Below are 139,694 nucleotides of genomic sequence, written 5' to 3'. Positions count from 1 at the left end.
TCTGGGTCTTATTTTCTATCCCTTTCTTAATAATTCCCAGCATCCTATTTGCCTTTTTGACCGCCGCTGCACACTGCATGGAAGTTTTCAGAGAACTGCCCACGATAACTCCAAGATCCCTTTCCTGATTTGTCGTAGCCAAATTAGCCCCCATCATACTGTACGTATAGTTGGGGTTATTTTTCCCGATGTGCATTACTTTACACTTATCCACATTAAATTTCATTTGCCATTTTGTTGCCCAATCACTCAGTTTGGTGAGATCTTCTTGGGGTCCCTCACAGTCTGTTTCTGTCGTGACTATCCTAAACAGTTTTGTATCATCTGCAACCTTTACCACCTCACTGCTTACCCCTTTCTCCAGATCATTTATGAATAAGTTGAAAAGGATTGGTCCCAGGACTGACCCTTGGGGTACACCACTAGTTACCCCTCTCCAATCTGAAAATTTACCATTTATTCCTACCCTTGTTTCCTGTCTTTTAACCAGTTCTCAATCCAAGAAAGGATCTTCTCTCTTATCCCATGGCCATGTAATTTACACAAGAGTTTTTGGTGAGGGACCTTGTCAAAGGCTTTCTGAAAATCCAAGTATACTATGTCTACTGGATCCCCCTTGTCTGCATGTTTGTTAACCCCTTCAAAGAACTCTAACAGATTGGTAAGGAAGAAAAGAGAGAAGTAAAATACACATCTTGGACTTCAGAAAAGCAGATTTTGACTCCCTCAGAGATCTGATGGGCAGAATCCCATGGGATACTAACATGAAGGGGAAAGGAGTCCAGGACAGCTGGCAGTATTTTAAAGAAGCCTTATTGAAGGCACAGAAAGAAACTATCCTGACGCGTAGCAAGAGAGGCAAACTTGGTAGGAGACCGGATTGGCTTACAGGGGAAATCCTTGGTGAACTTAAGCACAAAAAGGAAGCTTACAAGAAGTGGAAACTTGGACAGATGACCAGGGAGGAGTTTAAATGTATGGCTCAAGAATGCCAGGGGGTTATCAGGAAGGTGAAAGCTCAAATGGAATTGCGACAGGCTAAGGATGTGAAGGGTAACAAGAAAGGTTTCTACAGGCATGTTAACAAGAAGAAAGTGATCAGAGAGGGTGTGCAGCCCCTAATGGATGAAGGACGTAACCTAGTGACAGATGATGTGGGGAAAGCTGAAGTACTCAATGCTTTGTTTGCCTCTGTATTCACGGACAAGGTCGGCTCCTGGACTTCTGCGCTAAGTGATGCAAGATGGGATGAAGATGGACAGACGTTGGTGGGTAAAGAACAGATCAGGAACTGCTTAGAAAAGCTAAACGTACACAAATCCATGGGTCCGGACTTAATGCATCCGAAGGTACTGAGGGTACGTCTACACTACAATGTTAATTCGAACTAACTTAGTGCCCATCTTCAAAAAAGGGAAGAAGGACGATCCAGGGAACTATAGGCCGGTCAGTCTTACCTCGGTTCCTGGAAAAATCATGGAAGGGATCCTTAAGGTATCCATTTTGAGACACTTGGATGAAAGGAAAGTGATTAGGAATAGTCAGCATGGATTCACAAAGGGCAAGTCATGCCTGGCCAATCTGATTAGCTTCTATGATGAGGTAACTGGCTTGGTGGACATGGGGAAGTCAGTGGATGTGATATACCTTGACTTTAGCAAGGCTTTTGATAAGGTCTCCCACAATATTCTTCCCAGCAAGTTAAGGGAATGTGGATTGGATAAATGGACGGTAAGATGGATAGAAAGATGGCTAGAAGGCCGGGCCCAGTGGGTAGTGATCAATGGCTCGATGTCAGGATGGTGGTCGGGTTCTAGCGGAGTGCCCCAAGGTTCGGTTCTAGGACCGTTTTTGTTCAATATCTTTATTAATGACCTGGATGAGGGGATGGATTGCACCCTCAGCAAGTTTGCAGATGACACTAAGCTAGGGAGAGAGGTAGATATGCTAGAGGGTAGAGATAGGGTTCAGAGTGACTTAGACAAATTGGAGGATTGGGCCACAAGAAATCTGATGAGGTTCAACAAGGACAAGTGTAGAGTCCTGCACTTGGGACGGAAGAATCCCAAGCATAGTTACAAGCTGGGGACCAACCAGCTAATTAGCAGTTCTGCAGAAAAGGCCCTGGGGGTTACAGTGGATGAGAAGCTGGATATGAGTCAACAATGTGCCCTTGTAGCCAAGAAGACTAATGGCATATTAGGCTGCATTAAGAGGAGCATTGCCAGCAGATCCAGAGATGTCATTATTCCCCTTTATTCAGCTTTGGTGAGGCCACATCTGGAGTATTGTGTCCAGTTCTGGGCCCCCCACTACAAAAAGGATGCGGAACTTATTGGAGAGGGTCCAGCGGAGGGCAACCAAAATGATTAGGGAGCTGCAGCATATGACCTACGAGGAGAGGCTGAGGGATTTGGGTCTGTTTAGTCTGCAGAAGCGAAGAGTGAGGGGGGATTTGATAGCAGCCTTCAACTTCCTGAAGGCAGGTTCTAAAGAGGATGGAGAGAGGCTGTTCTCAGTGGTGACAGGTGGCAGAACAAGGAGCAATGGTCTCAAGTTGTGGTGGGAGAGGTCCAGGTTGGATATTAGGAAAAACTATTTCACTAGGAGGGTGGTGAGGCACTGGAATGGGTTACCTAAGGAAGTAGTGGAGTCTCCATCCCTAGAGGTGTTTAAGTCTCGGCTTGACAAGGCCCTGGCCGGGTTGATTTAGTTGGGATTGGTCCTGCCTAGAGCGGAGGGCTGGACTTGACCTTCTGAGGTCTCTTCCAGTTCTATGATTCTATGATAAGGGGATGGTTTGATGAAATAATATGATCTTGGTAACTAATTGACCATTCATTATCAGTGGGAAATAGGTCAATGGAGGGATGATAGGAGTTACTATAGAGAACTTTCTGGGTGTCTGGCTAATGAGTCTTGCCCACATGCTCAGGGTTTAGCTGATCGCCATATTTGGGGTCTGGAAGGAATTTTCCTCCAGGGTAGATTGGCAGAGGCCCTGGAGGTTTTTCGCCTTCCTCTGTAGCATGGGGCACAGATCACAGCTGGAGGATTCTCTGCATCTTGGGGCCTTCAAAGTATTTGAAGGCTTCAATATCTGAGACATAGGTGAGAGGATTATTCTAAGAGGGGTGGGTGAGATTCTGTGGCCTGCACTGTGCAGGGGGTCAGACTAGATGATCATAATGGTCCCTTCTGACCTTAAAGTCTATGAGTCATATGAGTCTATAAGGCTGGTAACACCTGAAACGGGTCTGTATGACCCCATGTGCTGGGGTGGCTGAAAGGGCAGGGTGAGAGGAAACAGCAGTTTTGTTTGGGGTGAAACACAGGTAGGTACGTTCCTGGTTGAGTCTCTCTGTCTTGTCTGTTGCTGCAGTGTCAGAACTGGGGTAGGGTGGTTACCAGCACTGCGCTGGCCTCTCTTGTCCTTCCTGTTTATGTAACTGTGATATGTGCCTGGAAATAGCTGTGAGAAGTTGTGGTCACCAGCCCCTGCTGCGAGGTTTCTGCTCCCCCACCTGAACCAGCCACAGCTGTCGATCTCGCTCTGTTTGCCACACTCAGAGCAGTTTCTCTTTCCAGTCTTGTCCTTGTCTGCACTGTTTGCAAAAGCCATAGGAGGGGGGGTGTTGAAACAAAAGACAGGACCATGCAAGAAATGTGCAGGCTGTGTGTGCATGCGTTACCCACACTGAGGCACAGTGCGTCTTTCCCTCGCTGTCTCTATAGGGGGACCATGCAGCCGGGCCTTGAACATGGGGTTTGGTTTCTCCTCAGCTCAGCAGCTGCCTCCTTTGGGCTCCGTGCGGGTTCTGCGGGAATTGTAGTTTGGAGTCGCCCCTGACAGGAGCTTCACCCTGACCCCTCCCAATGCTCCCGGCACCTGTCGGGCCCAGCCTGCCCCCTGCTGCTGAGCCCTTCCCACCCTCGCTGTGATGCAGCCTCACCTCGGCCAGGTCCCTTCATCTCCCTCACAACAGCCCCCCCCCGTCCTTCCTCCCCGGCCCCCTGGAACGCGAGCGAGCGAGGGAAACGCTCTCCCAGGGGCGGCAGCCAGGTGGCACAGAGGGAGTCAGCTGGGCAGGGGGTGTCCCATGGAGCTAGTCAGGGGCAGCCTCCTGCTTCTTGCTGCCAAAGTCCTTCTGGGCCTGGGATCCCTCACAGCCAGACCCAGTGTGTTTCTCCCAGCCACGGCCAGGGGCAGCTTTGTGCGGAGGGTCCCTTCGGGGTCGGCTCCCACAGCCCTGCCTCCAGCGTCTGCACCCGACGGCTGGGCTGCTCATCCCCCGCGCCCCCCCCCCCCCCCCGGTGTCCTGCTCAGTCAAACGGGAGTTCACACCCTGCGGCCACCTCCCACATTGGACTGTACATCCCGGAGCCTCAGCAACACTTCCTCGGAACAGCCCTGTTGGACAGTTCTGGGCTGCCAGACTTTCCCCTGGCTGCCGTACACCCATCCCTGGCCTGGGCTCTTATTAAAAAGCACTGCCTGATACCTGCTTCCCTATGACAAAAGCACCCCTGGGCCGGGCCCATCCTCGGCCCTCTCCCTGCGTCTGTAACAGGCCACAGCCCATCTCAGTCCCCTGGCAGCCAGGCAGATTCCAGAGAGTGTCTGCGCTGACCCTCCCTCCCCCCGAATTCCTGGCCATGAGTCCCAGGGTCTAGGGTTACACACTCAGGCTGGCAGGACTCATGTGCTGGCACCAGAACCAGCCACGTAGGCCTTTGGGGTCAGGCTCTAAAGTCCAGGCAGGTTGCGGATTTCGGAGCCTGCGCTCGTCGGAGCTCAAATAACTGTGTGTGTGTGTGTGTGTGTGTGTGTGTGTGTGAGAGAGAGAGAGAGAGAGAGAGAGAGAGAAAGAGACGTTAGAAGATTTTGTCCCAGGCGGGCCTTGAGTGGCTGACGGGAAGGAGGCTTTGAGCTGAGCTGAATACTTGGAGGGTACGTCTACACTACAAAGTTAGTTCGAACTAACGGATGTTAGTTCGAACTAACTTTCCTAGGCACTACACTAGCACTCCGCTAGTTCGAATTTAATTCGAACTAGCGGAGCGCTTAGTTCGAACTAAGTAAACCTCATTTTACGAGGATTAAGCCTAGTTCGAATTAAGGGCTGTGTAGACCCTTAATTCGAACTAATGGGAGGCTAAAGCTTCCCAGGTTTCCCCGGTGGCCACTCTGGCCAACACCAGGGAAACTCTATTGCCCCCCTCCCGGCCCCGGACCCGTTAAAGGGCCACGGGCTGGCTACACAGTTTGTGCCAGTTTCAAGGCTGCCAGCACCCAGCCAGCAGACCCTGCACCTGCCACACCATGAGCCAGCCACCCGAGGACACCCAGCCCTCCACTGCTCCCCAGGACCAGCCTGGCGGCTCCCAGGAGCCTGCCCGGGGGCGCAAAAGGCGGGCACCCGCTTGGTCAAGTGCGGAGATCGTGGACCTCATCGAGGTTTGGGGGGAAGCCTCCAATGTCCACGATCTCCGCACTAGCCACAGGAATGCGGCCGTCTACGGCCGCATGGCTACCAGCCTGGCCGCCAGGGGCCACCAGCGCAGCCGGGAGCAGGTCCGCTGCAAAATTAAGGACTTGCGGCAGTCCTACTCCCGGGCCTGCCAGCCAGGGGCCGACCCGGAGGCCTGCCCCCACTTCCACGCCCTGCACCGCCTCCTGGGGGCTCATGCCGTCCCTGCCCCCCGGGACGTGATTGACCCCGGGGCAGAGGGACCGCTCCTGGAGACGTAGGAGTAGGAGGAGGGCTCTGAGAGCCAGGAGCCTGCCGCCAGCCTGCCCAGGACCCGGGACCCCCAAGGCACCCCACAGAGCCGCTCGCCTGCGTCGTCTGAGGCCGGGGAGGCGTCCACCTGTGAGTACCCTCGTGTTCCCCTTATGTGTACGGGGGGCTGGGGCGAGAGGGAGCCCCGGGACCGTGCGCCTGGGCCTTTCCCACCACGGAGCAGCAGCTGGGGATCCTGCAGGGGCCCTGGCCTTGCAGAGGGGAGCTGGATTTCACACACCTGGGCCCCTAGGGTAATTGACCGCTGGTCTTGTTGCACCACAGCTGCAGCACCTTGGCCTGCAGGGCGCACCACCCCGCCTGCAGCAGCTGCCCGTGCCCGGGCAAGCAGGAGATCCAGGAATGACGAGGACTACCAGAGGCGGCACCTCCGGTTCCTGGAGCAACAGCTCCGCACCCAGGACCACTGGGTCCAGGAGGACCTGAGGCTGCGCCGGAGGAGTCTGGAGGCCCTGGAGGAGCAGGGCCATGCCCTGTGAGGCCACCTCCAGAGCCTGCTCGACCGCTTCCCATTTCCTCCTCCCCCTGCTCCCCCTGCTCCCCCTTCTCCTCCTGCTCCCCCTGCTCCCCCTGCTCCTCCTGCTCCCCCTGCTCCCCTCCTGCTGCCGCTCCTGCTTCCACTCCTGCTTCCTCCACACCTCCTGTCCCTCCTGCCCCCCCCCTCCACAACCATTTCCCACCGACGCCCCCGGACCCGCAGTGTGGCGAGACGGGAGAGGCAGCCGGACTCCCACCCCTGAGCTTTCCTTTCCCTTCCTCCCTTCCCTCCCCTTCCAGCTCCCTCGTCCCAGGTTTCACCCTCCCCTCTCCCACCCTCATTCCTCCTTCCCCCCACCCCACTTATGTTAAATAAACATAAGTTTTTGTTTCAAAAACAGGTGTCTTTATTTTACAGTAGGTACGGAGGGGAAAGGAGAAGGGGGGTAGGGTGGAAGAAGGCCCCAGTGGGGCATGCAGGGAGAGGTCAGTCCTCCTCCTCCACCAGGAAGCTCTCCCGCAGGGCTTCCCGGATCCGGACGGCCCCCCGCTGGGCTTCCCGGATGGCGGCGGTGCGGGGCTGACCGTAGTGTCCAGCCATGCGGTCAGCCTCAGCCATCCAGGCTGGCAGGAAAGCCTCCCCCTTTCGCTCACACAAATTGTGGAGCACACAACATGCTGCCACCACGGGAGGGATGTTGTACTCGGCCAGGTCCAGACGGGTGAGGAGGCATCGAAAGCAGGCTTTCAGTCGCCCAAAGGCCCCCTCCACCACGATGCGGGCCCTGGTCAGCCTGGCATTGAAGGCCTGGCGGGAGGGATTGAGGTGCCCCGTGTAGGGCTTCATCAGCCACGGCTGCAGTGGGTAAGCGGCATCCCTCACCAGGCACACGGGCATGTCCACGTCCCCGACCCTGATGTGGTGGTCGGGGAAGAAGGTCCCGGCCAGCAGCCGCTGGCACACGGAGGAGTTGCGGTACACCCGGGCGTCGTGAGCTTTGCCGGACCAGCCCACATTAATGTCCGTGAACTGTCCCCGGTGGTCACACACAGCCTGTAGGATCACGGAGAAGTGCCCCTTGCGGTTCACGTAACGGGACGCCTGGTGTTCCGGGGCACGGATGGGGATGTGTGTCCCGTCGATGGCCCCCCCGCAGTTGGGGAAGCCGTGGGCACCGAACCCCCGGATGACGGCGTCCGGGTCGGCGAGGCGGACCACCCTGTGGAGCAGCACCCGGTTGATGGCCTTGACCACCTGCGGAGAGAGACACAGCAAAGCGCCAATCAGTGGGGTGCCCGGGTGGCTGGGAGCGTTCGTGCCCTGGCAGTGCCCTGCGCCCCACTCCCGGAAGCAACCCCCCTGGTGGCGTGTAGTACAGCCGGGACAGCCCGACCCTTCCGGTGCGGGGCGCTTTCGCCTCCTCCCGCCCCCCCTTTGTCCCTGGGGCGGCCCATCCCCTCCTCGCAGCCCCCCTCCCCCACAGCTCGGTGGCCGACGAGTGCCGTACCTGTATGAGCACCGCTCCGACGGTGGATCTCCCCACGCTGAACTGGTTCCCGATGGAGCAGTAGCTGTCCGGCGTGGAGAGCTTCCAGAGGGCGATGGCCACCCGCTTCTGGAGAGGGATGGCGGGTCTCATGCGAGTGTCCCTTCTGCGCAGGGCAGGGGTGAGCCACTCGCAGAGCTCCAGGAAGGTGTCCCTCCTCATCCTGAAGTTCTGGGTCCATTGTCGGTCCTCCCAGCGCTCCAGGACGATGCGGTCCCACCAGTCGCTGCTGGTGTCCAGAAGCCAGACGCGGCGGGGCATGCCAGCGTCCGGGCTCTGCCGCGGCTCCTCCATGGCCCCCAGGGCAGCCAGGCGGAGACGCAGGGGGCTGACGTGCACCAGGTGGTGCCAGGCAGCCTCCAGCCATTGCTGGCAGGCTTGCAGCAGCAAGTCCACAAAGTGCACCAGAAGGTGCAGGGCGAGCTCTGGCTCCATGTTGCCTCCTGCGGCAGCGTCCCCGACGGGAAGCACCGACACAGACGGGCACAGAGACCGACGCTTTGCTGTCCCTCGGCGAGGTTGGCAAGAAAGCAGAAAAGCTGAGAACCGGCTGTCCAGGGGGGTCCCTTTAAGCACGAGCCTCAGATAGCCTCAGACAGTAGCCACACAAAGCAACTACTGACCTGATGCCCTGCCAGAACCGGTTTCAGCTGCCCTTAAATGCCCCCCTGCGTCCAATCAGTGTGGACGCGCTAGTTCAAATTAGCAAAACGCTAATTTGAACTAGTTTTTAGGTCTGGATGCGTTAGTTCGAATTAGCTTAGTTCGAATTAACTAATTCGAACTAAGTTTGTTCGAATTAGCGCTGTAGTGTAGACATACCCTAAAAGGTTGTCTTAAGGAGGAGGGAGAAAACTTGTTCATCTTGGCCTCTGAGGACAGGACAAGAAGCAATGGGCTTAAACTGCAGCAAGGGAGGTTTAGGTTGGACATTAGGAAAAAGTTCCTAACTGTCAGGGTGGTCAAACACTGGAATAAATTGCCAAGGAGGTTGTAGTATCCCCATCTCTGGAGATATTTAAGAGGGGGTTAGGTAAATGTCTATCAGGGCTGGTCTAGATAATACTTAGTCCTGCCATCAGGGCAGGGGGCTGGACTCGATGACCTCTCGAGGTCCCTTCGGGTACGTCTAGACTATAGGCTTTTGTCGACAGAAGTTTTGTCGACAGATACTGTCGACAAAGCTTCTGTCGACAAAGAGCATCTAGACTACAGCCAGTTCTGCCGACAAAGCAAGCTTCTTTGTCAACATGGTAGTGTAGACGCAAAGGACAATTTACATGCAATAACACCTTCTGTCGACAGGTCTCTGTCGACAGAAGGCATTATGCCTCGTAAAATGAGGTTTACCAGCGTCTACAAAACTGCTGAGTTCTGTCGACGTTATGTCGACAGAACTCAGCGGTAGTGTAGACGCAGGTATAGTTTTGTCGACAAAAGTCCACTTTTGTCGACAAAACTCTGTAGTCTAGACACACCCTTCCAGTCCTAGTGTTCTATGATTCTATGAACAGTGAAATACCCATATTACAAGGCTTGTTAACTTACAGTGCATCCTTGGGTACATTTCTTAACAGGTTTAATGGTTTTTCCAAAAAAGCATGCACATTGGACCTTTTTACAATTCTTAGTAACATACGTTGGTTGCAAAAGTGAACATCAGCAATAGGAACAAATCCATAGCAGGTGTACACGGACAGTACTCTGTCATACCATATCTTTGACTCAATACTGATGGGATCCTGGCCTTTTAAGGTTAAACCGCAGCCTTCCTTGGCAAACACAATTTTTGCTCTTCCCCCTTGCTCTGTGGATTGAAACCCTGAACTTTCTAGCTTAACAGAGACAAAGGGCTGGCTGGATATATCTTCTCTGTGCACAATGGCCAAGGAATTTCCCTTCTCCCCCCAGTCAGTCAGGTAACAAAGCTGATCCTCTGCTTTTAGCCTAATTTGCCATGTTGGCCTCTGCCACACAGAGACAGGATCTAAGTTCACTGGTAGGACAGACTTGCAAATATCTTGTCCTTCTACCACCAACCTCTGCTTTCTCATGTTAAACTCACTGATGGATTCCAAGTGTCCAGTCTCTAGAGATGGGAATTTACCTGCCAGTTCCTGCGTTCCACAGAGATTCACTGCACAGCTGTTGTGCTCTGCATACTCAGCTACACACCCCTCCCTCTGAACCTGAGACTCGCACTGTCCGTTCCCTGAATCAAACTGGAAACATTCCTGTCCCAGCAACACACACTCTCCAGCAAGCTGGTCAGACCCAGTCACTTGGACATCAGGGGCTGGTTCATCTCTCTGGCTTCTTCCATTTCACCTGAAACAACCTCCAATCCCTCTGCAACTTCTTCACAGCCGTCTACACTGGATCTTTGTAAATCCAAGTCAGTGGAGTCGTGGTTAACAGAATGGATGGGCACATAAAAATCTACTGACCCCTGTGCTTCCTACATGCCTCCAGCTTCCATCCTGGACACACCACGTGATCGATTGTCCACAGCCACCAAGGTACAACTGCATTTGCTCCAGCCCCTTAAACAAAGGCAATTACCTACAATATCTTCACCAAGCATTCTTAAAACTACAATACCCGCTGGAGGAAGTGAGGAAAGCCTGACCTGTCACAAATCCATGCACCTGACTGGTTTGCCTCTTTCCTGCCCTAACGTCTCACTTGGTGCACGGCCGCACTCGACACTCGGTCGGCAGCAGGACTCGTCTGCGTTCACCCTGCAGAGACAGGCCCTGCCACAGGCCCCTCCCAGCACATCTGTGCACAGGGACACCAGCAGGTGGGGGGGGCTGCTTATCACAGGGGGGGGATTTGCTCCCTTCCATCCAGCAGGAAGCATCAGCAGAGGGGGGAGGGGTGGGGAGAGCTCTCCAGCTGCCAGCGCTGCGCCATGGGCAAGTGACCTCACCTCTGCCCCACAGGCCACACTGGGCCTGGGACTGGCAAAGTAGTTTCTCGCTCCCTTTCCCCTCTGGAGTCTCGGCCCCTCCTTTGGCCAAGGGCATGGGACCTTCTCTCTGCCAGGCCTCTCCACTGGGTCTCAGCATACAGCTCCCCCCAGAGCAGCACAGCTCAGAGCCCCACGTCCCGCACCTGGAACACCCCCCCCCGCGGACATGACTGGGAGATGCGGGGGAGGGGTTCCTCCTTCCCAGGGGGATTCCTTGAGCACGTCCTGTCTGGCTCAGGGACCAAACACCCCTTCCCATAGCGCAGCCCAACTCACAAAGGCATCAAGATGATCAACATGCACAAATACACCTGATTGTAATGAACAGCATTGAAATGTACCAACTCTCCACAGCACTGAAATATACTGACTCTCCCCAGCATTGAAATATACTGCCCCTGGAGAAAGCCAGACTCTCCCCAGAACACAAAAAGTTTCTGGAGTAATGTGTCCCATTCAGTTAAACAGCAGACAAAAGTGTCACCAGGAAAAGAACAATCTAACAAACAAAACATTCCAAAGTCTGTAGAGGCCAATAGCCTCCATTCTTACAAAGCAACTTGCTTAAATCCTTATCTGGACCAGCCCCTTGACTCTAACCATACAACTTTGGCAGGGGAGTTCAGGAAACTTCACTGCTTTCTCCAGCAGCTTTGCACAAAATCTTCAGCAAACATGAAACTGAAACTATCATCACATCCATCCCCACCCCGCCCTGTTGCTGCATTTCTGGGAAAGCTTTGGCCAGAGAACACCACCGTCCCATATGGGCCAAGACCAGGGTCCCATATGCTCCAAACCAGGTCACTTTTGCAGGGACAAAATTCTAGTGAGATAAAAGTAAAGGATCTATAGCGGGAGGTCTAGAATGGGATGCAATACTCCTCCAGAGGTGGCCTCACCAGAGCCGAATAAAGGGGAATAATCACTTCTCTAGATCTGCTGGCAATGCTCCTCCTAATGCAGCCTAATATGCCATTAGCCTTCTTATCTACAAGGGTGCCCTGTTGACTCATATCCAGCTTCTCATCCACTGGAATCCCCAGGTCCTTTTCTACAGAACTGCTGCTTAGCCAGTCGGTCCCCAGCCTGTATCAATGCTTGGGATTCTTCCATCCCAAGTGCAGGACTCTGCACTTCTTGTACCTCATCATATTTCTTTTGGCCGAACCCTCTACTCTGTCTAGGTCATTCTGGACCCTATCCCTGACCTCCAGCATATCTATCTTTCCCCCTAGCTTAGTGTCATCCGCAAACATGCTGAGGGTGCAATACATCTCCTTATCTAGGTCATTAATAAAGATGCTGAATAAAACCAGCCCTAAATAGAATCCTTGGGGCACTCAGCTAGAAACCAATCACCGACCAGACATAAAGCTGTTGATCACTACCCGCTGGGCCCGACAGTCTAGCCAGCTTTCTATCCATCTTACAGTCCATTTCTCCAATCCATATTCCCTTAACTCACTGGCAAGAATATTGTGGGAGACCGTATCAAAAGCCTTGCTAAAGTCAAGGTATATCACATCCACTGACTTTCCCACGTCCACCAAGCCAGTTACCTCATCATAGAAGCTAATCAGATTGGTCAGGCACAACTTGCCCTTCGTGAATGCATGTTGACTATTCCTGATCACTTTCCTCTCTTCCAAATGCCTCAACATGAATTTCTTGAGGATCCCCGCCATGATTTTTCCGGGGACTGATGTACGGCTGACCGGTCTGTAGTTCCCTGGATTGTACTTTTTCTGTTTTTTAAAGAAGGGCACTACATTATCCTTTTTCCAATCATCTGGGATCTTTCCCGATCTCCACATCTTTTTAAAGATAATGGGAAAAGGCTCTGCAATGATATTTACCAACTACCTCAGTATCCTTGGATGCATTAAATCTGGACCCATGGAGTTGTGTATGTTTAGCTTTTCTAAATAGTTCCTAGCCTGTTCTTTACCCGCCAAGGGCTGTCCACCTCCTTCCCATACTGTGTTGCTTACTGCAGTAGTCTGGGAGGTAACCTTATCTGTAAAGTCAGAGGCAGAGAAATCATTGAGTAATTCAGCTTTTCCCACATCATCTATCACTAGGTTAGGGTTTCCCTCGTAAGCCAATTTGGTCGCCTGCCATATTTTCTTCTCTTGCTGCACATCAGGATGGTTTCTTTCTATGCCTTTAATAAGGCCCCTTTAAAATCTGCCAGCTCTCCTGGATTCCTTTCTTTCATGTTCTCATCTCAGGGAATACTGCCCATCAGGTCTCTGAGGGTATGTCTACACTACAACAGTAATTCAAACTAACTTAATTCGCATTAGTGAATTCAAACTAAGCTAATTCGAACCAGTGCATCTAGACCTAAAAACTAGTTTGAATTAACGTTTTGCTAATTCGAACTAGCATGTCCACACAGAGTGGACCCTGAACTGGGGTTAAGGATGTCCGGAAGCAGTGCCGGCAGGGCATCAGAGGAGGACTTAGAGCGTGGAGATGCTGTCTCAGGCTAGCCGAGGGCTGTGCTTAAAGGGACCCGACCCCCACCCTGGACAGACAGTTCTCAGGGGTTCCCCCCTTGCAAAGCAGTCCTGACTTGGAGTGCCCTGAGTGCCCACACTCGGCACATCACAGCACTCGGACATCAGCCCGGCTGCACTTGCCGCAGGCTGCCATCCGGGCGGGTCAATCGGGGGGCTGCAGGAGAGCTTCCACCCCGAGGAGCCAGCAGAGCCAGCCCAGTCCTCTCCATCGGGGACTCGTACCCCATTCCTCCCTCACCTCCTTCCACTTACCCTTCCCTAGCCCCCATTCCTGATGTACAAAATAAAGGACACGTGTGTTCAAAAATAGAAACTCTCTTTATTGAACAAAACTCGGGGAGACTGGGAAAAGGAGGTGGGAGAGGGGAAGAGAGAGGGTGGGAGAGGGGAGGGCAACTAAAATGATCAGGGATTTGGAACAGGTCCCATATGAAGAGAGGCTAAAGAGACTGGGACTTTTCAGCTTAGAAAAGAGGAGACTGAGGGGGGATATGATAGAGGTCTATAAAAGCATGAGTGGTGTGGAGAGGGTGCATACAGAAAAGTTCTTCATTAGTTCCCATAATAGAAGGACTAGAGGACACCAAATGAAATGAATGGGTAGCAGGCTTCAAACTAATAACAGAGGGTATGTCTATACTACCCCGCTAGTTCGAACTAGCGGGGTAATGTAGGCATACTGCACTTGCAAATGAAGCCCGGGATTTGAATTTCCCGGGCTTCATTTGCATAAGTGGGGCGTCGCCATTTTTAAAACCCCGCTCGTTCGAACCCCGTGCCGCGCGGCTACACGGAGCACGAACTAGGTAGTTCGAACTAGGCTTCCTAGTTCGAACTACCGTTACTCCTCGTGGAATGAGGAGTAATGGTAGTTCGTGCCCCGTGTAGCCGCGCTGCATGGGGTTTGAACGAGCGGGGTTTTAAAAATGGCGGCGCCCCGCTTATGCAAATGAAGCCCGGGAAATTCAAATCCCGGGCTTCATTTGCAGGTGCGGTATGCCTACATTACCCTTCTAGTTCGAACTAGGAGGGTAGTGTAGACATACCCAGAAAGTTCTTCTTCACAAAGCAAATAGTCAACCTGTGGAACTCCTTGCTGCAGGAGGCTGTGAAGGCTAGAACTAGAACAGAGTTTAAAGAGAAGTTAGATAAATTCATGGAGGCTGGGTCCATGGAGTGGTATTAGCTAGGGGATAGAAATGGTGTCCCTGGCCTCTGTTTTGGAAGGCTGGAGATGGATGGCATGAGACAAATGGCTTGGTCATTGTCTTCGGTCCATCCCTCCGGGGTAGCTGGTGTTGGCCGCTGTTGGCAGACAGGCTACTGGGTGAGATGGACCTTTGGTCTGACCCAGTACGGCCATTCTAAGCTCAGGGCTCAGGGTCGGGGGTCTCACTGGACCACCTTGAGTTTCATGCAAACCTGCTCCTGGGTGGACAGGCTGGCAGCTATCCTGCCCTAGACGGCCACTCTCCTGTGCCTAGTGCGGAGGTCGTGGATGAGGTCCACGATGTCCGCACTAGACCAGGCGGGCGCCCACCTCTTGCAGCCCCAGGCAGGCTCCTGGCAGCCGCCAGCCTGGTCCTGGGAAGAGGCGGAGGGCTGGGTGGCAGCGAGTGGCTGGTTCGTGCCATGCCAGGTGCAGGGTCTGCTGGCTGGGTGCTGGCAGGCTTGCACCTGGCACGGGCACCGTAGCCAGCCCGTGCCCCTTTAAGGGCTCTGGGGCCGGGAGGGGGGCAGACGAGTTTCTCTGGTGGTGTCCAGAGTGGCCACCAGGGCAAGCTGGGGAGGGCTAGCCTCCCACTAGACAGCCCACTACACAGCCCTTAATTCGAACTAGTTAATTCGAACTAGGTGTTAATCCTCGTAGAATGAGGTTTACCTAGTTCGAATTAAGCGCTCCGCTAGTTCAAAAAATTAAGTTCAAACTAGCAGTTTGCCTGTGTAGCGCCTATAAAAGTTAATTCGAACTAACGTCTGTTAGCTCGAATTAACTTTGTAGTGTAGACATACCCTGAAAGAGTCACAGTCTGCTTTTCTGAAGGCCTGGGTGTGTATTTTACTTCTCTCTTTTCTTCCTTTGGACAGGATCCTGAAATCTATCATCTCATGATCACTGCTGCACAAGTCGCCACCCACCTCTATTTCCCCTATTAGTTCCTCCCTGTTAGTGAGCAGCAGGTCAAGCTGCGCACGACCCCTGGTCGGTTCCTTCATCACTTGTACCAGGAAGTTATCCCCAACATTCTCCAGACACTTCCTGGATTGTCTGTGTGCTGCCGTATTGGTCTCCCAACAGATGTCAGGGTGGTAATTTTTTCAGCTGGTGCTTAGTCCTGCCAGGAGGGCAGGGGACTGGACTTGATGGCCCCTTGCGATCCCTCCCATCTCTAGGGTTCTATGAGTCTGTGGAAAGAAACAGTCCTAAGTGAATTGTTTCAGTCTTTTTTATTTCACCATTGCCATTTCTGGCCCACCTGAAACTAACTTTGGTTAATTTTTCAGGTGCCAATAAAAGAAAATCTTTTCTTCCCATGCCTCTACCAGAAGCCTCAGCATTACCAGGCCTTTTGATTTTTTTGAGAGTTTTGCACTATATGGTGTTTCCCTTCATGCACATGTGTGCGGGGAGTGGGGCCGGGGACGGCATGAGAATTTCAACTTTTTTTCTTTTGAAGTTTCCATCTCTTATACAGATGTGGGGGGTCCCTTAAAGGTGCAAAATCCAGAGGCAAATGAAAAAAGCCCCCAAACTTTGTTTTTCAAATCCAGGATTTAAGCTACTCACGACTTTAGGGGCCCGACTCCTGAGTTCCGACAGGCTTTCCAAACAAGCCCCTAAAATTGCACTTATGAGATCTACTTGCATACCCAGCAAGGGCCTAATAGTGCAGGTTGTGTGTTACTCTACTCACGATGTACCTCGGGGGGTGTCAGGGAAGGGGGCGTGTGCAGTCAGGGTGCAGCTTTTCAGAGAATGTGTTTCCCTTGGTCCCCAAGTGGCCCTGTGGAGATGGCAGCTGAGATGGGTCGGGGGCCTGTCAGGTGCTCAGGTGGAAGCGCCTGTTAGATGTCACAGTGACTCAAAACTAAAATTCTTGCAGCACCCATTTGGAGCAACCAGAGAACAGCTGCTGGAATGTAAAGAACCTTGTACCCCCACACACACATTTTCCAGACCTGTTCACATACTCCCAGTTCAGACCCAGCAGGAGAAAACTCCCTCTCCATGTGAGTGGTATATGCAGATGCAGATCATAGAATCATAGGACTGGAAGGGACCTCGAGAGGTCATTGAGTCCAGCCCCCGCCCTCAAGGCAGGACCAAGCTCCGTCTACACCATCCCTGACAGATGTCTATCTAACCTGTTCTTAAATATCTCCAGAGAGGGAGATTCCACCACCTCCCTTGGCAATTTATTCCAATATTTGACCACCCTGACAGTTAGGAATTTTTTCCTAATGTCCAATCTAAACCTCCCCTGCTGCACTTTAAGCCCATTACTCCTTGTCCTGTCCTCAGAAACCAAGAGGAACAAATTTTCTCCTTCCTCCTTGTGACACCCTTTTAGATATTTGAAAACCGCTATCATGTCCCCCCTTAATCTTCTTTTTTCCAAACTAAACAAGCCCAGTTCATGAAGCCTGGCTTCATAGGTCATGTTCTCTAGACCTTTAATCATTCTTGTCGCTCTTCTCTGGACCCTTTCCAATTTCTCCACATCTTTCTTGAAATGTGGCGCCCAGAACTGGACACAGTACTCCAGCTGAGGCCTAACTAGTGCAGAGTAGAGCGGCAGAATGACTTCACGAGTTTTGCTTACAACACACCTGTTGATACAACCTAGAATCATATTTGCTTTTTTTGCAACAGCATCCCACTGTTGACTCATATTCAACTTGTGGTCCACTATGACCCCTAGATCCCTTTCCGCCATGCTCCTTCCTAGACAGTCGCTTCCCATCTTGTATGTATGGAATTGATTGTTCCTTCCTAAGTGGAGCACTTTGCATTTCTCTCTATTAAACCTCATCCTGTTTACCTCTGACCATTTCTCTAACTTGCTAAGGTCATTTTGAATTATGTCCCTATCCTCCAAAGAAGTTGCAACCCCACCCAGTATGTATGTACACATACATAGCCAACAGTTTCCGGAAATGCTGTAATTAGAGAGGCAGGGTGAGAAACAGGAACTAGTCTGAGTGTGAGAGACAAACTCTTGCACGTACTGATGATTTGGCAAGAGAACAGAAACCTCAGCTGAATATCTATGGTCACCAGCATCTTCTGAGATGTCTCCATGCACATGTTACAGGGTCACAAACAGGATGGGAAAGAGAAATTAGCGCAGTGTGGGTAACCATCATTGCTGTGTTCTCACATTGTAGATAGAGCTTCAGGGGGTAGCTGAGTTAGTCTGTTGGGGTAAGTCTACACTGCTACACTAGTTCGAACTAGGGTGACTAATGTAGTCATTCGAACTTGCAAATGAAGCCCGGGATTAAAATATCCCGGGCTTTATTTGCATGTTCCCGGGTGCCGCCATTTTTAAATTCCCGGTAGTTCGAACTCCCTGCCCGCGGCTACACACGGCATGGACTAGGTAGTTCGAATTAAAGCTCCTAATTCGAACTACCATTACTCCTCCTGCAAAAAGGAGGAGTGATTAACTTCCTATTCTTCTTCAAGTAGTGTCCCCATGGGTTCTCCACTGTTGGGGTATGTCTACACTACCCCGCTAGTTCGAACTAGCGGGGTAATGTAGGCATACCGCACTTGCAAGTGAAGCCCGGGATTTGAATTTCCCGGGCTTCATTTGCATAAGCGGGGAGCCGCCATTTTTAAATCCCAGCTGGTTCGAACCCCGTGCAGTGCGGCTACACGGGGCTCGAACTAGGTAGTTCGGACTAGGGTGCCTATTCCGAACTACCGGTACACCTCGTTTCACGAGGAGTAACGGTAGTTCGGAATAGGAACCTAGTCCGAACTACCTAGTTTGAGCCCCGTGTAGCTGCACAGCGCGGGGTTCGAACCAGCTGGGATTTAAAAATGGCGGCTCCCCGCTTATGCAAATGAAGCCCGGGAAATTCAAATCCCAGGCTTCATTTGCAAGTGCGGTATGCCTACATTACCCCGCTAGTTCGAACTAGTGGGGTAGTGTAGACATACCCTTGGTGACTTAGCAGCAGTGACCAGATAACAAGGAAAGTGAGATTCAGAGTTAACATTTCATCACTGTGGACAATACTGAGGAGGCCACTGCTGACTAACTAATAAAATTATTGGGGATAGCAGAGTGCTTAATGAATCTGTGGTTGGAAGTCCACATATCAACTCAGCAAATGTCTCTGAGGGTATGTCTACACTACCCCCCTAGTTCGAACTAAGGGGGGTAATGTAGTCATACGGAGCTGCAAATGAAGCCCGGGATTTGAATTTCCCGGGCTTCATTTTCATAAAGCTGGCCGGCGCCATTTTTAAATGCCGGCTAGTTCGGACCCCGTGCCACGCGGCTACACGCGGCACGAACTAGCTAGTTCGGATTAGGCTTCTACATTACCCCCCCAGGTAACTACATTACCCCCCCCCTAGTTTGAACTAGGGGGGTAGTGTAGACATACCCTTAGGGGGACTCCCTTGAGGAAGACCAAAGAAGCTGCTAGTGCCCTGGTGGAGGGGGCTCTTGATGTTTCTGGAAGAGGCTTTTTCTGGATGGAGTAGCATTGGGTTATGTATGAAACAATCAGTTTCGAGAAGTGTTGTGCAGAGATAGGCTCTCCTCTAGAATGATCATCCACCAAAAGCAACAGTTGTAGAGATTTGTGGAAAGGTCGAGTTCTGTCAATGTAGAAGGCCAGTGCGCTGCATATATCAAGTGTGTGAAGCATAGCATCCCATCGAGAAGAGCGTGGTTTTAGGTACAAGGTTGGAAGCATGATTGGTGCACTGATGTGAAAATCCAAGTTGACTTTTGGTAGGAAGGGTGGTTGAGGGTAGAGGATCACACCATTGTTTCTAAACACTGTATAAGGAGGTGTAGCAGAAAGTGCAGCAAGCTCTCCTACTCTGCATGCAGATGTTATGGCTAGTAGGAGAGGGTATGTCTACACTAGCCCCCTAGTTCGAACTAGGGAGGCTGATGTAGGCATTCGAAGTTGCAAATGAAGCCCGGGATTTAAATATCCCAGGCTTTATTTGCATCTTCCAATCCGGGCGCCATTTTTAAATCCCCTTAGTCCGAACTAACTGCCCACAGCTACATGCAGCAGTCAAACATTAACTGGAACTAAGTCCTTAGTTCGAGTTAACTGGTACACCTCATTCCATAGAGAATGAGAAACTGGTTGAGAAACTCTGTACTGTGCTACCTTGGTCCTTAGTCAGCAGGTCGCAACATCTGTGGAGAGGCTAGGGTAGATGAGGAGACATCCAAAAGACATAAGGAAGCCAGGTCTGACTATGAGGATTACTGTTGCAGCATCCCTGGTGATCTTTTCCAGAATTCTCGGAATTAAGAGAATTGGAGAAAAGATGTAAAGTAACCACCTGCCACAGTTGAGGAGAAAGGCATCTCCCAGGGATCCTGGTCCCAGTCCTGTTCTTGAACATTAATGTGGACATTTTGGGTGTGTCTAAACTACATGGCTCCATCGATGGAGCCATGTAGATTAGGCTGATCGGCAAAGGGAAATGAAGCCGCGATTTAAATAATCGCGACTTCATTTAAATGTAAATGGCTGCCGTGCTGAGCCGACAAACAGCTGATCAGCTGTTTGTTGGCTCAGCACGCTAGTCTGGATGCTCTGCGCCGACCTGAAAGCCCTTTATTGACCTCCCCATTATGCCTTGTAGGATGAGGTTTACCAGGGAGGTTGAAAAAGGGCTTTGATGTCGACCGCGGCGTGTCCAGACTGCCCCAATCTGCCAACAACCAGCTGATGGCAGAGCGGGGCAGCCATTTAAATTTAAATGAAGCCGTGATTATTTAAATCGCGGCTTCATTTCCCTTTGCCGAACAAACAAATCTACATGGCTCCGTCAACGGAGCCATGTAGTTTAGACGTACCCTTTGTGTTACGATGTGTCCTCAGCTGTCTCTCTCCTCAGAACAAACTTAAACATAAAAACTGCTCTGGTAGCACTTTATAGACTAACAGAACATGTGGATGGTATCATGAGCTTTCGTGGGCATGGCCCACTTCTTCAGATGACTGGAGTTTTGAGTTTAGAGGTGCAGACCCAAAATAAATAGGGGAGAAGGAAGAAAGGGGGAAAGAAGGAGGGGGGAACAAAGAGCAGAGGTTATGGAAAAATGAAAGGGAAAAACAGGAAGGCAGAAGGGTCATCAGTAAACACTTGAAGATTGGCCAGTTAAAACAAGCAGATAAGGATCCAAGTCAATAGACTGCAGAGTGAGGAGGGATTACTGACACAGGAATCTACACAAAGAGCTGTGTGCACCATCATTGAATGTTAGGTTGGTAACTCATCCCAATTGAGTCTATTAGCATGAGAATTGAACTTGCAGATGAACTGTAATTCCCACACTTCTGCACAGCCATTAGTTCGAATTAACTTTCATAGCGTCTATACATGCAAACCGCTAGTTCAAACTTTATTCGAACTAGCAGAGCACTTAATTCGAACTAGGTAAAACTCATTCTACGAGGACTAAGGCCTAGTTCGAATTAAGAAGTTCGAATTAAGGGCTGTGTAGCCATTTAATTCGAACTAGTGTGAGGCTAGCCCTTCCCAGCTTGCACTGGTGGCCACTCTGGGCCAAACCAGGGAAACTCTCCTCTCCCCCAGCCCCAGGGCCCTTAAAGGGGTAGACTCTGGCCAGACGGCACTTGCCAGAGATAGCCCTGCCAGCAGTCTCTGCCCCTGACCCAATGGCCCCAGGATGAGCCAGGCAGCCAGTGACAGCCAGCCGTCCCCCGCCCAATCCCCCAGCACCCAGGGGCCACCCAGGGGCCATAGACGACGCGCGCCCTCCTGGACTAGTGCGAAGGTCATGGACCTCACTGAGGTTTGGGGGCAGGCCCCCAATGTCCATGATATCTGCACTAGGAGAAGGAACACGACTGTCTACGGCCACATAGCAACCACCATGGCCCAAAAGAGACAAAGGTGCACACGGGAGCAGGTGCGCCTGAAAGTAAAACAGCTGCAGCAGGTCGTCCAGGGAGGCCATACCAGGTAAGTGCCAGCCCTGTCCCCTGCCCGGGGGGAGGCAGGGAGGGAGACCAGGGACCGCGCATGTGGGCCATGCCTCCCATGGATCATGCAGCCACCTGTACACGTGCGAGCACATGCCATGCCACCCTTGGGCAGGTGGCTCCAGCTGCGTGACACTCAGGGGCCGTGGCCCAATAGGCACATGCGTGTGTGAAGAGAAATGACATGCTCCCGTCCCTGGGGCAGGACTCAGCAGGATGCTCTCCCTTCATATGCCCCTCTACACAGAGGCAGGGGACATCTCCCCATCCCCCGCCCCGCCCCAGCCACACTATACACGGCACAGGGACATGGGTGCGGTCTTGGGGCAGCTCCCAGTCCCGGGGAGAGCCAGACATCCTGACCATGGCCTCTGTACAAGCACAGCGGCTCTGACGGTGCAGGGCACGGTCGCCCTCACGTCGCAGGGCGGGGGGGGAGGGAGGGCTGGGCATCATCCACTGTGTCCCCAGGGAGAACTGACCACTTCTCTTCTTTCTCTACAGCTGCACCAGCTGCTCGTGCAGGGCGCACCACCCCGCCCGGGACATGCTCCCGCACCCGCGGCCTGCTCCGGACCGCCAGCATGGGGCAGGAGTACTGGGACCAGCACCTGGGGTCCCTGCGAGCCCCGAGCCGCACCGTGGAGGCCTGGATGCGGGCAGACCTGCAGCTCCACCGGGAGCAGTTGTCTGAGGAGAGAGCCAGAAATGCTACCCTGCAGGCCCTGCTGCAGAGCATGGTGCCCCGTGCCCATCCTGCGCCTACTGCCCCCCCAACAACTGTCCCTCTTCCCACTCCTGCCCCCCTCCCACCTCTTCCTCCTCAACCCCCACACCCTCCTCCTCAATGTCCACACCCCCCCTCAACCTCTGCACCCACCACCCCATCTCCCAGGGGACACTAAGGCCCCCTCCCTCACCGTGCTGGGAGGCGATTGGCCCAGCAAGACCCCCACCCCTGATCCCTGAGTTTCCCCTTCCCCTCCTTCCCCTGGCTTCCCCCTTCCAGCTCCCTCCTCCCAGTTTTCCCCCTCCCCTCTCCCACCCTCTCTCTTACCCTCTCTCACCTCCTTTCCCCCGTCTCCCCAGAGTTTCATTCCCCCTCCCCAGTTGTGTTGCATAAAGAGAGTTGTTATTTTTGAAAATACGTGTCTTTTATTTGACATCAGGAAGAGGGGTCTAGAGAAGTGGAAGGAGAAGAGGGAAGAAAGGGGCACAAGCACCCGGTGGGGCAGACCGGGGAGACTGTTAGTGCTCCTCAGAGTGGAAGTTCTCCTGCAGGGCCCCATGGATCCTGACAGCCCCTCGATGGTCCTCCCGGATGGCAGCCTGCAGACAGTGCAGCCAGGCTGCCGGCAACGTGTCCACGAGACACAGCAGAGCCCCCGGGGGCAGGTCTGGTTCCATGTTGCAGAGTGCCGTGGTACCCTGGGTGAGGGCAAGCAGAGCACTCCGACACACAAATGCTTTGCTGTCCCTCAGTGAGGTAGACCAGCAAGCAGAGACACCTGAGAACTGTCTGTCCAGGGTGGGAGTCGGGTTCCTTTAAGCACAGCCCTCGGCTAGCCTGAGACAGCAGCTCCACACTCTAAGTCCTGGTTCCGGCCAGCCTTAACTTCGGTTCAGGGTCCACTCAATGTGGACATGTTATTTAGAATTAGCAAAAAGTTAATTCAAATTAGTGTTTAAGTCTAGATGCACTAGTTCGAATTAGCTTAGTTCGAATTAACTAATTTGAATTAAGTTAGTTCGAATTAGCGCTGTAGTGTAGACAGACCCTTAGAGCTCAGGGCTGTCAGGAACATGTGTGAGCATTTTTCCCAGCCCATTGTCAATCGCTCAGTCTGCATACACACAGATAATACCACCAGTATGTTTTATATAAACAGGGTGGGGGGTGCACGCTCCTGATCCCTCTGCACAGAGGCCACTCACATGTGGACTGGTGTATCCAACAAGGTGTTATCCTGAGAGCATCCTACTTGCCTGGCATCAATAACATAATGGCAGATACCCTCAGCCGCAGTTCTCCCATAGACCACGAGTGGGAGTTGCATCCATCAATGATAGCTTCTGTCTTCCACAGGTGGGGTTATCCACTAATCGACCTCTGCACAGCCAGCCACAACACCAAGTGCCCACAATTCTGCTTGGAATTGTCTCAGTCACAATTCCAGGGGGGACGCCTTTCTGATCCCATAGAACAAGCCACTACATTGTGCATTCCCTCTGGTGCCACTCATCTCCAGAGTCCTGTTCAAGACATGACTAGACAGCTCTCTGGTCATCCTGATAGCACCATCATGGTCCAGGCAGACCTGGTTCCCGTCCCTCCAATACATGTTGGTCAAACCACCATATCCGCTTCCTTCCAGATTAGATCTCCTGTACCAACCCCCCGGCACACTACTGCATCCCCAGCCTCACACGCTCCATCTCCCCGACCCGTGACATCCGCAGGCACTGGCGGGTCAACACAGATCTGCTGAGGGAGTACGTAGTGGCCTGGCAGGACCTCAACAGCACCCTGCAGCAGAGGACGGAGGCACCCCTTGGTGCAGCTCCCCCGCCTATCCTGCCTCGTCTTCCTAACGCAGGGGTTGGTCCATGATGTGGTGGGGTGACATGGACTCCCCCACATGCAGTGGAGTCTGGGCTTCCCCACCGCCCAGGATCTGCTCCAACTCCTGGGAGTAAGGGCAACTCTGTGGAGCTGCCCTGGAGCTGGAGCTCTGGTCTCGGGCCCTGGCATATCCCTGCCGCAGCTCTTTGACCTTGACCCTGACTTGGTCCATGATCCCCTTTGTTGACCAGTCCCTGGGCCAGATGCTCAAAGATGTCCACGTTCCTGCAGCATGTCTGCAGGGCCTGCAGGGCTTCTTCCTGGGACCAGAGCTCCAGCAGGTTTTTAATTTCTGGCCCTGACCAGGCTGGTGCCCACCTTTTGGTGCCCCTGGGTGGGTTTTCCTCACTGTCCTGAGACGGGCCCAGGGGGCCTTGAGGCTGGGACATAGCTAGCACAGCTGGCACAGGTGCTCTGGCTGGCTTCCTGGCAGCAAGACCTGTCTGGGTGCTTGTGCCTTTAAAAGGCCGTGGCCAGGAACCACAGAGGTGCTCTACATGTAAAGTCTGGACTGTCCAGCAGGGCTTCTTCCTGGAAGCTTTTTTTTCCGACAGAACTGGCTTCCTGCGTCCACACACACCTTTTTTCAACGGATCTCTGTCGAAAAAGGCATTCTTCCTCATAAAACAAGGTTTACAGCTGTCGACAAAACCGCCACATTCTGTCAATTTATTGTTGACAGAACGTGGTGGTAGCCTAGATGCACGTATAGTTTTTTCGAAAAAAAGGCTAATTTTCAAAAAACCTCTGCAGTCTAGACACAGCCCATATGTATATCCAACAGGGTACATATGCTCCTATACTAGGGTTGCCAGGTGTCCGGTTGTGAACCAGACAGTCCAGTATTTTAGCTTTTTGTTCAGGAAACAAACGAGAAAATAGAAATGTCCGGTATTTTCTAAATAAGATGTAATGTAGGCTGTGACTTAATGTCAAATGTGTCCGGTATTTTTGTTGAAACTGTCTGGTAACCCTATCCTATAATGGGTCCAATTGACACAGAAGCAGCAGTTTCACTAATCAGAACTGAACCCAACGCCGGTACTAAAAATAAGCAAGTTGCAATACAAATCTTCCAAGAGAATCCCAGCATAAGATGGGAATGGGAAGAAGTCCCTTCTCATACAAAGTTTTAAAACCTACAGAGACATAATTCAACACCCCAATATGATAGATTAGATAGCTTTAAAGAGAAGCTAGATAATTTCATGGAGGTTAGGTCCATAAAAGGCTATTAGCCAGGGGATAAAATGGTGTCCCTGGGCCTCTGTTTGTCAGAGGCTGGAGAGGGATGGCAGGAGACAAATCGCTTGATCATTGTCTTCAGTCCACCCTTTCTGGGGCACCTGGTGCTGGCCACTGTCGGCAGACAGGATACTGGGCTAGATGGACCTTTGGTCTGACCCAGTCTGGCTGTTCTTATGTTCTTATGTTCTTAAATCATTTTAGGAACAGACTGTTTTAAAAATAGCATAATGATTGATTTACAATATGGTCCTTTATGAAAATTGAATATACCTCCTCCCCATAAAGAAAAAAATGGGACAACAGATCCATGTAACAAAACGAGGGCCAATAGCTGCAAATACGATGGTCCCATAAATTGCACAATAGCGCTTATAATTCCCTACTGTCTGAACCCAAAAGAAAACTGACTCCTAACTTTCCTAAAAACATGGTGGCTAAGCAACAGAAAGGCAGACTCTACTTCTAACTCTGTCCACTAACAAACATTTAACATATGAAAAAACTTTAAAAATAACAAATAGTCGTGGTATCATGGGCTTTTGTAGACACAACCTACTTCAGGCGAAGCAGACAGGAGTTGTAGACAGGGGAGTCTGAGAGGGAGTTAGACAGAGGAAGGCCTACGATGGTCAGGAAGACCTGCAACACCTGTGTCAGCACCGCTTCTGTCTCCTCCACCGGTGCCTGTAGCCAGGAAACTTGGAAAGGGCAGAGATTCTCAACGACTTCTTTGTTTCGGTCTTCACCGAGAAGTCTGAAGGAATGCCTAACATAGTGAATGCTAGTGGGAAGGGGGTAGTTTTAGAAGGTAAAATAAAAAAAGAACAAGTTAAAAATCACCTAGAGAAGTTAGATGCCTGCAAGTCACCAGGGCCTGATGAAATGCATCCTAGAATACTCAAGGAGTTGATAGAGGAGGTATCTGAGCCTCTAGCTATCATCTTTGGAAAATCATGGGAGACAGGAGAGATTCCAGAGGACTGGAAAAGGGAAAATATAATGATCATCTATAAAAAGGGAAATAAAAACAACCCAGGAAATTACAGACCAGTTAGTTTAACTTCTGTGCCAGGGAAGATAATGGAGCAAGTAATTAAGGAAATCATCTGTAAACACTTGGAAAGTGGCAAGGTGATAGGGAATAGCCAGTCAAAAACAAATCATGTCAAACCAATCTGATAGCTTTCTTTGATAGGATAACGAGTCCTGTGGATAAGGTAGAAGCGGTGGATGTGGTAGACCTAGACTTTAGTAAGGTATTTGATCTGGTCTTGCATGATATTCTTATCAATAAACTAGGTAAATACAACTTAGATGGGGCTACTATAAGGTGGGTGCATAACTGGCTGGATAACCGTCCTCAGAGAGTAGTTATTAATGGTTCACAATCCTGCTGGAAAGGTATAACAAGTGGGGTTCCGCAGGGGTCTGTTTTGGGACCGGCTGTGTTCAATATCTTCATCAACGATTTAGCTATTGGTATAGAAAGTACGCTTCTTAAATTTGCAGATGATACCAAGCAGAAAGGGGTTGTGACAAATCTGAAGGATAGGGTCATAATTCAAAATGACCTGGACAAATTGGAGAAATGGTCTGAGATAAATAGGATGAAGTTTAATAAAGACAAATGCAAAGTGCTCCACTTAGGAAGGAGCAATCAGTTTCATCCATGCAGAATGGGAAGCGACTGTCTGGGAAGGAGTACAGCAGAAAGGGATCTAGGGATTATAGGGGATTACAAGTTGTATATGAATCAGCAAGGTGATACTGTTACAAAGAAAGCAAACATAATTCTGGCAGGCTGTGACGGGGCGTCCTTGTCCCGTCCCTCCTCCACTCCCGGCGAAGCGCTGGGCAGCCGCGGCGGTGGGGAGGCTCACCCCTGCGCCACCTACTCTCGCGCCGCACGGATGTCAGAAGGCCCCTCTCCCCACCCCAGGAAGAGGGTGGGGTACAGGACATCCCGAGACAGACTGTAGGTGGTCCAGTGGTGGACTAGGTGAAGACAGTCGATTGGGGCACTGAGGCACAGTGGAGGGTGGCGGTCACAAGCGCGCCACCTGACACAGGAATTAACAGGTGTGTTGTGAGCAAGACACGAAAAGTCATTCTGCCGCTCTACTCTGCGCTGGTTAGGCCTCAGTTGGAGTATTGTGTCCAGTTCTGGGCGCCACATTTCAAGAAAGATGTGGAGAAATTGGAGAGGGTGCAGAGAAGAGCGACAAGAATGATTAAAGATCTAGAGACCATGACCTGTGAGGAAGGCTGAAAGAACTGGGTTTGTTTAGTTTGGAAAAGAGAAGACCGAGGGGGGACATGAGAGCAGTTCTCAGGTATCTAAAAGGGTGTCATAAGGAGGAGGGAGAAAACTTGTTCATCTTGGCCTCTGAGGATAGAACAAGCAGCAATGGGCTTAAACTGCAGCAAGGGAGGTTTAGGTTGGACATTAGGAAAAAGTTCCTACCTGTCAGGGTGGTGAAACACTGGAATAAATTGCCCAGGGAGGTTGTGGAATCCCCATCTCTGGAGATATTTAAGAGCAGGTTGATAAATGTCTGTCAGGGATGGTCTAGACAGTATTTGGTCCTGCCATGAGGGCGGGGGGCTGGACTCGATGACTCTCGAGGTCCCTTCCAGTCCTAATATTCTATGATTCTATGAAATTTGACTAATCAGGAGAAAGGGAAGTGGGAGGCTGCAGCGCCATCTAGCAGCCACAGGAGAAATCACCTGCTTCTGGCCCTGCTGTGCTGGTTGCTGGGGTCCCATGGGAAGTTGCACAATGGAGGGGTGGGAAAACAGCGTTTTACTGCATCCCCCCCAGCCCACATCCATATCTGTAATGGAAGGAGACCTCCAATTGCACGCTGCTCCTAGTGACACCCTCATAGGGATCCTCAGCTCCCCACCCTCCCCCGCCATGGGGCAGTAGCAGAGGATGGTTACACCCACCTGACGGAGGGAGAATTGAAGTCGGAGAAAGGGGAAGGGCCTTGACTAACCTCACACAGCCGGGCAGGAGCAGCATTGGGAACAAGACCCAGAAGCCCTGACTTTTCAATTAACCACCCTCTGGAGTGCCACCCGCTGACGGATCAGAACAAAGTGACCTCAGACGGCTACAGCCCCACGGCCCTGCCTAGTGATGTGTCAGCACATGTGTTACACGCCCCAGAATGTGAGCGAGATCCAGGAACTGCTCAGAGACAGCCCGCGGCGAGAAGCAGAGATGGAATGCTTCTGGCACCATTTCAGATTTTGGTGCAGAAGTGGGGAAATAGGGGGGAACCTGTGCATGCCCTGATGTGGGGGTAAGAGAGTGAGAGCATGAGGGGCAGACTGAGGACAGCAGCTTCAGCAGTGATACTGAGCATGCTCAGTATAAGCCAAGCAACAAACTGGGGGGGGGGGGATGATTACGTTCACCCACCTTTGAACCCACACCACCTCTTTCTAGGGCAACTAAGGCACTGGAAAACTCAAGGTTTTTGGCAGATAACTAAGCAGTTAGCTGACAGGAGCACTGTATCTAACTCCTACATAAAAGAAAGATAATTAAATAAACATTAGACCCACTCAGCTCTGATATTAACATCCTGATATCTAGTGGCAAGTCACTAGTTAGCCTTAAAATGTTAATATATAGTCTTGCTTTCTTACTAACTGCAGGCAGAGAGAGAGAGAGAGAGAGAGAGAGAGAGAGAGAGAGAGATTGCCAGGACTCCTGGGCTATGTCTAGACTGCAAGCCTCTTTCGAAAGAGCGCGTCTAGACTACAATACGTGGATCGGAAAATTGATCCGCTTTTTCGAAAAAGAGCGTCCTGACTGCTGGACGCTCTTTCGAAATTAAAAGCTACCCGGAACCGCTTCTGCCAGGGCATGGGGGCAGCATTTCCTTCCGAGTGCTGCTGCCTGCCTGCCCTTTGCAGAGACGCGGCGTGGTGAAAGGGACACTCCTGAACACCCGTTGCTCTGCTCCTGCAGCTGCCTTTGCTGTCCCTCGAGGAGGTAAGCAAGGCATTGCAGTGCTGGTTTGGAGTGCTCAGCTTCCTGGGACACCCCAGCAGCTTTTTTCTTTTGAGGTTTTTCTGTTTTAGACCCATTTTTTTGGCATGGAGCCAGAGCTGCCCCTGGGCAGGCGATGGCCCCACGCCATCATACTGCAAGTGTTGCTGCATCTGCATGACACAGTCATGAGGCTCCTTCCCCATCTGGACCCAGACCAGAGGTACGAAGGGATCGTCCGTCATGTAGCCCCACTGCTCTTGCCTCCAAACTTCTTCGTGGACAGGCGTGTTTGGAGGCTTGACACCAGCTCTGACTGGTGGGACCGGCTCGTGATGGAGATCTGGGATGACCAAGACTGGCTACGGAACTTCCGCATGAGAAAGACCACTTTCCAGGAGCTGTGTACCTGGCTCGCCCCTGCTCTGCAACATCAAGACACCCACCTGCGGCCCGCTATCCCCCTGGAAAAGAGGGTCGCCATTGCCCTCTGGAAGCTGGCAACCCCCGACAGCTACTGCTCCGTGGGACACCAATTTGGAGTGGGCAGGTCTACTGTTGGATCCATCCTGATGGAGGTAAGTCATTGTCTGGGGACAGTCACAGTTTGGGGTGGGGGAAAGGGAGACTGTCAGGAAGGGCAAAGTGGAGTGGGAGTGGGAGGGAGCTCCTCCACTCACCCTGAATTGTTGGGGGGGGGGGTTCTGAGGAGGGGATTCCCGGGGTGTTTGAGAGGAAAGGTGGGTGGTGGGTTCTCCTCCTAAGAGATAAGGCACCCCTTCTAACATTTTGTTGTGTGTCTCGTTCTGCAGGTGGTGAGGGCCATCAATTCAGAGCTGCTCAACAGGCTCATCTGTCTACCAGATCTGGCCAGCGTCATGGCCGGCTTTGCTGCCCTCGGCTTCCCGAATTGTGGAGGAGCGCTCGATGGGACACACATTGCCATCCGTGCACCGCCCCATCGAGCAGCCCAATTCATCAATCGAAAGGGCTACTTTTCTATGGTCCTCCAGGCCCTGGTCGACCATCGTGGCCAGTTTTCGGACATTTGTGTTGGGTGGTCAGGGCGGGCACACGATGCCCGCATCTTCAGGAACTCGTACCTCTACCGGAGGCTTCAGGCAGGAACATTTTTCCCGCATCACGACTTTGCAGTTGGGGATGTGCACATGCCGGTGTGCATAGTGGCTGATGCCGCCTACCCCCTGATGCCGTGGCTGATGAAGCCCTACACCGGCCACCTGGATGCGAGCAAGGAGCAGTTTAATGCTCACCTTAACCAGGCTCGCAACCAGGTGGAATGTGCGTTCGGACGTTTAAAAGGCAGATTCCGGTGCTTGCTCACACGCCTCGACATGGGGGAGAGCAACATCCCTGAGGTGGTGGCCGCGTGTTGCGTTCTCCATAACCTGGTGGAGAGGAAAGGGGAGGCCTTCCTACCAGGGTGGGGTAGAGGTGCTGATGGTCAGGAGAGGCACTTTGCCCAGCCCCGGACAGCTGCCATCCGCCAGGCTCACCGGTCTGCTGTTTGCATACGGGAGGCCCTCCGGGAGCAATTCTCAAGTGGAGGCCACTGACTCTACTGAGGGGCTTCTGCCTGGGGACTGGGCCCTGGCCCAAAAGAAGCTTCCCTCCACAACCCATCTCCTGACCCTGTTTGGAGAAATAATAAACACCAGGGTTTGTCTCAAATTAATAAGTTCTGTTTTATTTTTTTAAATATCACTCAAAAAATAGTATAACTGTTGCAAACATAAAAAAGCTTTTGTTCATTTTTGATGTAGAAAAAACTATGTACAATAAACATTTTGTTGAACACTTTCTTTGTCATTTAACTGGGGTGATGGGGGTGCTTGAAACCTGGAGGGGGGAAGGGGACTTGAAACCTGGAGGGGGGAAGGGGATCAGGTTGCATGGTGCTTGCCTGATCGCAGTCTCCTGCCTGGGCCTCATGTTCGGGGTCCATCATGGCCACGGGATCGGGTGGTGCACCTGTCGGTTGGCTGGATAGGGTGCTCTTGGGACGGGGAGGCCTGGAGGAGAGGAGGGCCAGGGGGAGAGAGGGGCTGGGGAACTGGGGAGGCTGGGGGAGAGGGAGGTCCAAGGGGGGAAAGGGATGCTGTTGTGGAAGGGGGGTTTGGTGGCGCGGGGTCATAGGGTGCTGGAGGAGCAGGACCAGGCACAGGAGCAGGCAAGCCGCAGACCTCCCTGAGAGTGGCAGTCAGGGACGTGCGCTGCTGGACCAGCTCCTCCATCAGCCGGTCACGCCACTGATCCTCTGCCTCCGCCCTCTCTCTCAGGATGGAGTTGAGCTCCTGCACGGCCTCCACATGCTGCCTGAGGATGTCCGCATAGACACGCCTGTGTCTGCGGCTCCCATGTCCCCGAGATGGAGGTGGAGGTGGGGCTAGGGTGCTGCGGCCCTCTTGCACGGCTGGTCCGGCTGTGGAGGAAAAGAAGAAGACACAATCAGTCCTATAAACTGGACTCTGTAGCACTTAAAATACTAACAGGATGGTTTATTAGGGGATGAGCTTTTGTGGGCCAGACCCACTTCCACAGATCAGAGTAACACGGCTACATTTCTGTCACAATCAGTCATGTGTGCAACAGCTGTCCAAAAGGGCATGCCCTCTCCCTTGAGACAGGGGAAGCAGACATTCTGAAGGTTACACTGTGTGTGTGTGACCTGGACATCAGCCTGAGCATGACAGGTTTCCCTTGTGCATCACCCACTGTGCACCCACCTACCTCTCCCCCCCCCCCCCCCGGGTGTGACACAACCTCACTGCACTCACCTGCTGCTTCATCTCCTCTGCCAGATGACACCTGGGAGGCCTCTGGGGTCTGGGTGACTGGCTCCAGGGTGAGGGTCGCCGTCTCCTCACTGTCCTCCTCTGGCACCATGTCCCCGTCTCCAGACTGCTCTGGGTCCTGCTCTGGCGTGTCCACCACAGGGTCTGCCAAGCCTGACTGCACGAGACGCCATGGTGTGCGTGCTTCACCACCACCACCCAGAATCTGGTCCAGCTCGGTGTAGTAAGGGCAGTAGTAGGGGGCTGCCCCAGAACGGGAGCTCTCCTCCCTGGCCTTGACGTACCCCTGGCGCAGCTCTTTAACTTTGGAGCGCACCTGGTCCTGGGTGCGGGGGTAGTGGCCCTTCTGGGCCAGGGCCTCTGCCATGCGGCCATAAATATCGGCATTTCGCCGCCTGCTTTTGAGGGCTTGTAAGGCCTCCTCCTCTCCCCAGAGCTCCAGAAGGGTCTTGATCTCTGGCCCAGACCAGGATGGTGCCCGGCGTTTGGAGCCCCTGGCTGGGTCCCCAGAAGGCTCTCTGGAAGGGCCAGGAGGGTCTTGGGGCTGGGACATGCTGCACCAAAGTAGCCGTGTGCTCTGGCTCCTTTGCTGCAACAAGTGGCTGTGAGGGTGCCTGTCCCTTTAAGAAATGGCTGCAGACAGGAACCAGAGACATGCAACCCATGCCCCAGATTGTCCACCAGGGCTTCTTCCTGGAGGCCAATATTTTCGAAAAAATGGCCTCCCCCCGTCCACACTCACTTACTTTCAACGGATCTCCGTCGAAAAAGGCGTTCTTCCTCGTGCAATGAGGTTTACCGCCGTCGAAAGAAAAGCCGCGTTCTTTCGATTTAATTTCGAAAGAACGCGGCTGCAGTCTAGACGCAGGTGAAGTTTTTTCGAAAAAAGGCTACTTTTTTCGAAAAAAACCCTGAGTCTGGACACAGCCCTGGCCTGGAAGTGGAGTGGCATCTTCTGGGTTACAGAAGGGGGCAGAGAACTTTGGGTTCTCTATAAGATCAGAATGGCCAGACTGGGTCAAACCCAAAGGTCCTCCTCCCCCGCCCCACCGTGCCCTGTCTTCCCACAGTGGCCAATGCCAGGTTTTCAGAAGGCATGAACAGAGGGGGCATTCATCAAATGATCCATCCCCTGTCGCCCATTGCCAGCTCCTGACAAACAGAAGCTTGGGACACCATTCCTCCCTATTCTGGATAGTTGCCATGGATGGACCTTTCCTCCTAGAACTTATTTTGTTCTTATTGGAACCCTGTTATAATTTGAGCCTTTCCACCATCCCCTGGCAAGGAGTTCCACAGGTTGACTGTGAAGAAATAATATGTTTAAAATCTGCTGCCTCTAGATTTCATTGGGTGAGCTTCTTGTGTTATGTTAGTGAAGGAGTCAATAGCATTTCTGTATTCTATTTCCCACACCAGTCATGATTTTCTAGACCTCTAACATAACCCCTCACCCTTTGGTCATTTCTTTTCCAAGCTGAAAAGTCCCAGGCTTGTTAATCTCTCCTCATAGGGAAGCTGTTCCTTACCCCCTCATCATTGCTGTTGCCCTTTCTGGACCTTTGCCAAATCCAATACATCTTTTTTTAGATGGGGTGCCCAAATCTGCATGCGGTAGACAAGCTATGGGCATCCCATGACATCATATAGAGACCATATGATACGTTCTGTCTTGTTATCCGTTCCTTTCCTGATGATTTCCAACACTCTGTTGGTTTTCTAGTTTTTGGGTTGCCACTGCACATTGAGCAGATGTTTTCAGGAATCATCCGCAGTGATTCCAAGATCTATCTCATCAGTCATGTGCCTGGAACACGTAACAGCTGGGTGATCGATTACAAACGAGAAGAGCCTTGTTTGCCCTTTACCTCTAAGCAGCAGCTGGTCTTGTGGTTGACTGAGTATCAGGCTATTGCAGTGGTACCCAACCTTTTTGTGGCCAATAGCACATTCCTGTTTTCAGAAGAGTGTGGTGGGTGCCAACAATTTTTCAAGGTTTATTTTGTATTTTTACAGTAAATAATACGAAAAACATCTTATTGAATATTACGTAATATATGAATCCATAAGATAAAAAAGGTAATTTTGCATGTAAAGGACATTAATTAAATTATTTGGCAATTACTCTTTCACCTTACCATGTGAATTTGCTCTTCAACGTACGTTGTCTTTTAACTGAAGCACTCATTTTGGGGCAAAATGTGATAAAAATAATAAATCGCAAAGCATGAGAAAACAGCAGTATCAGTCAGGGGCAGATGAGTTTTGCGGGGGCCCCCCTTTGGAGAAAAAATAGAAAAAAGGCATCAAATGCGCAAATTGAAGGCTATTTTCATATTAAATGTGAATTGGGTAAATTTTATAGAAACTTAATTTAGCTGGGTAATTTTTATTTTAATTAATTCATTTTTAAACTAAATTCTGCATTAATAAAAAAGGGGGATGTCCAAATGTTGAGCAAAAAAAGCATCCTACCCCCCAAAAAACTCATGGCACCTTTAAATCTCACTCCCCATCCTCACCATGTCCCCACCATCTGCTGCCATGTCTCCTTTCCTTGCTCCATCAGCTCCCCTGGTGCCTGCTGCCCCCAACTCCTCACCCTCCTCTGCTGTCCTGACTCCTGCCCTTCTCTCTGCCCTCAGCCCTCTGAGACCTGCTCCCCTCCACCAGCCCTTCTCTCCCCCCTGTGCCCACTCCCCCAGTAGTCCCACTCTGATCATGTGAGCTACCCCCTCTCCTAACACTTCCCTATACACACCTGCCCTGCCTCTCTCCTCTGGTGCTGGTCCCTCCCCTGCAGGTGTCTGCCCTTCTGCTTCACCCCCAGAATCCCCTGGCACCTGCACCTTCCCTTAGCCCTGCACCCTCCTGGTGCCTCCCCTTCCCTCACTGCCCCTGTCCCCTTTGTCTTCTTTTTCCCTGATATCCACCCCCTCACCACCCTCTGCCCCCGTTCCCCTCATGCCCGTGCCCTCACACATGGTTTGCTTCATCCCTGCCTTCCTCACACCCACCCCTTCTTTCAAGCATTCTCCCAGCACCTCTCCTTCTCCCCTCTAGCCCCCAATGCCCTTCCCTCTCTTCTCCCAGCATCACCCTGTCCCCTTCCCACTGACACCTCCCCTCCTGCCCTTTTCCTCATTGTCTCCACTTGGCCCTCTGGCATTTGTCTCTCCTCCATGCTGTCCCTTGGTGCCTTCCCCTTTCTTCTGACCTGCCTCCCTCCCCTCAGCACAAGCCCCTTCCTCTCCCACCTCTTCCCCCTATTTTCCCACACTCCCACCTTCTGCCTTCCAGGTTGAGTCTGGCCCCAGCTGCTTCTGTGACCCCAGACCACGTGCCGGACCTGGAGCTGGACCATGCGGTTTTAAAGTCCTGGGCCGTGATGTCATGGCACGCTGGGCATCTCCCCTCTCAGCTGTTGCACGGGCATTTGAACACACCGCGCATGCGCTCCCTCGGGTGTCTTGTGAACCTAGCATCTCTCCTCTCAGCTGTTGCGAGGGGGTGCGCGAGACGATCCGAGGGAGCGCATGCCATCGCGCAGCAATTGAGATGGGAGACACCCGGTTCGCAAGACATCCGGTGTGGGCACACATAAATGCCCCAGCAGGTTCCACGGCACTCGCGGGCACTGCATTGGGGACCACAGTGTTATTGGTTTGGAAAATACAGAGCAGTGTTGGACTCACTGTTGTGTGTTTGCCCCAAATTCCCTACAAAGTGGGCCATGGGAGGAATCTAACGAAAGCTTGTGCTCTGCAGATTCTATGTAGGCTACTCATAGACTTGTATGATTTTTATATGTAAAGTTATGAACATGGGCTCTGTGCTTATATTTTAATTACTCTCGGTCCGTGAGTAGCAGCAGGTGTCGACCACCTCTTGTAATGAATTGTCATTCGTTAATAACTGTGCTAATTAGCAATGCTGCCTGAACAGACACTCTCCAGCTGGCCAATAAACATCTGAGGAATGTGGCTGGGAACCTGGAGACCAGCAGATACCCCAGGCCTGGCTGCCTAACCAGATATGGACGGGTCATTTGATCATGTGATCAGCTCCATTTTGGGAGGTACCAGCACCCAGGAGAATTGAATTTCCCTCTGCATGGGCAGGGTAATAAAAGTATCCTGGGGATTCTTCCTTCTTCAACCCTGACTTCAGGAGCACCCTTGCGATGGACAGCGGGCTCGGAAGGATTTTCTGACCCATCCTAACAAAGGACAGAACCCCAGAGACGTCTAAGCTGGCAATTTGTTCCATCTCTGTTAAGAGCCTGCATCAAACACTTGGGCTACGTCTAGACTGGCATGATTTTCCGCAAATGCTTTTAACGGAAAAGTTTTCCGTTAAAAGCATTTGCAGAAAAGAGTGTCTAGATTGGCACAGACGCTTTTCCACAAAAGCACTTTTTGCAGAAAAGCATCCGTGCCAATCTAAACGCGGTTTTGCGCAAGAAAGCCCCAATCGCCATTTTCGCGATCGGAGCTTTTTTGCGCAAAACAATAACACGTTGTCTACACTGGCCCTCTTGCGCAAAAGCATTTGTGCAAGAGGGTATTTGCCCAAACGGGAGCAGCATAGCATTTCCGCAAGAACACTGACAATCTTACATGAGATCGTCAGTGTTCTTGCAGAAATTCAAGCGGCCGGTGTAGACAGCTGGCAAGTTTTTCCGCAAAAGTAGATGCTTTTGCGGAAAAACTTGCCAGTCTAGATGCAGCCTTGGGGTCTGATGTGTGTGATGTGCTTTATTTAACCATCCTACTCCCAACCTCTTCTTTCTTTTGTTAATTAACCTTTGGATGTTAGGTGCTAAAGGATGGGACCAGCAAGCTCTATGGGTGAGATCCTAGGTACAAATTGCCCTGGGACAGTGGCTGGTCCTTTCAGATTAGGCGAAACTGTTGAGACATGGGGAGATGGGTTATAACCGCTCCCCTGTGTAAGGTGGGGCTGATTGGAGCACAGGGAGCACTGGGGTGTGTGAAGGGAGGGGAGAGATGGGTTCTAACCTCTCACCCATGTAAGGTGGGGCACAGGGAACACTGGATTGTATGAAGGAAGGGGGAGATGGGTTCTAACCTCTCACCTGTGTAAGGTGGGGGCTAGGTGGGGCAAAGAGAATGGTGGGGTGTCTGAGGGGAGGTAGGGGGATGGGTTCTAACCTCTCACCTGTGTAAGGTGGGGCTGGGTGGGGCACAGGGAATGGTGGGGTGGCTGAAGGGAGGTGGGGGATGGGTTATAACCTCTCACTGGTGTGAGGTGGGGCTGGGGGGGCACAGGGAACACTGGGGTGTCAGAGGGGACGTGGGGAGATGGGTTGTAACTTCTCCCCTGTGTAAGGTGGGGCTGGGTGGGGCATAGGGAGATGAGTTAAAACCTCTCACCTGTATAAGGTGGGGCTGGGTGGGGCATAGGGAGATGGGTTAAAACCTCTCACCTGTGTAAGGTGGGGCTGGGTGGGGTACCGTGAGCGCTGGGGCGTGTGAGGGGAAGTGGGGGGATGGGTAACATCCTCTCTCCTGGGTAAGGTGGGGCGGAGGAGGGGTACAGGGCTTTGGGGTGTCTGAGGTGATTTGCTGGGGAGGCTCCTTGCTGACCATGGTGGTAGCTGACGTGCTCGGTGGGGCTGGTTTGGTGCCTCACATGAGGGACCCCCAGGGATGGGCTGGAAGCAGCCTTGGTCTTCAGCCATCCTGCATGATTTTACCCTCTCAACCTGGTATATTACAGGAGGGTGCAGGGGGACTTCTGCCGCGTGTAGCTGCTTCTCTGCAGCTGTTCTCCCCAGACTATCGGGGCACACAAGGGGAACGCGTGCAGCGTGTCTGCATTCCTATCATTCCCAGCTGCCCGTGGGAGAGCACAGGAGACTTCACACAAAGTGCGCACGTTCCCCTTTCTCCCTGATCGTCGGGGTAGGCGAAAGCTGCCATGACTCAGTATGTGCCCCCCGCCTCTGCAAATGGTGCCCTTGCACCTCCACACTCCCCCCAACACTCCTAACCCCCTGCCCTGAACCCCCATCTTCTTCCCCTTATTCTTGAACCCCCCAAACCTCCCTGCCCCAAGCCCCCCTCACCATCAGCTCCCTGCCTTGATCACCCCACCCCAGTGCCCTGCCCCGGTTCCCCTTTCTCTGACTCTGCTTCCCCTGTCCTTATTCCTGAAACTGTCCCCCAATTCTCCCTGTCCTGAGCCCCCTACCCAGTTCAAGCCATCTGCCCTTTGCCCTCCAGATTTAAATTTCTTGCAGGTACTGTCACGTTGCATCCACCCAACCCTCTTCCCTGAGTGTGCCCCGGAGCAGGGTGTAATATGACAGTACCTGTAAGAAACGTAATGTGCTTTCACCCAGTCTTTATATGAAATAGTAGGCACAATTCACATGATGCCTTTATTTAATGGCTCTTTAATGCACTGAGAAGATGGGGTAAAATATTCAACGTTACCTAAGCATTAATGCTCAAGACATGAGCCAAGAGAGGAGAGAAGGACCCAAAGTCATATCTTGCCTGCCCCCCTCTCCCAAACCTCTAGTTGTGCCCCAGGTTGGAGTCCAGTTCTGCGTCTTTAAAGACAACACAAGACAAATGCACACACGCAGAGCGAAGAAAGACAATGCTGCTGCTGCTGTTGGCGCTGACTTTTCTTTGCTGGCTTGCGGCCGTACAGCCTCCACACACGGTCTGATGGGCCATTCTGAGAAATGGTAAATCTGTACCAGCACTGGATTGTGTAGATAGAGAGAGGTGTGGTGTACAAGATGGATAAAGAGAGAGAGAAGCCTTATTCTCCTCTTGTAATAGATTCACTTAGGTGCAACTCCATTGACGTCGGCTGAGTCTCTCTGGATGTGTCTAGACTACAGGGTTTTCTTGACTTTGCTCAACAAAACTATACCTACGTCTACACTACCGCCGGGTTCTGTTGACATAACGTCGACAGAACTCAGCAGTTTTGTCAACTGTGATAAACCTCATTCTACGAGTAATAACGTCTTTTGTTGACAGAGTTCTGTCTACACATCTACACTGTCCGTTGCGTCTACACTCTCATGTTCACAAAGCGGCTTTCTTTGTTGACAGAACTGGATGTCGTCTAGACGCTCTTTGTCGACAGAAGCTTTGTCAACAGTATCTGTCGACAAAGCCTCTGTCGACAAAAGCCTGTAGTCTAGACATACCCTCTGATTTATGCCAGTGAGAGAAGAGCTGGTATTTGCGTGGCATTCCTTGGGACTGTGACAATTTATGTCTTGCCTTCTTTTTTACAGCCCACATAAACTGTGCATAATGAGAGCACTTGGGTTTTAAAAAAGAAAAGGGTGCTTCCTCCTAGCACTTGCACCCACATTGGTGCAGCTCCAATACATAGACTTACCAGCGGGCTCGTGTACACTACATGGAAGATTGATGCTGTCCCTGTCAATTTTCCCACGGTATCAAACTCAGAGCTCCCCCTCCTGCTCCTCGCAAGGCCTACAAGAGAGTTTGTTACACCTGCCTCCCGCTGTGTGGATGGCATGGACACATGTTGTAAGATACATGGGCTCCAGCTATGCAATTTATGCAGCTGGAGTTGCGTATCTTACTTGGACCTACCACTGTAGTGCAGAGAGAGCACTTACGGTGACAGAAGGTGGGTTTCTAACCCTGATCTGAGACATTTCCATATTGAAACCAGCTTTGCACTATACCCTGTTTTCCCTTCTCACTTTTTGTAAATGACTGTTTTTCTTCAAGCTTCTTTTTCATATCCTCCTCTCCTGGCAGCAGGGGCTTCTTATTCACAATCTTTCTGATGATCTCTGCTACTTCCCTCACTTCCCGCAGTGATTTTATTCTTTCTTGGTACCCAGGCTTCAGTTCCTGTTGCTCCGACATGATCAGCAGGTCAATGTATTCCGGGGTGGACAGCGGGTTGGGTTTCAGAGCAATTTCTTGCAAACGTTGGAGGCTGCGGGATGTTTTATCAATAAGCTGCATTAATATCTCTTCCACTGCAGCGTATTCCTGAGACAGGTTCTCAGCCACGCCCTGTGTGGACAGCATCTCCCCAGACGCCTTCTCGTACTTCTCCTTCAGTTGTGCATAGGTCTGTTTCTCTTTCACTACTTCATATTCCCACTTGTACTTTTGATTGAAATGAACAGTCCAGTCACATTTCCCAGGGCACACCATGCAACGTCCTGTTTTCCTGTCTATAGCTGCACACCCGTGCTTATCAATATCATTAGGCATTATACAGGGATAATGACATGTATAGTGACACTGCTGGCAATTAGTTAGGTAATAGCCTTTACCAGAGATGTCTGTTTGCACCGGCACTGTTTTCTCCACCTCATACTCAAAGTTTCTATTGGCCTCCATATCACCCTTATGTCGCTCCAAAGCTTCCCGTGTCTTGCGCAGTTCTTCCAGCTTCATCAGGCCGGCTTTGATTTGTGGCTGCAGCCCTTCCATGGCCACCTCAAGCTCCTTCCGCTCCCTGAGAACTTCCTGTGTTAATGTTAAGCTTTTTGTTTCTAAATTTCCTAGAGATTCAAAACATGTCTGCATGCTCCTGGCTCCCATTTTCCAAAACATTTCATCAAAATTACAACTGCCCTCGTCAGCTGCAGCGTTACAGGAGAAGAGCGCGGAATTATTGAATTTGAAATACACAGGGTTGCCCTGAGCATCTTTAGCACAAGGGACATCAGCTCTTTTAATGGTCTCTAGCACAGGGGGGGTCTGCCCATCAGCGAAGGTGACCAGGATTAGGATGTTGTCTTTTATGTTCTTCCCGAAAACGGAGAGCACTGAGTCAAACACGTACCTCTGGGCGTGGGTCAGACGAGCTAGTGAGGCCTGAACCACAAAGCAGACGGCGTCAATGTGATCAATGGCCCCTGGGGTGGAGAAAAACTCTTGGACTTTCCTTATTATCTCTTTGTCATGATCTATCCCTCTGGTGTCACCAAATCCCGGCGTGTCTATTATAGTCAGCGAGTAGGGGACTTGGAAGCCCTTTGTGTGATTAACTTCATAGGCCGTCACCTCGGATGTCTGGCTCTCAGCCTGGCTTCTGTTTGTGGTCTCATGGATGAGCTTGAACCTGAATTCATCCTTCCATTGCACACCCAGGACGTAGTTGATCATCCCGTTGATGAGAGTCGTTTTCCCCGACCCGGTGGCTCCCATCACCATAATCACTTTGTTAGGGATCTCCAGGGTCTCCTTTCCCAGCCTGTACTTTGGATGTTCTGCGTTAGAATCAAACACCTTCTCTATGGGCAGTGCACACACCGTGGGCTGCCCTTCTTCTATCCGAGTGCTCTTCTTGTAGAAATCTTGTGCTAGTGTCTTTAATTCCTTGCCTGCTGTTGTAATTGACACCTCCTCCCCTGGGTCACTCACAGCCCCGTCCGCACACACGGCCGACACCCGGAATCTGTAGGGCGTCTGAGGCCTCAGGCCATCAATGGTGCAGGACTCGGTTCTCTGTCCCGTCCTTCGCTCCAGCCATTTGTCTTCTCCAGCCTCCTCTCTGTATTGCACCTTGTACTCGCTTATACTGACTCCATCTCCAATGACACGTGGACTCTCCCAGCTCAGGGCGATGGCAGATAATTCTACAGTCACTGCTACAGGTTTCCCTGGGGGGCTGGTTGGAAGTGTCTTCACCGTGTCACTCACGTCGCTGCTCTCGCTGAGCCCTGCTTTGCTCACTACCGCGTATCGGAACTGGTACTGGGTGTTTGGACGGAGCCCTGTGACTGTGAGTGTCTCTTGTGTGTTACTGACATTCACAGCCGCCCAGTTCTCCTGCCCGACAAGTCTGTACTCTGCCCGGTAGCCGCATATCTCAGCCCTGCCATGGGCTGCCGGTTTCAGCATGAGCTGCACACGGTCATGTCGGACTCCACCAATCAGGAGAGTGCTGGACTGTCCCAGAAGATAGTTTCTCAACTGGAAATATATTGCACTCATTTTCTCTGTGTGTGAGAATAAAAATAGATTAACGTTCATTTAAAAGTCTGAGATAATGGAATAGACCATGACGTTTGTACTGCAGCCTGCCTCAGGCAGTTTTAGTTATTGATAACGAGAGTGTTACTCATAAATGCACTTATCACTCCTGGGGTTCCCAAAGTATCTAATAGGTTGCACGTATCCCGTACAGTACCTATACACTTAAATGATATAAACAATTCACATGAAGAACATGAAGGTTACAAAACCAAACAGTCAAAAGTAAGGAAAGTCCATAATTACGGTTTCCATGGCAACCTTACTTCAGCCACCTTGCGTTTATACACTCTGACACACTCCGGCTACGTCTAGACTGCACGCCTCTCTCGAAAGAGGCTTTTTCAGAAGTATCTTTCAAAAAGCCTCTTTCGAAAAAGAGCAACTAGACAACAAGAAGATGTTTCGAAAAAGCAGTAAATCGACAGAAAAATGGCAGGACAGAGGGCTTTTTCCGGAGAAGGTAAACCTCCTTCTACGAGGCATAATTCCCTTTTGTGCTACAGCTATTGCACAAGAAGGCAAGTGTGGATGCTCCAGAGGGGTTTCTTATGCAAGAAACCCCTATGGGAAAAAGCACAGGTGCTCTGAGAATGGCGGTCAGAGCTTCCTTGCACAAAAGCGTCGTGCTCTTGCACAAAAGCACATTGACTTTGCGATGCGCTTTGAGGTGTGAACATGCTCTTGCACAAGAAGTTTTTGCGCAAGAACTCTTCTGCTAATGGCTTCTTTCACAAACCCCCTAGGCCACGTCTACACTGGCATGATTTTCCGGAAATGCATTTTCAGAAAAGCACGTCTAAATTGGTAGGATGCTTTTCTGCAAAAGATCTTTTTGCAGAAAAGCATCCGTGGCCAATCTAGACACGGTTTTCCGCAAAAAAAGCCCCGATTGCCATTTTCGTGATCGGGGCTTTTTTGTGGAAAACACTACTCTGCTGTTTACACTGGCTCTTTTGCGCAAAAGTCTTTCGGAAAAAGACTTTTGCCCAAACGGGAGCAGCATGGTATTTCCGGAAAAGCACTGACAATCTTACATGAAATCATCAGTGCTTTTCCGGAAATTCAAGCAGCCAGTGTAGACATCTGGCAAGTTTTTCCGCAAAATCATCTGATTTTGCAGAAAAACTTGCCAGTCTAGACACAGCCCTGCAGTATAGATGTAGCCTCTATGTTCATTTTCCCCAGGCACTTCCTTGAATGTAGGGTTCTGTAAGCTCCTACACGTCATCACACCGCAGCACCCCCTGCTGGGAAGCTATCTGCTGTAACACTCAGGAGTAAGGACACCAAAGACTTTGGGCCCTTCCCCCATTGTCCCCGTCCCCCCGCTTCTGCCCTGGTCCCTGTCTGCAGCCTGTCACTGTGACAGTGCCTCCCCACAGCTTCTAGTTCCTTTCCTTTCCCCTTCTGGATCATGTCTCATCTCCTCCCCTTCTCCTGGCTCCTGCCTGGCCCCCTTGGCCTCTGGCTCATCGTATCATCTCCCCTCCAGTCTCATCACTGCTCTGACGCTGATTTTCAGTGGGATTTTGGATCAATCCAATAACCTTCAAAAAAGTCACTTGGCTCAGCCCTTTTACAATTGAGACCTAGCTTACAAATGTTTCTTTAATGCGAACTATTTTAAAAAATTATATAGCATGGGGCCCTGGCTACCAGGCTGTAGGAGAAAGAAAGAGCTTGGAGCATGGTCCTGGTGTAAGGCCTGTGGTCTGAACCAAAGTCAGCAAGAGTTATACTGTGAGTAACACGCAGGCCTTGTCAGAAGCAGTTGTTTGCCTGCAAGTTGCTGTCTCTCAGCTTAACTCTTTGGCCGGCCTAGGGGCCAATAGTGAAATCCATACTATTGACTGAGCTGGTCCATTGTCATGAGTACAAACACACAGGGGCTCAGAGGCCATCTGGCTACTAACAACTACTAATGTACTTTGTTCGACAATAAACCTGGCTCAAGTGCCTTCGTATCTTATCTGAGTCTGTGGTCTTTGAAATCTGGTATGCTAGCTACCTGCGTAGGGCTGCCATGATATACAGAGGGTGCCATGAACACGCAGGCAGCCTAACATTTACCATCACTGAGGTTCACTGTATCACTGTCCTGAACTATTTCACAGGCCTGTAATCATTTCATCAGGCTTCCCCTCCCAAATTCAGGAGCTAGGACCAGTACTTGAGATGAGGGAGTCCCTGCAGCAGTCCTAAGGCGTCTCCAGGGGGCCCAGAGCCAGTGTCTCAGTTGTATCTTCCGACACAGCTGTAGTTCAATCTCCAAATGCTTTTCTTGGTGTCTCACCTGCAGAAAATAACACGTGTTAATCTAACCTCTTCACAGAGCAGACTCAAGCACGGCTCTTTAAGTACAGACATCAGGCCCTCCCGACCGCCTGAGGTTGGTGCATCACACTCCCATGTACATTTGTGAGGAGGATGTTGCATCAAGTGCATTGTACTGGAGCTCAGAGGAGCGAGCCAAAGTGTTTTATGGGCAGCTGGAGTTTCTCTTTTAACGCCATTATTATTTGTATTGTGTCATGCAGGGGGCCCAACTATGGATCAGGGCCCTGCTGTGCTAGGTGCTGTACAAACACAGAGCCACAAGATGGCCCTGCCCCATAGAGCTGTCAGGGGAAGTATAAAACAAGAAACAGATGGGAACAGACTGGCAGAGCTGACCTGTGCCTATCACTAGCTGGGGAGGGAGGGGGCAGAGTGAGAGCAGCTGGCTTTGGCAGGGTTATGGAGCATCCATACTACAAGCTAAACAGCAAATCTGGGTGCGCACACAAACTCCACAGCCCCCCTCCCAAAGGCATCACCTGTGCAGATGGGGAACTCCAAGGTAAAGTGGATCAATACTTGCCAGCAGAGGTCATGGGTGAGCAGGGATCTCACACCCAGCTGCCTACCATGTATCATTCTTGCTGGCATCACTATGTGCTGCTCCTCACCCTCCCCTGTGGATTTCTCCGGCCATCCCTGTCCAGCTGCCCCATCCTTGTCCCTCCTTATGCCAGGTGTGGCAGCAAGTTGCACTGGCTTAGAAACCACGAGGAAAGAGAAAGGCTGGTGCAGCTGTGACCCACTGGTGAGTGTGTTGGAAGTGCCCCTCTGTGTCCATTGACAAAGGACAGGAGTTTATTGCAGAGCCCGGCTATGGAATCTCAGCTCCTTAGCTCCAACTGTAGCAGCTCGTACTTTTAGCTCCTGTGGTTCACATTCAGTCTGTGGTGAGTCAATCCGGAGAAGCCCCGCAGTCGATATATTTTAGGGTGCGTCTCTCAGTGTGTCTGTCTGGGAGTCCCTTTGCTCACGAACTCCTCCTTAACGGTAAGCGCTAGGGATACCATATTCAGTAGGCAGCTCCCTCTTCTAGCTTAAAGCCAGGCCAGGGTTTGGTTGTGCCTGGACAAGGGGAAGCCCCAGGAAAGGGACTGGTTTCCATGACATGCACAGGGAGGGGCTGAGCATGTTGTGTTGGGAGGGACGTGATAGGAGAGTGGCCCCTGGAGGCAGTGAGCCTGCAGGGGAGAGCCAAGGGACAGGGGCTCCACCATCTTGTCTGTGAGCACCCCAAGAGTGTAGCCCCAAACCCAGAGGATCCCTGGTGGCTGCAGGGATTGGGGGGAGAAAAGGGCTCCTGGCAGTGGGGGGGCTTGGGAAGGCTGGGGCGGGGGGAGGAAGAGAAAAGGGCCCTGGCAGAAGGAATGAGAGAAAAGGCCCTTGATGCGTGGGACCTCCTGCCCTTAGCCTCTTCTCATGCTGAACCCTCACTCTTGCCCACATCCCTGCCCCCACTTCCTGCACTCCTCCCCACATCCCCAAGGCCCTGCCCCCAGGCCTGCAGCCTCCCGCATTGCCAGCCCCCAGCCTGAAGGGCCCAGGCCATGCTGGTAAGTCTGCTAGTTGGGAGACAGAAATATCTCAAAAGAGAGAGGAGCATAGATCTCTCACTGCCACTTCAGGCAGCACTTATTACCAGGCGGGGTGCGTCAGTGCAGTGCTAATGAAGCACAGAGCTTTACAGGGGCAGGGGACCTTTTCGGGTTGGGGGCTGCTGACCCACAGAACAATCATTCGGGGGCCGCACACAAGAGAGCCCCCCAGACTGAGAAGCAGAAAGACCCTCCCCCCATTCCCCTCACACACCAGAGCTTTGCCAGGCCCAGGCTGGTAGATTTTGTGTGATCCGCCCTGTGGGTGGGTGGTAGCAGGGCTGGAGAGCCAGTGTATGGGCTCCCCATTTCTGAGCCTCAGGGGATGGATCCGGGCAAGCTGGGGGCTGGATGCAGACCCGGGGCCTGCGGTTCCCTTGATCCTGTCTGCACAACGGAATGACACTGTTGCAGTTTCCAGGGATGAGACTGATTATGTGCAAGCTGCAGCAGAGGTAAAGCCGCCTTGATTACAGCCGGGTCCCTTTGTTGGGCATCAGAGTGGGGCTTTGCTTCCTGTTCACCTCCAGAGCTGCTGCAGCCCCTTAACACGGCTGAGCAATGAATTTCTCCTAAAGAGACATCTAACACACCTATTACTTGTCTAGGTAATTGTAACTCATTCGTTTCCTACTTCAAGTTTGGAACCTACCCCTTTTCTTTGCAATGCATCCAATTACCACTCCCCAATAAGCACCTTTGCCATTTCCACATTTTCTGTTATTGTCTCCCTCCCCTCTTTACTGAGCAATGGGCCTTCCCCGTCCTTGGTCTTCCTCTTGCTTCCAATATATTTGTAGAACATCTTCTTGTTACCCTTTATGTCTCTAGCTAGATTGAGCTCGTTTTGTGCCTTTGCCTTTCTAATCTTGCCCCTGCATACTTGTGTTGTTTGTTTGTATTAAACCTTTGTGCTATAACCTAGTTTCCACTTTCTATGAGACTCCTTTTTGATTTTTAGATAATTCAGGATTTCCTGCTTAAGCCAGAGTGGTCTCTTCTTATCTTTCCTAAGCAGCGAAATAGCTTGCTCTTGTGTCCTTAACCATGTCTCTTTGAAAAACTACCAACTCACGTCAGGTTTTTCCTCTTATATTTGCTTCCTACAGGACCTAACCTACCAACTCTTCCTTTTTAAAGTTGATTGTCTTTATTTTGCTGTGATCCCTCCTACCATTCCTTAGACTCATGAACTCTGTCATTTCATGATCACTTTCACCCAATCTGCCTTCCACTTTCAATTTCTCAATCATTTTCTCCTTGTTTATTAAAATCAAATCTAGAACAGATTCCCCCCGTAGTTTTCTTTACCTTCTGAAATAAAAAATGGTCCCCAATGTAGTTCAAACTGTTTATCTAATCCCTCTTTCCTTAATTAAATTAATCTTTCTTTACTTTAATAACATTCCTTTATTCTTTCAAGCTAGCCCTTTAAAAACTAAAAGTATTTCTTTTTCTTTAAGTTCTCTTTCTATTCTTCAATAACATGGTAAACTAATCCTTAAGATCCTCCCCTTAATAAAGCTAAAAACAATATATATTTTCTTAAAAAACCTTTATTCTTTCAAAATAAATCTTTAGAAACACAACAAAAACCAACACTTCCCTTATGTTCTCTCTATTCTTCCAACCTTTTTTAAAACAACAGTCAAATGTGTCAAAACACAACATTCCCCCGAGCCAAACTTAGCATTTTTTCCCAAAATGACCAACGACACCAATCCTGAACATGGATGCAAATGGGAATAGCAGATGGGACATAAGACCTAAAAGGGGCATGGAGACCTTTTTAAAATGACATGGTGCGGAATACTGTCAAAGTTGTACTTCGTACATAATTATCCAGCTTTCACTTTATTACTGAAATCACCATCAATGCTTAAGAACATCAGAGCGGCCAGGCTGGCTCAGACCAAAGGTTCGTCTTGTCCAGTGTCCTGTCTGCCCACAGCGGCCAATGCCAGGCACTTTAGAGGGAAGGAACAGACTAGGCAGTCATTGTGTGATCTTTCCCCACTGCCCACACCCAGCTTACTTCTCCTGCAGTGTTATTTTCCCTCTGGCCTGGTCCTTCTGCTCTGTCTGCAACTGCTCAGTTTCCTTTTGCCTTTGTTCTTCTTTCTTGAGCAATTTCAGCTCTTATCTTTCAGTTTCTGGTGTCTTTTGATGATTCTCCAAATGCTCGCGCACTCTGGTGCCTTCCACTCACACACGCTGGAGCCCGTCGCTCTCTGCCTTATGAGCAGATTGTAGCCTGTTCTGATTGGCTATTTTTACCCTTCACATTCCCACCAATCAAGTTTAAGCTTTCTACCTGTCAGTGAAAACTGGGACTGACTGAAGGTGCGTTTTATACTAATGTGACCCCTCTGTTCAGATTTGGGAGTAAACTTTGTCTCTCTTCAGCCTGCGAGCTTACTATTGGAAAGATCTCCTTCAGACTTCCTTTTTGCATTTCTCTGACTGTGGCTGCTTAGGAGAGCTATCTTGTCACCACTAGCCATAAGCACCTCAACTAACTTCATCATTATAAAGGTTTATAATAAACAACTCTCCATACCTAAGTATACACTAACAGCATGATTCACTCTCACTCCATTTTGTATTCGTTTAAAGAAACTGAATTTCAATCTCTCCCTGCTCCAGCGAGCGGTGGCTATCTATCATTCTCAGTGCTGGATTCCTTACTCAGGGCAGAGGAGCTGAAAGATCGCTCGTTATCCAAGTGTCATTGTCTCCGTAGTGCTGTTTAGATGCTCAGTGTTTCTATTCTTAACGTTTTAATGTTATTAATAAATAGCACAACGTGTTACGTTAGCAAACTTCTATATTACTCATAATGAAAAACACAGGAATGTCCTGATGGCAAAGGTGCTCAGTTAAGATTATTGGCAGCTAAGCACAGTCATATTTCTGATACTATGTTCAATAATATGGACTTAACTTAGCAGCAGAACTTTCTGCTCATGCTTCATCTGGACCAATGGTTGTGGTGAACTAACCCGACATGTATAAGCTGAAACAAACAACGGGGCTGCATCTAGACTGGCAAGTTTTTCCGCAAAAGCAGCTGCTTTTGCAGAAAAACTTGCCAGCTGTCTACACTGGCCACTTGAATTTCCGCAAGAACACTGACGATCTCATGTAAGATTGTCAGTGTTCTTGCAGAAATGCTGTGCTGCTCCCGTTCGGGCAAAAGCCCTCTTGTGCAAATGCTTTTGCGCAAGAGGGCCAGTGTAGACAACACGGTATTGTTTTGCGCAAAAAAGCCTCGATTGCGAAAATGGCGATCAGGGCTTTCTTGCGCAAAACCATGTCTAGATTGGCATGGACGCTTTTCTGCAAAAACTGCTTTTGCGGAAAAGTGTCCGTGCCAATCTAGATGCTCTTTTCTGCAAATGCTTTTAACGGAAAAACTTTTCCGTTAAAAATATTTGCAGAAAATCATACCAGTCTAGACGTAGTCCTGGAGTACACAACTTTTGTATAATCTTGCTTATTTCATGACATCAGTTTGTTACCTTCCCTTGTTCCTGATATCTGGGACTGGCGTGGGTTACTATTTGAAGCCACGAGAGGGGTGGCCACCCACTTCTCAAAGCCCCTCCCCCAGCCCTGTGGGAGGGACAACTAGATCCAGGCTCAACTAGTCACAGGGGACAAAGAATGATGAAAGGGGCATGGGATGTGGGTCACAGGTTTAAAATGAAGGAACAAGACAGGGACATTGAGCAGAGAACCCGGACAGCGCCCACTGCTCCTCAAAGCTGTTGATGGAGCCAGCGGATGCTGCCTAGAGGAACTCTGCCTGGATATGTGACAAGGGACAGAAATAGACCCCACAATTGCAGAGTCCCCCTTGTCCAGCATCCTTTTCCTGGTATTATATATAGCGGCCTTTGCCAGGGCCAGGAAGAGGTTGACGGGGGCTCGTGACTTTGTGGGGCCACAGACAGGGTGCATGTATATAAAAAGCTGAGGGAAAAAGTGCAGCCAGAACCTCAATAAGAGGTTCTGGAGCAGCCAGAATAGAGGCTGCAACCTGGCGCATTCCAGGTACGTGTGCGTCAGGTTCTCCCTCACACCAGAAAAAGGACGGGTGTCCAGGATGGGAGTGAACCGTGCCAGGTACACGCCCATGCTCACAGCTCTGTGAAGGAGTCACCAACTAACGTCATGGATGGGCTGCGGAATTAGGGTGGAATACGTGCTGGCCGATCGGGGTTGCTCACCCTCCTCAGGTCTTAGATAGTCCCACCACTTGGGCGAGGTCTAGACTGCAAGCCTCTTTCGAAAGAGGCTTTTTTGAAAGATACTTTCGAAAAAGCCTCTTTCAAAAAAGAGCATCTAGACTATAGCCAGTACTTTCAAAAAAGCAAGCCACTTTTTCGCAAGAGAGCACCGAGGCAGTCTGGATGCTCTCTTTTGGAAAATCACAGTTTGCATTACATAGCGCCTTATTTCAAAAGAGCACTTTCGAAAAAAGGCGTTCTTCCTTGTAAAATGCTTTTCCTTGTAAAAAGCTTTGCACAAAAGGGACTTTTGCCTGAACGGGAGGGCTGTGTCTAGACTGGCCAGTTTTTCCAGAAAATCAGCTGCTTTTCCAGAAAAACTTGCCAGCTGTCTACACTGGCCACTTGAATTTCCGCAAAAGCGCTGACTTCCTACTGTAAGAAATCAGTGCTTCTTGCGGAAATACTATTCTGCTCCCATTCAGGCAAAAGTCCCTTTTGCACAAAGCTTTTGCGCAAAAGGGCCAGTGTAGACAGGGGCAGATGACCATTTTGCAGGGCCCCGGGCAGCATAATTTCGCGGGGCCCCCCCTTTGCCACGGCGCATGTGCGGGGCTTTTTGAAGCGCGGGGCCCGGGGTGGCCGCCCTGTTCGCCCTGCCCTATATCCGCCCCTGAGTGTAGACAGCTCAGATCTGTTTTCCGCAAAACAGCCCCGATCGTGAAAATGGCGATCGGGGCTTTTTTGCGGAAAAGCGCATCTAGATTGGCACGGACGCTTTTCCGCAAAAAGTACTTTTGTGGAAAAGCGTCCGTGCCAATCTAGACGCTCTGTTCCGAAAGTGCTTTTAATGGAAAACTTTTCCGTTAAAAGCATTTCCGGAAAATCATGCCAGTCTAGACACAGCCGAGCAGAATAGTATTTCCGCAAGAAGCACTGATTTCTTACAGTAAGAAGTCAGTGCTTTTGCGGAAATTCAAGCGGCCAGTGTAGACAGCTGGCAAGTTTTTCCGGAAAAGCGGCTGATTTTCCAGAAAAACTGGCGAGTCTAGACACAGCCTTCATGTCAAAAATTGCCAAAACAGATAATGAAAATGCAACGGAGGTGTCTTACAAAGTTAGCTATCATCTAGCACTCACCAGAGAAGTGCACACAATCGGGGAATCACTCATAAAAAACCATGCGCAAAAAATATTGTAATGTTGGATGAGGAGTCTTGTCAAAAAGTTGATGCTGTGCCACTATCAAACAATACTGAAACGTGTCGTATTCACAATCTTGTTGGTGACACTGAGAAGGAGCTGATTTTTTGGCTCATTTATGTGATGCACATTCATTACAATTAGACGAGTTCACTGATGTTGCAGGTCTTGCAGTTTTGCTTGTATTTGTCCATTATGATTTTGATGACTCTACTGAAGAAAATTTGCTTTTCTGCAAATTTTTGCAAACCAATACAACTGGAGAGAATATATTCAATTGTATCAATGACTTTATGGAAACACATGCAATAAACTGGGAAAAATGTGTTGATGTGTGCAGTGACGGCACCAAAGCAATGGTAGGAACAGTGGCTGGTGCTGTAACACAAATAAAAAATGGAGCACGAAACTGCACCAGCAGTTAAGAATATTTCTCCCTCTCTTAAATTGTGTTGGATGAAGCAGTACAGATTATTAATTATATAAAAACTTGACCATTACAAAAAGACTGATCAAAATTATGTGTGAAGATATGGGTAGTCAGCACACTGCCCTGCTTCCACAAACAGAAGTCAGGCGGCTATCTCAAGGCACAGTGCTTGTTAGATTATTTCAGTTGCATCATGGGCTCTCCACATATTTGCTGGATCCTAACTTCCGACTGATCATTTAATAAACTTTTCATGGTAATTGAGAGTTGTGTATCTTGCAGACATCTTTACAAAACTAAATGAAGTAAATCTGTCACTGCAAGGAAAGAACATAAATATTTTTAATGTGAAAGATAACATTTTGTCATTGTCACTTTAGCTACCGTTTTGGATCTTGTCTGTAGGACAAAATAAATTGGATTGTTTCCCAACCCTGAATGATTTCCTTGAAGAAAACAAATGTGAACTTGATGAAGATATTCGCAGTGACATTTCAGACCATCTTTGCGATTTATACAACATCATGAAGTATTTTCCAACCATAAATGACAATGATAACTGGATTAGAAATCCATTAAATATAACAGAAAAGCCAGTTGGCTTTTCTACACAAGATTATGAAAACCTAATGGAAATTGCTTCAGATGGCCAAATAATACAAAAGTGTAAAGAAGTTTCTCTGATTACATTTTGAGGCAGCTTATGTCAAGAATATTCAGCTTTATGAAGATGTGCTATTCATCAGTTGTTACCCTTCGCCAGCAGATATTGTGCAAAACTGGGTTCTTGAATTACGCATCAACAAAAATGAAATACAGAAATCGAATGAATGCCGCACCAGATATGTGAATCCAACTTTCCAGTATTAAACCAAATATAAAAAGAATTTGCCAAGAAAAGAAGAAAAAACACTGTTTGCATTGAAAACTTCCAATATAATGCATATTAGTTTTTTAGCTTTATTTTTTGTACACATTAAATGTGATTTTTATTTTTAAATATGCGCAATTAAATTAAATGTTGATCTTATGACTTTGTTAAGCAATTGTTTATTATTATCCTTACTTATTTGTGGTCTACGTTCTCAGCTCGATATATAAGACAGTTATTAGGGGTTCCCTCAAAATTCTTTCAAGTTTAAAAGGGTTCCATGGCCAAATAAAATTGGGAAACACTGGTCTAGACTACAAGTTTCTTTCAGAATAAACTTTTCTGGAAGAGATCATCCAGAAAAGCTTCTTTTGAAAGAAACAAAAAACAGGACTACGTAGCACTTTAAAGACTAACAAGATGGTTTATTAGGTGATGAGCTTTCGTGGGCCAGACCCACTTCCTCAGATCAAATAGTGGAAGAAAATAGTCACAACCATATATATCAAAGGATACAGTTAAAAAAATGAACACATATGAAAAGGACAAATCAAATTTCAGAACAGAAAAGGGATGCAGGGAGGGGGGGGGAAGGTAAATGTCTGTGAGCTAATGGTATTAGAGGTGATAATTGGGGAGCCTATCTTTGTAATGGGTAAGATAGCCAGAGTCTTTGTTGAGACCCCCGCGTAGAGTGTCGAATTTTAGCATGAATGACAGTTCAGAGGAGTCACACAAAAAGTGTAACGAAATCATAGAATCATAGAATACTAGGACTGGAAGGACCTCGAGAGGTCATCGAGTCCAGTCCCCTGCCCTCATGGCAGGACCAAATACTGTCTAGACCATCCCCGATAGACATTTATCTAACCTACTCTTAAATATCTCCAGAGATGAAGATTCCACAACCTCCCTGGGCAATTTATTCCAGTGTTTGACCACCCTGACAGTTAGGAACTTTTTCTAATGTCCAACTGTGACGTAGTGGGGGGGAGCTTGCTAACTCCCTGGCTGTCTGTAGCACCACCGAGCAGACAAGTGATGAGTCACTATGCAAAGAGGGTATCCCAACTGGTTTGGCCAGCTGACCCCCATGAAGAGGAACAAAGGAAGGTGGAATGCTGCCCTGGCTGGGGGGCAGGGCTGGAGGAGAGGGAGTTAGTTCATGGCTGGAAAGCAGGGAAGAAGGAACTGGGGAGGGGGCTGGGATCCCCCCATCTCAAAGGGGGCACTGAGGCCTCTTAGCCCCAGTTCCTGTAACCAGATTACATCTGTGCTATGCTGTATCCTGGAGGAGCAATAAACCACCCTCAATTCTACTGGCTGGTGGAGTCTGTTTGTGCTGTTTTGGGGTGCAGGAGACGGGGGACCCCCAACGTGCCGTCACACCAACCTAAACCTCCCTTGCTGCAGTTTAAGCCCATTGCTTCTTGTCCTGTCCTCAGAGGACATGGTCCACTATAACCCCTAGATCCCTTTCTGCTATACTCCTTCCTAGACAGTCGCTTCCCATTCTGTATCTGTGAAACTGATTGTACGTTCCTAAGTGGAGCACTTTGCATTTGTCTTTATTAAACTTCATCCTGTTTACCTCAGACCATTTCTCCAATTTGTCCAGGTCATTTTGAATTATGACCCTAACTTCCAGATTAGTCGCAACCCCTCCCAGCTTGGTATCATCTGCAAACTTAAAAAGCGTACTTTCTATACCAATATCTAAATCATTGATGAAGATATTGAACAGAGCCAGTTCCAAAACAGACCCCTGCGGAACCCCACTTGTTATGCCTTTCCAGCAGGATTGTGAACCATTAATAACTACTCTCTGAGTATGGTTGTCCAGCCAGTTATGCACCCACCTTATAGTAGCCCCATCTAAGTTGTATTTGCCTAATTTATTGATAAGAATATCATGCGAGACCGTATCAAACACCTTACTAAAATCTAAGTATACCACATCCGCCGCTTCTCCCTTATCCACAAGATATCTTGTCTGGCTTCAATATCTTCATGGTGATTGAGGAAAGTCCAGAAAAATTGGAAAAAGGCAAATGTAGTGTCCATTTTTAAAAAAAGAGAAGAAGGATAATCTACGGAACAACACACCAGTCAGTCTCGCCTCAGTCCCTGGAAAAATAATGGAGGGGATCCTCAAGGAATCCATTTTGAAGCACTTGGAAGAGGGGAAAGTGATCAGGAATAGTCAGCATGGATTCACAAAGGGCAAGTTGTGCCTGACCAATTTGATTAGCTTCCATAATGAGGTGGACATGGGGGAGTCAGTGTACGTGATATACCTTAACTTCAGCAAATCTTTTTATACGGTTTCTCACAATATTCTTGTCAGCAAGTTAAGGAAATATGGATTGACAAATAAGTTTCAGCTTGACAAAGCCCTTGGCTGGGATGATTTAGTTGGGGTTGGTCCTGCTTTGGGTAGGAGGCTGGACTCGATGACCTCTCGAGGTCTCTTACAGGCCTATGAGGCGAGGGATATCTCAGTGGTTTGAGCATTGGCCTGCTAAACCCAAGGTTGTGGGTTCAATCCTTGTGTGGGCCATTTGGGACAAAAATTTGTGAGGTAGGGTACTGCTGTGAAGGATGGAATTCAAGGTCCCTTCCAGTTCTAGGAGCTAGACAATCTCCATTAACCTATGATTGGATAAATGGACTGTAAGATACATAGATTGTTGGACCCAATGGGTAGTGATCGACAGCTTGAAGTCTGGTTGGCTGCCAAGCCCAATGGTTAGAGGAGTGCCCCAAGGATAGGTTCTAGGGGTGATTTTATTCAATATCTTTATTAATGACCTGGATGAGGGGATGGATTGCACTCTCAGCAAATTTGCAGATAACACTATTCTAGGAGGAGAGGTAGATACATTGGAGGGCAGGGATCGGGTCCAGAGTGACCTAGGCAAATTGGAGGATTGGGCCAAAAGAAATCTGATGAGGTTCCACAAGGAGACCAACTGGCTAAGCAGCAGTTTGGCAGAAAAAGACATGAGGATTACTGTGGATGAGAAGCTGGATATGAGTCCACAGTGTGTCCTTGTAGACAAGTAATAGAGAAGCAGCCGTGTTAGTCTGGTGTAGCTGAAACAAAAAACAGGTCTATGTAGCACTTTAAAGACTAACAAGATGGTTTATTAGGTGATGAGCTTTCGTGGGCCAGACCCACTTCCTCAGATCAAATTGTGGAAGAAAATTGGCATGACCAAAGGGATACAATTAAAAAAAGTGAACACATAAAAAGGACAAATCAAATTTCAGAACACAGGGAGGATGGGGGGGGGGGGGTAAATGTCTGTGAGCGAATGATATTAGAGGTGATAATTGAGGAAGCTATGTTTGTAATGGGTAAGGTAATTAGCATCTTTGTTGAGACCCCTGTGTAAAGTGTCAAATTTAAGCATGAATGACAGTTCAGAGGTTTCTCTTTCAAGTCTGGTGTGAAAATGTCTTTGAAGCAGGATGCAGGTAGTCAAGTTGTTGAGACAGTCCCCTTTCTGGTTGAAATGGAAAGAAACTGTTTTTTCTTTGTGATCCTGTCTGATATCTGTTTTGTGGGCATTGATTCTTTGGCGAAGTGTCTGAGACGTTTGTGCAATGTACGTAGCAGACGGACACTTTCGGCACATGATAGCATAGATTATATTTCTGGATGAGTAGGAATATGTGTTCTTGATCTTATAACTGAATTGGTTAGGTCCAATAATGGTGTCACCAGAGTAATATGTGGACAAAGCTGGCAACGGGGTTTGTTGCAAGGGAAAGTTCCAGGGTTGGTATTAGTGTGGTAAGTCCTTGCCATGGGATGGTTTAGGTTGAATATTAGGAAAATCTATTTCCCTAGGAGGTTGATGAAGCACTGGAATGGGTAACTGTAGCCTGTCAGGACTCATGGAGGGGCTCTTCCCCTCCAGGTCAGAGTGAGACTACTCTGCCTCAGTCCACTGAGTCCCCATAGTCATTGTTCTCGGGACTGTGGTCAGACCAGAGCAAAAGTTAATAGTTCAATTTCACAATTCAAGGCCTCCTCTGCTTTCCCACCCATCTCACAGCGCAGGTCCCGCCCCGCACTCCTCTGGCCACTACTGTCAGAGAGCTGTTTGCCAGCTCCTCCCGCCTCCCCCCACCTCTCTCACTGCCCCCCTCAGACTCCCGAGCTCCTCACGCTTCCTACCCCATCCCTCTCACTGGCCCCTCAGACTCCCCAGTCCCATTATCAGCCCTGCCCTGCCGTGGGAGAGCTGGGTGAGTTACACTGTGACTGGGCTGGTGCCACCTGAAATGGGTCCGTACGACCTCATGTGCTGGGGTGAATGCAAGGGCAGGCTGAGAGGAAACGGCCATTCTGTTTGGGATGACACAGGGGTAGATACGTTCCTGGCCGAGTCTCTGGTCTGGCTCTGGCTGCAGGGTGAGAGCTGAGGGGGAGATATCTGCTCTGTGCTGGCCTCTCTTGGTCTTCCTGTGTGTGTCACTGTGATATGTGCCTGGGAATACCTGTGAAAAGTTGTGATCAGCAGCACCTTCTGCTGAGGTCTGTGTTCCCTCGCCCGAACCAGCCACAGCTTCCGATCTCGCTCTGTTTCTCATGCTCAGAGCAGTTTCTCTTTCCATCCCTGTACCTGTCTGCACTGTTTGCAAAAACCATAGGGGGATGTGTGTGTGTCTGTGACAGCTACAGGCTCTGCATGCACATGTGCATGTGTTACCCACACTGAGGCAGAGTCTTCTCCTCGCTGTCTCTGCCCGGGCAGTATGCGAACACGGGGTTTGGTTTCTACTCAGCTCAGCAGCTGCCTCCGTGGGGCTCCGTGTAGGCTCTGCAAGAATTGCACTTTGGAGTCAGTGGACACCTAACAGGAGCTTCAGCCTGAGCCCCCCAAATGCTCCCCGGAGTCCCGGCACCTGGAGGGTCCTGCCGGCCCCCTGCTGCTGATCCTGCCCATGGGGCAGTGGGAAATGTCTGCAGGTGGTGCACCTACGCGCTGCTTTGCTTCTCGAGCCGTGGCAATGGGGCAGGCACGTGCACGTCCGGCTTCTTCCCCCATTGTGCAGTGAGGCTCGGGGCTTTCTCCAGCTCCCCCTGCAGGAAGCCAGCGCTGGCTCCAGTCTTGTGAGGGGGTCTGAGGCGGGGTCACCCACATGGGCTGCCAGTGGTGGGGGGCCAAGCGAGCGGGGACGAGCTCGAGCCATGAGCCAGATTGGGCTCCTAAGTGACACATCGATGGCTCACGAGCCATAGGCTGCCGCCCCTGCACTAGAGACGTCTTTTCTGTGCGCCGTTAGTTCATCCATTTCCTTTTTCAGTTCTGTCCTCTCCATATAACCCGAGTGTGACACAAAGCGCAGCCCTAGCACCCCACAGCTCCCTCGGGGGAGCGTTCGCTCCTTCCGGCCTCAGCGACCTCTCGCCGCCTCTTCCCGCTGCTGCCTCGTTGCCAGCTCCCCCGAATGTCTGTTCCGGAGGGGCAGCCACCTTGTCAGCCAGGAATGCCAGTCTGACCTGATCGCCCCCGGCCCCACGGCCTTGTTACTGCTATTTTATTTGTATTGCAACAGCTCCCATAATGCACTAGCCAGGGTCTAAACACACACACACAAACACACACACACACACACACACACACACACACACACACAGGCATGGACTCCATAATGTGTCCCTCGCTGCTCAGTGCCTAAATCTGCCCTCCCACCCTCGGCCCCAGCTTGATCCCTGCTCCCCCGCTCTGCCAGTTCCTCCCCCTCCCAGCTCCGATTTCTCCTCTCTCAGGGGCTGACACCCCCTGCCAGCCTCCTCTGCTTTCCCGCCCATCTCACAGGGCAGGTCCCACCCCGCACGCCTCTGGCCTCTATCATCAGAGAGCTGTTTGCCAGCTCCTCTGCCTCCTCCCCCCACCCCTCTCACTGGTCCCCCTCAGACTCTCCAGCTCTTCCCCTCCTCCACCTCTTTCACTGGTCCCTCCTTAGACTCCCCAGTCCTGTTATCAAACCTGCCCTGCCGTGGTAGATCTGGGTGAGTTACACTGTGACGAGGCCGAGAATGCTGAGAATGCCGGGGGGTTATCAGGAAGGCGAAAACACAAGTGGAGTTGCAACTGACTAAGGATGTGAAGGATAACAAGAAAGGTTTCTACAGGCATGTTAACAAGAAGAAGGTGATCAGAGAGGGTGTGCAGCCCCTAATGGATGAAGGAGGTAACCTAGTGACAGATGATGTGGGAAAAGCTGAAGTACTCAATGCTTTCTTTGCCTCTGTATTCACGGACAAGGTCAGCTCCTGGACTTCTGCGCTAAGTGACGCAAGATGGGATGAAGATGGACAGCCCGTGGTGGGTAAAGGACAGGTTAGGAACTACTTAGAAAAGCTAAACATACACAAATCCATGGGTCCGGACTTAATGCATCCGAGGGTACTGAGGGAGTTGGCAAATGTCATTGAGGAGCCTTTGGCCATTATCTTTGAAAAGTCGTGGAGATCAGGAGAGATCCCGGATGATTGGAAAAAGGCAAATGTAGTGCCCATCTTCAAAAAAGGGAAGAAGGACGATCCAGGGAACTATAGGCTGGTGAGAGTTACCTCGGTTCCTGGAAAAATCATGGAAGGGATCCTTAAGGAATCCATTTTGAGGCACTTGGATGAGAGGAAAGTGATTAGGAATAGTCAGCATGGATTCACAAAGGGCAAGTCGTGCCTGACTAATCTGATTAGCTTCTATGATGAGGTAACTGGCTTGGTGGACGTGGGAAAGTCAGTGGATGTTATGTACCTTGACTTTAGCAAGGCTTTTGATACGGTCTCCCACATATTCTTCCCAGCAAGTTAAGGGAATGTGGATTGGAGAAATGGACGGTAAGATGGATAGAAAGATGGCTAGAAGGCCGGGCCCAGCACGTAATGATCAACGGTTCAATGTCAGGATGGTGGTCGGTTTCTAGCGGAGTGCCCCAAGGTTCGGTTCTAGGGCTGTTTTTTTGTTCAATATCTTTATTAATGACCTGGATGAGGGGATGGATTTCATCCTCAGCAAGTTTGCGGATGACACTAAGCTGGGGGAAAAAGTAGATATGTTTAAGGGCAGAGATAGGGTCCAGAGTGACCTAGAGAAATTGGAGGATTGGGCCACTAGAAATCTGATGAGGTTCAACAAGAACAAGTGCAGAGTCCTGCACTTGGGACGGAAGAATCCCAAGCATAGTTACAAGCTGGGGACCAACCAGTTAAGTAGTAGTTCTGCAGAAAAGGACCTGGGGGTTACAGTGGATGAGAAGCTAGATATGAGTCATCAGTGTGACCTTGTAGCCAAGAAGGCTAATGGCATATTAGGCTGCATTAGGAGGAGCATTGCCAGCAGATCCAGAGATGTCATTATTCCCCTGTATTCAGCTTTAGTGAGGCCACATCTGGAGCATTGTGTCCAGTTCTGGGCCCCCCACTACAAAAAGGATGCGGACGCATTGGAGCGGGTCCAGAAGAAGGCAACCAAAATGATTAGGGGGCTGGAGCATATGACCTATGAGAAGAGGCTGAGGGACTTGGGTCTGTTTAGTCTGCAGAAGAGAAGAGCGAGGGGGGATTTGATAGCAGCCTTCAACTACCTGAAGGGAGGTTCCAAAGAGGCTGGAGAGAGACTGTTCTCAGTAGTGACAGATGGCAGAACAAGGAGCAATGGGCTCATGTTGTGGTGGGAGAGGTCCAGGTTGGATATTAGGAAAAACCATTTCCCTAGGAGGGTGGTGAAGCACTGGGATGGGTTCCCTAGGGAAGTAGTGGAGTCTCCATCCCTAGAGGTGTTTAAGTCTCGGCTTGACAAAGCCCTGGCCGGGTCGATTTAGATGGGATTGGTCCTGCCTAGAGTGGGGGGCTGGACTTGATGACCTTCTGAGGTCTCTTCCAGTTCTATGGTTCTATGATAAGAGGAGGGTTTGATGAAATAGCATGATCTTGGTAACTAATTGACCATTCATTATCAGTGGGAAATATGTCAATGGAGGGATGATAGGAGTTACAATAGAGAATTTTCTGGGTGGCTGGCTAGTGAGTCTTGCTCACATGCTCAGGGTTTAGCTGATCGCCATATTTGGGGTCAGGAAGGAATTTTCCTCCAGGGTAGATTGGCAGGGACCCTGGAGGTTTTTCGCCTTCCTCTGTAGCATGGGGCGCAGATCACAGCTGGAGGATTCTCTGCATCTTGGGGCCTTCAAAGTATTTGAAGGCTTCAATATCTGAGATATAGGTGAGAGGATTATTCTAGGAGGGGTGGGTGAGATTTTGTGGCCTGCACTGTGCAGGGGGTCAGACTAGATGATCATAATGGTCCCTTCTGACCTTAAAGTCTATGAGTCTATGAGGCTGGTGACACCTGAAGTGGGTCCGTACGACCTCACGTGCTGGGGTGGCTGAAAGTGCAGGCAGGGAGGAAATAGCAGTTTTGTTTGGGGTGAAACACAGGTAGGTACGTTCCTGGTTGAGTCTCTCTGTCTTGTCTGTTGCTGCAGTGTGAGAACTGGGGTAGGGTGGTCACCAGCACTGCGCTGGCCTCTCTTGGCCTTCCTGTTTATGTCACTGTGATATGTGCCTGGAAATAGCTGTGAGAAGTTGTGGTCACCAGCCCCTGCTGCGAGGTTTCTGCTCCCTCACCTGAACCAGCCACAGCTGTCGATCTCGCTCTGTTTGCCACACTCAGAGCAGTTTCTCTTTCCAGTCTTGTCCTTGTCTGCACTGTTTGCAAAAGCCATAGGAGGGGGGGTGTTGAAACAAAAGACAGGACCATGCAAGAAATGTGCAGGCTGTGTGTGCATGCGTTACCCACACTGAGGCACAGTGCGTCTTTCCCTCGCTGTCTCTATAGGGGGACCATGCAGCCGGGCCTTGAACATGGCGTTTGGTTTCTCCTCAGCTCAGCAGCTGCCTCCTTTGGGCTCCGTGCGGGTTCTGCAAGAATTGTAGTTTGGAGTCAGTGTTGCTCCCGACAGGAGTTTCATCCTGAGCCCTCCCAATGCCCCCAGCACCTGTTGGGCCCTGCCTGCCCCCTGCTGCTGAGCCCTTCCCTCCGCGGTGTGACACAACCTCCCCTCGGCCAGGTCCCTCATGTCCCACACAACAGCCCCCCCGTCCTCCCTCCTCGGCCCCCTGGAACGCCCCTCGGCGAGGGAGGGAAACGCTCTCTCAGGGGCGGCAGCCTGGTGGCACAGAGGGAGTCAGCTGGGCAGGGGGGAGTATCCCATGGAGCTAGTCAGGGGCAACCTCCTGCTTCTCGCTGCCAAAGTCCTTCTGGGCCTGGGGATCCCTCACAGCCAGACCCAGCGCGTTTCTCCCAGCCACGGCCAGGGGCAGCTTTGTGCGGAGGGTCCCTTCGGGGTCAGCTCCCACAGCCCTGCCTCCGGCGTCTGCACCCGACGGCTGGGCTGCTCATCCCCCGCCCCCCTCCCGGACTGAGAGCGGAGTCCCAGTGTCCCCCTCAGTCAAACGGGAGTTCACACCCTGCGGCCACCTTCCACATTGGACTCTACATCCCGGGGCCTCAGCAACACTTCCTCGGAACAGCCCTTGTTGGACAGTTCTGGGCTGCCAATCTTTCCCCTTGCTGCCGTACATCCATCCCTGGCCTGGGCTCTTATTAAAAAGCACTGCCTGATCCCTGCTTCCCTATGACAAAAGCACCCCTGGGCCGGGCCCATCCTCGGCCCTCTCCCTGCCTCTGTAACAGGCCACAGCCCATCTCAGTCCCCTGGCAGCCAGGCAGATTCCAGAGAGTGTCTGCGCTGACCCTCCCTTCCCCCCGAATTCCTGGCCATGAGTCCCAGGGTCTAGGGTTACACGCTCAGGCTGGCAGAACTCCTGTTCTGGCACCAGAACCAGCCACGTAGGCCTTTGGGGTCAGGCTCTGAAGTCCAGGCAGGTTGCGGATTTTGGAGCCTGTGCTCCAGTCGGAGCTCAAATAACTCTGTGTGTGTGTGTGTGTGTGTGTGTGTGTGTGTGTGTGTGTGTGTGTGTGTAAGAGAGAGAGAGAGAGAGATGCGAGAAGGTTTTGTCCCAGGCGGGCCTTGAGTGGCTGACAGGAAGGAGGCTTTGAGCTGAGCTGAATACTCTGAGGCAGCAGCCTTACATAAAAGCAACCCATTGCAAGTAGCGTGAGTGGCGAATAGAGGAAAGGCCATTTGCAGATTTACACCAGTGTAGATGGTGAATTCTCTTTAACTGGAAGTCTTTAAACCAAGGTTTGAGCACATCAGACACTCAGCCAGAGGTCAGGGATCTGCTACAGGAGTGGCTGAGTGATGGCCCCTTGTGACTTCAGTAAGAGTGTCTCAGTAAAACTCTGCATTGTAATTTTAAACATAACCAGTGTTGCTTAAGTGACTTGCCTTAAAATGTGAGGGAATGTCAGTATTAGAGCTGAGTGGATCTACTATTTATTTAATTTTCATTTTTGATATAGGAATTAGATACAGTGCTCCTGTCAAATGCTTGTGCATCACAGGTACACCAGGTGATGCCAGCATATACCATGGAGGTGAGGGAGATATACAAAATTCTAGGGACCTAGGTAATGTTGATGATATCAATATAGGTCCACGCGGATCTCTTGATCTATATGAAGCCAATGTAACATTAAGTGGAGAAACAGGAATGATAACACTCAGCTGTTCTCTTTCTCTCTCTCTCTCTCTCTCTCTCTCTCTCTCTCGCTGTTGTAACCTAAATATTACTACATCACGGGCACTAGCTATTTGGGTTACTTGTGGCATAGTCTCTTTTAATCCCTGAGCAATTAGTTTTTAAAGATACTCCCTCTACTCCATCAGGGGTGGACCCCACGAGTGTGTCTAATCTACATGGCTCCATCCACGGAGCCATGTAGATTAGGCTGATCAGCAAAGGGAAATGAAGCCGCGATTTAAATTTAAATGGCTGCAGTGCTGAGCCGACAAACAGCTGATCATCTGTTTGTCAGTTCAGCACGCTAGTCTGGATGCTCCTGCACTGACCTGAAAGCCCTTTATCGACCTCCCCGTTATGCCTCATAGGATGAGGTTTACCGGGGCTGCCGACAAAGGGCTTTCATGTCGGCGGTGCAGGAGCATCCAGACTAGTGTGCTGAGCCGACAAACAGCTGATCAGCTGTTTGTTGGCTCAGCGCTGCAGCCATTTAAATTTAAATGAAGCCGCGATTATTTAAATCGCGGCTTCATTTCCCTTTGCCGATCAAACAAATCTACATGGCTCCGTCGATGGAGCCATGTACTTTAGACGTACCCCACCAGAGGAGAGGTTATCTCCTCCTCCTTTGTTCCACTCCTCTCTTCTTTTGCATCACTAGTTACTTCCTCTGAGATGACATTTGACTCCACCTCCCATGGTGTCATTCTAGGAGACAGATTCCCTTCGTGGAGATCACTGACAGCTGCTGCACTGCTAACTTCCTTCTCTGACTCTCCCTGTGGCTCCTGAGACTCAGTCTCAATCTCGGCTACTAAAGGTATTGATTGTGTCAGCCTGAACTAACTCTTTTGCCATTTTTTTTAGTAATTGGACTCACCGGTTGCTCTGTTTCTATCATCTCCACCATATTAACAAGAATAGGAACTGACCCTACATCCTTCTGTAATTTATACCCTGTCTTTCTCACAATCTGTGTCTCCTTACGTACCCCTGTGCTTGCTCTCTCTTTCAAGGAGCTTTCTACAACAGGCACTCTGCCACTATTACAAATCTTAACTTTCTCCAGCTCATTGTGAAAACTTTCCAACTCTCTGAGTCTTTCTAACAGCCAACCACAATCTGACTTTTAACTATCCATTAATCTTAGGTAGCAGTCACTTCCTCTTGCCAGCAGTGTGTTTCCTCGTCTATCTCCTGTATTTCATACCTGCTCCATTTTAACTTTTTCTTTAACTCCTGATTCCTTAGGAGAAAGACTGGTTGCTTCTCTGACACTACATCTAACTGAGGGGTTAACTCCCAATAGTTTGATCTTTCTCCTCAGAGTTTGCTGGGCTTTTCTGAATAATTCTAATTTCAAATTCAATTTCCTCCCTAGTGCACTGAAAGCCACAAGCAGATATTCAGAGGCTATTCCTTTCACCAACTTAGCCTTCTGTTTCTTCTGCTTGGTTTCTGTATCAAACACCTCGCTTACAAAACCCCATGGTTTACAATATGCAGAGATGATCTCGCTGTCTCTTAGTTGTATGAAATTCCTCCATGTTCCTGAATGTAAGTTCTGGCAAAGATTTCTAAAGCCAGGCTGTGGGCAACTCCTACAGATTCTAGTCTTGCCCTTGCACTACTTATCTTAACATGCAGAATAGAAATCATTTCAAGCACTATTTAAAAAAACTACAGACCAGTCCGTTTAACTTCTGTGCCAGGGAAAATAATGGAACAGGTAGTTAAGGAATTCATCTGCAAACACCTGGAAGATAATAAGGTGATAGGAAACATGCAACATGGATTTCTAAAGAACAAATGATGTCAAACCAATCTGATAGCTTTCTTTGATAGGATAACAAGTCTTGTGGATAAGGGAGAAGTGGTGGATGTGGGATACCTAGACTTTAGTAAGGCATTTGATACAGTTTCACATGATCTTCTTATCAATAAACTAGGCAAATACAACTTAGATGGGGCTACTGTAAAGTGGGTGCATAACTGACTAAATAACCATTTTCAGAGAGTAGTTATTAGTGGTTCACAATCATGATGGAAGAGCATAACAAGTGGGGTTCCACAGGGGTCTGTTTTGAGACCGAGATGATGGCATAGAGTACAATTATTACGTTTACAGATTATCCCAACTGGAGAAGGTGTTACAAGTGCTTTCGAGAATAGTGTCATAATTCAAAATGATCTGGACAAACTGTAGAAATGGTCTGAGGTAAATAGGATGAAGTTTAATAAAGACAAATGCAAAATGCTCCACTGAGGCTATGACTAGACTACACCTCTCTGTCAACAGAGAGATGTAAATTAGGCATGTCAAAATTGCTAATGAAGTAGGGATTTAAATATCCCACACTTCATTAGCATAAACATGGCTGCCGCTTTTTTTCGACATGGAGTTCTGTTGAAAAAAATGGCAGTCTAGATACAGCTCTGTCGAAAATAAACCCTTTTTTGACAGATCCTGTATGTCTCAAAAATGAGGTTTACAGGAACTGTCAAAAAAAGGGTTTATTTTCGACAGATCTACGTGTAGACTACCTTTTTTAAAAAAAAAAAAAAACCTCCTTTTTGAAAAAAAGTGGTAGCTATGTTTATGCTAATGAAGCACAGGATATTTAAATCCCCACTTCATTAGCAATTTCGATGTGCCTAATCTACATCTCTCTCTCAACAGAGAAGTGTAGTCCGGACATAGCCTGAGGAAGGAACAATCCCTTTCACACACACAGAATGGGAAGTGACTGTCTAGGAAGGAGTACGGCAGAAAAGGATCTAGGGGTTATAGAGGACCACAAGCTAAATATGACTCAAGAGTGTGACACTGTTGCAGAAAAAGTAAAAATGGTTCTGGGCTGCGTTAACAGGGGTGTTGTGAGCAAGACATGAGAAGTTATTCCTCCACTTTACTCTGCACTGATCAAGCCTCCGTTGGCATATTATGCCCAGTTCTGGGCACCACATGAGGCAAGGCTGAAGGAACTGGGCTTGTTTAGTTTAGAAAATAGAAGACTGAGAGGGGACATGATAGCAGTTTTCAGATATCTAAAAGGGTGTCACAAGGATGGAGGGCAGGGAGAGGAATTGTTCATCTTGGCCGCTGATGATAGGACAAGCAGCAAGGGGCTTAAACTGCAGCAAGGGAGGTTTAGATTAGACATCAGGAAAAACTTCCTACCTGTCACAGTGGTTAAACACTGGAATAAATTGCCTAGGAAGGTTGTGGAATCTCCATCACTTGGCATGTTTAAGAGCAGGTTAGACAGGTTTCTTTCAGGGATGATATAGACCATTCCAGGTCCTGCCATGAGGGCAGGGGACTGATCTTGATGATCTCTTGAGGTCTCGACCAGTCCTAATATTCTATGATTCTAACACTATTCTTATTCATTACTCTAAAACTCTATAATTGAAGGCGTTCCTTCCGAGAAAGAAACAGGAAATAACCCCCCAAACCAGTTTTTCACACTTATTTAATCAAATTCCCAAAGAAAAAAGTAAAGTGGGTGAGGAAGGGTTCTCACTTTTTCCCCCTCAATGACTCTTAATTATTGAGAGGTTATACCCCTGTAGGGATCTGCCAAAGAGTTGGGGGAAATTCAGGCAGATGGCTCAAGAGTGCAGCCCGAGTAAACTGGGTGGGGGGTGGGCTACTCAACTTGAACCCTATCAGTTCTGAGATATGCAGCCTTTTTGGTGGCTCTTAGTCTTTCTGATCGCTTATGTAAACACATATGTCAGCTTCTCCCATTATGACGAGGCCAGGTCACTGAACTCTGCTGCTGCTTATCTCCTTGGTACCATATAACTTTAGCCCTTCAGTAGCAATGCCCCCAACAGGATATGGCCTGTAAGTATCTCGCATTACAGCTAAATTACATTTCTATAAACCTACAAACTATAATAAAACAAATGATTAAACTTTAATATATATAGATCTCTATAGGCTACATGCACCCCTTGACAGGGTGATTTGCAAAAAGAAAATGATCAGGCATTTGTAGGGACAGTCTCAACGCTATTTCCCACTGCTCGGGGTGGAGGAACAGTATCATAAAGATAATACTCTGGATTTTGATGTCTTTCTAGGAGGTGCATCAAATAGGTGTATCCATGGTCATCGACATTTAATATCGTTCTAAGTCTTCGCTTATGCCTGTTAAATTTACACAGTCTCAGAGGGGTAGACAGGTTAGTCTGTAACTGACAAAAAACTTTCAGAACAACCATTGTTCCTGCAGCACCTGAGATACTAACAAAAATGTAGATGGGATCATGAGCTTTCATGGGCACAGCCCACTTCTTCAGATGGCCGGAGTAAGGAGTTCAAGGTACAAATAAATAGCAGTAAAAGAGGGGATGGTGAGGGAAAGAGAAGGAGGGTTTTTTTGTCAGTTTGAGTTTCTATCCTAAATAAGGCTAATAGAGTGGGCTGTGAGTACCTGGTACTTCGCTTTTGAAGTCGTTAGGGTGTGGAATGTTGTGGCCCATCCAGGTCAGGTCTTTGTTCAAACCTCAATTACAGGTGTCAAATTTGTAAATGAAGGCAAGTTCCACAGCTCCTCTCTCTGGCTGGTTTTTGAAATTGCTTTGTAATAATAGAGTCGCTTTGAGATCCATTAGTGAGTGCCCAGGCTAGCTAAAATGTTCCCCAGCTGGTTTCTGTGTGTTACCATTTCGAATGTCTGATTTGTGTCCATTTCTCCTTTGTCGTAGAGTGTCCAGTTTGGCCAATATCCATGGCAGAGGGGCACTGCTGGCACTTGATGGCATAGATCACACTGGTGGATGTGAAGTTGCATGAGCCTCTGATGTGGTGGCTCATGTGGTTAGGTCCTGTGGTGGTGTAGATGTGTGGACAGAGCTTTCACCAGAGTTTATTGCAGGAGTGGGTTCCCAGGTGAGTGTGATGGAGGTGAACAACAGTTCGGGTCAAGGTTTCTCAGTTCTTGGCAGAGCCGTACTAAGGGGTGGACGAACCGGGCAGCTCCCCGGGGCGCCAACCGATGGGGGGTACCTGATGGCAGCTGTAAGGGGCACGCGGCATCCCTTATGGCAGCCATCAGGCACCGTGCACCTGGCTCCTGCAGCACTGGCCCCCCCAATCCCCATGGTGCCGACCACCAGCGTCCTTCCTCCCACGGTCGCGGGGTCCTGCACGGCCAGGCGCTGCCCCTAGGGTGCCAGCAGCGGTGGCCGGGCCAGGCTGGGCAGCACATGTGCCGTGAGCCCTGGAGGCTGGCCCGTGCACCCTAGGGGGGGCGGGCTTGCGCCCCAGGGGCAGGCCCGCACATGCGCCCAAGGACGGCACCGCGCACCCAGGCCCAGGGCGCCAAAATGGCTCGGGCCAGCCCTGGTTCTTGGCTGAGGAGTGCAAAGGCTAATGCTAAATGCTTACTGAAGTTAGCTTAGTTTACCTAACTGGCTATTAGAAAAATAAAGTTTAAAGACAAAATTTAGAGAATAATCTTAACTCCTGACTCCTCCTGCCCTTCTCCTTTCTCTCTCTCATCTCCTCTTTCCTTTTCTTCCTCTCTCCTCTCATAACAAAAGTTCCAGGTACCCGGTTTTATAAGCATAAGAGCCTGGGGCCTCCTTCTATGTCTAAATTTAGACAGCCACAAACTGTCGGGGTGCACTTACTGCATTGGTTGGACACATGTAACATGCTTGTACATATTGATGACATATAGGTACTGGCTGCATCTAGACTGGCAAGTTTTTCCACAAAAGCACCTGCTTTTGTGGAAAAACTTGCCAGCTGTCTACACTGGCCGCTTGAATTTCCACAAGAACACTGACGATCTCATGTAAGATTGTCAGTGTTCTTGCGGAAATACTATGCTGCTCCCATTCAGGCAAAAGCCCTTTTGTGCAAATGCTTGACAACGCGGTATTGTTTTGCGCAAAAAAGCCCCAATGGCGATTGGGGCTTTCTTGCGCAAAACCGCGTCTCGATTGCCACGGATGCTTTTCCGCAAAAAGTGCTTTTGCGCAAAAGCGTCCGTGCCAATCTAGACGCTCTTTTCTGCAAATGCTTTTAACGGAAAAACTTTTCCGTTAAAAGCATTTGCGGAAAATCATGCCAGTCTAGACGTAGTCACTGTGACAGACCTAAGCCAGCAGCCTGCCACACTCTTGTTCTATTGGATTCTACTGTATTTACATAGACGCACCCAGGGTCTCTCCCCACTTCCAGCTAGCTGTAAGGGAAGCTTTCTTCACACCTTGCTTACAGGGCAAAGTTTAATCCAACCCGTAGCAGTTTGTTGAAAGCAGAAAATCGTAGGGGATAAATGAGCAGCGAGGTGAAGGAGCTAATGTCCATTGTTGAACCAACTTCTCTCTCATCAACAGACAAGCTTCTGAGCTATACAGAACCCTTCTGGTCAGCTAAAAGGAAGATGGGGAGAGCATGAACAGGAGCTCAGCTCTGCTGTATAACTGTGTTCCTGAAGTGTTTTAGGGCTGGATCACAGCTACCACCATGGCTTACACTGGAGTATCACCCATTGAGATTCCAGCCCTGGGCCGCCCTTTCCGGACAGGGATGCTGTACGACTGCCGTAGCGACATTCTCATACCAGGTACAGTTACAATTGCATCCAGCGCCACTTTGTGAGTTCACTGGAGTGCTACCAAATTACTCTTCCCTGCAGGGGCTGTTCAGCAGAAGAAAGCACTTCACTTCTTGCCCATTTAGGATGGTATCATCTGGGAGGGATTTAAAGCTGGAAAGCATCTGGTTAGATTTAAAAATGAGACACAAAGATACATTAGTGAAATGCTTAAAGAAAGCTGAAAAAAAAATTACCAGCTCTTTACTAGCAGCAAAACAGAATGGTCAATGTCCCAATTCTTGCTGATTGATGAGGGAAATAATATTTTCAGAAACTTTCCCCCAAACTTTTCCATGCTCTCTATTCCTGATGTAATGGGCACTTAATCTGAGAGTACAGATGGTCCAACAGGGAGCTGGTTGGTAATACAGAGACCTAGGATCAATTTCCTGTTCTGCCCCAACTCCATATGTCACCTGAGACTATTCACCTATGGCTTGTCTACATGAATCATAGAATCATAGAACCACAGAGCTAGAAAAGACCTCAGAAGGCCATCAAGTCCAGCCCCCTGCTCTAGGCAGGACCAATTCCAACTAAATCAACCCAGCCAGGGCCTTGTCAAACCAAGACTTAGACACCTCTAGGGATGGAGACTCCACTACTTCCCTAGGGAACTCATCCCAGTGCTTCCCCACCCTCCTAGGGAAAGAGTTTTTCCTAATATCCAACTTGGACCTCTCCCACCACAACTTGAGACCATTGCTCCTTGCTCTGCCATCTGTCACTACTGAGAACAGCCTCTCTCCAGCCTCTTTAGAACCTCCCTTCAGGAAGTTGAAGGCTGCTCTCAAATCCCCCATCACTCTTCGCTTCTGCAGACTAAACAGACCCAAATCCCTCAGCCTCTCCTTGTAGGGCATATGCTCCAGCCCCCTAATCATTTTGGTTGCCCTCCGCTGGACCCTCTCCAATGCGTCCACATCCTTTTTGTAGTGGGGGGCCCAGAACTGGACACAATACTCCAGATGTGGCCTCACCAGAGCCGAATAAAGGGGAATGACGACATCTCTGGATCTGCTGGCAATGCTCCTCTTAATGCAACCTAATATGCCGTTAGCCTTCTTGGCTACAAGGGCACACTGTTGACTCATCTCCAGCTTCTCATCCACTGTAACCCCCAGGTCCTTTTCTGCAGAACTACTACTTAACCAGTTGGTCCCCAGACTGTAACAATGCTTGGGATTCTTCTGTCCCAGGTGCAGGACTCTGCACTTGTCCTTGTTGAACCTCATCAGATTTCTTGTGGCCCAATCCTCTAATTTGTCTAAGTCACTCTGCACCCTACCTCTGCCCTCAGGCGTATCTACCTCTCCCTCTAGCTTAGTAGCATCTGCAAACTTGCTGAGGGTGCAATCCATCCCCTCATCCAGGTCATTAATAAAGATATTGAACAAAACCGGTCCTAGAACCGAACCTTGGGGCACTCTGCTAGAAACCGACCGCCATCCTGACATCGAACCGTTGATCACTACCCGCTGGGCCCGGCCTTCTAGCCATCTTTCTATCCATCTTACCGTCTATTTATCCAATCCACATTCTCTTAACTTGCTGGCAAGAATATTGTGGGAGACCGTATCAAAAGCCTTGCTAAAGTCAAGGTATATCACATCCACTGACTTCCCCATGTCCACCGAGCCAGTTACCTCATCATAGAAGCTAATCAGATTGGTCAGGCACAACTTGCCCTTTGTGAATCCATGCTGACTATTCCTAATCATTTTCCTCTCTTCCAAGTTCCTCAAAATGGATTCCTTAAGGATCCCTTCCATGCTTTTCCAGGGACCTAGGTAAGACTGACCAGCCTATAGTTCCCTGGATCGTCCTTCTTCCCTTTTTTGAAGATGGGCACTACATTTGCCTTTTTCCAATTATCCGGGATTTCTCCCCATCTCCATGGCTTTTCAGAGATAATAGCCAAAGGCTCCTCAATGACATTTGCCAACTCCCTCAGTACCCTCGGATGCATTAAGTCCGGACCCATGGATTTGTGTATGTTTAGCTTTTCTAAATACTTCCTAACCTGTTCTTTACCCATCAAGGGCTGTCCATCTTCATCCCATCTTGCGTCACTTAGTGCATTAGTCCAAGAGTCAACCTTGTCCGTGAATACAGAGGCAAAGCAAGCATTGAGTACTTCAGCTTTCCCCACATCATCTGTCACTAGGTTACCTCCTTCATCCAGTAGGGGCCCCACACCCTCTCTGATCACCTTCTTCTTGTTAACATGCCTGTAGAAACCTTTCTTGTTACCCTTCACATCCTTAGCCAGTCGCAATTCCATCTGCGCTTTTGCCTTCCTGATAACCCCCCAGTATTCTCGAGCTATACATTTAAACCCCTCCCTGGTCATGTGTCCAAGTTTCTACTTTTTGTAAGCTTCCTTTTTGTGCTCAAGTTCACCAAGGATTTCCCCGGTTAGCCAATCCGGTCTCCTACCATGTTTGCCTCTCTTGCTACGTGTCGGGATAGTTTCTTTCTGTGCCTTCAATAAAGCTTCTTTAAAATATTGCCAGCTGTCCTGGACTCCTTTCCCCTTCATGTAGCACCCCAGGGGATTCTAACCAAACACTGTTCTGTTTGAACCTGATGCTAAGATTCATCTGCCAGGGAATCTGAGGGTGGAGAAAAGTATAGTAGATGTTGAACATAGGAAGGTTTATATTTATCTGCAGAATGTAGGACAAACAACAGCAATAATAGGCAGGAACCAAGAAGTTCTCCCAACATGCTGCAGTTTGTAGTCTACAACTTTTAGTTCTGAGGGCTGCTGTTGACGCACACTAGACCTTGGGCTACAATTCCAAGAAAGCTCAGAAAAAATAGCTTCTTACTGGACAAAAATCCTTTCATGATTTCCATAGACAATTATTCTGCTCTTTGTATTTGAGATGAGGGACACTTTAGAGTATCAAACTTTTGCTAATGCTTATGTGATACTGCACATGAATCCCATGATGATCAGTGCCCACCACCATTCACTGTCACTCTAGACAGTAAGAAGGCAACCCCTACTCCAAAGCATTTAAAATTTCTGTTGTGACAAGATGCAACAGACAGGTGAGACAAATGGGGGTGAGGAAGGGAGAGAATGAGGTAACAAAGAAACTAGTATATTATCAGCCAGAGAGCCAGGTGGATAGCTAGCAATTCCATTGGAGTGTCAGATGACAGAGAGATACAAATGTAGATGCTGGATGACAGAGCACATTGATTCAAGCCCTTGGTGTGAATGTTCTTTTGCTCATGGTGTCTCTTTAACACAAGGGAACTTTATTAATTGAAATTGCAACAATTTTGTAACCTAACTGGATACTGGCCGAAAACTGGTTAAAAGACAAGAAACAAAGGGTGGGAATAAATAGTAAATTTTCAGAATGGAGAGGAGTAACTAGTCATGTCCCCCAAGGGTCCATACTGGGACCAATCATATTCAACTTCTTTACAAATGATCCAGAGACAGGAGTAAACAGGGAGTTGGCAAAATTTGCAGAAGATACCAAACTGCTCAAGATAGTTAAGACCAAAGCAGACTGTAAAAAGCTTCAAAAAGATTTAACCAAACTAAGTGATTGGGCATCAAAATGGCAAATGAAACTGAATGTTGATAAATGTAAAGTAATGAATATTGGAAAAAATAATCCCAACTATATATACAATATGATGGGGATTAATTTAGCTACAACTACTTGAGAGAGAGATCTTAGAGTCTTGTGGATAGTTCTCTCAAAACATCCACTCAGTGTGCAGCAGCAGTCAAAAAAGCAAACAGAATGTTAGGAATTATTACAAAAGAGATAGGGAATAAGACAGAGAATATCTTATTGGTTTTATATAGAACCATGGTACTCCCACATCTTGAATACTGCATACAGATGTGGTTGCCTCATCTAAAAAAAAAGATATATTAGCATTGGAAAAGGTTCAGTAAAGGTCAACAAAAATGATTAGGGATTTGGGACAGGTCCCATTTGAAGAGAGATTAAAAAGACGTAGACAATTAGAATCTCTTAGAAAAGAGATAAAGGAGGGATATGATAGAGTTCTATAAAATAATAACTGGTGTAGAAAAATTGAATAAGGAAAAGTTATATACTTGTTCCCATGACATAAGAATTAGGGGTCACCAAATGAAATTAATAGGCAGCAGGTTTAAAACAAACAAACAAAAGGAAGTTTTTCTTCACACAGCACACAGCCAACCTGTGGAACTCCTTGCCAGAGGATGTGGTGAAGGCTAGGACTTTAACAGAGTTCATCAAAGAGCTAGATAGATTCATGGAGGTTAGGTCCATCAATTGCTATCAGTCAGGATGGGTAGGAATCGTGTCCCTAGCCTCTCTTTGTCTGGAAATGGATGACAGGAGAGGAATCACGTGATGATTACCTGTAGGCTATGTCTACACTGGCATGATTTTCCGCAAATGCTTTTAACAGAAAAGTTTTTCCGTTAAAAGCATTTGCGGAAAAGAGCATCTAGATTGGCCAATCTAGACGCGGTTTTGCGCAAGAAAGCCCTGATCGCCATTTTCTCCATCGGGGCTTTTTTGAGCAAAACACTTTTTAGCTGTCTACACTGGCCCTCTTGCGCAAATACATTTGCGCAAGAGGGCTTTTTCCCGAACAGGAGCAGCATAATATTTGCGCAAAAACACTGACAATCTTACATTAGATCGTCAGTGTTCTTGCGCAAATTCAAGTGGCCAGTGTAGACAGCTGGCAAGTTTTTCCGCAAAAGCAGCTGCTTTTGCGGAAAAACTTGCCAGTCTAGACGCAGCCGTAGTGTACACTCCCTTTGGGACACCTATCTCTAGATTACATTTCTTTATCAGAAAAAGGATGTAAATTAGACATATTGAAATTGTAAATGAAGGCAGGATTTGAATTTCCCACGCTTCATTTACATAATGGTGGCTGTGGCTTTTTTTTTTTTCAAAAAGCTGCTTTTCAAAACAAAACAAAAAAAAGTGGTTAAGATGAGGATCTTTCAAAATATATGCCCCTTTTCAAAAGATCCTATAAACCTCATTTTTACAGGATGTTTCGAAAAGGAGCATTTATTTTGAAAGATCCCCATCTTAACCGCATTTTTTTTTCAGAAAGCAGCTTTTTGAAAAAATCCACGGCCGCCATTATGTCCATGAAGCATGGGAAATTCAAATCCTACCTTCATTTACAATTTCTATATGTCTAATTTACATCCATTTTCCGATAAAGGGATGTAATCTAGACATAGCCCTAGTATTGGACTGTTGGCAAACAGGATTCTGGGCTAAAGGGACCTTTGGTCTAGCCCAGTCTGGCAGTTCTTATGTTCTTATGATGTCTCCAGTGATCACTGACTATGTGCTTGGGTGGAATTTTCCAGGTATCACTTTATGGGGCATCGAAGCCCTCAAGAGAGATGTGGAAACAATGCCAAATCCCAAGACTGAATTCCAGATCATTACATCTGACACCATGGAAGATAAGGCCTCTGCCCTCAATCTGTCTGGGTCCCTGAAAGCCAGTATTTTGGGCGGCCTGGTGGAAGTAGGCGGATCTGCTGCATTTTTCAATGATACTAAGAAATCAAAATATCATGCTCGAGTTGCTCTCCACTACTCAGTGACAACCAGGTATGAGCAGCTGACTATGAGCCATCTGGGGACTGAGAACATCTCTTATCCTGCTGTCTTTGATCAAGGTACCGCCACCCACGTGGTCACGGCTGTGCTGTACGGGGCTCAGGCTTTCTTTGTGTTTAATCGGGAAGTTTCTTCATCCGAGAATATGATAGAAATAGAGGGGAAAATGAAGCTGATAGTAGAAAAAATTCCAAAGGTTTCAGGAGTGGCAGAAGGATCTGGGGAAATGAAGAACAAAGAAATAGAAAAAACTGAAAATCTCAGTTGCAAATTTTACGGAGATTTTGCTCTGGAGAACAATCCGGTTACTTATCAAGATGCCCTGGGAGTTTACTCGACTCTCCCTAAGCTGCTTGGCGACTCTGGGGAAAAGGCTGTACCGGTGCGCGTCTGGCTGTACCCCCTGAGCAAGCTGGATCCCAGAGCTGCTCAGCTTGTGCGTGAGATCAGCTCGGTGCTGGTTGATGACGCACAAAGTGCCCTGGAGCACCTGACCAAGTGTGACGTCCGGTGCAACGACATGGAGAAGAACAGAGCGGCTACAGCCTTCCCCGAGATCGGGAGGAAAATCCAGCAGTTCAGAGACCTGTGCAAACAGCACAGACAGAGCTTCCAGGAAGAGCTCGCGAGAACCTTGCCCTTGATCCGTGGGGGCGACGCAGAGGAAGGGGCCCTGATGGAGATTTTAACCAGCAAGGAGCAGTCGCCATTTGTTGCCCAGCGACTCAATGAATTTCTGGATAAGAAACAGGAAGAGCTGGATTTTGTCGGTTCCTACCTTGCCGAGCTGGAGGGAGTCGAAGTTGTACCCTCCAGGAATGAGCTACAGCGCGTAGTTCTCAGCCCCGGGCACAACTTCGTGGTGTCTCTCACGCTCACTTCACTGCATGACGAGGAACCCTACTTCTCAGAACTGAACCTGTGGCTGCGGAGACAATTGATGAAGAAACCTCATGATCCAGCTTTGGCCAGTCCTACCGGTAAGACGCCAAACTCCGCACTGTGGTTTGAGGATGATGAGATAAGAAGGAAAGCTCAAAGAGCCGTAAAGTCCTTCTCTGACTTTGCCCGAGTCAACAAATCTAACGGGAAGACCCGGTTCATTGTGGCCTCTGTTCTAGACGAGGCCAATCCAGGCGCTTCCATTTACCTGTATGAAAACAGAGAGGTCGTGAGTACCAACTTTGAGCCTCCATCAAAGCCCCGTCCTCCCTCATGTGATGGAGTCCGACATGACCGTGTGCAGCTCACGCTGAAACCGGCAGCCTGTGGCAGGGCTGAGATATGCGGCTACCGGGCAGAGTACAGACTTGTCGGGCAGGAGAACTGGGTGGCTGTGAATGTCAGTAACACACAAGAGACACTCACAGTCACAGGGCTCCGTCCAAACACCCAGTACCAGTTCCGATACGCGGCCGTGAGCAAACCAGGGCTCAGCGAGAGCAGCGACGTGAGTGACACAGTGAAAACACTTCCAACCAGCCCCCCTGGGAAGCCACTGACAGATACTGTAGCACAATCTGCCATAGACTTGACCTGGGAGAGTCCAAATGTTTCTGGAGATGGAGTTGTTATAACAGAGTACAAGGTGGAGTATAAAGAGCAGGTTGGTAGTAAAAGACATATGGAGAAGGAAAAATGGCTGGAGCGTAGGACAGGACAGAGAACCGAGTCCTGCACTATTGATGGACTGAAGCCACAGACGCCCTACAGATTCCGGGTGTTGGCTGTGTGTGCGGACGGGGCTGTGAGTGATCCCAGTGAAGAGACACTGATTTCAACACCCAAGAGGAAAGAATTAAAGAAGCAGCCACCTCACTCCCCTAAGGAAAGCCCTGTGACAAGAGACAAGCAACCTCCAACATCACTAACAAAACCCCAGATAATAACACAACATTTTGTAAAACAAGAGTCTCTGCTAGCACGAGGCCCCCCCGCAGTTTATACCCTTCCATTAGAGAAGACAGGACTAGGTCCTACTGCATCTTACACAAAGTACAGGCTGGGAAAGGAGACCCTGCAGATCCCTAACAAAGTGATTATGGTGATGGGAGCAACCGGGTCGGGGAAAACGACTCTCATCAACGGGATGATCAACTACGTCCTGGGTGTGCAATGGAAGGATGAATTCAGGTTCCAGCTCATCCATGAAATAACAAACAGAAGCCAGGCTGAGAGCCAGACTCCTGAGGTGATGGCCTATGAAGTTAATCACACAGAGGGTTTCCAAGTCCCCTACTCGCTGACTATAATAGACACGCCGGGATTTGGTGACACCAGAGGGATAGAGCAAGACAAGGAGATACTAAGGAAAGTCCGAGAGTTCTTCTCCTCCCCAGGGGCCATTGACCACATCGATGCCGTCTGCTTTGTGGTTCAGGCCACCCTAGCTCGTCTGACCCACGCCCAGAGGTACGTGTTTGACTCGGTGCTCTCCATTTTTGGGAAGGACATAAAAGACAACATCCAAATCCTGGTCACTTTTGCAGATGGAGAGACCCCCCCTGTGCTAGAGGCCATTAAAACAGCTGATGTCCCTTGTGCTAAAGATGCTCAGGGCAACCCTGTGTATTTCAAATTCAATAACTCCGTCCTCTTTGCCTGTAATGCTGCAGTTGACGAGGGCAGGTGTAAATTTGTTGAATTGTTCTGGGAAATGGGAGCCAGGAGCATGCAGACATTTTTTGGGGCCTTACTGAAATTGGAAACCAGAAGTCTGACATTAACGCAGGAGGTTCTCAGGGAGCGGAAGGAGCTGGAGGTGGCCGTGGAAGGGCTGCAGCCACAAATCAAAGCCGGCCTGGTGAAGCTGGAAGAACTGCGCAAGACACAGGAAGCTCTGGAGCAGCATACGGGTGATATGGAAGCCAACAGAAACTTCGAATATGAGGTGGAGAAAACAGTGCCGGTGAAAATAGACATCTCTGGGACAGGTCGGTATATAACCAACTGCCAGAAGTGTCACTATACATGTCACTATCCCTGTATAATGATTAATGATGCTAATAAGGGTGAGTGTGCAGCTATGGACAAGAACACAGGACGTTGCACTGTGTGCTCTGGGCATTGTGACTGGAGTGATCATTTCAATCAAAAGTACAAGTTTGACTACAAAGTAGTGAAAGAGAAACGGACCTATGCACAACTGAAGGAGAAGTATGAGAAGGCATCTGGGGAGGTGCTGTCCACACAGAACGTGGTTGAGAAGTTGTCTCAGGAATACGCTGCAGTGGAAGAGATATTAATGGAGCTGATTGATAAATCATCCCGCAGCCTCCAACGTCTGCAAGAAATTGCTCTGAAACCCAACCCGCTGTCCACCCTGGAATACATTGACCTGCTGATCATGTCGGAGCAACAGGAAGTGAAGCCTGGGTACCAGGAAAGAATAAAATCACTGCAGGAAGTGAGGGAAGTAGCAGAGATAGTAAGGAAGATTGCCAATAAGCTGCCCCTGCTGCCAGCAGAAGAGAATCAGTACAAGAAGCTCCAAGAAAAAAAGGCTGCATTCAAGAAAATTATGAAAAAACCAAGGGATCTGGTTAAAAGTTGGTTTCAATAAAAACCAACTGGAGCTTACTTATAAAAACGAAACAGCCAGTTTAACCAAAGCCAGAAGCTTAGCCCTGATTCAGGAGAAAACGGTTACTTACTTCATAACTGTTGTTCTTCGAGATGTTGCTCGTGTACATTCGAAAGAGGTGTACGCATGCCGTATGCATGGATTCTGGCGCTTTTTTCCCCAGCAGTACCCGTCGGGCCAGCAGGGAGCTCCCTGGAGTGGCACTGGTATATTTGTGTATAAATACCCCTGCTGGTCCTCCACCCCCTCCATGCCTTCTTGCAAGAGTCCTCCAATGAAAGGGAGGTGGGTGGGATTTGGAATGGAGGTGAGCAACACACCTCGAAGAAGAAAAGTTACTAGATCAGTAACTGTTTTTTTTCTTTTTCAAGTGCTTGCTCATGTGCATTCGAATGAAGAGACTCCCTAGCATTACCCTAGGAGGTGGGGTTGGAGACCAGTGCACCTTACGTGGAGATAGACTGTAACACTGCTGTTCCAAGAGGAGTGTCCTCCCCATGCCGAGCGATCGCGTAGTGCATTGTGAATGTTGCACCAAAGACCATGTGGCTGCCCTGCAGATGCCCAATATGGGGACCTGCACCTGGAAGGCCACCGATGATGCGTGTGCTCGAGTGGAATAGTCCATAGAATCATAGAATCATAGAATCATAGAATAATAGGACTGGAAGGGACCTCGAGAGGTCATCGAGTCCAGCCCCCCGCCCTCAAGGCAGGATCAAGCTCCGTCTACACCATCCCTGACAGATGTCTATCTAACCTGTTCTTAAATATCTCCAGAGAGGGAGATTCCACCACCTCCCTTGGCAATTTATTCCAATATTTGACCACCCTGACAGTTAGGAATTTTTTCCTAATGTCCAATCTAAACCTCCCCTGCTGCACTTTAAGCCCATTACTCCTTGTCCTGTCCTCAGAAACCAAGAGGAACAAATTTTCGCCTTCCTCCTTGTGACACCCTTTTAGATATTTGAAAACCGCTATCATGTCCCCCCTTAATCTTCTTTTTTCCAAACTAAACAAGCCCAGTTCATGAAGCCTGGCTTCATAGGTCATGTTCTCTAGACCTTTAATCATTCTTGTTGCTCTTCTCTGTACCCTTTCCAATTTCTCCACATCTTTCTTGAAATGTAGCGCCCAGAACTGGACACAGTACTCCAGCTGAGGCCTAACTAGTGCAGAGTAGAGCGGCAGAATGACTTCACGAGTTTTGCTTACAACACACCTGTTGATACAACCTAGAATCATATTTGCTTTTTTTGCAACAGCATCACACTGTTGACTCATATTCAACTTGTGGTCCACTATGACCCCTAGATCCCTTTCCGCCATGCTCCTTCCTAGACAGTCGCTTCCCATCTTGTATGTATGGAACTGATTGTTCCTTCCTAAGTGGAGCACTTTGCATTTTTCTTTATTAAACCTCATCCTGTTTACCTCTGACCATTTCTCTAACTTGCTAAGGTCATTTTGAATTATGTCCCTATCCTCCAAAGAAGTCGCAACCCCACCCAGTTTGGTATCATCTGCAAACTTAATAAGAGTACTCTCTATCCCAATATCTACATCATTGATGAAGATATTGAATAGTACGGGTCCCAAAACAGACCCTTGAGGAACTCCACTTGTTATCCCTTTCCAGCAGGATTTAGAACCGTTAACAACAACTCTCTGACTACGGTTATCCAGCCAATTATGCACCCACCTTATCGTGGCCCTATCTAAGTTATATTTGCCTAGTTTATCAATAAGAATATCATGCGAGACCGTATCAAATGCCTTACTAAAGTCTAGGTATATGACATCCACCGCTTCTCCCTTATCCACAAGGCTCGTTATCTTATCAAAGAAAGCTATCAGATTAGTTTGGCATGACTTGTTCTTCACAAACCCATGCTGGCTATTCCCTATCACTTTATTACTTTCCAAGTGTTTGCATACGATTTCCTTAATTACCTGCTCCATTATCTTCCCTGGGACAGACGTTAAACTGACCGGTCTATAATTTCCTGGGTTGTTCTTATTCCCCTTTTTATAGATGGGCACAATATTTGCCCTTTTCCAGTCTTCTGGAATCTCCCCTGTCTGCCATGATTTTTCAAAGATCATAGCTAAAGGCTCAGATACCTCCTCTATCAGCTCCTTGAGTATCCTGGGATGCATTTCATCAGGACCTGGTGACTTGCTGACATCTAACTTTCCTAAGTGATTTTTAACTTGTTCTTTGTGTATCCTATCTTCTAAACTTACCCTCTCTCTGCTTGTATTCACTACGTTAGGCACACCTCCAGACTTCTCGGTGAAGACCGAAACAAAGAAGTCATTGAGCATCTCCGCCATTTCCAAGTTCCCTGTTACTGCTTCTCCCTCCTCACTAAGCAGTGGGCCTACCCTGTCCTTGGTCTTCCTCTTGCTTTTAATGTATTTATAAAAGGTCTTCTTGTTTCCCTTTATGCCTGTAGCTAGTTTGATCTCATTTTGTGCCTTTGCCTTTCTAATCTTGCCCCTGCATTCCCGTGTTGCTTGCCTATATTCATCCTTTGTTAGTTGTCCTAGTTTCCATTTTTTATATGACTCCTTTTTTATTTTGAGATCATGCAAGATCTCCTTGTTAAGCCAAGCTGGTCTTTTGCCATATTTTCTATCTTTCCTACACAGCGGAATTGTTTGCTTTTGGGCCCTTAACAACGTCCCTTTGAAATACTTCCAACTCTCCTCAATTGTTTTTCCCTTCAGTCTTGCTTCCCATGGGACCTTACCTACAAGTTCTCTGAGCTTATCAAAATCTGCCTTCCTGAAATCCATAACCTCAATTGTGCTGGTCTCCCTTCTACCTTTCCTTAAGATCATGAACTCTATTATTTCGTGATCACTGTCCCCTATACTGTCTTCCACTTTCAAGTTCTCAACTAGTTCCTCCCTATTTGTTAAAACCAAATCCAGAACAGCTTCTCCTCTGGTAGCTTTTTCAACCTTCTGAAACAGAAAGTTGTCTCCAATGCAGTCCAGAAACTTATTGGATAGCCTGTGCCTTGCTGTGTTAGTTTCCCAACATATGTCTGGATAGTTGAAGTCTCCCATCACCACCAAATCTTGGGCTTTGGATAGTTTTGTTAATTGTTTAAAAAAGGCCTCATCCACTTCTTCCACCTGGCTAGGTGGCCTGTAGTAGACTCCTAGCATGATATCACCTTCGTTTTTTACCCCTTTTAGCTTAACCCAGAGACTCTCTACACAGCTATCTCCTACGTTCATCTCCACTTCAGTCCAAGTGTGTACATTTTTAATATACAAGGCAACCCCTCCTCCCTTTTTTCCCTGTCTGTCCTTCCTGAGCAAGCCGTACCCTTCCATACCAATATTCCAATCATGCGTCCCATCCCACCAGGTTTCTGTAATACCAATGATATCATGACGTGGGGTGCTGCCTTACCAGCAAGGTCATAGCGCTCCCTAGCACAGGAAGTGCTGATAAGCAGTGGGCAGATACCAGCAGGCCCCTCATCTTCTGCTATTGAAATAAAGAGCTGTGGGGATTTACAAAACCCTCTTGTCTTGTGTATGGAAAAGGCCAGCGCCCGCCTGGCATCCAGAGAATGCAGAGTACATTCCTTAGGGGCCGAATTGGGTTTTGGACAAAATACCAGAAGGTAAATATCTTGTAACATGTGAAATGTGGAGACTGCCTGAAGCAGACAGGCAGGGTGGGGTAGCAGTCAAACCCTCAACTCTGAAACCCTGCTAGCCGACGTCATTGCTTCTATGAAGACAACCTTCTAAGACAGGTGTTTAAGGGAGCACGTTGCCAGAGGCTGAAAGGGAGGGCTCACGAGCCTAGTGAGCACCAGACTGAGGCCCTGTAGGGGCACAGGTTGTCTATTGTGAAGAAACAATCTGTCCACCCCCATGGGGAACCTCTTGACCATTGGGTCCACACGCACACTTTCTTTTCAGAAAGAGGAACTACACAAAAACGAGGCTAGTTAAGCCTTAATGAAAAGGTGCAGTGTCAAATGTCAAATCCCTGCAGCTGCATGGAAACTCTTCAAAGACGCCATAATAGAGGCCCAACTTAAATGTATACCCCATATTAAAAACCCGGTAAGAGAACCAAAAAAGTGCCCCCGTGGCTTAACCACCAGGTAAAAGCAGCAGTGGCAGATAAAAAGACATCTTTTAAAAAGTGGAAGTCAAATCCTACTGAGGAAAATGGAAATTAAGTGTAAAAACGTAATAAGAAAAGCAAAAAGGAGTTTGAAGAACAGCTAGCCAAAAACTCAAACAGTAATTTTAAAATATTTTTTAAGTACATCGGTAGCAGGAAGCCGGCTAAACAACCAGCGGGGCCCTTGGACAATTGAGATGCTAAAGGAGCACTCAAAGATGAGAAAATCATAGCGGAGAAGCTAAATGAATTCTTTGCTTCAGTCTTCATGGCTGAGGATGTTGGGGAGATTCCCAAACCTGAGCCATTCTCTTTAGATAACAAATCAGAGGAATTGTCCCCGATTGAGGTGTCATTAGAGGAAGTTTTGGAACAAATTGATAAACTGAACAGTAACAAGTCACAGGACCGGATGGCATTCACCCAAGAGTTCTGAAAGAACTCAGATGGGAATTTGCGGAACTATTCACTCTAGTTTGTAACCTATCCTTTAAATCAGCTTCTGTGCCTAATGACTGGAAGACAGCTAACGTGACACTAAGATTTAAAAAGGGTTCTAGGGGCGATTCCAGCAATTACAGACCGGTCCATCTAACATCAGTACTGGGCAAATTAATTGAAACGATAGTAAAGAAAAAAATTGTCAGACACATGGATGAACATAATTTGTTGAGGGAAAGTCAACATGGTTTCTGTAAAGAGAAATCCCGCCTTACTAATAAACTAGAGTTCTTTGAGGGGCTCCACCAACAAGCGGGATCTAGTGGACCTAGTGAAATTAGATTTCCAGAAAGCCTTTCTCAAGGTCCCTCCCCAACGGCTCTTAAGTAAAGTAAGTTGGGAATCCCCAGGGACAGATCAACTTGTTCATGGTTATTGATTCCTTTAGTGGAAGGGTCCAGGCTTTCCCTAGGAAATCCCATACAGCTGCCCAATTGGCCAAAACTGTTCCAGGAAGTTGTGTGTCAGAATGGGACCCCCGCACTCATTGATTCTGACAGAGGGCCCCAGGTTCTGTGTGAACTGTGGATGATTGTGCTCCAAACACTGTGCATCAAGGGGTGGCTGCGCATTCTGCAGTGGCAAAGAGCAGCCGTCCCTTTGGATGGGTCCTAACCCCAGAGCTCCTTCAAGAGGCCATGTCCACATGAGCTTGTTGCTCCTGGGACCAGTTCTGTGGGGTGATCCATTTTCAAATGCAAATGTGATGCAAAGATCCAGTGTCCCAAATGAGCAGCGGCGCAACTTCTCTTTGGAATCATCAGGACCCCAATTTGGACTGGGATTTTAGCCATAGCCCTTCATGGACTTCCATGGGGCCAAGGCAGGGCTTGCTTTGCCTACAAATTTGGGATGGCACCAAGCCAGCTGCCATCCCGTGTTGACTGAGAATCCCTGGTCAGCAGCGGACGGGTTATGGCTCCCTCTTAAAACCCAATCCCACTCCAACTTTGGGACACTTCACCTCTGTTGTTCCCTGTCAGCAGATTAAGTTGGGTTCTTGGGTCTGTCCATCTAGCTCAGTGCTCCAAGAGCTTCCTTCTCTGAGCTGGACCCCAAGAAAGAGAGTCTCTGTGTTTTCCTACCATTGCAAAATAAAAGTATCTGTTCTTAACACAGGACCTTCCTCTATGTATGCGACAACCTCATGCAAAAATGTTTCCTTCCTTTGGTATATATGGTCATGCCAATTCTCTTCCAGAATATGATCTGAGGAAGTGGGTCTGGCCCACGCAAGCTCATCACCTATTAAACTATCTTGTTAGTCTTTAAAGTGCTACATAGTTTTTCCTTTTGTTCCTGTAACTGGTAAGCCTTAGGCCAAAAAGGTAATTTTACTGAGAGTTATACCCAGTGTACCCACAATGTATCTGGTGTTGTAATTAACGATCCCCATCAGAGCGCATGAGTGTCACCCGTGCCCCAAACCATTACAATTTTGATTCCTATGCCCAATCTACCAATTCCTCCTCCACAAAAGTCGTCCATTTGAACCAAACTTTTAAACAAGAGTCCCAATGTGGCTCAACAGGCTCAACTAGTAGCTCAGTCTGCAGCCACCACCCACATTCATGTTTTAGCTAAAAGGCCACCAGATTGAACAATTGGGCAACGAAGTAGTCGACCTGACCAAACACCCCTGGTGAAATATAAATATGAATGTGCTTATGAATGTTTATAATTTGTTATTTTAGGCTTTGCTGCATGATCCATTGCTACTTTTGTACTGTTGTGTTTGTTTCCCACGATGTGCTGCGACTGCTGTAAATGACGAAGTACTGGTGCGTTCAAGCCAATGTATCTGGAGAACTATGCAGCTTAGTTATAAACTGTAACTATTCTTGTACCGCTTCACTGCCTGCATGAATATTAATGCTTGTCTAACCTAAGTAGTGATACCGTGAGCATGGCTCAGATATCAACAGGGGGAATATGTCACGAATCATAGGTAGCGTGAATGGTTGGCATGAGTGGATTAACAGAGAGTGAGCTGAAGAGAGGCCATACTAAGGTTTGAGCCAGTGCCCCCGAGGATTATGGACTTGTTTGCAACTTTGAGAGAAAGGACTGTGTGAAAGAAAAGACTGTGCGTGCTGAGGAAACAAAATGGTGCAGAAGGAGGCAACGTTCCCAGATAAGAAGGAGTAACAAAGGAGGAACCTAATCAAGGACAGTCCATTGTTTATCACTCATGGTAAGGCAAACAGAATTGGGTGGTGGAAACTGGGTGCCTCAAGATGCAAGAAGGAGCGTATGGCATCATCCTACCCAGGCTGTGTGCAACCAGTGGACGTCGTCCCACCTGACTGACCCATGCCGAGGGGATATATATGTGACGTAGTGGGAGGCTGTACACTCTTTTGGCCCTAGGTCCACTCTGGTTGGGCAGTCACTGGTTGCTGTGTTGCGCTGTGGGTGACCCCTACTGGCCTACGCTGGTTGCAGAGACTGTGTGTGTGTCTGTGTGCACTGCCCAATGGGAGGTGGTCCCTGTGGGCAGGCACGTAGGCCATGGCCTGGCAACTTCTCACCTGGCCAGGGGAAGGAGTTTGAACAAAGGAAGGGGGTGGCTACCTGGGGGGATGAGTGATCTGTGGCTGGGAGAAGGGGCAGTCTTGGCTGAGGGAAGCATGGAGGAAGCAGACTAAGTCCAGACAGGGGTTCAGGGGCCTGTGAACCCCTATCCCCCAAGAGGACTAAGGTGTCTACCCTGGCTCCTGTGGCAATGTTGAGCCCATGCTGCTCTGTAACACTGAGAAGCAAATAAACCTTCTATTCCACTGGCTGGCAGCGTCACATCTGGCTGTGGACAGAGGTGCAAGGTTGGGGGCTCCCTGATGCGCCGTCACAATACACCACACCATTTTGCCACACGAGTTGGAGCCCATCGATTCGGTATATTGGGGTGACATGTATGTCGGACTTCCACTCAAGCAAAGTACTCAACATTACCTGGGGTTTGGCCAGCCCCAGAGGGTGAGTGGTATGTGTGAATGTGTGTGGGAGAGTGTGTGTTACAGCTGGATTAGGAATTAGGCTGCAAAAATTGGGTTAAGGATTAGACTGTTAACTATTCCATTTAAACATTGCTTTTAACCTGCCTTTTAATTGCTAATTAATAGATTATATCTCGCTTTTAAAACTGCTCCTGAACTAGTGGCAATAAAACTTGTTAAAGGTATATTTGGGCTACTGTGGCTCTTTTGTCCTGTGACACTGATCAAAATGCCCTGTAGTGCGGCCTGATCGACTGTACAACAACGCCCTCTTGTGAACACAGTAGAAAAACTGTTAGCATATGCTTCAGAAACGACAAGGCCACACACACACACACACACACAACACATAAGTCCTGTTGTTGCTTAAAGTTACCAGTCTGTTGCTCACATTCACTTACTGGCCAGGCAAGTTAAGTGTGAGGGGAAGGAGCAGGGGCTTTTCTCAGTCCGGACCGTTGCTCTGATGTTGACATGACGAGACCTGGAGATTCATGCCAAACTACCCATCTTTAATAGGACTTTTCTCCCATTCAGGTCTATGTATTTTGCTGTGTCAGCTCTCGATCCATCACCATGTTGACATCTGTTTATCTGGAAGTCATTCTTCTTTGCCATATGACACCAGCATGTTGGTGCCTCCTGTCCACTGGTATCTGTAAAAAGGAGCCTGCTCTTATTCCAAGGTTGTCTGTATGGCCTGCATCGGTCTGCCTCGCATGGGCTGCAATTTTTGGGACCTTGGTGCCTCTGAGTCTCACGGCCTCTTCTTCAAACTCTCACATCCCAAACTCGTTCACTCCTCTGCCCCAGGCGCTACCCAATCATTTCACGTGGGGGCAAAGGGATACGACCGTCCATACAAGAGGTATCCATCTACTTCCTAATACAAAGCTGCTGCTAGTACAAACTTTTAATCATTCCTCATATTTCTTTATTACACGGGCTGTATTCTAAGGACTCCTGAGAGCAACACTGTGATCACGCTGATTCACAAGGGTCCTGCTGATCTTTCGGTCTTGACATCAGATACAGACTCAGGCAGTTTGCCTGTTGGATCTTTATGAAGGGCCTAGACGACTGTTCTTCCTTGCTACCCAGGGAGGGGCGGCCGGCAGATTATGAGTTCTTCTCACACTGCCCATTTTAACCTCATTGCATAAGACAGTATAAAATTTGATTGTCTACAACTCTTTCCATTGCTCATTCACACTCCCTGTCCGAGGCTTGCAGTTGCGGGGTGACCCCCCAAGCTCCCTCTATGAAGTGCAGCAATTTCCACACTGTTCTGTGTCGGGTGCTAGGCCCAGTACTGGGAATCTCCAGTGCCAGTGCCATTAGCTGCAGTGCCAACGGGCCGTGTGCAGACCCAGGGCAATGAACAGAGCCCTGAAGAGCTCCGGGGGGGGGTCCATCCATGGGGATCTGTTGGCGGGGCTGAGACCCCCATGGGTGTCAGGGAAGGTGGGGCTGGGGGAGGCCGTCCAAGCTGGGGTAAATCATTCCCAGCCGATTTCTGCCACGCCGGGCCAAGTCTCTGGGGCTGGGAGCTGCTGGAGAAGGTGCAAACTTCTCCATTCCAACCAGTGCGGGTGACCCGGGGTGGTGCTTTCAGGTGACATTAATATGGTGTCTGGAGCTGTCACCGCTGTGGGGTCTGTCCCCCAAGGGCAAAACAGCCCTTCCCCCACCCCGTGCCATAGTGGGGTTGAGCCTCGACAGTGAGATTGGGTTCTATAACCCTTCTGTGTGTAGGCCTGGGGCTGATTGTGGCACAGGGGCTGTCAGAGGGGGTTTGCTCGTGAGGCTTCCTGCTGGCTGAATTGGCAGCGGTGGCACTCGGTGTGATTGGTGGTGGCCTATTTTGGGAAAGGTCCCCAGTCGAAGGCTGTAAGTAGCCCTGGTTTTGAGCAATCCGCCCCGAGCTGATGCCCTCAGCAGTGCCCAGACTCACTCCGGTCCATCACACCAGTCAAAAACCAAAAAGAACCCACTTTGCAAGCAGGAACAGAAGTAACAACCCTGCCCGTGTGCATTGGGTCAGGAGATGAGAGTGAAGGACAGGGTGTGTTTGTGAGCATGACAGAGACACACACAGTGTGTGAGAGGGACAGAGATTTGTATTGCCAGGTGTCACGTTACTGGATTTAAAAATGAGAAGCCAAATCACTGTTGCACCCATGGGGAGAGAGGAGGGGGAGTGTTTGCCCCAAAGTCTGTACAAAGGGGGCCATGTGAGGTGTCAAATGAAAGCGTCTGTTCTACTGATTCTGTGTGTGCTATGCATGTAACTGTACAATATCTGTGTGTGGAGTTATACATATGGACTCTGTGGTTGCTGGAAGACTCTGTCTGAGACAGAGCAATGGGCAAAGAATGTTTGTTCGGTGTCTATGCTAATTAGCACGGCTCCAGGGACAATGAATCTCTAGGTGCCAATACACACCTGAGGATGTGTCTGGAAATCTGGCTACCTGCAAACTAGCCAGGGCATAATGACTGCCAGCATGTGACCTGCTCTGGCCAGGAAGAAGCCAGAGAGGTATATAAATGCCATGTGGCAATCTCCATGTTGTCTTCAGTTCACCTGCTGATCCCAGATGCAGCCTTGCGAGGGACAGAGAGCTGGGAAGGATTGCTGACCCGTCCTGACACAGGATGTGCACCAGAGACTTTTAAGCCAGCCGTTTGTAACATCTCTGCTAAGAGCCTGCATCAGGAACTGGATGATTGGTGCATGTGATGTGTTCAGATTAACGACCTTACTCTCCACCTTTTCTTTCTGTTGTTAACAACCCGTTAGAGTCTAGATTCAGTGTGATCTTGTGGGCAAGATCCAAAGTGTAAACTGACTGGGAATCTGTGGCTGGTTCTTTGGAACCAGGACCCGATTGGGGTAGGTGATACTGGTTTCTATAACACTCCCTGTGTGCCGGCCTGGGGCTGATTGTGGCAACTGAAGTGCCGGCACTTGATAGCTTCCTGGCCAAACCAGTCAGGCTCACCCGTCAGAAGCTCCAAGATCTACTGGTAGATCCCCGTCTACTGGTTGGTGATCACTGCTGTAATGGAGCCAAGAGCCCCACTGGCACTGGGGATCTGATCTCAGCCCCAGAAATATCTTCTCGTTCAGTAGGGTTGTACAGGACTCAGTAGTGCCTGTTCCTCTGGTTGGTTGGGAGCAAAGGTCAATGAAACAACTTCAAAAATAAGGGGAGGAGTTGCTAGGTAGCCTAGCTGGGTGCTGTGTGTTGCTTGTGTAACCTTAGGTGGGCTCGACGTCACTGCCCTTCTCCAGTGCCTTAAAACACCCCACTCCTGTAGAAAGTAGCTGGGGACCCAGAGCTCAGTGGTTGGAATGGCAGCAAGCATTGCCCAGGGCCAGCCTCCCTACATTCAAGTCCCCAAAGAAACTAAAGAAATGAATGTAACTAAATAACGTTATAAAATCTTATGATGAAGAAACAAATAACAATCTAATTCTTACAGCACAACTCAGCTATTGTATAACCCACAGACCCACGTGGGCTGGGAGTTGCAGCCTTATGCAGGGTGGAAGTGGCAGTGGGAGGGTAGGATGGCTGCTCCTGGAGAAATAAGGGTGATGCTTGTAGTAAGTTGAGGGTCAGTAACATGGAGTCAGCAGGCCTAAACTGAGGCCTGTAACATGAAAGCAGCAACAGGCCTGCAATCTAGTGAGCAAGACTCTGGTTCAGTAACACAGGAGCCAAGAAAGAGGCCCTCGTGATAGCTGTCTGATTGTGTACGTTAGGTGGAGCATGGAAGGACACAGGGAGGCACCGAGTACAGACTGTGAGCCGAAGGGGAGTAACGGAACATCTTAATAAGAAATGTCTTGGTACAAAGACTCCCCAAACACTAATGCACATACCCACCTAGGTTCAGGATCAGGCCGAAATTGACAGGGTGAAGGACAATAAGTAAGACCGCCTTCCGTAAGGTGAGGGGTGGTAACTAGGCAACAGAGAATGGCAACCTGGTATGTAGAGAAGTGATGTAAGTTGTTTGTACTTGTCTATAAAAGGGCACTGCAAACGGTGAACACCGACCGACCTTGTGGGGGGGGGTGCACTAGGCACCTGAAATGGCAGGTGTCATTGCTGATACTTACAGAGCGCACAGGGGCTTAACACTGGCTCACCACTGTTAATATCTGTCATTTGGCAATAGGCCTGCTATGTGTTGGTACATTGTCAATGTTTGCAGAATGCACAGTGGATTGGCATTGAGACTTTCTGGTGACAACTGTTAGTGCGTAGCATTTAGCAATAAACCTACTCGACTGATTTCATCTGTGCCTGAATCTGTCGTTTCTGGGGGCTCTCAGAGATCTCCTGTTTTAACCCAAGTGCACGGGATCTAACATCCCTACTACTAATAATAAGCAATTAAACACCAGATCTGAATGCAGGAGGGGTTTACTGAGGTCTGGAGTGTGGGGGGGATGGTCTCCCTCCTGGGGATTTGGTGTTAGACTGAGGTCCGGAAAAGACAGACACAAATGCCTGATCCAGATCAAATCTGGTTTTATTAAACTATAAAACTACGGCTACATGATTGAATAAAAACTCAGAATACATGAACACAGAGGGGATGGACTAGAACACACTGCATGTGGATACAAATGTCATAAAAAAGCCCATTTAGCTATAATGGATATTAAATGCTCATTGTTGAAAGAACAGAGAAAAGAGAAAATGCGGCTTCCGTCAGTGGTGCCGACTTTCCCTCCCCAAATTCCAGGGACCCAATTCTGCTGTCAGTTACACTGGTGCGAACCGAAGTTGGTGGAATAAAAAGTGAGGTAAGTTAGGAGAATCAGGTTTACTGGATCTTAAAAATGTTATAAAAACAACAAGAGACCGTAGCCCTGAATCACGGCTAAGCTACATGTTTTGGTTAAACTGGCTATTGGGTTTTCATGGGGAATCTGTAGATGTTTTATTAAACCAGCTTTTAACAATATCCAGTTTTCCTTGTACAAATGTTTTGAATGCAGACCGTTTTTCTTCATGCTTCTTGTACAGATCCTTCTCGCCTTATTATCTCAGCTACTTCCCTTACTTCCCGCAGTGATTTTAATCTTTCCTGGTACCCAGGCTTCAGTTCCTGTTGCTCCGACATGATCAGCAGGTCAATGTATTCCGGAGTGGACAGCGGGTTGGGTTTCAGAGTGATTTCTTGCAGACATTGGAGGCTGCGGGATGATTTATCAATCAGCTCCATTAATATCTCTTCCACTGCAGCGTATTCCTGAGACAACTTCTCAACCATGTTCTGTGTGGACAGCACCTCCCCAGACGCCTTCTCGTACTTCTCCTTCAGTTGTGCATAGGTCTGTTTCTCTTTTACTACTTTGTATTCCCACTTGTACCTTTGATTGAAATGAACAGTCCAGTCACATTTCCCAGGGCACACCTGACAATATCCTGTAAACCAGTTTATCGCTGCACACCCACGCTTGCCATCATCATTAGGGATTGCACAGGCATGGTGACACATATAGTGACAGTTCTGGCAGTTGGTTATATACTGACTTGTCCCAGAGATGTCTGTTTGCACCGGCACTGTTTTCTCCACCTCATACTCAAAGTCTTTATTGGCCTCCATTTCATCCTTATGCTGCTCCAGAGCTTCCTGTGTCTTCCGCAGTTCTTCCAGCTTCACCAGGCCGGCTTTGATTTGTGGCTGCAGCCCTTCCACGGCCACCTCCAGCTCCTGCCGCTCCCTGAGAACCTCCTGCGTTAACGTCAGACTCCTGGGTTCCAATTTCTGTAAGGCCCCAAAAAATGTCTGCATGCTTCTGGCTCCCATTTTCCAGAACATTTCATCAAAATTACAACTGCCCTCGTCAGCTGCAGCATTACAGGCAAAGAGTGCGGAGTTATTGAATTTGAAATGATATGGGTTGCCTTGAGAATCCTTAGCACAAGGGACAGCAGCTGTTTTAATGGCCTCTAGCACTGGGGGGGGTCTGCCCATCAGCGAAGGTGACCAGGATTAGGATGTTGTCTTTTATGTCCTTCCCGAAAATGGAGAGCACTGAGTCAAACACGTACAACTTTGATCTTTCATTTACCTGTTTGACTTCTTTTCCATTCACCTTGTCCGACTCCTGGGAGCCATGGGCACCTTCCTCCTCCTGGTTGTCTAGCTCTTCAGGCTGCCTCGTGAGTGGTTGGGTTTTGGCATCAGCTGGGCCAAAGGGCTCCCTTCAACTTCTCCTTGCTCCTCAGAACTGTCACTGATGTAGCGCTTTCTTCTTGGCACCAAAACAAAGTTGGTGAAAGAAGCCATGTTTCTGCTCAGCGTTTGCACGATCTCTGAAACATGCGCTCTTGGAACAAGATGGCCTCTTTTGTGTGGCGCTAGAACTTATGGGGAAGTGCTATGCTCTGATTGGCAGAGGGTGTCACGGGAAGCTCTTAGAGGGGTCTCACGATCTGCTTCCAGTCTGGTCAACCGGTCCTGGAACTGCCCCCCGATTGGTCAAAGCGGTTCGCGGGGCAGTCCTACAGGGGAAAAACCCTTCCTGATTGGTAGAGGGAGGCAGGGCGAGTCCTTAGAGGGGTCACATGACACCCCTTACTTCCAGTCACCTGTCCCTCTTGACCCCGGATGTATTACCCCCCAAGGGCGGGACTTCAAGTTACAGGGGCAGGACTTCCGGGGTCAGGGGTCAGGGCTAACGTTTGATTGATAGTAGGGCCCTTATACTACTTTCCTGAATAAAGCTGGTTGCTTAATAAGGGTGTCTGGAATTGATTTAGTAGGGGTTTTGGGCCCTAATCCAAACCCTCGGATTAAATTCTCTGTCAGTGGCCCACATAGTTCTCCACACAGAGGTCACTTGCTAATCCGGTCCCAGAGGTTGGTCAATATCGGTGAACTGACTTGTCATGATTATGAGGGTTAGCCAGCAGCCTGGGGATTAAGGGGTTAACTACACCTAGCCAGGTGGAGTGACCAATAGGAATGTAGGTGGGACTTTCAAACTGGGACAAAGGAATTTGGGTTTTTTCCTTTCTCCTTTTGTCTCTCTGGGTGTGTTCTCTGCAGCTACAGAGAGGGACAAGCATGTGTAAGCGGGGGAATGGTCCCGCTATTGTGGGGAACTTTCCTGGCTTCTATACACCCCGGTGAAATGAACCAGCGAAAGGATCTGAGTCCCCGCTCCCACTTCCTTTACCCCACGGCTCCCTGATCCTGAGGGCTCCCCCTCCACTCTCCTGAGTAGCAGAGCCCTTGAAACCCCAACAAGGCTGGGCCCAGGTTTCCTGGGGCTTAATCCCTGACCTTGTAGTCACTAGGGGCAGGAGTTAGGGTGTCCCCACTCCGAGGTGCTCTCTTTACACTGCAGGCCTTCTTGGCCCAGTGATCACTTCATAAGGTTCAAAGCAAATACAATTTATTAAACATCAACTGATTAAAGAGAATAGAATAAGAAACAATGAGAATGGTTAAATGGGAACACACAGCCCTGCTCTGTAGCACAGGGACATCAACACAGCAGTCTGCAGAGTGTAAGGACAGTTCACAGTCTCTTCCTTAGAAGCCCTGGATGTGCTGCAAGGGGCTGCAGGCTGGACACGCTTGCACTGGCAGTGACCACACAGCCTCAGTCTCTAAGTGGCCAGACCCCTCTCCCAGTCCAGAGCCTTTCCCCACACTTTGCAGGTCCCAGTAGCTCACCACATCCAGCTGCAGGCTGTGCTGCTTGGCCAGTTCCAGCTCCTTGTGTTGCTTCTCTGTTCCTTTTGGCTTTCTGAGCACTGCCAGTCTGCTGCTCAACACAGGGTCTGCACTGCTTGGCCTGTCTGTGTCTGGTTCTGTCGCTGCAGGACTTCTTCTTGTCCTCCTCTTTCAGCTCTCTGTCTTTGCAGGACCTCTTCTGCACACAGCTCGCTCTGCTCTTTCAGCTCCCTGTTTGCTCAGAGAGCCAGAACAATCCCCACTTACAACCTGTCAATCAGGCTGAGCTGGAGTGTTGGCTGCTTTCCATTGTCTCTGGGGTCTGTCAGTCTCATGAACCCTTCCCCTTCTGAAGCTGGTAAACCAAAACTCCCACAGAGTTTTAGTAAGGGGTAACAGTCCCCTTACACATGTCTCTCTCTCTCCAAGACACCATTCCTCATTTTCTGTAAGTAGGGTAAAGTTTAGGTAGTTTCGTTAGGCTTTATTGTTTTAAGGGTTGGGTATGGGATCTGATGTCTGGCACTGCTTAAAAAGTGTTTTGGCTTTTCTTTGTAACTAAGTTCTAGGCCCATGGAGTTTCTCCATGAGTATATTTTGTTACCTTCCCATCTAGTCATTATGCTTGCAACAGGAATATTGTTGTAATAATAAAAGTTCTTTCTTTTCTTTTTATTAACCTGGCAGTGGTTAATTGTGTGTCCTGATTTTTATTTTAGGGGTGAGATTTCCCAAATGATCTTTCCCCTGGTTTCTTTATCAACATTTGAGTGGTGGCAGCGGAAGTTTTCTTCCCAAGATCTAGGTTTTTAAGATTTTGGGGAAATTTTATACCAAAGCCTGGTAGATAAGGCTTTGGGGTACACTTGCTGGCCCCCACTTCTGCATTTATCATGCCAGAGTGGGGAAGGAGCCATGACAGACTGGTCAAGGAACGTCACAAATTCTTATCAGTCACTCAACTATTCGATAGTCCCCGGGGGTGGGGCTGGCAGCCAGTGGGCTCTGGCCCCGTTCCTGGGGAGCCCCCTGCCACCCCCCACTGCTGCCTCTGATACAGAGACAATAGCGCAGGGTGGCAGCAGCCCCTGTCCGGGGGGAGTCTGGGCTCTCGGGCCTGGCACGAACCCGAACTGAGCCCGTGTGTCTGCCTGTCGCCACCTAATAAACTTTAATGCAGAGCTGCTGTGGGGAAAGGTCCCGGAGCCAGCAGAAGCTGGGACTGAGCCGGGCTGCTGGCCAGTTTGCTAACAAATGTCCTGGTGGAGGTGGGGGGAGGGAAATGTGTGGAGCATTGACCTGTAAGTGTTGGCTAATCAGTTAATCGACTTCACTATTATATCCCTAGTCCCAGCTGCCCCCAGCTCCGCCCCCTCACCCCACACAAATCCACAGACTGCTGCTCAAACTTTTCCTCCCTTTGTTTCCTGTGCACACCCCTGTCAGTTTCACTTTCCAGCAGTTACACAACAGCAGCATCCCTATAAATTGGAGTCAGCCCTGCCCCACCCCAGGAGTCTGGCAGGACGCAGAGCAGAGGAAGGAGTCCCAGAGGTTGCCAGAGAACCTCAGAGGTACCGTTGGCTTATTGTCCTCATTAAATGTGGCTGCAGTGTCTGACTGTAGAATGGGGAATAGTGACAGAGATGCAGCCGTGTTAGTCTGGTGTAGCTGAAACAAATACAGGACTATGTAGCACTTTAAAGACTAACAAGATGGTTTATTAGGTGATGGGCTTTCATGGGCCAGACCCACTTCCTCAGATCAAATAGTGGAAGAAAATTGGCAGAACCATATATACCAAAGGGATACAATCAAAAAAAAGTGAACACATTAAAATGACAAATCAGATATAAGAACAGAGGAGGGGTGAGGGGGGAAGGTTAGTGTCTGTGAGGTAATGACATTAGGGGTGGTAATTGGGAAAGCTATCTTTGTAATGGGTGAGATAATTAGCATCTTTGTTAAAACCCTTATATGAAGTGTCCAGCTAGCCCGAGCCATTTTTGCACCGTGGGCCCCACCTGGCCCGGCAGCATGGCGCAGCTCCCCTGAGGGGCCCGAGAACGGCCTCGCCCAGCACTGCGACACGGCTCCCCTGAGGGGCCCAAGAACGGCCCCGCCCAGCACTGCGACACGGCTCCCCTGAGGTGCCCGGGAACGGCCTCGCCCAGCACTGCGACACGGCTCCCCTGAGGTGCCCGGGAACGGCCCCGCCCAGCACTGCGACACGGCTCCCCTGAGGTGCCCGGGAACGGCCTCGCCCAGCACTGCGACACGGCTCCCCTGAGGCGCCCGAGAACAGCCTCGCCCAGCACTGCGACACGGCTCCCCTGAGGCGCCCGAGAACGGCCCCGCCCAGCACTGCGACACGGCTCCACTGAGGCGCCCGGGAATGGCCCCGCCCAGCACTGCGACACGGCTCCCCTGAGGCGCCGGGGAACGGCCTCGCCCAGCACTGCGACACGGCTCCCCTGAGGGGCCCAAGAACGGCCCCGCCCAGCACTGCGACACGGCTCCCCTGAGGCGCCCGGGAACGGCCTCGCCCAGCACTGCGACACGGCTCCCCTGAGGCGCCCGGGAACGGCCTCGCCCAGCACTGCGACATGGCTCCCCTGAGGGGCCCGGGAACGGCCTCGCCCAGCACTGCGACATGGCTCCCCTGAGGGGCCCGGGAACGGCCTCGCCCAGCACTGCGACACGGCTCCCCTGAGGCGCCCGGGAACGGCCCCGCCCAGCACTGCGACACGGCTCCCCTGAGGCGCCCGGGAACGGCCCCGCCCAGCACTGCGACACGGCTCCCCTGAGGCGCCCGGGAACGGCCTCGCCCAGCACTGCGACACGGCTCCCCTGAGGCGCCCGGGAACGGCCTCGCCCAGCACTGCGACATGGCTCCCCTGAGGGGCCCGGGAACGGCCTCGCCCAGCACTGCGACACGGCTCCCCTGAGGCGCCCGGGAACGGCCCCGCCCAGCACTGCGACACGGCTCCCCTGAGGCGCCCGGGAACGGCCTCGCCCAGCACTGCGACACGGCTCCCCTGAGGCGCCCGGGAACGGCCCCGCCCAGCACTGCGACACGGCTCCCCTGAGGCGCCCGGGAACGGCCCCGCCCAGCACTGCGACACGGCTCCCCTGAGGGGCCCGGGAACGGCCCCGCCCAGCACTGCGACACGGCTCCCCTGAGGCGCCCGGGAACGGCCCCGCCCAGCACTGCGACACGGCTCCCCTGAGGCGCCCGGGAACGGCCCCGCCCACCACTGCGACACGGCTCCCCTGAGGCGCCCGGGAACGGCCCCGCCCAGCACTGCGACACGGCTCCCCTGAGGGGCCCGGGAACGGCCTCGCCCAGCACTGCGACACGGCTCCCCTGAGGGGCCCGGGAACGGCCCCGCCCAGCACTGCGACATGGCTCCCCTGAGGCGCCCGGGAACAGCCTCGCCCAGCACTGCGACATGGCTCCCCTGAGGCGCCCGGGAACGGCCCCGCCCAGCACTGCGACACGGCTCCCCTGAGGCGCCCGGGAACGGCCCCGCCCAGCACTGCGACACGGCTCCACTGAGGCGCCCGGGAATGGCCTCGCCCAGCACTGCAACACGGCTCCCCTGAGGGGCCCGGGAACGGCCCCGCCCAGCACTGCGACACGGCTCCCCTGAGGCGCCCGGGAACGGCCCCGCCCAGCACTGCAACACGGCTCCCCTGAGGGGCCCGGGAACGGCCTCGCCCAGCACTGCGACACGGCTCCCCTGAGGCGCCCGGGAACGGCCCCGCCCAGCACTGCGACACGGCTCCCCTGAGGCGCCCGGGAACGGCCCCGCCCAGCACTGCGACACGGCTCCCCTGAGGCGCCCAGGAACGGCCCTGCCCAGCACTGCGACACGGCTCCCCTGAGGCGCCCAGGAACGGCCTCGCCCAGCACTGCGACACGGCTCCCCTGAGGCGCCCGGGAACGGCCTCGCCCAGCACTGCGACGCGGCTCCCCTGAGGCGCCCGGGAACGGCCCCGCCCAGCTTGGCATGGTGCCCGGCCCTGCAGCACCGCGCGGCACCCCAGGGTTGCCCCTCCCCGGCCCTACAGCTTGGGCTGGCTCTGACTCCAGCACTGCAGCTGTAAGGCAGAAGCTGAAGCTGGGGACTAAGAGGAAGTGTATGGAGCGGGGGGGAAGAAAGGGGAGAAAGGGGAAGGTACCAAAGGGGGAGGAGGGGGAGACACAAATGCTAGGGGGGAAGTGGAGACAACGAGGAAAAGGGCAGGAGGGGAGGTGTCAGTGGGAGGGGGGACAGGGTGATACTGGAAGAGGAGAGGGGAAGGGCATTGGCGATTGGAGGGGGAGGTGCTGGGAGAAGGCTTGACAGAAGGAGTCGGCATGAGAAAGGTGGGGATGGAGCAAATCATGTGTGAGGGCACAGAGGGGCATGAGGGGAACGGGGGCAGAGGGTGGTGAGGGGGTGGGCATCAGGGAAAAAAGGGCAAAGGGGGCAGGGGCAGTGAGGGAAGGGGGAGGCACCAGGAGGGTGCAGGGTGAGGGAAGGTGAGGGTGCATCGTGGGATGAGGTTTACCGGAGAGTTTGACAAAGGGCTTTGATGTTGACCGCAGAGTGTCCAGACTATTGCTCTGTGCCGAAAAACAGCTGATCGGCACAGCAGGGCAGCTATTTTAATTTAAAGGAAGCGGTGATTTTTTAAATCACCCCATACGTCATCACTGGCAGGGCAGCTTTCATTGAAGTGTCCTTGTGCCACAGACTGGGGGTCAGTTCAGTGCACAGTCCCATGAAAGTTTCTTTCCTCATCTGACCATTCTGCAGCCACTGCTCATCATCCCAGCTTTGCATGGCGATGGGATCCCACCACTCAGTGTTTGTGTCCTGAGCCCCTAAAGCACGTTCCTCTGTGCTCAGCACTTCTGTGAATGCCACAAAAAATCTCGTGTGGCAGGAGCACTGCTTGGGCTCCTCCTCCTCATTTTGCAAATTCAGGAATAACTCGTAAGAACATCAGAGTGAACATTATGAGTCAAACCAAAGATTCAACTAGCCCAATGTCCTGTCTGCCACCAGTCTACTCAACTGCCATCTATCCTGTCTGTCGAGTCAACTACCATGTATCTTGTCTGTTTACTCAACTGCCACGTATCCTGTCTAGCCACAGTCTACTCACCTGCCACGTACCATGTCTGTCTACTCAGCTGCCAGGCATGATGTGCTAGTGAGACTGATCAGCATTTTTGTCAATGGCTGGGGAGCCGTCCTCTCACAGCAAGGAGGCGGAATGTGCAGCACAGACGCTGTTGAAAGATGGCACCAAATGTGGACGGAAGTGCAGGGGTTGCTGGGAAGTGAAACGATGCCCCAGGGGCTTGGGAACAGCATGCAGGATGGCCCAGGGCTCCCCACCGACCTCTGTAGCGGAAGAGGAAGAGATGCTTTGTGGGGTCGCTGCCTGAGCGCCCCACTCTGAAAGGTGCTGCAAGTGCCTTCGGTGTGGTCACACCTCCGCACCGGCTGCTGACAGTGTGGAGGGCCCATAACATTTTCTCTGCAGCGCAGACATGGCCTAAAGGGTGGGGTGTGTGATGGAGGTCTATGAAGTCATGACTGGCGTGGAACAATAGAATGAGGAAATGCTATTTACTCCTTTGCTCACCTAATACAAGACATCTTGGGGGGGGGGGGGGAGGGCATGTTCGTCTGTAACTTTAAGAACAATGAGCAGCCCTGTGGTGCCTTACAGTAACATCTGTCTACAGTATCAGGAGCTTTCGAGGTCACGTCTCTGCTCATCTGAGGAAGAGGGATTTGCCCACGGAAGTTCATGATCCCATAGACATAACACAGGCAGTCTCAGATGGTAGTTGTGTTAGTTTGTACCTTTAAAACCAAGTGGTCCTGTGGCACCTTCGAGACTCACACATGGATTCGCTCATGAGCTGTTGTGGGTAAACCCCACTTCCTCAGACCAGTGTAAGAAGGTCGTCCAATGAAATGCACAGGCAGCAAATTTAAAACAAACCAGAGAAATGATTTCTTCATGGTCAGTCTGTGGAGCTCTTTGCCGGGAGACGGTGGAAAGACCCAAACCACAACAGTGTTCTTATTAGGACAAAATACATTCAAGAGGGTCGGTCCCTCAATGGCTACTAGCCGGGCTGGGCCGGGCAGGTGTCCCTCGCCTCTTTGTCCATAGCTGGGAATGGGCGACAGGGGATAACGATTTGCCATTTGATGGTTCCTCTTCTGCTTGTTCCTTCTCCAGCACCTGGCATTGGCCACTCCCAGAACACAGGACACTGGGCCAGACGGACCATTGGTGGGACCCAGTCTGGCTCCTCTGATATTCTTATATAGAACCCGGATGTATCTGGCCCTGCTGCAACCCACTGGACCCTCTCCCCTCCCAGAGCTGAGATAGAGCCCAGAAGCCCTGGCGGGGTCTCTCTCCAGAGAGTTAGTGACAAAGTGAGACCATGCATTACAATGTGAACCCCAGACCATGTCCCTTGGGTGACTTGACAAGAAATGCCAGAACATGTCACTATTAGAACTGAGTGGATCTAACATTTGTTGAATTTTCTTACTTTTATATAGGAATTGGATACAGTGCTCCCGCCAGCTAGTTGCTAAGTTATCTGCCAAAACACTACTATTGTCAGGTGCCTTTACAGCCCTGGAAAAGAGTGATGCGGGGGTCGGGGCTGAGCATGCTCAGTAGCTCTGCTGAAGCTGCTCTCCTCACTGTGCCGATACCCTCACTCTGTGCACACACACCCCCACCACTCTAGCGGCCAGCACCCTCACCAGAACTGCAAATGGCTCCCCTGTCCTCCTGACAAACAGCTATCGTTTTTAGGGAGCCCCTTGGTTTTCAGAAACCCCCAACAGCTGCCCAGTGGCCTGGACCATTCGGGTGTTTCCAAAACAAAATGTCCCACTTACAGCGTCCAGGTTTGGTCTTTTATGCCCAGTTCATTTTTCTTGGCCAGATCACACCTCACAACTTCCTCTGTGCTAGCTACAGTACTGTAGCTTCTTGCCTGCTAGCTCCGGTGGCCATTTTCTGCAGCGTAGGCAGGGCTACAAGGTTCATTCTGGGACACAGACAGGCACAAAATTAAACGTGTTCAGAACAGGACAATTATCAATAGTGATTTAAACACATCAAGGCCCATTTCACTCTGGCCCTGCACCGTGTGAGGTCACAAACCCCAGTGCAAGCTGGGTGTAAAATATGACTCTTCTGATTGGGCGGCGTTTCACACCCCCTCACCTCCCTCTGCTCTGGTGTCTCCACAGCGTGCAGAGCTGCAGTGAATCTGGTCCCTTTTGCTCACTCTCCAGGCCCTGCTTGTCCTTCCCTGCCTGCATCTCCCCTCCTGCTCTCCCTGACCCTGCTTCCTGTTGTTTCCTGGGGCTCCTCCCTGTTGAGAGCCTGAGTCTCCCCTGCCTCCTACTGGGGTCATTCCCAACACTTGTGCAAAGGATTTCACACTCGCTTTTCAGCTCGGTGACAGCCCCAGGGGAAAGCAGAGGAGAATCAGGCCTCGGTCTCTGCACCAGCTGCCTCGTCCTGCCCAGCCATCTCCTCTCGCCCTTCCACTCCCTCCTTTAACTCCACTTCTCCCAGCCGCCCTTCCCGGGCTGAGCTCCCCAACAAGCTGCTGCCGCAGCCACAGGGCCGGCACCTCCCACCCAGAGCTCTGCTCACACTGGCCAGTGGGACCCCGGCATCTCACAGTCGTGACAGTGACGCACCCAGGAGTGAACCCAGCCCTGTGGCCGGGCTCTACAAGGGCGAGTTCCCGCTGGGAATCGGGGTCTGAGCCCTGCGCACAATGCCCTGAGCGTGTCAGGCAGTGACACAGACCCACACTCACACCCCCACACGGCCGGTGGGATGAACCCAACACCCCCGGTCACAGAGGGGTGGAGCCCACAGCCAGGGGAGGGATCGGACTGTGGCCCAGGAGGGCGTCGGTGTGACACGAGTTATTTCTTTCAGGCCAACACCTAGAAGAGCGTTTCGACCTTGGCCATGCCTGCGTCAGGAGACACGATTGTGATGCCGGCCCTGGGTCGCCCTTTCCAGCTGGGGATGCTGTACGACTGCCGCAAGGACACCCTCATCCCAGGTAACCCCAGGGCAGCCCTGAGCTCCGAGGGGAAAGAAGGGAAGGGCCACGGTCCGACCCGCCTTTCCTGGGACCAAGCTGAGCTGGGGGTGGCCTGGGGATGGGTGCCATAGGAACAGCCCTGCCCACGCCCCAGCATCTGGGAGTGCGGTGACTGGCTGAGGCAGGGGGGACGTGCGCTGGGCAAGTGACCTGCTGCTGTTCGTTCCAGGTCATAGGGACCGAAAACCTTGCCTGTTCCTGATTAAATGGAACCACCTGCAGCCCCCATGGAAAGGGCTTAAATTAAATTATTGGAGATGCCTATCTCCTAGAGCTGGAAGGGACCTTGAAGTTCATCAAGTCCAGTCCCCTGCCTTCACAGCAGGACCAAGTACCATCCCGGACAAATTTTTGTCCCAAATCCCTAACTGGCCCCCTCAAGGGCTAAACTCACAACCCCAGGTTTAACAAGCCAATGCACAAACCACTGAGCTATTTCCTCTAGCCTCTTCCTGGGGCTAGCTGCCCACCAACCAATGATGTCTCAACCTTCCCCCACCTCATATACTCCCCCTAACCCATTATTGTATCTTCTGAGAATGGCCCATGCCAGCTACCCCAAAGGGAGTGAACAGTATCTAAAAGGGTGTTGCAAGGAAGAGGGAGAAAAATTGTTCTCCTTGGCCTTAAAAGGGATAGAGAAAAAGGCAGAGAATATCTTATTGCCTCTATAAATCCAGGGAACACTCACATTTTGAATACTGCAGACAGAGTGGCCACCTCATCTCAAAAAAGAGATCCTTGCATCGGAAAAAGTTCAGAAAACGGCTACAAAATTGCTTAGGGGCTTGGAATGTGTCCTATATGAAGAGAGGAGACTTAAGGAGAGATAAAATCTATAAAATCATAAATGGTGTAGAGAAAGTGAATAAGGAAAAAATTATTTACTTGTTTCCGTAATGTAAGAACTAGGGGTCACCAAATGAAATAACTAGGTAGCAAGTTTAAAGAAAATTTTTCTTCACTCAGTGCACAGTCAACCTGTGGAACTCCTTGCCAGAGGATGTTTTGAAGAACAGGACTTTAACAAGGTTCAAAGAAGAGCAAGATACATTCATGGAGGTTAGGTCCATGGTGCTTTTAGCAGGATAGGTAGGAATGGTGTCCCTAGATTCTGTTTGTAAGAAGCTGGGAGTGGGTGACATTCCCTCTGGGACATATGACATTGGTCACTGTTGGAAGACAGGATACTGGGCTAGATGGACCTTTGGTCTGACCTAGTCTGGCCATTCTGGTGTTCTTATACTCTCACACAGGGTACGTCTAGACGACATGCCTCTGGCAACAGAGGCATGTAGATTAGGCTACCCGGCATAGGAAAATTTAAATGGCTGCCGCGCTGAGCCAATCAGCTGTTTGTAGGCTCTGTGCGGTAGTCTGGACGCTCCGCGGTCGACATCAAAGGCATTTGTCGACCTCCCAGGTAAACCTCATCCCAGGAGGCATACCGGGGAGGTCAACAAATGCCTTTGTCGACCATGGAGCATCCAGACTACTGCGTTGAGCCGACAAACAGCTGACTGGCTCAGCGCGGCAGCCATTTAAATTTAAATGAAGTGGCGATTATTTAAATCGCCACTTCATTTTCCTATGCCAAGTAGCCTACTCCTATGCCTGTGTCGCCAGAGGCAAGTAGTCTAGACGTACCCACAGTGTGGCTGTTCTTATAAATGTATAATTCTTTGATAAGATAACGAGCCTTGTGGATAAGGGAGAAGCGGTAGATGTCATATACCTAGACTTTAGTAAGGCATTTGATACGGTCTCGCGTGATATTCTTATTGATAAACTAGGCAAATATAACTTAGATAGGGCCATGATAAGGTGGGTGCATAATTGGCTGGATAACCGTAGTCAGAGAGTTGTTGTTAACGGTTCTAAATCCTGCTGGAAAGGGATAACAAGTGGAGTTCCTCAAGGGTCTGTTTTGGGACCCGTACTGTTCAATATCTTCATCAATGATGTAGATATTGGGATAGAGAGTACGCTTATTAAGTTTGCAGATGATACCAAACTGGGTGGGGTTGCGACTTCTTTGGAGGATAGGGACATAATTCAAAATGACCTTAGCAAGTTAGAGAAATGGTCAGAGGTAAACAGGATGAGGTTTAATAAAGAGAAATGCAAAGTGCTCCACTTAGGAAGGAACAATCAGTTCCATACATACAAGATGGGAAGCGACTGTCTAGGAAGGAGCATGGCAGAAAGGGATATAGGGGTCATAGTGGACCACAAGTTGAATATGAGTCAACAGTGTGATGCTGTTGCAAAAAAAGCAAATATGATTCTAGGTTGTATCAACAGGTGTGTTGTAAGCAAAACTCGTGAAGTCATTCTGCCGCTCTACTCTGCACTACTTAGGCCTCAGCTGGAGTACTGTGTCCAGTTCTGGGTGCCACATTTCAAGAAAGATGTGGAGAAATTGGAAAGGGTACAGAGAAGAGCGACAAGAATGATTAAAGGTCTAGAGAACATGACCTATGAAGCCAGGCTTCATGAACTGGGCTTGTTTAGTTTGGAAAAAAGAAGATTAAGGGGGGACATGATAGCGGTTTTCAAATATTTAAAAGGGTGTCACAAGGAGGAAGGAGAAAATTTGTTCCTCTTGGTTTCTGAGGACAGAACAAGGAGTAATGGGCTTAAAGTGCAGCAGGGGACGTTTAGATTGGACATTAGGAAAAAATTCCTAACTGTCAGGGTGGTCAATAAATTGCCAAGGGAGGTGGTAGAATCTCCCTCTCTGGAGATATTTAAGAACAGGTTAGATAGACATCTGTCAGGGATGGTGTAGGTGGAGCTTGGTCCTGCCTTGAGGGCGGGGGGCTGGACTCGATGACCTCTTGAGGTCCCTTCCAGTCCTATTATTCTATGATTCTATGATTCTATGTACGTGCAGCCATCTCATTATCAGCTGCTGAAACTGCCCTACGTGCAGCAAGCTATTGTAAACATGTCTTTTTAGTCATAGCTTTGCAGAGTCAGGCTTTGTGTGGTTAGGTTAGATTTATTAGGGCTGTGTCTACACTGGCCCCTTTTTCGGAAGGGGCATGCTAATTTTGAATGTGGGAATAGGGAAATCCGCGTGGGATTTAAATATCCCCCGCGGGATTTAAATAAACATGGCCGCCGCTTTTTTTCCGACTTGGGGAAAAGCCGGAAAAGAGCGTCTAGATTGGCGCGATCCTCCGGAATAAAGCCCTATTCCGGAGGATCTCTTATTCCTACTTCAAAGCAGGAATCTCTTATTCCTACTTCAAAGTAGGAATAAGAGATCCTCCGAAAAAGGGCTTTATTCCGGAGGATCGCGCCAATCTAGACGCTCTTTTCCGGCTTTTCCCCAAGCCGGAAAAAAAGCGGCGGCCATGTTTATTTAAATCCCGCGGGGGATATTGAAATCCCCCGCGCATTTCCCTATTCTGACTTGCCTGCTTTGCATGCCTCTTCCGGAGAAGGGGCCAGTCTAGACGTAGCCAAGGGGTGAAGCGTGCTACGAGATCCCACACTTTGTTCAGGGACATTCAGCTCTGACTGGTAGAAAATATCTTGCAGTTACAGAACAGAAGGTTCCTTACCCTCTGCGCCACTGACCATGTGTCCATCTATACTGTTCTAGGCATCACTTTATGGGACCTGGAGACATTTCAGAATCACATACAGACAAAACCACAGTCCAAGACCGAATTTCAGATTGTTGCATCTGATACCACTGAAGACAAGACCTCTGCCCTGAATGTCAAAGCATCACTGAAGGCCAGTTTCATGTCTGGCCTGGTGGAAGTGGATGGCTCCGCAGAGTATTTAAATGATACCAAGACATCAAAGCATCAAGCCCGCGTTTCTCTCCTGTACTCAACTACGACACAGTTTAAGCAGCTGACTATGAACCAATTAGGGCATCACAGTATCTCTTACCCTGAGGTGTTTGACCAAGGCACGGCCACCCACGTGGTCACGGCTGTGCTGTACGGGGCACAGGCAATTTTTGTCTTCGATCAGGACATTTCTTCCTCTGAGAATGTACAAGACATACAGGGAAAACTCCACATTATAATTAAAAAGATACCCCAGGTCTCCATTGAAGGGGAAGGAGCTCTCAAAATGGATGACATGGAAAAGAAACTTGCTGAAAAGCTCAGCTGTAAGTTTTATGGTGATTTTGCTCTTGAGAACAATCCAGTTACTTACCAAAATGCCATGACAATTTATTCCACCCTCCCAAAGCTGCTGGGTGAGAACGGGGAGAAGGCCGTACCAGTGAGAGTCTGGCTGTACCCTCTGACCCAGCTGGATTCCAGAGCTGCTCAGATGGTGCGTGAGATCAGTACAATGCTCATCTTCGATGTTCAAATAGCCCTGGAGCGGCTGACAGAACTGGACATGCGATGCAACGACTTGGGGAAGAATCCGATTGCCAGAACCTTCCCTGAAACGCAGAAGAAAATCCAGCTATTCAAAGATCTGTGCATGCAACACAGACAGACTTTCCAGAAAGAGCTGGCAGGACTCTTACCCTCCATCCGTGGAGGGGGGAAAGAGGAAGAGGCCCTGGTGGACAATCTGTCACGCAAAAACCTGTCACCCTTCAACACTCTGAAACTCAGTGAGTTTCTGGATATAAAGGAGAGAGAGATGAATTATGTGGCAAACCTTAGTGCCCTAAGCAAGGCAGAAGTGATGCCCTCTCAGATTGAGCTAGAGAAAACAGTGCTTGATCCTGGGTTTGACTTTGTCGTTTCTTTCACATTCACCTCTTTACACGACGAGGAGCCATATTTATCTGATTTACATCTCTGGCTTCATGCCCAGTCTACAAAGGACACTCAGGATCCTGCACCAGCTGGTTCTGCCAGTGAGGAACCAAAATGCAAAATGTGGTTTGAGGACAAGGAAATACGTAAAAAAGCACGAATATCTGCCAAGTGCTTTTCAGCTTTTGCCCGTGGCAATGAAGCTAACAAGAAGACCCGGTTCATTGTGGCCTCTGTCCCAGACAAGATCAATCCAGGCGCTTCCATTTACCTGTATGAGGATGGAGAACTGGTCAGTACCGATTTCCAGCCTCCATCAAAGCCTCTTCCTCTCTTGATTGGTGGAGTCCGACATGACCGTGTGCAGCTCACGCTGAAACCGGCAGCCTATGGCAGGGCTGAGATATGCGGCTACCAGGCAGAGTACAGACGTGTGGGGCAGGAGAACTGGGTGGCTGTGAATGTCAGTAACACACAAGAGACACTCACAGTCACAGGGCTCCGTCCAAACACCCAGTACCAGTTCCGATACGCGGCCGTGAGCAAACCAGGGCTCAGCGAGAGCAGCGACGTGAGCGACACGGTGAAGACGCTTCCTCCTACCAGTCCGCCTGGGAAACCTGCAGCAGCTAATATAGAATTATCAGCCATCACCCTGACCTGGGAGAGTCCACGTGCCATTGGAGATGGAGTCAGTATAAGTGAGTACAAGGTGCAATACAGAGAGGAGGCTGGAGAAGACAAATGGCTGGAGCGAAGGACAGGAAATAGAACTGAGACCTACACCGTTGATGGACTGAAGCCTGGGACACCCTACAGATTCCGGGTGTCGGCCGTGTGTGCGGACGGGGCTGTGAGTGACCCCAGTGAGGAGAATTCAATCTCAATGCTAAAAGGTAAATATTTACATATATTTGCATATCCCCCACCCCAAACCCAAGACCCTGAGGCAGTTTATAGAATCATAAGGTTGGAAGAAAGCTCAGGAGTCATCGAGTCCAACCCCCTGCTAAAAGCAGGACCAACCCCAACTCAATCAGCCCAGCCAGGGGTTTGTCAAGCCGGGACTTCAAAACCTCTAGGGATGGAGATTCCACCTCCTCCCTAGGGAACCCCTCCCAGTGCTTCCACATCCTCCTAAGGAAATACTTTTTCCTAATATCCAGCCTAGACGTCCCCCACTTCAACTTGAGACCATTGCTCCTCGCTCTGCCATCTGTCCCCACTGAGAACAGCCTCTCCCCATTCTCTTTGGAACCTCCCTTCCATGAGTTGAGAGCTGCTCTCAAATCCCCCCTCACTCTTCTCTTCTGCAGACTAAACAACTCAAATATCTCAGTCTCTCCTCCTAGGTCATGTGCTCCGGCCCTCTCAGCATTTTGGTTTCCCTCCACTGGTCTCAGGCCAATGCATCCACATTCTTTCTGTCATGGGGTAGGGGGCACAGCTGGACGCAGTACTGCAGATGTGGCCTCACCAGTAATGAATAAGGTGTAACAGTTAATCCGAACTAAGGACTTAGTTTGGATTAACTTTAAACTGCCGCGTGTAGCTGAGGGCAGTTCGTTCGAACTAAGGGAATTTAAAAATGGTGTCCAGATGGGAAGATGCAAATCAAGCCCGGGATATTTAAATCCCAGGCTTGATTTGAAAGTTCGAATGCCTACATTAGCCTCCCTAGTTCGAACTAGGGGGCTAGTGTAGACATACCCTAAGGTGCTACAGGACTCCTTGTCACTTTTGCAGATCCAGACTAACACAGCTACCCCTCGGATACTTTAATCTGCCTGGACACTCATGAATGGATCTCCAAGTCATGGTTTTCTTTCAGGCCAGTTCCACAAGCCAAATACACAAAGAAGGATTAGTACTTAACTTCATTCACAAGTTTAATTCTTATGCAAATGGTATGAACAAAGCCATTGGCTGGCTCGCACACTAATTTCCACATCCTAGGACTTAAACTACCAACCACACAATGGAGGTGCTAATGGGACCCTGAAGCAGATGCTGGAGGCCTTTATGCACCAGCACCCGCAGGACTGGGATGAGTACCTTCCCCACCTGCTGTTTGCACACAGGGTGGTGCCCTAAGGCTCCACCGGGTTCTCCCCGACTGTGCCATGGTGCAGAAAGGGGAGGGGACCCCTGGGCTTGCTGAGAGAGTTATGGGAGGGGGAGGCCTCCCTAGATGGGAGGGTCGAGGGTGGAGGATGTCCTGGCTTTCCAGGCAAGGCTCACTGAGCTCATGGGCCCAGCCAGAGAGACCCTGGGCAGAGCCCAAGGAAAGAGGAAGGGCTGGTATGACCACAGAAAGTGGGCCCGCGCTGGCCCCCTCACAGTCATCCAGCAGCCAAACAAGGCGGAGCTGACTCCTGCAGGACACCTCCGTGGCTGGCCCAAGCTAAAGGGAGTGCCAATGTCACAGCCAATGCTTTACTCAGCAGGGGGCCCGAACTTCCCCAGGCCACTGCTGCATCTAGACTATTATCACTTCGACCATGCAAGGTCAGGAATATCGTTATTCCTGGTGTAAAGCAGGAGTACAGACACTGACGTCTGCCGTCCCCAAGAGTGGCACAACAGGCTGGTGTGGACACATTCCTTAGAAATTCGACTGTATGGAGCTAGGGTTCATGTGAACTCCTCGGCTGTGTCTACATTGGCACCACTTTCCGGAAAAGGGATGCTAATGAGACCAGTCGGAATTGCAAATTCTGCGGGGGATTTAAATATCCCCCACGGCATTTGCATTTACATGGCTGCCGCTTTTTTCCGGCTCGGGGTTTTGCCAGTCTAGACGCAATTTTCCGGAAAATAAACCCTTTTCCAGAAGATCCTTTATTCCTACTTTCAAGAGCTAGGGTTCATGTGAACTCCTCGTGTATGCTACGCCCCAGAGAATAAGCAGCACCCAGCAAGCCTTGGGGGAACAACACACAGAGCACTATCAGGTAAATAATATTGGTGATGATCTAAGTGGATCCTACTGAGCACACATGGACAGAGGAGCCCAGAAAACACCCTGATGGGAAGCTTCCCCTGTAGCTGGACAGGTCTCTACAGATCTAGCAATTTCCTGCAATATCACTGGGCCGCTGGGCAATAGAGCCCTGAGTGACGGCCCCTGCAAACACAGCTGTGCATAATGTTCACAGGTTCGAGCAACTGCGCTGTGTGCAGGTGGCTCCTGAAAGGTGAAGGGTGTAATGGACAGGCGGGGGTGAACTGGAAATGAGGGTGGGGAGTTATCTGTTGTGGAGACTAACAGGAGAGGGAGGGGAGAAACCCATCAGACTTGTCTTCTACACTCACAGTTAGTGTTACCAGTGGTGCTAAAGTTGTCAAGTTCTTGGGTCACAGCCCATGTCTGACAGTCCTCTCACTGGCCGGGTTAACGACTAAATAAGAACATCAGAATGGCCATATTGGGTCAGACCAAACGTCCATCTAGCCCAGTGTCCTGTCTGCCCACAGTGGCCAATGCCTGATGCCCCAGATGGAATGAACAGAATAGGGGTTCATTAAGTGATCTCTCTCCTGTCACCCATTTCCAGCCTCTGACAGAACTAGGGACACCATTCTTACCCATCCTAGCTAACAGCCATTGATGGACCGACCTAACCTCCATGGATTTATCTAGTTCTTTCTTGAACTCTGTTAAACTCCTGGTCTTCACAACATCCTCTGGCAAGGAGTTCCACAGGTTCACTGTGCCTTGTGGAAAGAAAAACTTATTTTTCTTTGTTCTAAACCTGCTACCTATTAATTTCTTTGATGACTCTTAGTTCTTGAGTTAGAAGAAGGAGTAAATAACTCTTCCTTATTTACTTTCTCCACACCAGCCATGATTACACACTCCAAACATTTCAAAGCATGAGCATTACCCTATTCTACTACATCAATGTGTACAGGGAGGGGAAAGAGCACTGAGGAATCACATAGGAATTGTGTATCCTAGTGGTGAGAACAGTGACCAAGACTCAAAAATGCTGGGCTCTGTTCCAGGTTCTGCAGCTAGCTGGCAGGATGATTTTGACCAAGTGACATCACTGCTCTGTGCCTCAGTATCACCACCTACACAGGGGAATAATGAAGTTCTACTCATGAAAAGGGCTGTGTGAGAGCTAGGATTTGTCATCTTTGGCCACCGCAGAGTCTGAGCTGCAAACCTGAGTGATAAAATGGCCGCTCTCCTACCAATAATCTTTCTCCTTATGTTAAAAAAACTTCAGAAAATAAATGGCAGAAAAAGTTTTTAAACCAGAGCTGGGGTTTCCTGGGGATAACTCGCACCCTCCCAGAACGTCAAGTTCAGCACAGCTCAAACTTGTGAATATCAGGAAATATAACGCTAATACAACCTTAACTCTGCCCACTTGCGTGATGCCCCAGTACCTCCATAACACATACTCGTGCTCTGTCTTTGTGCTGTAATGGACAGGAGTTTGATATCCACCTATCCTACCGAGAGAACGGCAGCTGCTAAATTTTACAACCCCTTCAACTCTTTTCACAATCACTTCACCCTAATGCTGATGATGCCTCTAACCCTGCTTTTCCCAACCCTGCTTTAAACTCACTTGCCACACTCATCTCCCAGCCACCCTTGGCAAAACAGCCCCTGGCCATCACAAGTGACACCAGCCTTTCTGACCCAGCACTGAAACGGGTTCTAGGGAATCTTCCAAGGTGCACAGGGACCTCTTCTCTCTGATCACCAACGCAAGGGCCAGGGCAAAGAGCGCTGTCTCTCTCTTTATGTCTCACATACATACACCCTGTCCGTCAGTACAGCGATACTTTGCGTACAGGGGCTATTCCCAGCTCCAGGGGGCAGAGTTATCACTGTGAGGGCATTTACCTGAACTCGCTACCTCCCAGCATTCACACAGTTCAGTGTTGCTGAACTTGGCTTTCTTGTGGGGCACCAGGTATCCCCAGGCACCTTAATGCGGGGTCAGTGAAGTTTTGTTGCCATGTAATCTCACTCTCGTTAGCTAATACAAAGAGCAGCACCGACAGGCCCATGCTAACACGTCACACTGACTGGATCCTAAGCAGATGAGTGAAGGGGTGGCATATAGAATCTCAGCTCTGCCCAGCTGATCCTTTCACTCTGTCATTGACCTATGTCTGCCTCTAATGCTCCATTTCTGTCTCTCCCCAGAGAATCTGGCTCTGGATCCAGCCACGGCACATCCTGAGCTCGTCCTGTCTGCAGACCTAAGAAGCGTGAGCCGGGGACCGGAGAAGCAGAGGCTGCCTGACAATCCGGAGAGATTTGATTATTCTTTGTGTGTGCTGGGCTCTCAGGGTTTCACCTCGGGGAAACATTCCTGGGAGGTGAAGGTGGAGGTGGGGCACACCAGAGACTGGGCTGTGGGAGTCGCTAGGGAGTCTGTGCAGAGGAAGGGAGAGGTTGACCTTAACCCAGAGAAGGGGGTCTGGGTGGGGGTGCGGCAGTGGGATGATACCCTTGACTACCGGGCTTACACCAATCCTATCACCCACCTGTCCTTGAGCAGAGAACCCAAGAGGATCCGGGTCTCTCTGGACTATGAAAGGGGGCTGGTGGCATTTAATTATGCTGATGACCTGACCCCGATCTTCACTTTCCCACAGGCCTCTTTCAATGGGGAGAAAATCTTCCCTTTCCTCTGGGTGTGGGGTACAGGATTCCAGCTGACCCTGCATTCCTAAGCCGTAGGGCAGCGGGGCCTGGCCAGCACTATTGGAAGCAGGCTGGATACATTCATGGCAGGACCTGCCATCAATTCCCAGCCTGCTTGTCTTCATGCTGCCTGGCTCTGTGGGATTAGATCCCTGAATAGGGACAGAGAAAGCAGGGGAGGGGACAGAGGGGAGGAAAGATAAAGTGCTTCAGGGGAGTGATGAGGGAGGGGATGGGAAGGGGAGTTGAGTAGTGGAAGGAATGGGGGGGAGGATGACTAACAAACTGAACAGCTAGATGGGGGAAGAGAGGAGTGAGGGGGATGAGAGAGAGGGATGAGGGGGTGGGATGAAGGATGACTAACAAAGTGAACAGCTGGAAGAGGAAGAGGCAGAGGGAGATAGGGAAGAAGGGAGGGGGGATGGGAGAGAGGGATGGGGAGGGATGGGGGGTGGCTAACAAAGTGAACAGCTGGAAGAGGAAGAGGCAGAGGGAGATAGGGAAGAAGGGAGGGGGGATGGGAGAGAGGGATGGGGAGGGATGGGGGGTGGCTAACAAAGTGAACAGCTGGAAGAGGAAGAGGCAGAGGGAGATAGGGAAGAAGGGAGGGGGGATGGGAGAGAGGGATGGGGAGGGATGGGGGGTGGCTAACAAAGTGAACAGCTGGAAGAGGAAGAGGAAGAGGCAGAGGGAGATAGGGAAGAAGGGAGGGGGGATGGGAGAGAGGGATGGGGAGGGATAGGGGGTGGCTAACAAAGTGAACAGCTGGAAGGGGGGCAGGGACCTGGCACAGCACAGGGCTGGATCAGAGTTGAGGTGAGGATTCTGTGCTGCACCATGTGGAGTCCATGAGATTCTCAGTCCCAGGGCAGGAGCCGTCTCTGGGGCACACCCCAGGCATCGGTGCACATGCCAGGAAGGGTCCCTTAGACAGCATCTGTGGGAGGGTCTGGCTGGGCCGTGCACAGCGTGGGTGGTGGGAGGGAAAGCGGGGGACCTGCAGCCAGTACCAGGCTGCCATTGGCAGCGCGATCCCCGTCCTGTCCTAGCACCGCTGTGGCTGGAGACTCTGACCCAGAATGGATCTCTGCCCATTGAGCCTGGGCAGGGCTTGGCCAGAGCCCCCATAGTGCTCACTGTCTGAAGGGGGAGATGTAAAACCAGGCCCATTGCCTGCATCCCCTTCACGGGGCGGTACCGGCCACACGCGCTGGCAGCTCACGGCCCCTTCTCCTCAGGCCCGGAGGCACAGCTCAGGCAGGCACATCCGGGGGGCTCTGATTCCGGTACAGTTGCTGCACTCACAGCTTGGCACAATTGCCCAGCCTGAGGGGCGAAGGGCAGCCAATCAGCTCCCATCATTGTCCCCGTACGGCGCGGAGTCACTGCCATGCTGAGCTACACAGACTCAGGGGTGCTGGCTGGATGCCAGCTATAGGGTTACAGGACTATCAGAGAGAAAGTGCAGCAGAAATGCAAGGCCTGCAGGCTGAGGCCTGTAAGATTTCAGCTTCGCCATGGGGATAGGAAAGCTTGACATGAGTAAGTGACCATAAAAGAGCCCTGTGCCTGTAAGAGCCCAAGATGCCTGGAGAGACGGGCCCACAGGTGATATTACGGAAAATCACTCTCAGGGTATGTCTGCACTACAGCACTAATTCGAACTAACTTAATTCGAATTAGTTAATTCGAACTAAGCTAATTCGAACTAGTGCATCTAGACCTAAAAACTAGTTCGAATTAGCAAAATGCTAATACGAACTAGCATGTCCACATTGAGTAAACCCTGAACCGAAGTTAAGGATGGCCGGAAGCAGTGCCGGCAGGGCATCAGATTAGGACTTAGAGCGTGGAGCTGCTGTCTCAGGCTAGCCGAGGGCTGCGCTTAAAGGGACCCGACTCCCACCCCAGACAGACAGTTCTCAGGGTTCCCCGCTTGCTTGTCAACCTCGATGAGGGACAGCAAAGCAGTCCTGGCTTGGAGTGCCCTGAGTGCCCGCACTCGGCACATCACAGCACTCGGCCATGAGCCCGGCTGCACTTGCTGCAGGCTGCCATCCGGGGGGGGGGGGGTGAATCGGGGGGCTGCAGGAGAGCTTCCACCCCGAGGAGCCTGCAGAGCCACTCCAGTCCTCCCCATCAGGGGCTCGTACCCCATTCCTCCCTCACCTCCTTCCACTTACCTCTCCCTAGCCCCCCTTCCTGATGTACAAAATAAAGGACACGTATGTTCAAAAATAGAAACTCTCTTTATTTAACAAAACGGGGGGGGGGGGGGAATTAACCTCTGGGGAGACTGGGAAAAGGAGGTGGGAGAGGGGAAGAGAGAGGGTGGGAGAGGGGAAGGGGAAACCTGGGAGGAGGGAGGTGGAAGGGGGAAGCCAGGGGAAGAAGAAGGAGGGGAAGTATAAAACCAAGGTATGCCATATCTTCAGTACTGTGTACAGATGTGATCCCCTCACCCCAGAAAAGCTATTTTGGCCTTGGAAAGGGTTCAGAAAAGGGCAACTAAAATGGTCAGGGCTTTGGAACAGGTCCCATATGAGGAGAGGCTAAAGAGACTGGGACTTTTCAGCTTAGAAAATACGAGACTGAGGGGGGATATGATAGAGGTCTATAAAATCATGAGTGGTGTAGAGAGGGTGCATAAAGAAAAGTTCTTCATTAGTTTCCATAATAGAAGGACTAGAGGACACCAAATGAAATGAATGGGTAGCAGGCTTCAAACTAATAACAGAAAGTTCTTCTTCACAAAGCAAATAGTCAACCTGTGGAACTCCTTGCCACAGGAGGCTGTGAAGGCTAGAACTATAATAGAGTTTAAAGAGAAGTTAGATAAATTCATGGAGGTTGGGTCAATGGAGTGCTATTAGCCAGGGGGCAGGAACGGTGTCCCTGGCCTCCGTATGTGGAACGCTGGTGATGGATGGCACGAGGCAAATGGCTTGGTCATTGTCTTCGGTCCATCCCCTCCAGGGTACCTAGTGTAGGCCGCTGTCGGCAGACAGGCTACTGGGCTAGATGGATCTTTGGTCTGACCCAGTACGGCCGTTCTTATGTTCTTATTTTCTAAGCTCAGGGCTCAGGGTCGGGGGTCTCACTGGACCAACTTGATTTTCATGCAAACCTGTTCCTGGGTTCGCATGTGGCCTTTGGTGGCCAGGCTGGCAGCTACCCTGCCCAAGACGGCCACATTCCTGTGCCTAGTGCGGAGGTCGTGGACGTTGGAGGCTTCCCCCCAAACCTCGATGAGGTCCACGATCTCCGCAATAGACCAGGCGGGTACCTGCCTTTTGCGGCCCTGGGCAGGCTCCTGGGAGCTGCCAGCTTGTTCCCGGGAAGAGCCAGTGGGCTGGGTGGCAGCGGGTGGCTGGCTCGTGCCGTGCCAGGTGCAGGCTATGCTGGCTGGGTGCTGGCAGGCTTGCACCTGGCACGGGCACCGTAGCCAGCCCGTGCCCCTTTAAGGGCTCTGGGGCCAAGAGGGGGGCAGACGAGTTTCCCTGGTTGTGCCCAGAGTGGCCACCAGGGAAAGCTGGAGAGGGCTAGCCTCCCACTACTTCAAATTAAGTGGCTACACAGCCCTTAATTCGAACTACTTAATTCGAACTAGGCGTTAGTCCTCGTGGAATGAGGTTTACCTAGTTCGAATTAAGCGCATCGCTTAACTAAGTTCGAACTAGTGGTTTGCCTGTGTAGCGCCTATGAAAGTTAATTCGAACTAACGGCTGTTAGTTCGAATTAATTTTGCAGTGTAGACATACCCTCAGTGTTCTGTGAGATGATGAGATTGTGCCTCATTGTTCCTAGGGGTGTGAGATCCCATTTAATTGATTGACCAGTTACATGTAATGTTCAACCAGTTAACCAATTAAACAGGAGGCCTCCCTGCTCCTGTGGCCATGCTGGAGCAGACCCCGTTCCCCACTGCAGGCAGGGGCTGCTCTGGCCAGGCTGGAGCTCCTCTGCTTCAGCCCCCACAGGTTAACCAGAACCATTAAGGGTGGGCATGAGAAAGGTGGGGATGGAGCAAGTCATGTGTGAGGGCACAGAGGGGCATGAGGGGAATGGGGGCAGAGGGTGGTGAGGGGGTGGGCATCAGGGGGGGAAAAGGGCAAAGGGGGCAGGGGCAGTGAGGGAAGGGGGAGGCACCAGGAGGGTGCAGGGCTAAGGGAAGGTGCAGGTGCCAGCGGATTCTGGGGTGAAGCAGAAGGGCAGACACCTGCAGGGGAGGGACCAGCACCAGAGGAAAGAGGCAGGGCAGGTGTGTAGAGGGAGGTGTTAGGAGAGGGAATGAGGAGGGGTAGCTCACATGATCAGAGTGGGGCTACTGGAGGAGTGGGCACAGGGGGGAGAGAAGGGCTGGTGTGGGGGGCAGGTCTCAGGAAGGCTGAGGACAGTGAGAAGGGCAGGAGTCAGGACAGCAGAGTAAGGTGAGGAGTTGGGGGGCAGCAGGCACCAGGGGAGCTGAAGGAACGAAGGGAGGAGACATGGCAGCAGAGAAAAAAGGTAAAGGTTTAAAAATATTTATTAATAACTTGGGTGTCACAGTGGCACATCCAAACAAGCCACATGAACTCAGTACTGGTGCACAACACAAAATTCATTCTGCTCATGGGAGGAAACTCTTCGGCTGCATCTAGATTGGCAAGATTTTACACAAATACTTTTAACGGAAAAGTTTTTCCGTTAAAAGTATTTGCACAAGAGAACATCTATACTGGCATGTGTCTTTGCGCAAAAGCATCCGTGCCCAGTGTAGACGCTCTCTTGCGCAAGAAATCTCCAATGGCCATTTTAGCCATTGGGCTTTCTTGTGCAAGAAATTAAGGTGGCTCTCTACACTGGCCCTCTTGTGCAAGAATACTTGCGCAAGAGGGCTTATCCCTGAGCGGGAGCGTCAAAGTATTTGCGCAAGAACCACTGATTTTGTACATTACAAAGTCAGAGTTCTTGCGCAAATACTCGCGGCCAGCGTAGACAGGTGGCAAGATTTTGCGCAAAAGCAATTGCTTTTGCGCAAAATCATGCCAGTCTAAACGCAGCCTTAGGCTATGTCTACACTGGCAGTTTCTTGCGCAAGAACATCTTGTGCAAGGGTTCTTGTGCAAGAAGTCTTGCACAAGAACATGTCCACACTGCCACGTGTGAGCTGTGCTTTTGCACAAGAGCATCTATAGCAGTGTGGATGCTCTCTTGTCCAAGAAAGCTCCGATGGCCATTTTAGTCATAGGAGTTTCTTGTGCAAAAAATCCCTGCCGAGCAGCCACACTGCCCTCTTGCACAAGAGGGCTTACACCTGTTAGAAAACAGCATAGCTCTTGCGCAAGACATCCTCTCTTAACACCCCGTACTGTAAATTTCCTTGAGCAAGAGCAGGCGGGCAGTGTGGATGCTCTGCGGGTTCTTGTGCAAGAGCGGCTGTACTTACGCAAGAAGCCATGAGTGTAGATATAGCCTTAGAGGGAACACTTCCCTCAGCCTCTCTGCCCCTGAGTTAATGTCACACACATTGGGTTAATGCAATTGCAGGATAGTTGCATGAAGGGGGTTTGGTGGGGGCCCAACTAATCCCTGTTGGTAGGAGGATGGTGGGAAAAGCCCTTTGAGAGGGGTGACATGACATCTTTTACTTCTGGTCATGTGTCAATCTTGCCCTGAGTGTGTTACCTCCAGAGCCGTGGCTAACGGGGGCGGGAGGGGGCGGGGGCGTGGCTAATGGGGGTAGGGGGCGTGGCTAATGGGGCACCACCAAAAATTATACAAACCTGCCGCCCATGGCTGTGAGGGCATTTATCTGAACTTGCTACCTCCTGACATTAACACAGTTCAGTGCAGCTGAACTTGACTTTCTTGCAGGGTACCAGGTATCGCCAGGCACCTTATTGCGGGGTCAGTGAAGTGTTGTTGCCGTGTAATCTCGCTCTCTGGGTAGTTCATTAGCTAATACAAAGAGCAGCACCGATGGGTCCATGCTAACACACGTCACACTGCCTGGTTCCTAAGCAGGTGAGCGCAGGGGGAACTTTCCGAGTCTCAGCTCTGGCCCAGCTGATCCCTTCACTCCCTCATTGACCCGTGTCTGCCTCTAATGCTCCATTTGTATCTCTCCCCAGAGAATCTGACTCTGGATCCAACCACGGCACATCCTCAGCTCGTCCTGTCTGCAGACCTAAGAAGCGTGAGCCGGGGACCGGAGAAGCAGAGGCTGCCTGACAATCCGGAGAGATTTGATTATTCTTTGTGTGTGCTGGGCTCTCAGGGTTTCACCTCGGGGAAACATTCCTGGGAGGTGAAGGTGGAGGGGGGGGGCTGCCGGACTCTGGGCTGTGGGGGTCGCGAGGGAGTCTGTGCAGAGGAAGGGAGAGGTTGGCTTTACCCCAGAGGAGGGGGTCTGGATGGGGGTGCGGCAGTGGGATGGTACCCATGACTACCGGGCTCACACCAATCCTATCACCCCACTGTTCCTGAGGAGAGATCCCAAGAGGATCCGGGTCTCTCTGGACTATGAAAGGGGGCTGGTGGCCCCCTTTCATTATGCTGATGACCTGACCCCGATCTTCACTTTCCCACAGGCCTCTTTCAATGGGGAGAAAATCTTCCCTTTCCTCTGGGTCCTGAATACAGGATTCCAGCTGACCCTCTGCCCCTGACAGGTAGGGCAGTGGGGCCCTGCCAGCATGGTGGAAAGCAGGCTGGGTACACCCATGGCAGGGCTGGCAGGACCTGCTTGTCCTCATGCTGCCTGGCCCTGTGGGATTAGGTCCCTGAACAGGGTCAGAGAAAGGGAAGGGTGGAGGGAGGGAGCAGAAGCGGGAGGAAAGAAAAAGTGCCTCAGGAGAGTGATGAGGGAGGGCATGGGAAAGGGAATTGAGGAATGGGATGGAGGATGGCTAACAAATTGAACAGCTGGAATGGGAAAGAGCAGAGGGGAGGGGAGATGGGAGGAGGATGGGAGAGAGGGATGAGGGAGGGATGGAGTTAACAAAGTGAACAGCTGGAAGGGGGAGGGCAGAGGCAGATGGGGAAGAGGGAAGGGGAGATGGGAGGGGGCATGGGAGAGAGAGATGGGGGAGGGATGGAGGGTGGCTAACAAAGTGAACAGCTATAGGGGGGCAGGAGCACAGGGCTGGATCAGGGTTGAGGTGAGGATTTCGTGCTGCTCCGTGTGGCATCCATGAGATTCTCTGTCCCAGGGCAGGAGCCGTCTCTGGGGCATGGCCCAGGCACTTGTGCACATGCCAGGAAGGGTCCCTTAGACAGCGTCTGTGGGAGGGTCTGGCTGGGCCGTGCACGGCGTGGGTGGTAGGAGGGAAAGCGGGGGGGCCTGCAGGCAGCGCCAGGCTGCCATTGGCAGCTCGATCCCCACCCTGTCCTAGCACCTCTGGAGGCTCCGACCCAGAATGGATCTCTGCCCATTGAGCCTGGGCAGGGCTTGGCCAGAGCCCCCATAGTGCTCACTGTCTGAAGGGGGAGATGTAAAACCAGGCCCATCGCCTGCATCTCCCCTTCCCGGGGCAGTACCAGCCACACGCGCTGGCAGCTCACGGCCCCTTCTCCTCAAGCCCGTTCCCCACTGCAGGCAGGGGCTGCTCTGGCCAGGCTGGAGCTCCCCTGCTCCAGCCCCCACTGGTTAACCAGAACCACTAAGGGTGAGGCCTACCAGTTAACTAATTAACCATTCACATCCCTAACTGTAATATCATTAACAGCACACGTCCTGACCATAGGGAACACGTTGTGCATAGATGCTACTGGAAATAACAGGAACTATGGCCAGCCTGTGGAAAACAAGGCACCCCAATGTTTCTACAGACAAGGAAAAAGAGGCCTGACACTTTCATGCACATGGAAAAAATCGGGGGACCCCAGGGAACCATCCCTCTCCTGATGTTCAGTGGGGGAGGAATCCATCACTCTAGGGATCTCTATAAGGCTGTGAGGGCAACTACTCTGATCACTTGGGCATGGGAATTCGCAGGGTTTCTATACACTTGGGTAATTGTAACCGTGCTTGACTCTAATAAAACGTATCATACAGACTAGACGTGGTACTTGTGAATGTCTGTGTCACTGTCCATGGTCTTCATGGGCTCCTAGGAGCTCTGCATCTAACACCACAGGAGAAGGTGACTGTTGCTTTTGTTCGGATTAAATATATCAGTTGTAAATCACCGTTAATCATTTCATAATGTTAATTGTTGTGGGTTTTATTTAGTATGATCCTGCCTTTGTGAAACCAAAATGGAGACACAGACCGTGAGCTCCATATTGTTGTTACCTCAGCCACAAAGGGCCTTTGGGTCTGGACTGGGCCTGCTGGAACCAGATCGATCCAGTTCTTCCCGCCAGAGACCGGCCTGAGGGTTCCATCTCCTCAGAGTTTTCCCGCCAAAAACTCTCTAAGGCTCTGCTCTGCAGCAGCAGCAACTGCCCAACTCAGGGCCAGCGTGTGGCAGGTCTGCACTCATGTACTGCCATTAGCCGCCCTCAGGCTGGGTCTGCAGGTGGCTCGGCTTATTGCTTAGGAGAACATCTCCTGTTCCATAGCGAAGGAGAAGAGAACACCCCTCACCATCAGTCCTGCCTCCTCGTGTAGAACATCATCCCAGAGGGCTTCGGTCCATGAGGACTGATGTCACTTGGCTCTCCCTGGTGTGCTCCACCCCCAAGGGCTTCCCATTAGCCCAAAGGTTGTAGTCAGGCATCACCCCACATACTCCCACCCTGTGCATACCAATGGAATGGGGCTTTTCCCTTAGGGGTCTTTTCGATCTCCTTGTTTTCCTTCTGGCCAAATGGGATAGTTTCATGCTCCATTGTGGTCTCACTGGTCCTGTTTTCACAAGGGATGTTTATAGTTTTGCTATATTGTGTTTATCTCCCTTTTACCAAACTGTGTAATCGAATCCCTTCAATACACTTATCTTGAATGCATCTGATTTCTTTGTGTGTCATCCTTCTTATCTGCACTGCACTGGGAGGGGTACACAGTGTGAGGTGGTTATTCCATGGACCACAAGATATGGGTAGAAATGTCCTGCCATCTCTGAGACAGGAGTCACCTTTCCCTCAGTCCTAGGTCTATTTCCCTTCCTGACTTTTCCCCTGAGGTAACACTCTGTTCAGCTTGACATTGTAGCACCCACAGACAAACTCACGGTGATGTAGGATCCCACTATTACATTTATTTGGCATATAATAAAAGGCGACAAAGGGCAGAACCTGGCCGCAGGATCAGCTCTGCCGCTGCACTAAAATATTTGCTCTTATTGTCTCTCCAGGTTGCTCAAAGGTGTTTCTATCCTACTGTAACATAGCTTTGTCTTGCCCTAAGGAGTGTTAAATAAATAAAATCCTACTTTATACCTTCTGACAATTGTCACATTGGGGGCTAAATATATTGTGCTATAAAACGTGCTGCTTTGTGCCAGAGCTAATCACGTTTGAAATAGTTTGATACTTCAAAGAGCAAACAAATTCCTCCACCATTCAACACAGCTACATGGAACACAGTGAATGCAGCTAGAGCGCCGGCATATCATACCTAGTGGGTATTGCCAGCTCCAGGAAGCAGAGTTAAGGTTATGTGGGGACTTACCTGTACTCTGTATTTCCTGGTTTTCAGAGGTTTGAATTTTGCTGAAGATATCATTGTGGAAGGGAAGGAGAGACCACTGGGCAACTTGAACCCAATGTTAATTAATTTTGTTGCCATTTCATGTAATTCAACACTGAATATTCATTAAACTGTCCCTGTTTTCTTTTTCCAGTTGCTAGCATGGCCAGGTGACTTTGATTTATTCTTTTACTCTATCATGATCGGTTTCAAGCGTCCTCCCAGGTAACTGATACCAGACTTCATTACTGTGGATTCGATGCAGATCTCATGGTTCTGAGTGCAAATTGTTTTGTGATTTATTGTAGCATTATTCAAATTGCAGTGAAGTTATCTCCCGATCTCACTGCTCCCATGCCATTGTGGCGGATCGTCAGTATACAGGGATAGACGAGCTGTTGGAGCTATCCACATTCCAAATCAGGTGTAGTTTATCACTGGATGCCAAGAAACCATTTGATTAAACTGAGAGAAATTATCTTTGATACATTTGCCTTTATGGGTGTCTCAGATGGTTTTCAAAGTTGGATATATTCCTGACATGTTTTCCTTAGGCATCTATTTTATTTAAGAGCAATATCTCCACCTATTTTAAATTACAAAAAGGAATTCCCTCCCACACCCTTTTTTTCCACATTTAGTTTATTTTTTTCTCAGCACAAATCTGCTGAGCCTCACAACTCTAACCACTGCTCACCACTGCTTGCCAGGCCATAGGGGTGAGTTCAGTCCATGCTAGGTCTCTACTTGCTACTAGTTCCTAGTTTTAGATGTCAGTGCTCTGGGTTTAGTCCTTACTGATGGTCCACTGCGAGACACTGCACAGAAGACGAGGGGGAGACCAGTTCTGCTCTCCTGGGTGCATGGCTGCTTTCAGAGTCAACTGGTCACTTGTTCCTGCAGAATCAGACCCTAAAGTTACCAAGCTTCTTGTTTTATCTTTGTCTCCTGTCTGTATTAGTGCTGTTATGTGAAACAGCCCCAGATCCACCTGGATCTGGTGAAACTCAAAAACAACCTGGGGTTCCTGCTGCAGCAGAAACTTTCTGAAACGTGCATACAGATTTAGGAGGAAATTCAAATGGAAGCTAGTTATATAGGTAGGGAGATTTTATATGGAGATATACTCATCTCATAGAGCTGGAAGGGACCTTGAGAGGTCATCAAGTCCAGTCCCCTGCCCTCACAGCAGGCCCAAGTACCATCCTTGACAGATTTGCCCCAAACGGCCCCCTCAACGATTGAGCTCACAACGCTGGATTTAGTAGACCAATGCTCAACCTACTGAGCTAAACCTCCCCACAATGCAAGCTGAATTCTGAGCACCCACCCATCTGTGCCAGAAAAGAACTGGGAAAATTTTTGATGCATTCTCCCATAATATTCTTGACAAGAAGTTAAGGAAGTATGGTTTGGATAAATGGACTGCAAGGTAGATTGTTGGGCCCAACGGTAGTGATCAACGGCTCGATGTCTGGTTGGCAGCCAGTTTTGCACACCATCTTCATTAATGATCTGGATGCAAGGATGTCTTGTACCCTCAACAAGTTTGTGGATGACACTAAGCTAGGGGGAGAGGTAGATACACTAGAGGGCAAGGTCTAGAGTGACCTAGACAAATTGGAGGATTGGGCCAAAAGAAATCTGATGAGGTTTAACAAGGACAAGTGCAGAGTCCTGCCCCTGGGACGGAAGAATCCCAAGCATTGTTACTGGCTGGGGACCGACTAGCTAAGTAGTAGTTCCGCAGAAAAGGACCTGGGGATTCCAGTGGATGAGAAGCTGGATATGAGTCAACAGTGCGCCCTTGTAGCCAAGAAGGCTAATGGCATATTAGGTTGCATTAGGAGGCGCATTGCCAGCAGATCTAGGGGGAAGTGATTATTCTCCTTTATTCAGCACCGGAAAGGGCACATCTGGAGTATTGTGTCCAATTCTGGGGCTCCCATTACAGAAAGGATGTTGATGCATTGGAGAGGGTCCAGCAGAGGGCAATGAAAAACCTGAGGGGGCTGGAACACATGACCTAAGAGGATAAGTTGGGGGATTTGGGCTTATTTAGTCTGCAGAAGAGAAGAGAGGGGGGATTTGATAGCAGCCTTCAGCTTCCTGAAGGGGAGGGGTTCCAAAGAGGCTGGAGAGAGGCTGTTCTCAGTGGTGACAGATGGCAGAACGAGGAGCAATGGTCTCAGGTTGCAGGGGGGTGGACTAGGTTGGATATTAGGGAAAAACTATTTCCCTAGGAGCGTGGTGAAGCGCTGGGAGGGGTTCCCTGGGGAAGTGGTGGAATCTCCATCCCTAGAGGTTTTGAAGTCCCAGCTTCACAAAGCCCTGGCTGGGATGATTGAGTTAGGGTTGGTCCTGCTTTGGGCAGGGGACTGAACTTGATGACTCCAGAGGTCTCTGTGACAGAACCCTTCCTTAACATGTCTTCCCGGGACTGAATAAGCAACAAATTGTCTAGTAGAACCTTAAAGACTAACAAAACATGTAGATGGACTCATGAGCTTTCATGGGCACAACCCACTTCTTCAGATGACTAAAGTATTAGAAGTCCAGATCCAAGAATAAATAATGAAGGGGGGGAGAAAAAAGAGAGAGAAAAGGAGGGGGAAAGGAGAACAAGTAAAAAGAGACAGTGAGTAGATGGTTCCAATAGTTAGGACAGGCTGATAAGAACAACTAGCACCTCCATTGTTTGCTTGGCTGGTTAAGTCATTAGGATGTAGAAAGTAGGGTGAGAGCCAGACCATGTCCTTGTTCATACCATTTGCATAAGAATTAAACTTGTGACTGAAGTTAAGTTCCAACCCTTCTCTGTGTATTTGGCTTGTTGAATTGGCCCAAAACAAAATGGTGACTTGGAGATCCATTAATGTGTGTCCAGGCAGATTTAAGTGCTCTCCCTCAGGTTTTTATGTATTGCCTTTTTGTATATCTTTCCTATAGGGGACGTCTATACTACATTCCTATGTCAAAAGAGGAATGTAAACCAAGCAACCCGAAAGTGCAAATGAAGCGCAGATTTAAACATCTCATGCTTCATTTGCATATTCATGTCTGAGCACTTTTTCCTAATTTTTTCAGGAATATGGGTTCTTTCAAAAAAGGGTGGGGTTTTTTTTGAAAGACCCCTGTCTAGACTGCAGTTTTACTTCTGAAAACCCCTTTTTTTGAAAAAGCACTCGGACGCAAATATGCAAATGAAAGGTAAGCTATTTAAATCTGTGCTTCATTTGCACTTTCAATTTGCTTCATTTACATTCCACTTTCAACAGAGGAATGTAGTCTAGACGTGCCCACAGAGACTGTCCAGTATGACCAATATACCCGGCAGAGGGGCATTGCTGGCATTTGATGGCATAGATCATGTTAGTGTATGTGCAGTTAAATGAGCCTCTGATTTGGTGGCCAGTGCTGAAATCGCTAGTGTAGATGTGTAGGCAGAGTTGACACCGGGGCTGAGTGCAGGGGTGGGTTCCTGGATGATTATGATGGAGGTGTGCTGCGTGGTTACTGGAAAGAATTGGTTTGAGGTCGGGGGTTGTCTGTAAGCGAGGACTGGCCTTTCCCCCAAGGCCTCTGAGGGAGAGAAGTCACTTTCCAGGATAGGTTGTAGATTGTTGTTAATGCATTGGAGGGGTTTAAGTTGTGGACTGTAGTTGATGACAAGTGGAATTTTGTTGTTTTCTCTTTTTGTTCTGTCTTGTAGTAGTTCATGTTTGGGTATTTTTTTGGCTCTGTCAATCTGTTTTTTCACTTCTCCTGGTGGGCATTTCAGTTTTAGGAATATTCTATATAGATCCTGACGGTGATTGTCTCTGTCTGTGGGACTGGAGCAAATTCGGTTGTATCTTAGGGCTTGGCTGTATACAATAGATTGTGAAAAGTATCTGGGGTGGAAGCTAGAGACATGAAGGTAAGTGTAGAGGTCGATAGGTTTCTGGTATAGGGTGGTGGAAATTTGTCCATCATTTAATTGTATTGTAGTGTCAAGGAAGCAGATCTCTCGTATAGACAGATACAGGCTGAAATTGATGGCAGGGTGGAAGTTGTTGAAATCCCTATGAAATTCTTCCAGGGTCTCTTTTCCATGGGTCCATAGCATAAGTAGAGTAAAGGTGCTGGAGGCAAGAGCTGAGGAAACGTTGTTCACGGTCAGCCATGAAGTCAGCCATGGCTGTGCTGCTGACTTGAAGATACAAATTGTCTCTGAATTGGAGGACAAAGTGGATGAGGACAAAGTTGCAGAGCGCTGTAACCGGTTGTGAAGTGGTGTCATCGGGGATGGTGTTCCTGATGGCCTGTAATCCATCTTCATGTGGAATTTTGGTGTAAAGAGCTTCTACATCCATGGTGGCCAGAATGATGTTTTCAGGAAGATTACTAATGTTTTATACTTTCCTTAGGAAGTCGGTGGTGTCTTGAAGACAGCTAGGAGTGCTAGTGGCATAGGGTCTGAGAAGAGAGAGTCAATATAGTCAGATGATCATGTAAGTGTACCAATGCTTGAGATGATGGGTCGTCTGGGATTTCCAAGTATGTGTATCTTGAGTAGCAGATAGAAAACTCCTCATTGGGAATTGGGGAAGGAGAGTGTTGTATAAATTTGGTCCTGAGCAGCATCAGGAGTTTCATGAGAAGTTGCTTTAGGGTTTTTGGTTTTTTGGTATTCTTTAGTGGGATCACAGGAGAGAGGGTTGTAGAATCTGGTAGGTCCCTTCTTCTGAAAGGACTGAATAGTTACAGGAGGCCCCCCACTTGCGACCACCCGAGTTCAACCGCCTGCACTTACAACCATTTTTGTAAATGCAGGAGGGGCTGAAAAGCTCCGACTTACGTCCTCAGCCCACATTTACGATGGCGCACTGTGTCGGTCATAAATGAGGGTTCGTGTTACGATGCCACGGACTTGCGACACTTCCCTTGGAATGGATCGCATCACAAGTTGAGGGCCTCCTATACTTGGCCGTGTCCAGACTCAGGGGTTTTTTCGGGAAAAGTAGCCTTTTCCCGAAAAAACTTCCCCTGCGTCCAGACTCAAGCCGCGTTCTTTCGAAATTATTTCGAAAGAACGCGGCTTTTCTTTTGATGGCGGTAAACCTCATTTCACGAGGAAGAACGCCTTCTTTCGAAAGTTCCTCTTTCGAAAGAAGGCGTTCTTCAATGTAAAGAGGCCGTCTTCGAAAGAGAGCATCCAGACTCGCTGGGTGCTCTCTTTCGAAAAAGCGGATTTCTCTTTCGAAAGAAGCCTGCAGTCTAGACATAGCCCTTGTGAATGAAGGAAAAGAACTGGGAAGACTGTGTAACAGTGCCACCTGGTGACAGTTTCTATAACATTATTAACTCCAACTAATATTTTGAAAATGGAACTAGGTATGTAAAAAGAAAGGATACTCCGTGTTACCGTATGTCCAGTGGGAAACAGCGATGGTACGTGCACAGAGCCTGGTTTGGAATGTGAAAGCACAGGATACTCGTGTTGCTAGAAAGTTTAATAAAACGATAAGAAACCATGGAGGCTTAGGCACCTACTTCCCAATTTAGGCACCTACATTCCACATTTAGGTGGCGTTGGCATTCACTGAACCCCTGCTGCGTGATCATCCAACTCTGGAGGCACCCAGACTCCTCGGACACATATGTTTTCACCAGTATGTTTCCTTCTGGCTCTATATTTCTCCCCACTGCCCCCAGGAAGTACACAATTATTTCACACTGGGAAAAGGAATGCAATTGTCCATACAAGAGGCGTACAACAGCTTCTATTAGTACAAACTTTTAATTCATTTATCATATTTTCTTTATAACACTATAATATAATCTATATTCTAATTACTCCTAAGAGCAACAGTGTGATCATACTGACTCACAAGGATCCTGCTGATCTCGTTCTCTCTTGACGTCAGATACAGACACAAGCAGTTGGCATGATGGATCTTTATTAAGGGCCTAGAAGATTGTTCTTCCCCACTCCCCAGAGAGGGGCAGCTGGCAGAGTTAAGAGCTGTTTAACATTCATTCTCAGACTACCCATTAAGCACATCACATAAAGCATTATAAAACTCTGTGGTCTACAGCAGTGGGCCCACCTTCTCCTGCTGTCTCCTGCAGCCTGAGTTAGTAAGTGACTTCAGAAAACAGACTTCTCTGTGTTCTCTCCCCCCATTCCTTAGACTCACCAACGCTGCCATTTCAGAGCTGTTTTCACCCAAACGTGTGAAATGCTCAACCACTTCTTCCCTATGTGTGAAAATCAAAGCTAGAATGGTCTCCCCTTCCTCATTTTCTCCAGGACGTTCCAATACCTTGTTGGATACTCTGTGCCCTGCTGGGTTATTTTCCCAACAGAAGCCTAAGTTGCTGAAATCCCCCATAGCCATCCAGTCCTGTGTTTGGATGATTTTGAAGGCTGTTGAAAATCCACCTCTTCTGCCTGGTTGGGTGGTCTGTAGTAGACCCCTGCCCTCACATCCAGCTTGGATGTTTTACCCTTACTCCGAGACTTTCAACAAGTCTGTCCCTTCTTTCCAACTCAATCACAGTCCAAGCGCATACACCTTTGATATACAGGACAACGCTGCCTCCCTTTTCCTCTTGCCTGCCCTTTCTGAGCAAGCTGTACCCTTCTGTACCAATATTCCAGGCATGTGCATTATCCCAGCAAGTCTCTGTGATACCAGCCATGTCACAGTTGTGTTTGTTAACTAGCAGTTCTAGTTCTTCTTGCTTATTTCCCATACTCCTCGCCATCCCACTGCCATCAGTGTAGCAGAGATGGAGATATATAATCAATGTCCTGAGGACCCCAGCTGAAGGCACCTCCTGCTTTTTGGATTTCACTAACATCTGACAAGAAACCACAATTCAATGGGAGCGGGGAAAGGGCAATGGACGTGGCATGCCGAAGGGACATTTGTTCGTTGAAATCAATGAGACTCCTCATAGTAGTGACCGGTGGCTAGTGTTTTTCTGGCATCATCTCAATATACGCGAGCTATCAAACATTAATAACTTGTGGAACACAGATCTAGGGTGGTCAATGGAATGACTGTCACATTACATTCAGTGTCACTCACACTGTATTTTTAGCACAAACACGCTCACAGAAAAATATGAAATAATATCACAGCTGATTTGTTGTCTCTATAGGTAAATCCATGTAAACTGTGTGGATTTCAGATAAGCTGGGGGCATTTATGGTTAAGTATGGCATTCCCTTACATTAGAGTCCATAGCCCATTGTAGAAGTGATGTAACTATTCAATATAAATATTTCGTAATATATAATATTAATGAAGAAAAGTACTAGGGTTTGATTTTGTATACATGTGTGAGAGTGAAGTTGAGAACAGGATGCAAATTGCTAAATTTTATTATGAAGTGAAACTTCATTTTTTATGCTTAAAAACCAGTGTAACCCAGCCACCCACAATCCCCCTTACCCTCCCCCCCCCCCCCCCCCCCCCCCCCCACACACACACAGGAAAAACAGCAAATACTCACATCACCCTGTTATCCATATTGGCCCTACCAGTCTGAGACTCGGGCAAAGATGGGAGCAAATGCCTTTAGTATCTGATATATGAAAGTGTCTTCTTTCTGGCTGTCTCTCCTGACTCCCTGTTTTTGTTTTTCACACATGCTGGCTTCTGTCCTCAGACTTTTCAAAAATTCCTCTTCCAAATCTTTCTTTGCCTGTTCCGCCATTTCTCTCAGCTGCTTTAAAGCTTCGTCTTTAGCCTTTGGAACTTTACCTTCTTCCTGTAACTTTTTTTCTTCTACCTGTAATTCTGCCTCAATTTGGTCAAATTTCTCCCCAAAAGAATGTGTTAGATTTTCTCTCTTTTTCTTCAGCTCGCTTTCATATTTTTTCTTTAATTCTCTCATTTTTCGTTGTAGCAATGCCTCAGCAAAGATGTACATTTTATTAATGTAGCATCTCCCTTGATTACTTTTCACCATACAGTCTACCATTCCAATTAGCTCAGATACCTGAGCATCCTTTTCTTCATCCCCTGCTTTATTGTTGAAAGTGCAACATCGGTTTCCGCAATGTTCAATCAACTTCTTAAGATCAGGATCCAGTTCTTCTACATAATCACCTAGCGGTCTGCCCTCTAAATCTTCTTTCCTGGTGAACAAGAAGATCATGTAGTTCTTTGCTTTGCTGCCAAAAATATCTTGTATCCGGGCAACTGTTGCTTTCTCCTCCTTTGTGTAACGGGCCAGCTGTAGCACAATCACTATAGCATGAGGCCCTGGAGAGGTGACCACAACACAGCGACTAATCTCTTTGCATGTTTCTTCTTCACAAATATGGGTGTCAAAAAGGCCGGGTGTGTCGACCACGACAACCTCTCTCCCATGCCAGTTCCGCTTCCCTCTTTCACACTCTTTGGTTTGTGACTTTGATGAAATTTGGGAGGCAAATCTTGGAAAGCCAAGGATGGTGTTTCCTGTTGCGCTTTTCCCAACACCAGTTTTGCCAACAAGGACAATTCTTAGTTCTGATTTCCCAGTGTACAGTCCCTCATCGTTTTTGTCTGTTGAGAACAAAGGTCAATGTCATTACACAGCCAATAACTGAGACAGGGGATTTTGAAGAATGTTGGTTACTACCCTTATAAAGGCTGATAGTGGAGGAGCTGACAGAGGAGGTATCTGAGCCTTTAGCTATCATCTATGGAAAATCATGGAAGACGGGAGATTCCAGAAGACTGGAAAAGGGCAAACATAGTGCCTATCTATATAAAGGGAAATAAGAACAATTCAGGAAACTACAGACCAGTCAATTTAATTTCTGTGCGAGGAAAGATAATGGAGCAAGTAATTAAGGAATTCATCTGCAAACACCTGGAAGATAATAGGGTGAAAGATAACAGCCAACATGGATTTATAAAGAAGAAATCATGTCAAACCAATCTGATAGCTTTCTTTGATAGGATAACAAATCTTGTGGCTAAGGGAGAAGCGGTAGATGTGGTATACCTAGACTTTAGTAAGGTGTTTGATATGGTCTCACATGATCTTCTTATCAATAAACTAGGCAAATACAACCTAGATGGGGCTACTATAAGATGGGTGCATAACTGTCTGGATAACCATTCTCTGAGGGTATGTCTACACTTCCCCGCTAGTTCAAACTAGCGGGGTAATGTAGGCATACCGCACTTGCAAATGAAGCCCGGGATTTGAATTTCCCGGGCTTCATTTGCATAAGCGGGGAGCCGCCATTTTTAAAACCCCGCTGGTTCGAACCCCGTGCAGCGCGGCTACACGGGGCTTGAACTAGGTAGTTCGAACTAGGCTTCCTAGTTTGAACTACTGTTACTCCTCATTCCACGAGGAGTAACGGTAGTTCGAACTAGGAAGCCTAGTTCGAACTACCTAGTTCGAGCACCGTGTAGCCGTGCTGCACTGGGTTCGAACCAGTAGGGTTTTAAAAATGGCAGCTCCCCGCTTATGCAAATGAAGCCCAGGAAATTCAAATCCCGGGCTTCATTTGCAAGTGCGGTATGCCTACATTACCCCGCTATTTCAAAATAGCGGGGTAGTGTAGACATACCCAGAGAGTAGTTATTAGTGGTTCACAGTCATGCTGGAAGGGCATAACAAGTGGGGTTTTGCAGGGGTCTGTTTTGGGACCTGTTCTGTTCAATATCTTCATCAACAATTTAGATATCGGCATTAAGAGTACGCTTCTTAAGTTTGCAGATGATACCAAGCTGAAAGGAATTGCAACTGCTTCGGAGGACAGGGTCATAATTCAAAATGATCTGGACAAACTGGAGAAATGGTCTGAGGTAAATAGGATGAAGATTAATAAAGACAAATGCAAAGTGCTCCATTTAGGAAGGAACAATCAGTTTCACACATACAGAATGGGAAGCAACTGCTTAGGAAGGAGTCCTGCAGAAAGGGATCTAGGGGTCAGAGTGGACCACAAGCTAAATATGAGTCAGTAGCGTGATGCTGTTGCTAAAAAAGCAAACATGATTCTGGGCTGCATTCACAGGAGTGTTGTGAGCAAGACACGTCCTTTGCAGCCAAAGGGAGCCATGGAGAGCGCTGGCCTGGCCCACACCACAGAACACTTTCAGAAACACTGCTCTAGATGGCGCTTGATCCAGCCGTGAGGGCAGAAGACTGGACTTGATGATCTCTTGAGGTCCCTTCCAGTTCTAGTGTTCTACGATTCTATGAAATCACATCTCATTTTTTTAAACTGTTATTATTTTTATTCCAATTATTTGCATGTATTGTGGAATAGCCAAGGAGGTCAAATCCGGGGGGGGGGGGGGGTTACATGGAGCTCTATGCATATGTGACAAGCTAGAGCCAGACCTCCAAAGAATAAGCAACTGAATCTATGCATTGTACACAATGTTATTGTATTATAAACAGGCCCATCAATGCAGGGGATTAGGGGGGAACCAGTTCCTGCAGGACCCCATGAGAAATACACCCACTCAGAATTGATTCCCTGTTTACAATTACACTCTGTGGTCTATCACATACCAGTTTTGAAATCCACTGAATGTGTGCCAAGTGAACCTGGCATTCTACTTTTTCACAAAGCACTGGGCGATACCAAGTGAAAAGCCCTCTGAAAATCGAAAGTCAATTACATCAGCTTTATTACCCTTATTCATCAAACTTGTGGTCTCATTAAAAAAGGGATCCCATTAGTTTGACAGGATCTACTTTCCTTAAATCTGTGTTGATTGCCATTCATTATAGTACGCTCCTTTAATTCCTTATTAATGGAGTCCTATATCAGATATTCCATTATGTTGCTCAGGACTGATGTCAGACTGATCAGCCTATAGTTCTGTAGGTCAGCCCATTTCAAACATTGGCTTTACATTAGCACTCTTCTGGGATTTCCCATGTGTTCCAAGACTTCACATCACCAGTCCGGAAAGTTCATCAACTAGCTCTTTTAAAACTCTCTGCTTCAAATTATCTGGACCTGCTGGTTTTAAAATGCCTAACCTTAGTTACTCACTGCTTAATATCCTCCCATGTTACTATTGGACATATCATAACTATGAAATCCATTCTATGACTATGCCTTCTAAATACAGGACAGAATCTTCACTGACTATTTCTGCCTTTTCCACTTAATTATCGATAGTTTTACCAGTTTCACCTAGTAATGAATCAATATAATTGTTTGGAATCTTTTTGTTCTTAATGCATTTAGTACAGTCCCTCTTAGGGTACGTCTAGATTACAGAGTTTTTCTGGAATATCAGAGGTATCCCGGAAAAACTCTGTCACGTCCAACGAACGTGTTTGCTCTTCTGCTTTTTTTTTTTTTTTTAAGAGTAAACACGCTCTTTCAAGGAGCCCTGTATACCTTGTTCTACAAGGAATAAGAGCTCCGCTGAAAGAGGAGGCTTTTCCGCCATTTGGCCCCATCTAGACTGGACCAAATAGTGAAAAAGCCTCTTCCGGAAAAGCTATCAGAAAAAGCTATGAAAATTGCGGAGCACAATTTGTGTAGCTTTTTCTGACAAAAGACTCGTTTTTAACTCTGCTGATCATAGATTTCTCTTTGTATCCTTTGACTTCCTTTATCAATTTTCTACATTCCTAGCTTCTGATTTATAATTATCAGCTTCCCCCTTGAGAGGTCATCAAGTCCAGTTCCCTGCCCTCATGAAAGGACCAAGCACTAACTGGATCATACCTGATAAATGTCTATCTAACCTGCTCTTAAATATCTCCAGTGATGGAGATTCCACAACCCTCCTAGGCAATTTATTCCAGTATTTAACCACCCTGACAGGTAGGAGGTTTTTCCTAATGACCAACCTAAACTTCCCTTGCTGCAATTTAAGCCCATTGCTTCTTGTCCTATCACAAGAGGCCAAGAACAATTTATCTCCCTCGTCCTTGTAATACCCTTTTAGGTACATGAAAACCGTTATCATGTCCACTCTTTTCCAAACTAGACAAGCCCAGTTATTTCAGTCTGTCCTCAAAAAAAATGGAGAGTCCACCACCTAGCTAGGTAACCCTAGAGCAGTGTTTCTCAAAGTTGTTCATGAAACCACTTTGAGAAACCTGTTTGAGAAACCACTTTGAGAAACCTGTTAACTGGCCACAACACTTTGTTTACTTACTGGTGCTGCATTCACGGGGTCTCGTGGCTCTTTTTGGATCTGTTTGGCTGTTTGCAGCCAAGGGAAGCCACAGGAAGCGGCGTGGATGTGGGCTGCTGCTTCCTGCGGTTCCTTGGCTGCAAACGGTAAAACAGAGCCAACAAGGGCTGCGAGGCTCCATGGCCATGGCTCTGGTAAGTAAACAAACCAGCACAGCCAGTCAACAGGTTTCTCAAAGTGGCTCAGCAGACCACTGTGAGAAACGTTGTCCTAGAGTTGCAAGAGGTGGGGAAGTAGCGATGGAGGGAAAGAAGACAGCAGGACACCAGTGGAATAGGAGTATTCCAGGCTTGCTTCATGCCTTAAGGGTCTCATTGGGGGCCTCCATGAGGGTTAGGAGGACCCTCTAAATGGAACCCAAGCCCACAATGACCCTGAAAACCGTAGGATGCTTTTGTGAGGACTTCTAACCCTTGGTAAGCCTCAGTAGGTTTGTTTCCTCTTCCACAGCCCTTAGCACCTCAGACAGCTCCATCTACCTTGACAGTCTCAGTAGCTCACGGAAGCCTTAAGCAGGATGACAAGAAGCACAACAATCTGGGCAGGGAGGCTTTGTGGCCAACGACCCAGTTTCAGGGCAATGGAGACCGACAAGCTGCCTTCAAGTCTGATGGAGAAAGAAGCTGATTGGTCACTGAAGAGCATCCTAAGGCTCTTGGGGAGGGAAGAGACACCAGCCTGGGAGGGAGGCATCTTACCTGAGCACTTCCCAGGTTTCTCACAGCCGTGTCTTGTTAACTATTTCCTGGGTCTCAGAGGGTCTGGCCAGGGGCATGTTCTTAGAGGAACACGGCAGTACTGAGTGTCAGAAATGAGAGCAGCCATTGTCTTACCATAGGTGTAGCATTCATCTTCCATATCGTCTCTGGGTATGTACCTTCCCGCTGGCTGAAACAAATGCAAAAACACCCCACTGTTTATGAAGCTTCTCGCACCTAGAAATGTGGATTTCAGTGGAGAGATTCCACCAATTAGGAGGCTTCCAGTCTCAAGGGCACCAGACTAATTGAGACATTTGGAACCAGAGAAGAACCACTTGAGACTGGTTAAAAGGGCTCCCCTGCTGTTAGATCAGTGTGTGAGCAAGGAGCTGGGGAGAAAAGGAGCTGTGGGGTGTCTGGGAGGAGAAAGCACAAGCAGGTACACGGAGGAAGAGCCTGCAGGGAGGGAGGTGCTGGGGAAGGCTGTGAGGAAGTGGCCCAGGGAATCGTAGCTGTCACGTGGCCGTGACAAGAGACATTACCGGCAGCTCCTATCTGAGGGCTCTTGGGCTGGAACCCAGTGTAGAAGGTGGGGTGGGTTCCCCTCACCACCAGCTCCCCATTTCAGCACCAGAAAAGAACTAACTTGGGTAAAGGCACAAACTGTGTGGCGGGTGTGCGCCAACGTGAGCCAGTAAGTGGAGTTCTGGTTTCACACCTTCGGGGTGATGACTCAGAAGGGGACGGTCTGCGTGAGCCTGGTCGTGTGGGGAGAATCTGCTCTCCTTTTCACAGCCTGCCCTGACTGTGGCATGTTAAGTGAGGGCTGCCCGAGGCACCCCAGGTCACACACACACCCCGTCTGCCTTACAATAGGATTCCCCCTTCACCTGCCCCGCACCAGAACCACAGCTGCCAACTTTCAGCTTTCCCCTGAGGCCCCTCCCCACCCTACTGCACCCCTTCCCTCAAGGTCTCAACTGTGATCATGTTGGTAGCAATTACTGCGCAGTCCAGTTCTCTCAGGGGCAATGTATTCAGAACAAAACTGTTACAGAGAAAACCTCATAAAAACCACCAACAGCTTACCAGGGACGGCCGTCCTCGACAAGGAGACCCCGGCAGGTTGCAAAGTTCAAGCTCTTTACACGGGGTCTGTTTGCCTTGGACACACTCTCATGTCAGTCAGCTCTGAGAGTGTGAATGACCCCTCCCCTATAACAGGGTGATCACTTAACACTATTTTCAGATCTTTGCTTGCCAGACTTCTTTAACCAGGTCAGATTAAATTTCATTTTGGGGTGAGGGTTCTCCAGAGATGCTACCTGCCTAAAGACTTGCATTAATTACCACCACCCTGCAATACCAGTAATTTTTAATTCCTGGAATTGTCCCATTGAGCCAACAATACAGGCACAGTCAATCTGCGGCATTCACAGTCAACCTGTGGAACTCCTTGCCAGAGGGTGTTGTGAAGACCAGAACTTTAACAGTGTTCAAAAAAAGAGCTAGATAAATTCATGGAGGTTAGGTCTATCAAAGGATATTAGCCAGGGATGGTGTCCCTAGTCCCTGTTTGTCAGAGGCTGGGAATGGGTGATGGGATGGATCATTTGATTCCCTATTCTGTTCATTCTCTCTGGGGCATCTGGCATTGGCTACTGTTGGAAGACAGCATGTCGGGCTAGATCTTTGGTCTGACCCAGTCTAGCCACTCTTATGTTCTTATGCTAGCCCAAAAAGATACAGATACCATTTTATAAAGGGGATGCAAGTTTTTGAATATCCCATGTGTCTCTCCAATCTGTTGCACTGTCATGTGTTTGAAATGAGGAGTCAAGGGGTGGGAGAGATACATGGAGGCTACTCCAGAAGGCAGGGACTACACCAACAGATGGGAAGGTTCTCCCCCAGTAGTGATGAGTTTGTGTGGAGAACGTGAACGAGGTAGAGGGGAGTGGGTGTGGGAGAAGAAAGAGAGAGGCCCGTGGGATAGGCAGTGATCAATTCATGGAAGATTTTAAAACTTGAGAGCAGTTTGAACAGGATCCTGAAATGAAGAGATGGGACTTGGTGCAGGGAGGTGAGTCAGACAGGAGAGGTGAAGGCCTAGGTGGGGATTTCGGAGTTGATGGCGCTGCAGTCTTGCACATGGGGCATGGAGCTGGGGATTTGCAAACATGAAAATGTGAGAAGAGTCAAATTCTGGGTGAAGGGTGATTGCCAAGGTTAGGGATGCTGGAAGCCAATGGAACGTATCCTGGTGACAAAGAGCAAACTTCTACGGGAGATGTACCTATGTCTGAGAAGGCTTCTTTGGCTTTGCCCTTCAAGATGCTGAGCTAAGCAAAGGCAAGATGAAGCCACAATACACGTCTCATCTCCCCAGCTACTGCAGATATGTCAGCACAAGCACATGTCAGTGAGCTGGACTCTGAAGTCAATGTGTCTGTTATGATACTCACGGAACTTGCGTTTGCTCCCATAATGGATTCAGCCTTCACCTAAAAATCAAAACACAAAATATCAGATGTTCCTGCGGGTATTTGTAAAATGTAGAGCACATTTCTACTCCTATGGACACTGGTGTAAACCAGGAGTTAACTCCATGGATGTCGGTGGAGCGATTCAAATGTAAAATCACATAAGGAGGAGAAACAGGATCAGAAGACACCAAATGGACGGAAAGGCAAATTCCACCAAGCTTCCTCCAGGCTGTCCCGTTTCAGCCACTGCTCCTTATTCGGCTCCCGTTTCCCCCCCAGTCAGTCTGTCTCTGCTGCTCAGCCGGCTGCCCACCCCGTCAGCGCCTGCTGCCTTCTGACCCCAGTGTCTGCCCCTCCCCTCGGCCCGGCTCCCGTGTCCTTCATCCCCCAGCTGGCAGGGCCTGGCCGAGCTGAGCCCAGGCACTTCCCAGCATTGTGGGGCTGGCAGGGCCCAGCAGGAGGAGCAGCTGGAGCATAGGACGAGGCAGCTGGCCCAGAACCGGCCCATCACACGACCCCTGTGCAGCCTCTGCAGCCCTGTTGCAAGGAAGAGAGGCCTGTGGACACTTGGCAGGGCTGCCCCCCTGCCCCCCTGCCCCCACCATTGTACCCCAGTGTGCCCCTTCCCCTCCCCCACACCAGCAGGGTCACACGCCCATACAGCCCTCTGTATCAGATGGGGGCCTCCTCTGGCAACACCTGCCCTAAGGGGGAAACCCCAGGGGAGACCTCTCTCTGTTAGGGTGCCTGTCCCAGCGTGGAGAAGGTGGTGGGGTGCGGGCTGCCCCATAGATATGTCTCACAGAGGGCAGAGACAGCCACTGGCAAGCCAGGCAGAGAAGGAAGCAAAGGGGCAAGCCCAGCTCCTGGTGCCAGGTGAGGGAACTGCCTGGAAAAAAGAGGGGGTACCATGCAGCCCCTGGCCCCCCCAACATCCAGGCTGCACCCCGAACCCTGCTGCAGCTCAGAGAAGTGCCTGGACCCTCTTCTCACAGCCTGTGCACCGAGACTCTGGCAGGATGTGTTTCCTTCAGATCGCTTCACATAAAACCAAGCTACAGAATTACAGGTGCCTTTCTTTCCCAGACTATGTGATTTTGCCCTGGGCTGAGTGGATTCAAGCAGACTGCAAGGAAGTATTTTTGGAGGAAATGTGCAACTCTAAATCTCAGGCAACATGAGCTTAAATAAGGAGACTAAAACTCCTCACGCGGACAGTACCTGCTCTAGGCTCCGGAGCTCTCCACCCAGGATGCTGGTGTACGAGAAGAACAGGAACAATTCCCCCGGGTGGGTAAATCCACGCTCCG

At 49.6% G+C, this 139,694-nt stretch overlaps 4 protein-coding genes across 13 annotated transcripts in view; 2 read left to right on the top strand and 2 right to left on the bottom strand.

Annotated features, from left to right (window-relative positions):
- Positions 1-38,392: 38,392 nt before the first annotated feature.
- Positions 38,393-48,433, bottom strand: LOC112543713 (uncharacterized). Of its 3 annotated transcripts, none has more exons than XM_075923065.1 (3): positions 48,236-48,433; positions 44,339-44,561; positions 38,393-42,231 (listed from the first exon to the last, which is right to left on the bottom strand). In XM_075923065.1, the coding sequence occupies exon 3, from the start codon at positions 42,224-42,226 to the stop codon at positions 39,902-39,904; it is 2,325 nt and encodes a 774-aa protein (XP_075779180.1). In that variant the 5' UTR covers positions 42,227-42,231; positions 44,339-44,561; positions 48,236-48,433; the 3' UTR covers positions 38,393-39,901. The 3 variants fall into 3 exon arrangements, with proteins under 3 accessions (XP_075779180.1, XP_075779179.1, XP_075779178.1); XM_075923064.1 differs by having other exon boundaries at positions 44,439-44,561; positions 48,236-48,432; XM_075923063.1 differs by having other exon boundaries at positions 38,393-44,561.
- A 15,860-nt stretch (positions 48,434-64,293) lies between these two features.
- On the top strand, positions 64,294-95,533 carry LOC102457665 (uncharacterized). Of its 7 annotated transcripts, none has more exons than XR_012902159.1 (4): positions 64,294-64,431; positions 68,331-68,514; positions 69,972-70,201; positions 92,374-95,533. XR_012902159.1 is itself a non-coding variant. In XM_075923059.1 (4 exons), the coding sequence occupies exons 3-4, from the start codon at positions 70,102-70,104 to the stop codon at positions 79,421-79,423; spliced, it is 3,921 nt and encodes a 1,306-aa protein (XP_075779174.1). In that variant the 5' UTR covers positions 64,294-64,431; positions 68,331-68,514; positions 70,081-70,101; the 3' UTR covers positions 79,424-80,271. The 7 variants fall into 7 exon arrangements, 5 of the variants coding, with proteins under 5 accessions (XP_075779174.1, XP_075779173.1, XP_075779176.1 ...); XR_012902158.1 differs by lacking the exon at positions 92,374-95,533 and adding an exon at positions 85,805-88,449; XM_075923059.1 differs by lacking the exon at positions 92,374-95,533 and adding an exon at positions 75,603-80,271 and having other exon boundaries at positions 70,081-70,201.
- A 604-nt stretch (positions 95,534-96,137) lies between these two features.
- On the top strand, positions 96,138-113,627 carry LOC102456925 (neoverrucotoxin subunit alpha-like). The gene is made up of 4 exons (XM_006137107.4): positions 96,138-96,393; positions 102,815-102,944; positions 106,600-108,630; positions 112,905-113,627. The coding sequence occupies exons 2-4, from the start codon at positions 102,848-102,850 to the stop codon at positions 113,435-113,437; spliced, it is 2,661 nt and encodes an 886-aa protein (XP_006137169.2). The 5' UTR covers positions 96,138-96,393; positions 102,815-102,847; the 3' UTR covers positions 113,438-113,627.
- Positions 113,628-130,503: 16,876 nt separating this feature from the next.
- Positions 130,504-139,694, bottom strand: part of LOC102456683 (GTPase IMAP family member 7-like) — a 14,477-nt gene continuing 5,286 nt past the window's right edge. Inside the window, exons 1-4 of one of the 2 annotated variants that reach the window (XM_025178472.2) lie at positions 139,606-139,694; positions 138,364-138,402; positions 136,031-136,085; positions 130,504-131,570 (exon numbers count right to left, since the gene is read on the bottom strand). The exon at positions 139,606-139,694 is cut by the window's right edge and continues 250 nt beyond it. In XM_025178472.2, coding sequence (XP_025034257.2) covers positions 130,555-131,570; positions 136,031-136,085; positions 138,364-138,402; positions 139,606-139,694 — 1,199 coding nt within the window. In that variant the 3' untranslated portion in view covers positions 130,504-130,554. The remainder of the gene's footprint in view (positions 131,571-136,030; positions 136,086-138,363; positions 138,403-139,605) is intronic. The other variant, XM_075923057.1, reaches the window with a different exon arrangement.

This window comes from Pelodiscus sinensis, chromosome 2, assembly GCF_049634645.1.
Source record: "Pelodiscus sinensis isolate JC-2024 chromosome 2, ASM4963464v1, whole genome shotgun sequence".
Taxonomy (NCBI): Eukaryota; Metazoa; Chordata; order Testudines; family Trionychidae; genus Pelodiscus; species Pelodiscus sinensis.
This window is presented reverse-complemented; position numbering and strand designations above follow the sequence as displayed.

What these genes read in the sequence shown, in the direction of transcription:
- LOC102457665 (XM_075923061.1), top strand. Translation starts at nt 70,102, where the DNA reads ATGGCTTACACTGGAGTATCACCCATTGAGATTCCAGCCCTGGGCCGC. An exon ending in TAGCGACATTCTCATACCAG is followed by an intron (nt 70,202 to 75,602) that starts GTACAGTTACAA and finishes GGAATTTTCCAG; the next exon opens with GTATCACTTTATGGGGCATC.
- LOC102456925 (XM_006137107.4), top strand. Translation starts at nt 102,848, where the DNA reads ATGCCTGCGTCAGGAGACACGATTGTGATGCCGGCCCTGGGTCGCCCT. An exon ending in CAAGGACACCCTCATCCCAG is followed by an intron (nt 102,945 to 106,599) that starts GTAACCCCAGGG and finishes ATACTGTTCTAG; the next exon opens with GCATCACTTTATGGGACCTG. An exon ending in TTCAATCTCAATGCTAAAAG is followed by an intron (nt 108,631 to 112,904) that starts GTAAATATTTAC and finishes GTCTCTCCCCAG; the next exon opens with AGAATCTGGCTCTGGATCCA.
- LOC112543713 (XM_075923063.1), bottom strand. Translation starts at nt 42,265, where the DNA reads ATGAACGTTAATCTATTTTTATTCTCACACACAGAGAAAATGAGTGCA.